This window comes from Melozone crissalis, unplaced genomic scaffold (assembly GCF_028551555.1).
Source record: "Melozone crissalis strain CALT ecotype California unplaced genomic scaffold, PUWL_Pcris_2 ptg000019l_1, whole genome shotgun sequence".
Lineage (NCBI taxonomy): Eukaryota > Metazoa > Chordata > Aves > Passeriformes > Passerellidae > Melozone > Melozone crissalis.
Genome location: NW_026535797.1, coordinates 6,963,602 through 7,074,039, shown reverse-complemented (window position 1 = coordinate 7,074,039; position 110,438 = coordinate 6,963,602). Strand labels below are relative to the sequence as shown.

The window sequence follows — 110,438 nt, the reverse complement described above, 5'->3', positions numbered from 1 at the left end:
CTGGGTAACAGCAAAGATTCATCAGGCCTTAAGCTGCAACACTTCTCCATTCAGAACTGTCTAGGGTAAGGGAAGGAGCCTTAATTCTGGAGTTTGCTTTGCCTCTAATCTAGCAGAACTCAGCTATCAAACCACACTGTGACACTCCTTCATTACACATTGGAAGAAAGTTAAATTTCAACAAATGTGAGAGGAGGGAGGGATGGGCTGTTCCCCACTGAAAACTCTGCCACGCTTTTTGCATGCTCTATTTTGCAATTGTTTTAAAACTATGCTGAGGATTATGGATAAGAGTATTTTAGGCCAAATAAATAAATGGGACAGAGCAATTCTGCAGTGTCATTCTCCCCACTCTCCTTTTTCTGTGCTTTGAACAGCTAAGCCCTCTGCAGAGAGTATTTGACTTGGCAGTCAATCACCAAGGCAAAAGGTCATGTACAAAATCTCAGCTTCCAAGAAACACTCAGTTTAGCAGTTGCCACTAATTGACACCAAGAAAAGATCAGACTCCAAGCACTCAGACACTCCATTTCTCCCCATCAGCAAGTTAATTGCTGCCTCTTTCTCCACCTCAGGAGAGGCACTGGCCTCTGCAACCAGAGTGCCCAGCTTTTGAAGGGAGTCACACACAGTGACCCAGACTTTTGCAAATGGCCCTTCAAAAGCCCTTCTCTGGTGCTTCTTACAAAACACATTAAAATTGTGATCTTTCCTTGCTGTCCCTAATTATAAGGCTAATCTAATTCTCACTAAATGTTACAGCAGTTTTAATACTGGCCCTAGCAGGAGCGGAAACATGGAGTTATATTTAGCATCCAAAGATGATCCAGTGTTCACAAGGTCACAGAGCCTGGAACTGGGAAGAAGCTGCCACTTCTTGAAGTTACTCTCGTGCTGTAGGGTTTATTGGAAAGAAATAAACCGCTGTTTTTCAGAGATTCTTTGTGGATATTTTTAACCAGATCCCTGGGAAAATCCTCCTAGGGCTAAAATGAGGATTCGATAAGCCTAAAAACCAAAAGTTTCAGTGACCCTAGGTAAAAGTACATTCAGCAGAGTTGGTGTTCAGCCCAGTTCAGCAGTCCTTGTCTTTAGCCAACAGCACACTGCCATCGTGTGGTTCAGGCTCTCACCGACAACTGGCGGAATATCGGGATGTTTTAATTTTAATTATGTTAATAATAAAAATTAAACCAGCTTGTACCAACTGTATACTTTCAGGGTATTTATTGAAAGATTTTTTTAATGAAGCAATTAATTTGATTCCCTCTTCGGGCTAGAAGAGTCAAAAATGTTCAGTAGAATTATTCAAAATGAACTGTATTTTGTTTGCTTTACTTTAATAGTGGGCTATTTCTAATGCAGAACAATGCCATCCTTCCATTTCCTTCAGTTGGTCCAAAATTTATAGGTTATTGAAATAATTACATTATTTTTTATATATGTGTCTTCATGCACATAACTTCAGTGATCTGTTCAGATGCTCTTCTAAACTGAGAATGAACTTTCCAGTCATTCCCTCAATCAATTTGGATAAGTTTTTTAATTATAACTTGCCACTCCTCTCCCAGTTTATATTCGTGCCTGGTTTTACTCCATCCTGGGAGTCCTGGGATTGTCAAATTTCATCCCATTAATTATTGCCCAATGTTCCAACCTATCAAGATCCCTCTATAGGATGTCTTGTCCCTCAAGAGACTCAATAACATCTCCCAGTCTGGTATCAGCAAATCTGCTCGTGGTGCCTTCCACTCCTACATCCAGATCATTGAACAGAAATGGCCCTAAAATTGAGCTCTGAGGAACACTGATGATATTCTGGTGTGGTATTTTTTAGGAATTTGACTGTCAGCAGTGGTCACTCATAGCTGTTACTGCAACAGCTCACTCTAAAAGGCTGGCTTTATTTTATTCACAAGGATTGCAGCAGCATCTCCAAGGGACACCCATTGTTACTATCAAATAAACAACTTGCTTGGAGAAGATAGCATTCAAAGCTCATACTAGGTATTTGTTATTGCATGTCCATGGGAAAATGTCTTCCTGACTCAGCCCCTACCACGATTCCATGACATCCTGGCTATTTTTCTAAGCTGGAGTTAATAAAAAGTCAGATTTGCTTTCCTTCTGGCACTTCTATATTCAAACATTTAAAACTCATTTACATCCATACAGTTATGTATATATAAACATACGCATTTACATCACCTTTATATATTCAATAAACATACACATTTACATCACCTTTATATATTCAGTTTCCTTTTATTATAGTGTATCCTTTAGCTGTTGTACTGGGAGGCCAGATACACTGGAATATCCCACAGGTATGTCATGCCATGCATTATTTTCCGTTCAGTTCCAGAAAACAGAGTTTATAAAGAAGTCTTTCACAGACCCTTGTCTGTTTCTTGTCTTGTTCGTTTCCAAACTACACACCCATAATTCCATTTTGGAAGCCTTCTCCACTGCCTCAGGTGAAATGCAGTGTTCCCTTGGGGGTCTGTGCCTCTGAGCGCAGCAAGCCCAAATCTCTCAGTGTCAGGGTTCCAGCAGGGGCTGCTCCCATGGATGTCTCCGTTCGCTCCCCGTGTGCTCAGGACGTGCCCTGGACACGGCGATCCAGAGGAGGGCGTGCTGTGGCTTCGGAAAGTGACCGTGTCCCCGGATCCCGGCACAAAGCGGGGCAAACAGCCCGAACCCAGCGTGGGGAGCGGCTCTGGGTGTGAGGGGAGGCAGGAGAGTGCGGGACAGTGCATTTCCCACCCCGGGCAGAATGCTCTGTGTGCCCGCCTCTGGAGGATGCTGCCCGCCCGCATCCCTGCGCTCCCAGCCTTGCCCTTGCTCTTCCTTGTTTTTCTCTCTCTCATCACACAACGACCCTTAGAATTCAAGAAGTTTTGTAGCGTGGGAGATCTGCAGTGAAAGGTGAAGATTTTAAACCTGGTCAGTTTTCTGAGCTGCTAAACACCAATGGCTTCTCAGAATTTTAGGCTGAACTCACAGCAAAATACATGAAAAAACATATTTAATATTGAACCTGAGCTCTTTTCCTACCAGAAAAAAGAGTGTGCAGGTATTTCCTTTGGAATTCAGAGATCCAAATCCTCTGATAAGCTTTTTATGTTGGTTCATGTTGCAAAATTTCATAATATTTTGCAGAAAATATTCTGAGTTGGAAGTAACCCAAGGAAAAGAGTTGCCATGATTTCATAACTTTTTACAGAAAATATTCTGTAAAATATTTTTATAGAATAAAATTTCATAATATTTTACAGAAAATGTTCTGAGTTGGAAGTAACCTACCAGAAAAGAGCTGCCATATCCCTTTATGAGAAAGACTGTTCAAAATTGGACACTTAGCAGGCCGTACCGCCATTAAAAATAACTAATTTGTAAACAGATAGCAGAAGGGACACCCCAAAGACGAGCTCAGGTGGTCAGAGCATGGTGTTGGTAACACCAAGGTTGTGGTTCCATCCCTGTAGGGGCCATTCACTTAAGAGTTGGACTTGATGATCCTTGTTTTACTTGATGATCCTTGGGTTACTTCCGACTCAGAATATTTTCTGCAAAATACTATGAAATTTTGGGACAAGAACCAACATAAAAGGCTTATCAGAGGATTTGGATCTCTGAATTCCAAAGGAAATACCTGCACACTCTGCCCTCCCCAACAATTTATGAGATTTACTTTATCAATCCTATGCCTTTGGAAACCCTTAAGGATCATGAAGGAAAGAAATCCTGCCTTTGAATAAAAGTTATCTTTCAAATTTAACATCTTTCCTACAGTACAAGAATATTTTTCAATAGGAGAAGCTAGACTTCTTAAAAATATTTCACCAACAGCTGGCTCCTGCCTTTTTGCTTCAAACAGCAAATATATTTCAAACCATTCAGTGATGAAAATAAAAGAAAATGTATAGGAATAATATATTTAAAGAAAATTATAATGTAGATGAATGTCGCATTTTTTAAAGCATGAAGTATTTTTACCACTATCAACTTTCATATTATTATGCAGAAATAACTACTACAGGCATTTTAAACATTTAAATTCTATTGCTTTTCAATTATTTGATTTGTTAAGGATTTTTACCAAATGAAAGCTAGGATAGCTTTCATGTCTTCTAATGCATTCTGTTGTTGTATTACTGAAGTCAAGGGCAGCTTTTCCATGGACTTGAGTAAGAATTGAACTTTACAGTTACAGTCAGAGGGAGGGATCTTAGTTCATCTTGATCAAAAGCGGGTACTTTGAATTGCTAAACATAGTTTTTGATAACTTTTGGACAAATTAATATCTTGAGGCACTTATCAAAAGACTAGACAATGTCATATTCTGCTGCCCTGGAAATATGCACTTTCACTTTTTCAAGGTCCTTTAAACCTGAATTTCCTGTCCTGACCTGTGAACTGTTATGATACACAGTTAAACAGTTACAACCTTTTATTTCTGTGACGTTTCATTCCACAAGACCTGCATTTCAACACCTCACATGCTGGTGCTGTGTCTGCAGGACAGTTTGCAAAATGCTCTGAGGTCCTTTCAAACATAGTGTGGATTTAAGATGGTCAAGCTGACCACTGTAGTACATCAGAGAGCTGGCATAGTCCCTGATATCTGACCAATGGAAAATCCTCATTCTTTCCACAATATTCAGCGGGTCCTGCAATTTTTCTCTCAACAGAAGACAAAATGTTAGGTTACAGAACCCTTAAAATTCCCTGCTGGATCTCACAGAATCTGCAAATCCCACCCTGTGGAGAATGCCACTTTGTGGCAGTCTCTGCACATTCCCTGAAAGAGTTCAAATTCTTTACACCAATTGAGTTCATTTCTGTCTCCTTTGAATGGCAGAGTGAATGGGGACACTTGAGAGTTCTTGGTCGCAGACATTCTAATTGATCTCCTGGCTGCAGTATACTGTAATTTGTATGGAAATATGCATTTCTCTCTGGAGGCTGTCCTGCAGTGGACTAAGCATAGCCATGTCACCTAACAAGAGCACTTTATGAACCATAATTTTCTCTGTTCAAATTATATCTCTCAACTTAGGACGTGCATGAAGAACCTTTCCACATACACACACACAGGAGAGAACCTGTCAAAACATGTAGCTCTGATAACATTGACTCAAAACCTGAAGGCTTAACAGGAGCTCTCTATGAAATAAATGGAGAAGAGGCTAAAAATCATGTTCTCTTAGGCTAAACTGCTTTCCACACTATCCACAAGACAGCCTCAGCTGTGGTGTCCGTGGTGCAAATCTCATTAGATAGGCATGCAGAAACTCACTTCTAAGGAGGGCTCTGCCAGGAGGGGGAATTGGCAGCACACAGAGCACTTCCCCTTCCCATGCTGTGGGATCTGGTGAGTCCCCAGCTGTTCTCTGGGGCAGAGCTGTCAGGTCTCATGCCCTGGCCGACTCCTTTGTACCCCCTCTGCCACCAGCAGCGCCGCACGTTTCCTCCCGGCCGGAGCGCGGCTTCGCTCCCGCTTTGGGGTCCCACACAGCTGCAGGTGCTCGGTGATTATCTGACCAGCTGCACTGCTCCCAGGGTCAAGGAGCAGCAGAAAGGTCACAGCCCTGCCTCTGCAGCTGGGGAATGTGCGCTTTAGCAGGGCCCAGTGCTGACAGGAGCCCTGCTAGAAGGAGTGCTCCCCTCTCAGAGCTGCAGGATTTGGCTCTGTAATGACTGGACAGATGCTTGTCACCTAACCTTGCACTGGAATCTGTGCCCCAGCACATGGAATCTCATGTCTGAAGACCAGAGACTTCAGAGGTTTGTTTCATAGGCTTATCTTTCCCATGAAATTTCTGCAAGAGACGCGAAGAGACCTCAGAGACCTGGCTGGTATTTCCACAAGAAACCTTTTGTTGACCTTACCTTTACCCCTGTGCTATTACTGATCAGCTATTGGAGACACAGAAACAACAACATGAATTATGATTTTTTTTTTTTTTTATTTACAGAATAAAGAAGTACTTATGGTGAAGGTAACAGTTGTGGACTGATTTATGCTTATTTCTGAGTCTCTCTTGGTGGCAATCAAAAATTACATTTCATAAATACATGTTTGTATACAGTTACTTAAAATGAAAAAGGCAAGTTTTTCATTGCTGAGATTTTAAATGTCATCCACCCAAAAAAAGAACTGTTAACATTTTAGCTGCCCTCAGTAGAGGAGGCCAGTGACTGGCATATTAAAAGCCTCAAGGCTGTAGTTATTTACAAATTTTGATTTTCTAGATTCTTCCACATGTTTAATTCTGCTCCTCACCATAAACCTTCCCACTCTATTTAATTGACTGGCATTTTAACAATAATTGTATTTATTCCTAACATTTCTTTTTCTGGCCTGATCTTTCATCACCTTCAGTACCATGCCAAGGAAATATCTTTATGCAGAAAACTTCCATTTCGTCTTGTGTACCATTTATTCCACACTGATGGATGCAGCAAGTTTTCACTGCTGCACATGACCCTCTGTGGTATTTCCATAAAACAGGAATAGCACTGCCCTAAACAGAGGCATAATAAATTAGCAGAATTTAACAATTTTCCTCACAAATGTAGCCCTGAAATCCAGTAAAATAAGACTGAGGAAAAAATCAGATAAGCTGTACTTTATATTAATTAGAATCTTATGGTTTATTTGTCAGAAGAACTTCCTATGGCACAGTCTCCACTGACAACCACATTTTGTTTAGGGTATCATATTTGTTGGAACATAAATATCGGTTCTTTAAGGCATTAAATCTTTCATTATACAAAAACACACAGGCATCACATGTAAGGAGAATTTCTGATCCTAAAAATTTATAATTTATATTTCCTGAATCTCAATTAGCAGTGTGCAATTGCATTTATTTTATGTCCTGAGCCCTAAATATCTGCGAGGCTGGAAAATCTTAGTGCATTTTAAAATTTCATTTCATCTAGAGATGCAAAACCAAAAAAAAACCCCATAAGAAACAATATACATGCCACCCTGTCCAAATAATCCAATCCAATTAAAATAATAATGTTATTTTGTATGAAAATCCCAGTCAGAGAGTCTTTTAAAAAGTTAAAAATAGTAGTTCACAGTAAAAAAACTTTTAAATGGAATATGTAAGTTTGCCATCCATCTTATAAGATAACAAACAGTGGCAAAGCAACACAGAAAAGATATAAAAATTAAGTATTACTTGAAGAATTTAGAGTATGTTTCAAAGGTGTATTAATAACCCCCTCAGTGTGTAAGGAATCTGTATCCATATTCAGAGGAGTCATTAATTATGCTTAACCTTCAACAGCAGTCTGCCCACAATACTGTTCTGCAGAATTAATGTGTATCTGCTTTCTCTAAGCATTTTCCTCCTAGTTGTAGCATTTTCAGCTGCCACTGTTGACTGCTGTATCTGATCAAAGTGAAATAAATATTAGCCACTGCAGATATCATCCACCCTCCTTTTTCCTATGGTCAAATGAAGCCAGGTACTCAGGAGGAAAACCAGCAATCAGAATTCCACACAAGATCTAAACCCTCAGTTTTCAGGTTCCAAGAACTTGACAATCCTGTTCCCATAACTTTATTTGCTATATTTCACCCATTATATTCCACTTGCTGTCTTTCCATGTGCTACTACCAGCTACAAGTGGGTTTGCTGTTGTCATTTCACCAACACTGAAGAAATTTAATTCGGTCTTCAAAGTCCTTGTACAGGTGGAGTCTGAGGCACCCCCCACAATGTGTAAAATAAAGCAGAAGCAGGTGGGAACTTGCTGGGCATTTTTTTCTGTGGCTAAAGTTGTAATCTGCATGCAAGAATATCTCAAGAAACCTTAAATTCTCCAGAGCCAAGCACCCCTTCTAAAAACATTCCCACCAGTTCACTTCTTCTTTCTTAATTTTTCTCACAGTTCTAACAATAGTTCATCGTACACATCTGCTTTAACACCAGTGGAAGAAAGAATGGGATCTACATTTCCTGGGCATTATTCAGCTTTGAGCAATGCACCCCCATGCCTCCACTCAGAAAGGAAAATGTTATTGGGAAGGTTTGGCAGATGAGCCACCTCGTGCAAAAGTCAAAGTTTCAAATATCTGGTTGCTTTGGTTCCCTGCACCGCACATGTTGGAACCAAGCCCAAAGGAACAGCCTCGCTTCCCAGTCCTCAGCAATCTTCTCTCCCCTTCCTCCCTTCTCCCCCCAGTATCCCCAGTGAGCTAATCAGTTCTTCCACAGCTGCACAAAGGGCAGCTTTTAAAAACTCTCATTATTACACCATGCAGTACATTACAATGGTGACAAAAGGGGCATCTCTATTTAGCCTTACCTGGCTTCTAGGTTTCAGTCAAAAAAAGGCTTAATTTTAAAGACGACTCTTGCTACTTTCTCATTATTACGTAAGATTCAGATATTACATTTCCATCTTTATTAATTGATAATCCATGCTGCTCTAGATGTACTTTATTTACTTAGTTTCCTGAAGAGAGAATAAACAATTTGATCCCTGAAAGCTTTGTGATTTTTCCCTCCCCCCTTTTTTTTTGTTTAATTCTGCTATTGAACGTAAAACAGATGGACAAGAAAAAAACAAGGGTGGAAAGAGTGTTCTAATGGACAGGATTAACTAATCAAAGAAAGATGAGAATAATGTTTCCTCCTGGCAGGTTTGCAACTCTGTATTTTGCTATTTTGCTTCAGCAGATCCTTAGCAAAATCTAGACTTAAACACAGGACAAGGAAGTGAAAAGAATGCAGAAGCTGCTCTGTGTTTGGGATTGATTCTACTTCCTCCTATTCCTTTCCTCCACTATTTGAAAATAAAGAAAGAAAAGATACACATCCCATGACTATATTTATTTCCAGTTAAAAGAAGATTCATGCTTCCTTTTTTTTAGATACTGTAAAGGCTGAACACTCAACTAACCCCCTGTGTTTAGGTTTCCCTGAGTGCTTCACAGAGATTTGTTAAAGATATAAAATAGCACACCAAACAATGAAAGAGCTTGTTTCCCCAACCATTTCTGTTGAAAGCTACTTTGTATTTGTTCCTATGCAACAAAAATTAACTTTATGTGTAGGTGTTCCATGTTTTTACAAACTCTACACTCCTTAGTTGTTATAAGATTAAAACAATTTTCTCCCTCAGTAAATGCTTCCCTTGAAAACCGCTGGAAGCACATAATTCATCTGTCCATTTATAGCTTCTATTTTCTTCCAGCACTGAGAAACTACTGATTGTGATTGTTGTTTTCCCTTTTAAGAAGCTGATGTTGAACAAGTGACAGATAAGACAATTTAATGTTTTGGTGACCATACAGATCGATTTTTCATTTATTCTGAAGTTTAAAAGACAAAAAAGACAAGCAACTAAGGTATGATTGCAGAGATTTTGTTTAGCAAATTACTCTTCTATACCCAGAAAATTTAACAAGGCACTCTCATTAAACCTGCAGGGAGTTTTAAGGTAGCTTTAGTACCAATATTTTTCAAAAAATGCATTCAAAGATTTTTTCCCCTGAACCATTTTCTTCTCTATGGAATCTATCAGAACAGTTTAGAGATACAGTATGAGTCTTCGGGTGTGAATAATAGAAAAAGAGGGGGAAAAAGAGAAATTTATTGCCACAGGCTGCAGAAGGTCTCAATAAAAAGATAAGTGAAAAGGGAACATTGTGGGATTTCTGAATTGGACAGAGAAATGGAAAAACCTTACAAATTTGGGAAAATGTTTGTATGGAAAAGGTAAGGATTGGTGTCGCACTTTACAGGAAGACACTAAACACTGCTGAAATTTGCTGTTCTGCATAAAGAAATCCTTCTGGGGAGAGCAGGGGGCTTTGGGTATCTGACCTGGCTGTCCTCAAGAAGTTTAAGGATGAAGAACACCTAAGACAAAATATTCTTTCCATTAATTCTTCAGGAGTCTAAACTTGGATGCCAGAACTTTTAATCTGTACCCAGTCCCGATGCCAGGTAAGGTGCCACTTGCAAGGAATTTATGCAGTTTTCATGATATTACACAAAAATAAAAACTGAGATGACTGATCAACTCTGAGTAGTCAACAGAGACATTTACATTGCTTTCAGTATTATCCTAAATAGCTTTCAGTCATGTTTCAGTCATATCCACCATTTTCAGCTTACTGGATATTTGCAAGAAATTTAAAAATTATGTCAAGGATTTGACAGTGATATCTCAAGCAATCCTAGAAATGTCCTGGAGATACTGTGTTGTTTTATATTCACAAATCTTACTGCATTCACAATGTTAAACATCACAGAATCACTAGAAAAAACCCAGAATTTTAGGTTCAGAAACTCCAGAAGTAATTCCAGAGATAAGCCTGGTTCCATCTATCTCTAGATAGATAGATATAAAAAACATGAGGCTACTAAAAATAGCAGAAAATTCTCATCTTTGTTCTTACGAAGCAATTTTTTTTCTGCCTGCTCATTCTACTGATGGAAATTTTACATCCCAGGGATCAATATCTGTGAAAATAATTTAGAACATGTGTCTGTAGATAGTAATTTGGCACTGGTATTCACAATGAGATTTTTCCATGGGCTCAACTGTTATTCTCATTATTAAAAATACTACAAATCTTAAGCCATATTAATGAACATGTTTCTATGCAAGTTTTGCAGTACAATAGAATTACATCACTATCAGTATCCTAAAAATAACCATTGGCTCTGCTAAATGCTAGAAGCAGATTTTATTGCCTCATATACTACTCTTGACCACTTAATTAACTACCACAAAAGCTAATTAATTAGACATCACAGTCTCTAATCATTCTGGAATTTGCTCTATTATGTTCAGCTGGAATATCCTCTTTCCTCAACAGACCCCCTAAAGTTTAGATGAACACAATAAAGCACTATGGGGTTTTTATTTTCATCTTTCCAGATACTCAAGATCAGGATTGATTCTTTTTTTTAAGATTTTCCCTATTTAACTCTGTCTTTAATTCAGTGGATGTTTTTGTGAGCTTTAAAGCCTTCAGCCTGTCTGGTGTTAGTGTTCCAGCATTTAAACCTAACATTGCCAAAAAAATCATTCTTGAGAAGGCAAGAATTTCACCAGATTAACTCAATGACTGCCTACTGCTGCTCTATCACAACATGCATGTCACATGCACAGGTATTTTATCAAGTGACTTATCAATTAAACTCAAAAGCTGCGCTTCCACCATTCTAAAGTGTTTTGTCAACAAGATGCAGCCGCTCTGTAAAGTCAGCCAGTGTATCGTGGTGGAATGAAAGTACCAATGAGAAACAAGCTGATAAATTGGTTTGACTAATCATTAAAACCCATCCAGTATAATCGTTTTAGCTGATCTTGTTTAAGTCATTCCGAGGAGCTGCCAAGAGAGTTCAGGGACAGGTCGATCTTCTATTCGCATCATGCAAGGATCAGGCAGATAAAATCCGATCAGTTACCTGACCATTCTTGCATTTATATGTAATTATTCCCTGTTGTTTTAAAGCTTCCATCTGGAGGAAAGAAATCTGTTCTGCTCCTGACCTTTTCAGACCTCATGTCACTGTATTTAGCTTTAACAGATGGATTCTACTGATCTGATATGAAAATAGAAATAAAAGATTGAAAACATGAAAAGAGCGGAAAAATATAGAATCATTAAAGCCCTGATTCACTGCTAAGTGCAGGTCAGCGGGTGAATCTTCACTGGATTCATGGGTCATTGGTCAGGCCTCACAGCTTGTTCCTGCCCTAAACTGCAAAAGAATTAAAGAGACTCTATTAAGAAGCTGACTGGCACTACCTTCCTCTGAGTGGGAGAGAGCAGCAAGGCCTGCTAGCACACACTGTATCCCCAAGGTCATGACTACTCCAACACACAGCTCCAGTCTAAAGTGCCCCCTCTGAACAACACTCACATCTACCTTGTGGCAGCGAGAGCAATTGCTCTGAGCACAGCAGATTTCTGCACAAAAGTAGAATTCTTCCAGCCTGTGCACGTCTTTTTGTCAATTTATTCAATTTCTTATTCAATTTCGCTGAATGCAACAGAAGAGTATTTGTTGTCTCCAGAGTGGAATGTTTTTTGAGTAGTCTCTTGGATCAGAGATAAGAGCAAACAAAATAAATATTTTTTTTAAAAAAAGGAAGTGTTCAACATCATTAATAAGAAGGGATGCAACTGTTTCCTACTTTAGTCTTCCTGTTTAAAAAAACCCTACACATCCTATCATTACAATATAGCTACAACTATCAAGTGATATAATTTCCTTTATTGTTTCCTGCCCTTAATACTATTGAGTATTATTAACCAGTTGTCTGTAATTCTCCAACTGCTGCCTTTTACTGCATTCCATAGAGGCCAGAGCAATTCCTGCACATAGTGACTTTTATGTAAATGGGGAATGGTTAAATTCACCAGCCTAAATTTAGGAGTCACAAGTCTTGGTTGTAAGTTCTAGAAACCAGACACCTTCTGAAAATTGCATTCACCTTACATTAAAGAAATCCAGTAAATTATTTCACCCTTCATCAGTCTAATGCTTTGTGCCATTTCTGGGTAAACAAGTTTGAAAATCCTGACTTACTTTTACAATGGTCAGCAATGTGTTTATGTTTTTAGGGCTATTTTCTCAGTTAACATAACTCAGCTGAAGTCAAAGTGCTATCAGCTAAGTGAGAATTTGTGTTTTAAAAGCCAATTCTCCAATAAGTTTTTAATGCAATTTTCAAGACTCCTAAAACTGGCCAACTGTTCCAAAGCATGTGGCCACATATGAAGACAGTCAGTGTGCCACTAAAAAACAGGTGAGGTCAAAGGAAAACTTTATGTATTCTATTGTTCTTGCTATTTTTAAGAAACTATTTTTTCTACATTTTTAAACAGGTTCTAGGCTTTTTATTGTGACTGCAGAAGCATTTTATATTTTTAAGTGTTACCCAGGGTGTTTATTTAATATACATTAATAATAAGGAATAGGTTTGCAACAAAGAAGTAGGAGGGATATTATTTATGCAAGGATCTACATTTATTTCTTTTCTTTTCCATATCGGGACTGCCCAGCGCCTGGCTCCTGGAACCTGTGCTGTTTCTGCACCAGTGCCTAAGGTTTATTTGGGAAGGGGAGGGAGAAGGGCTGCTAATGATCTCGCAGAGATAAATGAAATTGCTGATTTAGTCAAGCTCATTCTTGACCTTGACACAAGATGGGACAGGCAAAGGGAAGAGCTCAAAATAGAGCAAGTGTAAGAAAGGAAGATCAAACGAATGCTCAGGTCTGGCCAAGACCCCCCCTACATTCAGCTAACACCTGGCTGAGTTAGAAAACATGACCAGCCCAACCTTCCTGTAGGAGCCGATTGAAGCTGTCAGCTCCCGGCTTGTCACCCACTGCATCAGGAGGCCCCTGGGCTGCCACAAGAGCCCTAATTAGGCAGAAATGGCACTTGGGCAACTGACCCGCCAGGACCTTTGGCAAAGCATTTAACATCATTAGTTAACATTTTTATTAAAAAAAGTGTGAATGTAAATGAACAGCCAATGCATTTCAATAGGGTTTGTCGGTGGCATTGCACGCCCCCCCCACTCTCCCAACCACACACACACTTTTTTGCATGAATAGTTCACTTGTTTTCTCTAAAGGGGGATGGGGAGGTAGAGACTGTTTTTCAAAGGGAACAAGACATGTTCAAAGCAGAAACAAGGTCTTAAACAATCAGACACAAACTCTTGCCTTTTGGGAAGCGTGTTGGGGAGCGAACAAACAGCCAAATGCAATCCTACCTGCAACATGCCTAAGGGGATGTCTGAAAGGGAAGGCAGGCATAACCCACACCTGAGCACAGAGATACAAAATCACATGTTCATCTGATTGTTCCAAGGGTATTCATTGTGCTCTTGTTCTTTTCTGTTACATCCAAGAATAGGTGCCTAATCCAGTAAGCCTGCAACCCTTTGCCACAGCTATCAAATACTACAGCAGTGGAAAAGAATGAACATCTAAGAATATACTGTCCTCCTCTTTCTTTGTAATTCCTTTATTCATTGCACATTACCTTTGACAGAAGATTACCAAAAAATACCACTCAAGCATATTAGCAACCTACCTTAATTAAGTCTCCACTAGCAGCAGTTTATCTGTGAAAAGTTATTTATTCATACAGAAGAGTATGCAGCCTGGAGGCACTTTATTAGTACTCCATTTTTCTGCAGGTTATTTAACTGAAGAGTTTCCATAATTTATCAATACCTGCCCAAAATCCTGGGGGAGATTTTGGAAATAAGAGATACATGAAAATTAAACTATTACAAATATACTTCCCAATAAAGAACAGGAAAGGGCTTAGAAACGTGTACTGCCCTGTGATATTTTATGTCTGCTTCCTAGGAATATTCCCCAGTCCAGGTAACTTTTATTTTCTTTGAACCCATTATCTCCTTCTTCCTCCAATGGAAGCTACAAAATTCAGTACTAGGGCTGATTCCTTAGGCCAGATAAAGCCCATATTACCCCAGATTTTGGAATTTCCTCCCTCAGTCTATAAGAGCCATAAGTTACCAGCAACACTTTTTTCCCACCAAAGAAAAGATTTTTTTCATTCCATAACATTCTACATACATTCCATTACGTTCTATCTACATTCTAGCTATATGGCCTATCACTTTTGCTTTCTAAATAAAGTACAAATGTAAGAAGAAAATAAAATAGATCTCCCACAATTTGGGACTCTTCTGGTACTGAAGGTATTGGTTCAAAACCCAACTCATCAGTCTTGCTCTGAAGCCCATAGAAGTTTATCCTTTTTCTCAGAACCATGTTTAAAAAAATGAAATAATAATATTATCATTTTATCATACATTGGCTTACCCAGAGATTCCAGTCCCTGACTGTTTCCAAGTCATGTACATGCCATATCAGGGAAAAAAAACCCCAAACCCAAAACTTGGCTATGCATCTCTCCTGGTTTGGGCTGGGACAGAGCTCATTTTCTTCCTAGTATCTGGCACAGTGCTGTGTTTTGGATTTAGCAAGAGAATCATGCTGATAATGCACTGATGTGTTTAGCTGTTGCTAAGTAGTGTTTACTCTAAGTCAAGGACTTTCAGTTTCCCATGCTCTGCCAGCGAGGAGGTGATCAAGAAGTTGTGAGGAAACAGGGCCAGGATATGAGCCCAGCTTGCCAATGGGATATTCCACACCACAGAACTGGAGGGAGCTGGCCAGGAGCCACTGGTCACTGCAGGAGGACGGGTTGGGTACGGCTCAGTGGATGGCAAGCAGCTGCATTGAGTATCACTTGTTTTTCTTTCACAAATGCTCTGGAATCTACAAATTATGTCACGTAAATTCTTACTCTCTTTGTGTGTGTATGTATACACACACAAGAGTTTGCATTCTCTTTTTAAACAAGTTTGTGTAGCCTTTGAAACAACATGGAATTCTAGATATACATTTTTAAAGCACCATACTAAGTCTTGAAATCCATGTAAGAAGTCTGGCTTGATCTCTTGACTCAGCTGTTGACATCAAGAGTCATTACAATTACAGCAGGTAATTTTGGCAGCGCCGAAATAATTTTTAATCAGTGAATTAAAAAAATTTTTAATAAGTGAATTTCTGCACTTCTTTCTAGAGCAGAAATAAGATGAGATAGATATTTTTAAGAATTTATTTGCTAATGATACTCATCTGGTGACTTGTCTATCCCCATGATGCAGGTTTTTGCCTTGTAAGCAGTAATAGGAAAAAAAAATCCTTGGGAACTGCCCAAAAGCAGAATCATCCAAGGCTCAGAAAGTTGGTAACTGTAAAGAGTCTATATGTGATCCCTTTTCCCATCACATGACTATTTTCCAGTCTGGTTCTTCAGTATGGCTGCTCCTCTCCCGCTGGGAGCTCGAGGGGTGGGTGAAGGGAGAGAGAGGTGACAGCCCATTGAAAAGCCACTGCTCCCTGCCTAGTTTTGGCACATTTTCTGCAGGTGCCTCGCACTATAGCCACAATAGGCTCTGGAAGAGAGGATTCAGACCTGTCAACAGCTACAGGAGGCAACTGCACAGCTTTGTCTTACAGGCTAACTGCATTGTCTGCTGCTGTGAACCCTGCAGCACAGGCACCCGTTAATGAGATGAGCCCCTTTTCCCTCCATTTGTTCCTCCCTCTGCTTCTCCTGCCTTTCTGTAATGATTTCACTCGATCACATTGGTTGCTTTCTAGTGGGGATCGCTCCAACAATCAGATAAGATAATTGCCTGTAGAATACTGCTCAGCAACAACTATTACTTCCTTTGCTGAAAATGTCAGAGCAATTGAAAGCTCTTAGTGAAGTTCAAGAACAAGGAGGCAGAGAAGAGGCAGCTCCTCTATAGGTACCTATCTGTGTATATTTAGCAAGTTTGCAGTGGCCAGCTCTCCTGGGTGAGAGCTTTATAAGCAACATTTTGAGCAGACTTTATATTTCCATGACTTTTAAAACAACTTTAAAAATGTAAACATACATACCAAGTATTTCTCACATTTACTTCAGCCTTGGAAGACAATATTATAGAATTGCTTGATTTGCATTTCCCCCAATTCCCATTTCATTTCTACAGACCAAATTAATGCAATTTCTTTTTAATCTTAATCTTAGAATACTGTCTTCATACAAAAGTTTCTGAGGTGAAATGACAGCTGATAGAAAAGTGACATACCAAGAGAAGATCATTTACATATTGTACTCCAAATGTAAGTACAATTAAAATACCAGAAATAGTTTCGGCCACTATTTAATTCACTCCTTCACCTGAAATATACGCTGCCACTGCCAAAACCACGTGATGTTACACCCTGATGAACAATTCAAGAGCAAACCCACAGACATAATGTTTTTATCACTAAAGTATACAGGCTCTGGAGATTTTGTATGACATCAAGATCTCCATTTATTTGACAGACAGGGCAAATAAGCAAGAAAAAAAACCACACATGCAAAAATTTACTCAGAGCACAATTGGAAAAACTGCACAAAACCTCATCCTTTATCCTTTTCCATTTCCCATTTTCCTGTACTGTATATGCACTGTCAACAATAACACACCATCACATAGCCATAGCCATCAATTCTTTTTACTGGGAATTTCATAAAGAATAAATAGCTTTTGAAAGCTTCTTAGAGTTCTGTGAAAAGAGCAGAGAGTCGAATCAGCAGCTGGATCACTACAGGCTATTCATATGCTGAGTTACTGAGGAACCAACACAGGGAAATTCCTTATTCTTTGGAGAGGAACTCCAACATAGGCAACCATATGACAATTGGTTTTTGCAGCATCGTGGGATTACAGCACCTAAATCAGTGACTGATATCTGGAGAGATATAGGCCCCAGTCTTACAATATTATTCAGCCAGACTTACACTAGTTTAACTATGTAGAGAGCCAGATGTACAGCTTGTTTATACATTGGATGTTTCAGAAACTGAACACTATTTGAGAGTTAATTTCATGGTTATGTTTTGCTATATAAAGCTATGTGCAGTAGGACTTGCTCCTCAAAAACCTGAATTAATCATAGTGTGGGTATCCAATTAAACCAAGCACCGATTTCTGAAATCTATTTTAACTTCTTCTCAGTTACTTAGAGGCTTTTGCTGGATGATAAGTTTTGCAGAACTAAAAGGATTCTGTAGACATATTAAATATAATTTCCTCATATTCTTTTAATGAATATAGTTTGATCATTGCAATAGGCACATTTTTTTTAAATAGTGACATAACTTGTTTGTCAAAATTAAAGTTGAAATTCTGCCTAAAACTTCAACATGAAGAACTGTCATGCAGAAAACTGAGAGTAAGCGATCTCTCTTTGTGTCTGAAGCTGAGGCTAGCAGTCTGACTCTGGAGCCCTCGACAAAAACTCACACTTCTGGAGAAAAGCTGGAAGTGGTAATTGCTACTGATGCTTGTCCTGAAACAACTTGGCCTTTGAATGAACTCCCATTACAGGGCAGACTGGTGCAGGAGCTTCACAAACACTTCATGACAGCCCTGAAAAAATGACCCTTTAGAAGCAGGAAACACAAAAGAAAAGCTCTGCTATCTTCTAACAAGGAGCCAGGGAATTTAAGATGTTCCTGTGCTCTTTTTCTTGATTTTAATCCTCACAAAATGTGGGTAGAATTAAAACAAAATTGAGAGCCATGCTGTTTATTAAGATGTTTTGCTGCAAGCAGGCAATAATCCAGCTCAGATTTAAGCCTAAAAGCCTTTCAACTTGTAGATCATATTCTTGATATACACAGGAGGTGAGGAGTGGATGATCCAACAGCCCTTTGTGGATTTCAGCTAGTAAGTGCCAGGATACCATTTAACTTTTACAACAGAGCAATAGCGAGCACTTCTTAAAATAATTTCATTGTGTCACCTACTTATACACAGAATGTTCTAGTCTGTGTGTGATGGGCTGCTTCTCTCCCCATGGAGCAGGTGTCTGAGAATTATTAAACTGGCACAGTCAAAAAACCTGAAAGTTTTACACTCTGACAAAGACAAGTGTGTACACTTGGTACTACTCGGCTTAACCATTAAGCATCAGCAATTGACAAAAAATTCATCCTCTTTCTTTGCTGAGGAACATGATGAATTTTATGATGGATGTTTGGGCACATTAGGTGTAGTGATTGTTTTCTGGTTGAAGCCTCATGAGTTTTACACACAGTCATTCTCATTGCTTTAGGTGCATTTCACAAAACACACAAATGCAAATTTACTATTTCTTCCTGTTCTACAGAGTCTTCTGTCAAAAACCTCTTTTTCTCACTCCTCCCCTCATGTTGCTACATTAGCTATTTGTAAGAAATGGAGATTAGAAAAAAGTTAAAGGTACACTCCTATCAGTGTAACAGACAGCAAGTAGACAATATTTTGAGTGGATAACAAGCATAGTTTCTAATAAATAATACATCCTGGCAGAAATCTGACACTGAATTCTGTTCTTCAGCACAATTCCAGTTACGCTCCATTGAGCCATGACTTTTCTTACACTAACATAATGAAATACACCATATCAATACACCACAACCAAAGAGGGTTGTGCAAGTCCATCAGTGCAATTAATGCAAGAAAGAGAAGGACTTACTGGAGTGAGTCCTGTGCAGGGCACAAGGAGGATTAAAGGGCTGCAGAGTCTTTCATAATGGGAGAAGCTGAGACAGCTGGAACTCCTCAGTCAGGGAAGGGGAAGGCTCAGGGGGCTCTCATCAGTGTGTATAAATACTTGATGGGAGGGAATGAAGAGGAGAAAGACAGACTCCTCTCAGCAGATCCCATTGGCAAAACAAGCAATAGGAAAAATTTAAAAATAGCACATTTAGTGTAAGACAAGAATAGAATTTTTGCCATGAGTGCAGTCAAACACTGGAGCAGGTGGCCCAGAGAGGTTATGGAGTCTCCCTCTGGGGACATTCCAAACCTGAGTGCACATGGTCCTGGGCAACCTGCTGGGTGGACCCTGCCTGAGCAGGTGAGATGGAGTAGATGATTTCAGAAGAGCTCTTCCAACCTAAATTTTTGTGAGTATGTAATTTACATCATAGGATAGCTTCAGGAAAGAAAGATCAAATTTTGTGAAAATTCATTTGAAAGCTGCACCCTTGTGCTCTAGGAATCTGAAATGCTGTGTTAATATTAAACAGCAGTTTCTTCTAAAAGTCATCATGTTAATTACCTTATTTATTTCATAAAGTTTTCAATTGTTCAGTTGAACCAAAAATGTTTTCCAAAACCAAGCCACAATCAGAAGTAGAATATTTCTACATTGGTCCATATGTGTTTGAATTTTGAAGCATTTTTATCAGAGTCTGAAGATAATGAATGCAGGGTTTGTATTAGAAACATTCACTATCTCTATATTTATATCAGCCACTGCTTAATTTTAGAAAACAGAGATATTTGAAGTCTGAACTAATTCCTTCTGTGCAAATGCACCAAGCCTGGTTATTGCTCCAAAAGTCACATCGCTTCCCAAACACTACAAACCCAGCAGACTGACCTCATGGCCATGGAACTCTTTAATTTCCAGCCTTTCTGTCAGAAATGCTATGCATTTACAAGTGTCATCGATTTTCAATGGAAGTCAAAGGTGCACAGGCTCACTCAAAATCTTCTGCTTTGAGACAAGCCACACAACAAGCTTCTAATGGGATTCTCTCCGTACAAAAAATTTATATAAATAGTATTTCATGGATCAGTACACCCCTGAGCACTAATGCCAGTCAATGGATTCTTTTCCTACAAAATAAGGTATATTTCATTGCAGAAGCTGGATGCCATTCAAACATGTCTGAGTGTCTTATATGGAACTGTTAATATTATGTATTCTTCAGAAGTCAGACTTTGAAAAGCTTTTCAGTTTACAATACCATCTCACTTCAAAAAATGTGCATTGAGTATGTAAGATTATTATTTCCTTTTTTCTTTTTTTTTTAATTAAATTAGTCTTGAAGTGAAGAAACAATTAATGGTAACGACAGAAATAGGGGAACATTGGGAATTTTGCCTCCACACCTCACACAGCATTTCCCTAGCCCCAGGGGAACTATTTAAAACTTGTTTGTAACAAAAAAGGGATCAAAATGGTTATAAATGGCACAACTTTCATAAAAGATCTGAAAATTTTGCGGAGTTGGGTAAAAATACTACAACAGGAAGCAATATTTTTTTAAAAAGCCCACATTTTTGAATTAAATAAACCTAAATTAGTGAAATGGAAGAAATGAAGTCAGTTATAAATTCATATGATCTTATGGGCTTATCACAAAATGATAGTCAAGCTTTTGCTCCAGATGGTGCAATAGTGCTTGTGACATCCACTTTGAACTGCAATCTAGTTATGTGTCAGGCAGGAGAGTCCATTATTCACTGCATCAGTGCTGGGGAAAGAAGGTTAAAAGTTCAAGACATGCCCCAAGTGATTAAGGTTGTAAAAATCAGGAGATATACCATGGGGAAAAAATGCCACTCTTCCTTTTCTTCCATACTCAGTTTGTTCCCCAAAAAAATGTGCTCAAGAAAAAAAAAAACCAAATCCAAACAAAACACCAAAATCCCAAACCAACAAAAAAAAAAAAAAATAGGATGCAGGAATACTATAATTCCCTACAGTAATGTACAAATTATCTTTTTATTTTAACTCCTTAAACCATTCTGCCACCAGCTTCATTTCACCTAGAAAGAAACAAAAAGGCTTCTCTTAAAATCTGTCCACAAGGACTTGAGAACTGAGTTAACACTTTCTCACTCGTTGTGATCTTCTTCTCAGCTATTACATATAACTCAGATTTCAAACTTTATTTTTCAGGTACCCCACAGATCACCAGTTCATCTGCACAAGTCAGGCTTCACTTATCAGCCTTTGCTCTGCTGATCAGTAACACAACCTACAAATTGCTTCCCACCACCCCAAAAGTTTCTGCATTTGGAACTCCAAGTGCTACTTCTCCAATACTTAAGCAAATTTAGATTTCTAATTCAATATAAAAAGAAGATTAAATACCTAAATGGTGCAGCTAAAAACATTCCAATTAAAAAAATATCTTCTGCAAAATTCTTCATAGTGAGAGTAATGTATGGAAAGTATTGGGAAAAAAAGGTGCTTTAGTGCTCAGAACCTTTGCAAAGGAAGGAAGTAATTATTTTCAGGAAGGTGTCATCTTTCAACAAACAGGTAGAAGAGAATAATTCCATTGTAATAATTTTTCTCTCTGCCGTTTTGTAACTCTCTGTTTATCTCTCAGCTTGACTGCACACTTGTATCAATTCTATTATGTATTATGCACTATAAATGTATTATGGCCATGTTGCTGCATCCTCATTGAAATTACCTCATATGCAGTAACTGATGTATTAGCACACATTTCATGTAAAGGAAAACACTGAATATGAATCTCACAAAGCCTGATAACATTCCAACTGTATATATTTGTAAGTGTGTTAACATTTCAGAGTAGCATATAGACAATGCAGACAAAAATCCCTGTAATCCATCACATCAGGGTCCTTGAACTATGTAGGATTTAGTAATGCCCTAACGTTCACAACAGTCAAAATGCACACAAAAAGAAATCCTGTAGCAAACTCCTGATATCCAAGACTAAACCTAGCACCCATCAATAACCCATGCATTACATAAAAAACCCTACACACTACAAAACTATATCTAAATTTGAGGACAGCCTTCTGTAAACTCAAAACTCAGCTCAAAAACTTGTCTTTAAATACTGTGTGTACCAAATCACCTTTGGAGCTAGGATGATAAATCAAAGCCTGTGATCAGCAGGCTCCTGCAGACAAGGCCAGGCTCACCCTCGCACAGCAGGAGCTGAGCAGACCCACAGGAAGGATCCTCAAAGTTTAGAAAGAAATTAGTACTAAAGCCCACTCAACTTGAAGTAACCATTGGAGCGGAGAATGATTACTCAAGGCGAATGAACTCACATAGGAGTACTTGGGAAATTAAAATAATAGTGCTGGGGGAGCTGGGGGAAGTCTTAAATAATTATTAGAAATTTCCAAACATGCCATATATATGTCACTTAAGTCCCTGCAAGTTTTTATCTAGACTAAAAGTCTAATCTAAATGTTGTGTTCAGCCACATCCTAGGACAGAATCTTTTGTTTAATCTTATACATAAAGTTATATTTAGCTTTGTTATTGGAGTTTTTTCTTTAGAGGATCTAGAATATTAAGAACAAAAAGAAACACTACAGAAGCATTTTATGTAAAAAAGTCATTTTAAAAAAGCCTTTAAGAAAATTAAAATGTGTCAAACAGCAGTAATATATCTGTAGAAGAGAATTTGTATCACCAGGCTGAAAAGACAATCCCGATTTTATTGGAAACATCATGCAGTTTTTATGTACTGAGAGCTGACTTCAAAGAAGCCCTTGTCAGTGGAATGAGCACACATTACTCCTCTGTGAAATCCTACAAGAACACAGATGGCAGTGAGACCATGATCTTAATTGATTCAAGGGTCAAGTTTATATCTTTAAAGAAGCATTTTAGAACAGCAAAAAGCAAATCCTTCATACAACCCTTAAGCATGTGGTTTTATATTTGGGTTTAGAGCATTAGCACCACGTATTTGTACCCAAAGGAGATGCAGGTGTAAAAGGGAACACACACAACACAGTATCACAAAAAAGGAAAACCTGATTGTCATTTCTTTCCTGGCACAAGAGTTATAATAATAAAGGCTTGAGGTGAGATAAAACTGTACAGTTGCTCTCAAAAGGAACATGACCCATTTGTCTCTGAAACCAAAATAAGAGGCAATCTAGAAGATTTGGGGCAAAATCAGCTGAGAAGAAACTAAAATATGATGCTACCCCTAGGAATGTCATGATTGCAATTACACAGATGGGGTTTTAATGTCTGTGTTGATATAAGTGAAGTATCTTCACTGTTTAAAAACAACAAAAAGAAAAACTACTGCAGGGTGTCATTTGTACCCAGTCATTTTTCAAAGGCCAGAGTTACACCAATCACAGGCTTTTCCTCACTGGGCTTGTTCCTTGGCTCTTGCTACATATACTTTGATTAGAGAGTTTTTAATTACACTTTAGCCTGTTAGCACCATGGGGCCAATAAAACTAAGAGAAATAGAACTAAATTCTTTTCATTCAACACAACTGGTAACTAAACACCAATTAATTACACCCACACAAGCCTAATGAAGATAATGGGGTTGCAGAGAGTTCACGGATGGTATGAAGTGGCTTGTGGTATCCTAACCTTAATCAGTTAACTACTTTGTAATAGGGAGGATCACAGGATAAGCCACCCTCTTTCTACATGCTTACAATTACTATTACTGTTAATGGAAATTACATGGCCATACAGATAATTCATGTAACATTCACTTGATCAGGAAAGAAAAATGATAAATACTTGAGGGACTCCCTAGTAGTATTTCCAAGAGTTTATTGAAAACAAGAGTGTAGTATCATTCTTTTTCATCTCATTGCTTCACTTAAGGCAAACCTGATGAATTTCTTCTTTTCCAGGGAGGGGACATCCATAGCATCACTGGGAAAGCTGTGCCAATGCCTCACCAGCCCCACAGTAAAGAATTTTTTCCTAATATTTAATCTGTGTCTGTTTCAGTTTGAGGTCATTGCCCTTTCTTCTGTCACTGCATACCCTTGTAAAAAGTCTCTCCCCATCATCCTTGTAGGGGGCCTTTTTAGATACTGGCTCTAAAGTTCCCCTGGAGTCTTCTCTTCTCTTCTCTAGGCTAAACAATGCCAACACCCTCAGCCTGTTCCTCAAAGCAGAGGTTCTCCAGCCCTCTGAGGATGCCAGCTGCTCTCCTCTGAACTCATTCTAACATTCCACATCCTCCTTATTCTGTACCCCCAGATATGGCCATAGTGCCCCAGGGGGGTCTCAAACAATGGACCCCAGGGTCACAATCACCTCCTGACCTGCTGCTCCTCACCCCTTTCATGCAGTGCCCAAGGAGCACAGACTGCTGACTCAGGCTCAGCTTCTCCTCCATCCACAGCCCAAGTGCTCCTGCTCAGCCCCTGCCCTGCCCAGCTCCCTGTCCCCTGCAAACACCATGCTCAGGGGGAGCTCCATCCGCTCCCTGTGCCACTGGCAAAAGCCATTCAAGAGCCCGGGGGCCAAGGGCAGAGCCCTGAGGGACACCCTTCATCCCTGGCCTCCACTTGGACATGGAGCCAAGTGGTCCATCCATCAAATCCAACTCTCCAGTTTAGAGAAAAGGATGTCATGCTGGCAATGTCAAATGCTTTGCACAGGTACAGGCAGATGACATCAGTTACTCTTCCCTCAGGTACCAGCACTGTTACCCCTTTGTTCCCTTAACTTTTCTTTTGCAACTTGGGTGGCGTAGCTGCAGCACTTGCCAGTGAATGGCAGCACAATAGCCATTGAGTGTATCAGCCTTCCTCATAATCCTGAGCAATCAGTTCTCCAACTTCCTTCTTCCAGAGAAGTCTGACATTTTCCCAGGTCTCCCTTTTATCTCCAACATGTTCCTTCACTGTCATTCTGAGTTTTTAAGATTTTCTAAGCCTTCTGATGTTTACATTCTTGTAGCAAACTTTCTCACACACTTTTTGTAAATAACTTATTGTTTTGCATTCTTTTATGGAAGAGGAGAAATTCAACGGACTATTGGTTTGTCCAGTGTAATTGGAGAGGTGGCACTTTCAGCCTCGAATCCACTGTCATTTTTGGAAAACTATAAATGTTGGAGTCAGAAAATAAACTTCCCTTTTTCTTCGCCTTGAGAGCAGCAGTGTGTGTGCTTGTGTCGTTTTGTGTCCTATAGTGACACTTCACATTTTGTTTAGAGCCTGTGAAAGGACAGAAGGTGGGAAACTGATCGAGAGAGGCACTTAAACATATCACAAGGCACAGCTCTCACATGGGGTGGTATTACACAGTGTATGACCATGCTCAGAGACCGCCAGATCATCACCATTTACCTCCAGAAGCCTTTTCTTCCAGGAATATTTAATTAAACTGGAGCTTTCTGGGGCAAGCCTGTGCATGTGACAAATCTCTGGCACTATGTCACTACTGCCACCCAGGCCTCTGACTGCACAAGCCCCTCCTGAGGCAGTTGTGTGCCCAAAGGAGCAGCCACCCACCAGACCAACTCCTCCAGAAGTAAGAAAATCTAATGAGGCTTTCGCTACCCACTCTCCTCAAGAACAGGTAGTGTCAGTTTAGAAACTTTTTCAGAGGAAACAGCTTTAAAAATAAGAGGGTTTAAATCTCTGGAGAGGTACCATAGTGTTTCTAAGGGATGTGAAAGGAAAAGAAAATTATTCCTTGGGGATTTTTCTTCATTATCACCCCACCTGGAGAAGTGAGCACACAATGGGCAAAGGTCCACACATATTGATTTTAGAGCTGAGGAAGTGTGCAGCTAACAGCTTTTAAGTATCTCCATTTTCAGTTACTTCAACAAAATTACCAGTGAACAGTGTAAGAAAGTGAAAGTTTTTGTAGGAAATTGCAGGCTAAAAATGATCATTTAGGTCGCGAAATGCTTCCTTTCATTGAAAATGGAGGGCTTTCAAACGTAGGAGTTACTGCGGGCATATTGCAGCATCGTCTCCACCAAACATTTCCCAAACCACAGCCTGTCCCTCTCTCAGAACCACAATATTACAGAGTTTTGCTGCTCGGATGCTTTTAAAACCGAGGAGCGCTTGGTCGGGGCCCGACTCGGGAGGCAGTGACCGGGCTCTGAGGGAAGTGCGAGCACCACGCGGCTCTGAGGAACCAAACCCAGACCGAACCAGCTCTGCCCCAACCCTGGGTGCTCCCTGAGGGAGCAGAGCCTCGGGAGCAGAGCCTCGGGAACGTGGAGCCGGGCACAGCGCCCTGAGGTGCCGCTGTCCCGCCTTGGGGCTGACGGGGAGCGGGGGAAGGGGCGGGCGCTCCCTGGCTCCGTTGCCCGGCAGCGGCCGCGGCACCGCGATGGAGGCGGGCGAGCGGCGGCGGCTGCGGCAGGAGGCAGCTGAATATTACCGAGGGCTCCGGGTGCCGGAGCGGATGGAGGAAGTGCTGAACGCCCTGTTCCCGCTGCCCCCCCAGGATCTCTACGGGGAGCTGGTAGCGCGGGGCGGGGAAGCAGCAGGGCGGGAGCGGGGCGGCCTCTCGGAGGGGCCGTGTGGGTGCCCGCCGTGCCCGTCCCTTTGCGGTGCCCGTGCCTTTGCGGTGCCCGTGCCTTTGCCGTGCCCGTGGCTTTGCCGTGCCCGTGCCCCCTCACGGCCCTTGCCCTCAGCCAGGGCGTGCAGCGAGGAGCTCGGCGTCTCTGTGGTGGCAGTTCAGTGGTTTGTCCCCTGGCCCGGGCGAGCATTGCCATGGTTCTGTGTTTGTGGCCCGTGGCAGCTGGGTGCTGTGCATGTCCGCAGCAGCCGGGATTCTTGTCTCGACACAAAAACAAAATAGTCCACAGGTGGACTAATGTTTGTCCCTATCAAAGCTGCTACTCAGCAGGGATGGCTCCCGGGCCAGCGGTGACAAGAGGCTGGGTGCTGTTCACACTGCAGCTGCTCGTGAAAGGCAAACGGGCCCCCATGGAAGGGTCAAGAATCAGACCAATTTTATCTGTTCCCACTTGGCAAAATACTGTTGACAATAGTAATAATGAAACTTCAATTAGTGGTGATACTGGAATTGCTGGTACTAGAACAGTGAGCAGCTCTGGAAACAAAAAAAAAAAGATTTCTAGTATGGTCTTTGATGGGAGAGTGGCTGTGGGATGGAAATATTTCATTCAATCTTACACTGTTTCCCATCTCCAAGTGTTTTGCCATCATCAGTGGAAGGGACTGGAACTGGTAACATCTTTCCTTGCTTTGCTTGGTAGTTGGCATGTTCCTCTTCTTCGTAGCCCTAAGTACTTCATACTTTTCCCACTTGATAACCCATGGTTTGGTGCCTCTCCAATACTGGATTAAATAATGAAACTAGTAAGGAAGTATGTAGTAAATGTTACAAGTAAAAATGCAATCCTTTTTCTAAACCAACATTAGTGTTTATTAACTACGAACTCAGACCCAAGTGTATTGAGTTATGATATTTCATCAGGCCCAATAAAGATCATGTTGGAAGAAGAATGAGGACTCTGCCTACCAAAAGTCATGGTTTCCACTTTCTCACAGGGCTCAAAGTTTGCTGGAACATATAAATCATGGAATAATAGAATATGCTGGGTTGGAAGAGACCTGCAATGGATTTGTTTAGTGGTGGATTTGATTTTAAGGTATTTCATGGAATAAAAGCCTCTTTGCCTGGAAATTGACTTTTTTAATTGAGTTCTTTCTCTTTCATTTAAGGCTAACTACTTTTCTAAATTTTCAAAAGCTCCAGTAATATGCAAATTAGTTGGAAGAAAAGTTATTGATGGAGTTGGTGAGCCAACATTAGAAGTGGAAATATATTGTACAGTTAAAAACTATGAGAAGGTATGAGCTGTTTCTTCTTGTTTTATTTATTTTACTAGGACAGTATCTGAGAAAGTTACTATTCTTCTCACATCCCAATGTATGTTTTATTTTCCATCTTTATGACAAGACATAAATCCCAGTTGAGTGTTGTAACTTGGAGAAAAAGGTGTAATGAAAAGTTAGACAGTGGCAGCAGCTATGAAAACTTTATTTTCCAGGAATTAGACAATATTTTGTGAGTGGGACCTGATAGTGTATCTCTGTATGTTAGTTTTTTTTTCTATCTTAATGATCATGTAGGTTTTCCTTACACGTGTACTAACCTTATACATTCACTTTCATTTCACCTCTTCCTTTAATTTTCAGATCTTTATATTTCTCTTTGTGTGACACTTTCAGAAAAATACAGCACAGCTGAAAAACAGTATGGATAGAGGCTCTTCTTTTACATTGAGCTAATAGGTTGATGTGGGTGACAGTAAAGTCAAACATACCCATTTAGCACCTGCAGTGCAGAATTGATGGCTCATCTCTTCCCCAACCTGAAATATTCAAACTACATCTTTGCAGCTCTAGCTATTGTGGAGTAATTATTTCTACTTTCCCTCAGTTGAACTCTGGTTCACTTAATTCTTGAATTACATGTAACCTCATAGATATTCACAGGATATGAAGTTAATACTGTTAATGCAGGCAACTGTGGGAAATTTGTAAATTGTGTCTTCCTTTAAGTGAATTTTCCTAATATCATTTGTTGTTCATCAGTACAGAAAGATAGGTTTGAATTATCTAAGTAGGACAAAAGTAATTGATCATGAGGGATGGCATTAATGCTGATGAATCACGGTACAACAGGCTACCAACAGCTGCAATAAAAGGTGTCCTAATGACTGTGTGGTCCTTAAAATAACTCCATTCTATTCTGATAGCATAAGGCAGATCTGTCAAGAGGGGTTTTGACTATGTAGTTATAATTTTAGGTCAAAAAGCTTGAGTAATGTCTGCAATTACCAAAGTATGAGAGTCTAAAAAGAAGGTGCTGGATGAGAAAAGACAAGTGGAGCAAATAGATTTGGAGATAAGTACTTATAGAGTTGGTAAGGAGATACCTCTTAGTATTTCAAAGGACATTTCCAAGATAGAAATTAAACAGTGTTTTAACCCTTTTACATTGTTTTGGTGGGTTTTGTTTTTTTTTCCCAGAGGATTTGTTCCAGTGTAATGGCTACTCATTCTCAAATACCTGAAAATGCTTTACCTGAAACAATTGAAGCTGATGAGAGAGAAAGAAATGAGTCTGTTTATACTGCTGCGGAATGGGTCTGTGACTCACTGAACACAATGTTAAGGGACTTGGACCCTACTGACCAGTGTCAAGCTGATAAGATGCTTGGGTAGGTCTTGCATATTATGAAAATTATTGCATGTGAATATTTGAAATATTCACCATTAATTTATATTGCAATGAAAGACATGTAGGATATTCAGTGTTTTCTACTTTTTAAAAAATATTTTTAGGATATAAGGTCTGTCTCAGACCCATTTCACTACATTATTGCCTGCTTTTCATAATTATGATATAAAAAGCATGCTGGTTTGGGTTGCAACACTGAACACAGGCTGTAGCAAGCAGACCTAATTGCCTTCCATGTGCATTTGGGCAAACCTTGATAAAGGGAATAAGGACTCAGTTGGAAAATGAGTCAAAATAAGATTTTAATGCATTGTTTACACTACTTTATGTATCTCACATACTCAGTTTGCCTGAATTGGCTTTCTGTGACCCTTGGGTGAAGATTTCACTTCATGCATGTAATTGAAATTCATTTCACCTCACTGTCCTAACCTAGGCCAGGCTGATGGATGTCATGAAGTCATGACAGGATCTGTTCCTACCCATGCAAAGGAAATAAATCCTTCATGCTCAGTCTGCTCAGAGCTGACTTTCAAACCTGAGTGATTTACAAAGCTTGTCCTAAGGTTTGCAATCCTTGTGGTCCTTTTTTGTTTAATCAGTGCTACAGATGGCTACCAAAAAAGAATGATATAATAAATTTATGGGCTTCTCCAGCTTCCCACAAGGAATCTATGGCAGCAGCTCAAATACAAGCACTTTTCCTCTTAGCATGTTCTTTACCCTGCATCACATCTGTCTACATGTCACATGTCTAACGAAATTTTGACCCAGTCATTTTTATGCATCCTCCCTCAGTGAGTACTTTGCAGAGAAGGTAGAAGAAAGAAAGGAAATTGAAAGGCAAGAAAAAGAAATAAGAGAGGAAGAAGAATCAGCAAAAGTCACTACTTCCCCTGCTTCAGGCCATTCAGGCGCGACGCCTAAGCAAAAAAAGGGACGAAAATCAGGTTGTACTTTATTTAATTTTAATATTTTCTGCAACACAGATATTGAAAAAGGTCCTAAAAGACACCCTGTCTCATGTTCAGAGGGGTTGGTTACTCTCTCCTGACCTTTTTGATCACAGCAGTTTCTGCAGTAAAATGAGGGAGGGGAAAATACAGTTTCCTCATCATTCACATGCATTGGTTGAACAGTTTCTGCCTTTGTTTTACTGTTGGTTTAGACAGGAGGTTATTATTCTTCAGAGTGAGGAATAAGAATGGAGGAGGATGCAAATGAAGAATGAAAATGATAAGGAAAGAAAAGGAAATCACAGAACTGAGTAGTAAAAAGGAAATAGAATTAAGATAGAAGCTGAAAACAATTGAAAGAGGAAGGAAAGTTTCCTTCTAACACTGAGAAAAGGAGGAAATACAGAGAAAAGCAAAAGAGAAAGAGAGAAGAGGGTGAGACAGGAATGAAGGGTAGTATAGAGTAAAAGGAAGTAAGCAAACATCCTACTAGAAGAAAAAGGAAAAAAATATGTGAGACTAGAAAAACAAGGTAAAAATACACAGCCAAAATGAGACAACCCAAAGAAAAAACCACCACATGTTATCTCCATCTATACATTAAACTCAGACAAAAAAGGGTTGTAGTCATTTGTTGGAAGGGCAGAAAAATTTGGCAAATTATTATTTCTTATCAGTTTACTTGCAAGTATCATATACTGTCAGTAAAAAAAACCTCCCACTTCATATGGGGAGGTATTTCACACTTCATATTGGATGTGTGCACAGTAAGTTCACCTTTCACCTGAGATTTAACTTCTGCAGTTGTCAGGTCCATCCAGATATCATCGTGGTGTATTTGATATTTGAGTCAAGCTCCTGCTGATACATCTATTATGTGTTTTCACTAATTGTGGCATTAATTGTAATGTTATTGTCAGACTCAGTGCATGACTATTTGGAGCCAATATCAAACAGTTCCCAATGCAGTGATTCTTGGGAATCATCACTTATTGCAGCTTCTGAAGGTGCTCCCTCTAAGTGTTCATGTAAGCAGTGTAGGCAATAAATAAATAAAATGTAATGGGAACTGCTTGGTTTAAAGTTTTGGACAAAGTTATTGTATCTGAAAGGGAAATAAATTCTTATGAAAATTTAGTGTGTAATATTTAAAAGACCTGTTTTCTCTTTGGGAATTCCAATTGTAATAGGCCTGAAATTTTTCTCACAGTCATTACTAGGTGAAATCAAGTGTTTGTAATCCCAATCAGGTTATAATGTAATCTGCAATTTTATTGCCAAATCTGAGTATTTCAGGAACACAATAAAGAAGACTGAAAACAGTGCTTTTGAAAGGAACCTGAAAAACGATATAATGTTATTAGATTCAAACACAGATAAATAAAAATACATATTTCAGTGGCTGAAAGATCTCCAAAAGAAACAGACTTGAAATGCATTTGAAACCAGAGTGAGGACAGGTACTCTTCTTATTTGTAAGGTCATTCCATGTAAAACAGCTGACAAAATTAAGTTTTTAAAAAATAAATTATTGTTTTTTAGTGCATTGAGTACACAGTGAATATTTACTCACATAGCTCTGATCCACAAGCGTATATTTAGCACCAAGAAAATGTTTAGATACTCTTCTCTGTGTTGTAGGAAAGAAGGTGTCAGAAGACACTCCCATCCCACCTGCAGAGCCTGCTGAGCCAGGGCTGTGTGGCAGCTTGGCCATTGGGGGAGCATCCCTTGCCATAGCCAAGGCTGGGGCCACCATCAGCCGTGTCCCATTGTACTTGTACACTGCACTGCTGAAACACAAGGTACATGGGGCTTTGGTCATTTGCTTTATTTCATCCCAGTTGTCATAATTATTGCAGTTGTGACAGTGTTATTCAATCTGCCTCATAGAATGCACCCTTAACACCATTGCCCGTGTTTGAATCCTGTACCATAACTCAAATATGTAAGAAATTATTCTGATTTTTACATTTTTATTTTCACCTGGCACTCCCAATTACAGGAGACACCTAAAGAAATTACTTTACCACTCCCAATGGTTACTGTGTTGTACTGTGAAAAAAATTCACCTACAAAACTGAAGTTAGTCAAAGAAGTTATGCTTATACCACCAGTTGAGTTATTACTCCATCAGGTACTGTTTCTTTTTTTTAATAAGTGTATTCTATAGACATCATACTGACTACATATGTACATAAATATATAGGTCTTTTCAATATAGTCCTTACAAATTATAATTTTCATTTTTTCTTAGCTTAGAAGGCCAAAGTTTTAACAGATGTTAGTGCAGAATTCTAACACTAATAACATTAAATTAAGTAAAAAGATGATTTAAAAGAAGAACCATTAAGATTTAAGTTAAAAATGGATGTTTGTATAGAGGAGAAGATCAGTGCATTGAAGAAGATGTCAAGGAATTGTGTTACACAATAATAGATTTTGCATTAGTGGATTATAAATATTACCAGTTGTTTGATATAGAATACAAAACAGCAAAACCCATAACAAATTCACAGGAAAGCAGGAAATATTTGGGAATAAGTTGCTTTAAAATGAAATTGTGACACTAGAAGGGAATACAAAGAGCAAGAAAGATGGGTGAGACAGATGGGATCAGCCCTCTCTCTTTTTGTTTAGCCATGTGTTGCATTAAAGAATGCATCTGCACAAGATGCCTCCATCAGGGCTGTGATTTCTACTTTGTGTGCTGCTGACCTGAACAAATAGCTGAGCTCGATTCTCTTTCTTTTTGCTTTTCCTTTGACTTTTCTGGATTGTCCCCCAGAGCTGATAACAAGGTCCCTGATCCTGCCGCATTCAAAGGCAGGATGGCTCCCAGTGCCCGTGGCAGAGCAGGAAGGTGTTTGCTGCACTGCAGAGCTCCGAGCTGTTTGCCCTGTGTTGGTGCCAGCTGTGACTGACTTCTGCCCCCTTCAGTATTCCTGTACTGGCACTGTTGGGGAAAATCTGAAATGTCCTTTACAAAGTTCACACTCAGCATTTACAAGCTCAGCTGAAAAGGAAAAAGAGCCTTGCGTGAAAAACAATGAATTCATTTAATTGGAGTGTTTAAAATCCAGACAGTGATTTTTTTCTTTTCCTGCTCCTTGGAAGTATTCTGAAGGTAAATGCACTCAGTTCTTGTCAGAGTTTAGGAAGTCTCAAGCAGAGTCACAGTTGGGAGCAGGGTTTATCACCTTCCCACTTCTCAGATAGAAATGCACACCCAGATGTTTTTTACTTGTTAGATATCTGAAGGGCTGCTTTTGGGGAGGAGAGTGCTTTCCTTGACATCCCATAATCAAATATTCCTGCTCATTCCACTGCTGCTAACCCTTTATCGTTGGACATGGCTGCATTTTGTGAATGGAGAGATTGTGTTGAGGAGTCTGAACTTTTTTGAAGACTTTATATTAAAATTTGCATTTAGAATGAGTGTTTTCTCTCTTCTGATTTAAGCTGCTAAAATGAATTAATATAACTTTCTTTTGAAGATTACTGTTGTTTCATTTCAGGGCATAGAAATAGTTCTGGAAATTCAGAAAGAAATTACAAGAAAGATAGAGTCTCCAGGCAAAACGGTACAATAAAAAATGTGTTCCTACAGTGAGGTGTCCTTCATCTGATCTTTTACTACCCTTGTCCTTTCAAACGTCCTCATGGAACACTTTGCCTGTTACAGGCCTGTGACACAGAATGGAGGATGTTTTTCTCTGACAGATGAATAAAACACTGCCCATTTGATGATACTCAATTAAAATTTAGAACAAATCATTGTTCTAAGCATAAGGCTTTCTGTTTATCTGAAGAAATATACTGGGAATGAATGGTATCAGAGGGCATATAAAATATATATTCTGATCTTGCTACACCTCTCACACAGAACATAATTTATTTTACTACTGTAGCACCAAATCAGACTCAGTGTGTGCATGTGCTTTTTGGAAAGCAATGTTGTGTTTCTCCAAGTACAGAGTCTAGATTCTCATTTTTGATGGACTGGGTGAGAAAGTCTTGAAAAACAAATGATGGTTGGACAGATGTCCACCTAGAAATAAATATTTTAAATTAGTAACCACTGCAAAATAAAACTATTAAACTATTGAATAAAGCTATTTCCTAACTGAAATATTTGGTCTCTTTTGACCAAAATTCAGTCAATTCCTTTCCTTTCCTTTCCTTTCCTTTCCTTTCCTTTCCTTTCCTTTCCTTTCCTTTCCTTTCCTTTCCTTTCCTTTCCTTTCCTTTCCTTTCCTTTTTCTTTGCATTTTTCCATGGAATTGATTTTATCTCCTTTCACTCCCAACAGCCTGCTTCACGAGCAGAGAGCAGGAGAGGAAGAGGACACAAAGCTCAGGTAAGAAAAGAGATTTTATCTCTAAGCCTTCAACGAGGTATTAACAGCAGCAGGGAACTTAAAATGTTCTTAAGAAAGGAAGCATTAATCTACATCACCATTTTGGAAAGGTCAAGGCAAGACTTAAGTATTCCAAATGCTCATATTTTACATAAAAATTTAAATTCTTCTGACTACACCTTCCCTTTGGGGGCAGTAGAGGAAATAGGGAGAAACTTCTGGAATCTGGTAATTTTTCTCAGATAGAAATCCTGGTAATTTATCCAAATGAGCATTTTGCAGGCCTGTGGCACCAGCAGAGAACTTTTGATTGTGTAGGCCATAAAACTGTTTTCTGTAAGATTGTGGATTGTGCTGTTTCCCAGCCCTGGGAGCATCACTCCCCTCTTTATCCTGCTGCATTCAGTGCCCAGTCCAGTCTGAGGTTATAGATAATGGCAGATACAAACCAGTAGCTAAAGGGCAGCACTCACAATATTCCACAGGACATTATTTTATATGGCTCAAATGATCTTTTTTATCCCTTCAAAACTGGTGGTTTGTTGATGAGTTTTCCAAATAGTGGGATGGAAATGCCATGCAGGTTTTGCTCTTCATTCTGAGATGATTAAATATTATCAGGTGAGAGGCATTACTGTTGTGAACTTAGAAAGAAAGGATCAACAAAAGCTTTCTTATTTTATTGTTGCTAAAACAAAAAACTCATCATCATGAAGTGCTGGCCAATGTCTTTCTGGTGGGTAGTTTCCATATCAGTACCACAATATGTACAGCAATCATAAGGTGGAATATTTCTGTAAGATATACACAAGGAAACAATGCATTAGATTCTCTGAAAAAAATTCCATTCATTTCAGTAGGAGAAAACTAAAGGAGACAGTAGTGAAACTGAATTTAAAGCTGATGAAGGCACCATGTTAGTTTGAACTTTTTGTGAGGGGAAAAAAGGAGAAATTACAAACTAGGCAGTGAAGAAGAACTTATTTAGGTTAAGAAGGCGAAAACTAGACAGAGAAAAATGTTTTTATAGAGATAAACAATGCTTTTAATACATGTAACTAGGCACAGCATATGGGCATCTTGAAAACCACATGAAATTGCAGATTTAACCTCCATCTGAAGTGCAGGAAAACTGAGGCATCTTTTGCTGTCTATTGCTGCATCTTTATAATCCAAAATTCCCCAGACTTGAAAGTTAAAAATCAACGTTTGGAAAACTACAGAAAAACTGACAACAGAGGGAAATACATGAAATATTTGCTCAATACTTGCAAACGTGGCTGATGTCCAGCAATACTGTCCCTGAAGCAGACAAGTGTGTGCAGCTGGGCTGGAGGTATTTCCCCTCTATGAAATTTGTTCCTTCTAGAACTCTTGGGAGATTCTTGAGGTTTCTTGAACACTCTCCAGAGTCAATGTCAATGTTGTAGTTGAGGATTAATGAGTAAAAGCTTTTAAAATTGGAGGATATGGTTTTTTTGGAAAAGGGTTGGTCTATAGCACCAGAGCATTTATGGCAACCCAGTGGTTGTTAAGAGTGCCTTTAAGATAATCTTTTAAACCAGTGCTGGCCATACAAGACTGAGATCTGCATGAGTAGAAATATTTCCAAGGACTGTTGCCCTCTACTCATTAGCACTTGATAATCCCTCTTTCCTAGAGAATTGTCCTTAAAAGCCACTAAGGAGATTTGTGAGAACAAATCTATAATTTGATGACTAAATGCAGACTGAAATGACAATGAAAAAAAGCCCATAAATATGTATAATAACTATGTGTGTAAACAAAATGATTATTTTTGTTTTGCTTTCAGCCAGGACCCTTAAAAAGATTTTCACACTTAGGCTGCCTGATAACAGGATATGATAGTCTGGAACAACTGCTACTCCAACTGCAAGCAGCTTGCAACAGTTTAGGTCTGGAGCTGGGAACAGACTTGTACTTAGCAATAAATTGTGCTGCTCATGAATTAATGGATTATGTAAGTTATTTTTCAATTTCAATTTTCTTGGGTTTTAAAATAAATGTAGCTTTGTTAACATTATTATTATGTTGCAGACTCACCTACAAGCTCCTAACTCCCTTTTTTTAAGATAGCAATCAAGCAAACAGAAAGAATTATCTCTGCATTTATGAATTCTGGCTGAATCTGCTTGTTTTTCCATTATATTAAGCCACATCTCTTGTTTGCTTCAAACTGTCCTAACATTTGCTTGTATTTTTACTATGGTATGTTTATATACACATTAGTGCCCATCTCATTGTGCATCAACATTAATGTTTTAATATCAGTTTTTTTATATTTTTATTTGACAAAATCTGTTTATCTCCTGATAAAGTCTCACAGTTCTTGCCCCTTATTCCAGGATCAATCAGATTTTTTTCCAAGCAGAAAAAGAAACTACCAATTCCTTTTAGTACCTTATAAGCTTTTGTGTGTTTGGGTGTTCTGTAGTGCCAAAGCTTCCATTACCAATATCTTTTGTGAAAGCAAAAGATATCACCTGGTTGTGATATTTGTATCCTACACCAGAATGTGCAAAATCTTAACCATTGAATTACCAGTAATTCTGTAACTTTCTGTTATTGAACTGTCAAAGCCACTAGAGCAGTGGATATCCTGGCACAGTTTTACAGGGTGCCCCTAAAATTCCTCCCAGGCTGCAGTTTGTGCTTCCCAGAATGATGAGACTGGTTTTAAGTGAGGCTATTTTTTTTTTTTTTGAAAGGGGAAAGAAGCAGGGAAGGGCAGTATCTTGGTTTTGGGCACTGAGAGTGCAGTCCTTGCCCCAGCAATATTTTCTTCATGAAAATGAGAAGGAAAATCACCTTTTTTTTTTTTTTTAAGAGAAAAATGAGATTTTTTTTCACACAAGATTCAATAAAAATGTCAAATATTGCTAACTTCATGCTGCAGTTGTGTCAGACTGGCAGTGTTGCCTAGAAAATGCTGAAATAGATCTCTCTTCCTTTGGCATTGTTCAGAGCCTTTGGCATGGGCCCGCTGGAACCCACAGTGTCACTTGAGGCAGAGTTTTCTGTACCAATGTGCTGACAGCTCAGGCACAGGGTGAGGCAGATGAGGGAATGCCTCCTGACTGAAGCACACACAGAGATGGGTGCACTCTGCTCTTCAGGGTCCTCATTCCTCATCTTTCATGCTTTTTACTTTGCTTTCTAGGATAGAGGGAAATACGAAATACTCACTGGAACATTCAAAAGTCCTGATGAAATGGTTGCCATGTATGTGGAAATGATTAAGAATTTTCCTTTTATTACTGCATTAATAGATCCCTTAAGAAAAGAGGTAAGATACCACAGTGCAGTCCTTTAAAAACTGGTGGTACTGTTCAGAGCGTATCACTGAGCTTTTCTCATTTTTACAAAACATGTAAAATACAAAACTTCTGATTTTCAAGTTTTTAAGCACAAAAATATTCCTGGAAAACGCATCTAACAATTTATTTGAATATATTTTATTAGCAATATCCAAATTTTTCTATACTTTTAACATAATTTCTGATGGAAAATCCTGACAGAATACAGTCAGTACACATACCTTAAAGAATTACAAGAATTTGCTTTTTTGAAATCTGATTCTACTTGCTGAACCACTGTTATTTTGATTACATTTTCCTCTTTATGTACACTATTCAAATTATAAGGTGAAATTGTAAAATTTAAGTGTATTACAAAAAATTGATGTGTAATGCAATGTTATATTAAGCTGGAGAATCAAACATTCGAATGTTATTGTATATTCAGCCCAAAAAACACCAGATGTTATTGCTGCAGTACATTGTGATGGATATTTATAACCAAAGTCCTTTCACTGGCAGCATTGCTCAGCAGAATATTTCAGGTGGGAGTCAGACACCTCTGTTATCAAAGTTTGAGGAGTTAATTAATGTGGCAAATCAAATACAACAATAAAGCACAATAATATTAAGCATGTTATCAAGCTGTAGATGGATAAAAGAGATTGTGTAACTTAAAATATTCACATTTATACATGAGGTTAAATTTCCATGTGTTAAAAAAAGAATAAAAACTTAATTGCTGCAGAATCTACAGTTGTAGACTGAGATTCTGCAGTTGCCCAGCTTAATACAAAATTTGCTCTGGGTGTCAAATTTCACTTTATCTTCTTAAAAATAAATATAGGGAGTTCATTTTCATGAACAAAACACAAAGACTGTGATTGAAGGGAGAAGCAAAGTGATGTTGGCTCTGTGAATCTGCCCAGTGCCTGAATCAATAATTCTAAAACTGATCAACTGCAAAATCCATCTGATTTTGTCCTCAACTGGAACTTTAAAAGTTCATTTTTTGAATAACTGTGTTTAGGATTACCTCACTCTGGTTAGCCTTGCCTCCCTGTGTTGTTTCAGTCTGACTCCCTGAATTACCACGTTCCAAAACACCAGGTCACTCCCCACTCCTGCCAGGGCTGCAAACTCCCTGGGGAATTCTTATGAAGGAAAATCTGTGCAAGATGAGAATCAGCAGGAGAATTACAGCACACAGAATTACAGTGAAGGGCAGAGTCCAGAGTTAAGGGAAATGCCTCTCCTCCTCCTCCTCCTCCTCCTCCTCCTCCTCCTCCTCCTCCTCCCAAATCTCCAAGGTTTACCCATGCCACATCTTTGCCCCTGATAATCAGATCCTTCAGGATTAGCTCTGGTACCAATTCAATAATTCATTGCCAGACACCAGACCACTTTGGTGTTAAAATTTAAAACTTTTGTTCATGTGTCAAAAACTTCATTTTCTCTTATGCACAGGCTTGAAATCCATGCAGGAATGGCACCTGATGTTGATTGCAAGTACATAAGTGCAAAAAACTGATCCACAGACCAAGAATGGCAGAATTATGAAATAGGAATGTTTCTAATGTGAGAACTTTGCATTCTGTGGACACAAAGCAAGCAAATTAATTAGTAAATTTCTTCTTTCAAATTCTTTACATATCCTTGTCCTTTATTTAGCCTGGACCATGTAGCATGTGGACAATGCATTAAAATAAAGAAACAAAGACCCTGCAAAATGGAGCTTTGCTAGAAAAGAGAGCATTGTATTCTTCTGTTCCCTATGGGTCCTGCCATTGAGTCTATGTCTCCTGTTCATTATTTTATGTTCAAACAACTATGACACTTGAAATATAACACAAAAATGAGTCATTTGAATAAAACAATAAAAAATTATTTTATGTTCCATCAAAATGAAATAAATTTCAGTAGGGAAATCAAAATAGCAGACCCGTACACTTAATTTAATTTAAATATTTTCACTATATTTTGTGCAAATAGTGTTGATTAATTTCAGATTAAAATTTATGTTTTCTAGCAAAATCTTAAAACCCAAGGAAAATCCAAGTGGTATGTTTTTCTTAGGCAGAGGATTTAAAATACAGTATAAAATGTAGTATGTTTATATGAAGGGCATATTTAGGATTAAACCCAGATTATTATTTGATTTTTAGAGTTTCCATTCAGTTTAGTTTTTTAAACTGCAGTTGTTTGTTCAATTTGTTTGTGCAGGACAGGGAACAGTGGAGCAGCATCTGTCGTGCCCTTGGTTCCAAATGCTTCCTGATTGCTGAGGATGCTGCCACACAAATTTCCAAACTCAAAACTGACCAAAACATAAACATAGCAATGTGCAGTGGTGTTGTCCTGAAATACATTAACCAGACCACGGTGTCAGACCTCATAGAACTGACTGGAATTCTGGATGGTGAGTAGAGGGGGGAAAGGCTGAAACCAAACCCTGCAAGCCACACCTGTAAATATGACGTGTTTTTATTTAATTATTCTAATTAATAAATTCTAATTTAGAAGGCACTTGTCAGAACAAACTGAAATTCGAGTTTTGATTCAAAAATCCCTGTCAAGGGTCTTAAAACAGCAGTAAAGGTTTCAACTATTGCCTGTTAATACACTGTGAATGTTTTGAACGTGGGTGCCCTTTGACACTGCAGCTAAGTGTCATGCAGTTAGATACCAGAATTAAAGAAAATAAGAGAGATGTGGTCAGTTCATCTAAATTTTGAATAATTTTAGCATTAATAATTTAAAAATTCAGACACGTGAAAACCGTTTAAAATTGCATTTAGGTAGATTATTGACTACATATTATTGAGCCTTTGTGGTAAGTATTAAGAAACTGTGCAGCTTCACATGTAAGATTTCTCTTTGTATCAGATTTCCTTTATTAATTTTATACCTAAGGAACAGTGAACAAATTTAATATAGCTTACTTTTTTTCTTATTCCTTAAAAAACACCCAGAATCACTGTATCAGAGTGAGTAAATAGCAACTAAAAGCTTCCATTCAGTCAGGATGGTAAAGTCTTTTTTGAATCGAAGAAAAATAATTACTATAGTGAGGAACACATTTAAAATAAATAGCACAGCCTGATCAGACAGATCAGTGAGAGGCAGAGACCCGGACAGGATGTTAAATGTTCCCTTATCTATCTGAAAATAAAACAGAATGTTAATGTAGCAAACAGCAAATATAGCAATGCAGTTTACATTTTTGTCAGGTGGGGTTTACTCCTGTTAAAGCTTGCATAGCCCAAGGGTAAAAAAAAAAAAAAAGAACTCCAAACAATTTCTGTGTCAAATATATAAAATATACTCTAATGAAGGCGTTCCCTCCTGTTATATACAGGTCAAAGACATATTTCCATATTAGGAAGTCCAGATAGAGAATCTTCAGATGAGAGCCTTGTGGATCTGGTAAGTACTGAAAGCTGTTCAATTGCAGAATTGCAAAAATACTGCTTTTAACATGCACTATTTTTTAAGGAGAAAGCCTTTTTGTGCTTGAGAAAGAAACAACATTTTACAAAATGGGCTTTTTCTAGGGGGTTGGGTTTTTTTTTTTGTCCCACAGAGAATGGTTATTCTTCTGAGTGTAAAGAGAGCACACAGGAAATTTGCCAAAGCAGGGAGTATATTCAAAAGTGTGTATGATCCATTTGCTTGCATTAGTTTATAAAAAACTATGAATTACTTACAACATTCCAGCGTAGTAACAACACTTTAAGCAAATATCCTTAACACTACTATATTTAATCTTTTGCACATAAAATTTCCCTTCATATGCCAGCTAAAATTACTGTTTGCATCGGGCAGATCTTTCACGGGGAGGTTTTATTTCCCCGTTTTTCTCAGCAGAGAGACGGGGGTGTTCAGTTAGACTGAGGATACGGTGTTTAATTTTTGGGAATGGCTTCACTCGGCCAAGTGAGGATTTTCTCGTTGCAGGCTGTGGGCCTGGGTGCCCGGTTCCTCAAGTTGGGAGGTCTGTCCCGCGGAGAAAGGGTGGCCAAATACAACCGGCTGCTGGCTATAGAGGAGGAACTGGCCGCGAATGGAGCGCTGCGTACGAGCTTCTTTCTTACTTTGTTTTCAGCCTGCCATGAATACGGGCACAAAGATTGGAGGGAGAATGATTGAAACTGCACCCCAGGAGGGAAGCGGAATCAAAAGGCTATAAATAAGGGCTGACAAAAAAAGCCTAGGATAGCACTTGCCACAATGTATATTGTTGTCCTAATGGATTATCTGTTTACTGAATGTTAAAATAGACCCCTTCTTGAGGAGTAGCCTACATTAAGCTTTTTTTCCCCCAGAATTAATTGGTTGGAGTCTTGAAGCCCACGGTGCAAAAAGGAACAAAACAAAAAACCGTGCATATAATGTGTCGAAAAGCTGCCAAAATGGAATTTTAGGCCAAATACCCCACCTCCCTCGAGGCCCGAAACATATATTGCTAACAAAACTTCATTTCACAACCCTCTTTTGTACGTTACATTTCCAGCAAAATGTGTTTGGAAAGCCACAATTGCGTGGGTAAGCCTCAAATAAAACCCAAGAAAACCCCAAGTTGACGATGCACATTCAGCCTTAGCCACTTGTATGCATCTGCCTGCCTGCTCCAGGACCTGCATCTTCTTTTTACACTGTACCAAGGCACTGTTAAATGCTTAGCAGTTCATTAGAGCCACTTCTCACTTGCTCAGGTATCAATCAAGCCAGAATAAAGACATGCAGTCTAAAGGGGAGGCAGAGAGACAAGGAGAGGAAGAATGGAAGGAAAGGATTTGCAGGAATTGTATAATGCCTAAGAAAAGGAAACACGAAGCAGAATTAAGTCATTTTACCCTCTTGTTGGTAATAATTTCCAGTGTTCTACACATAGGGTAGCAGCACTTGACATGTACGCTATAGAACAAAGTTTTAATTTTTTTTTTTTAATTGAGAATATGTTGAGTTTTTTCAAAGCTCCCCCTTGCTCATAAATAACCATTGTAAAAAACAGAAACATAGAAATTTTTTTTTTTTGCTGATAGTTTCACAGAGTGCACTTTTCAAAGATAAGATAGGTAATTCTAGAACTGTGAATTTTAACTGCATCAGCAGTATTAATATATTGCCTCCTCAAATAGTATAGTCTCAGCAAAGGCTCTCGAGTCTGACAAACATTTAGACCTGTATCTGGTGAAATGAAGCAGCAGCAATCCCCGACACCGTTCATCACTGGGCAGAAATAAGATCCAGTCGCTAAATCAACAGCAGGGCAGGAGTGGAGCAGGTCTGAGCTGCATCCCAAGCTCCTCATTTGCTGGGAATGCCCAGGAGAGCGCAGGCAGGGCACTCCAGCGGCTGCGAGGTGGCTCTGGGTGACACCAGGAGCTGTGAGGAGCCTGCTCGGGGCTCAGGAGCACCGAGCCCGGCTCTGCCATGGCCTGGCCCTGTCCCGGGGTGCTCAGAGCAGCCCCGGGGCTGCTGGGCCACCACAGCTCCGGGAGCTGCTCCAGCCTGGCCAGGGCACAGCAGCGTCCCCTCCCTCGCTGGCACTGCCCCTCCTGCAGGGACACCGGCAGGGCTGGGGAAAGCAGGGAGCTGAACTGCTGCTGGCTGAGCTGCCAGTGATGGGAGCAGCACTGGGACAGGGCTTTGTGAGCACTCAGCTGGTGGGAACCGGGCAAGAGCAGCAGTGCAGGGGAGAACAGAAGGCAGCAAGGTGAGAGATCGGTGAGGAAAGGAATGCAGTGAAAATCCCAGCTCAGGATGCAGTGCACCATGGCCTGGTCCTGTAATCAAACTGTTCCTCCTTTCTAAGGAAGGCCCAGACTTCTAAAGGGGTGTCCAGTCTTGTCAGCATCATGTGGCATTTCCAAAAGAACATTACAACAATCCCCATTACAGCAAACATGAGCTGCCTTTTTCTTTTTCTTCTATTTCAGGTAAACCAAAACTTGAATTTGTTGATTTTGCTGAAGAAAAGCCAGCACAACTTCCTAATGTGCTTCCTGCCCCACAGAAGATTTAGTTGCCTCCACAGCTCTCAGCCAGCCCTGCAGATTCACAGCCTGCCTGCTCAGCTCCCAGAGAACAGCACACTAACCTAGGCTGTCAGCACTAACTTTGGGACAAATTTCTAAGAAAAAACATTTGCTAAGAAACTTGCATATTAACTATTCCTAAATCCATTTAATTTTGAGCAGTTCAGCCAGATATCTCTAAAAGATTTCAAATACTGGCTTCTCTTTTCCCAGGGACCATTGCCTTCAGCTGAAACCAAATTAACTGAGCAGTGACTGTAGTCACTGAAAATACCACAAAATTCTGTGCTGCATTTACAAATTGACAAAACAAATACTGCTGTGTTAAGTCCAAAACGAAATGTTTGTTTTGAGAAAATCAGAATCTCCCTCCATACAAAGAGCAAGCTGTTGACAAACAGTAAAAAAAACCCCAAACACAAACAGAACACCACATTTTACAAAAAAACAAAGGCCTTGAGTGTTCTGCTGCTCCATCCTCCCCACCCCCTCAGTGCTGCTCTGAGATCCAGCCTGCAAAGAAGATTTTGCTCCACTTGTAGCTCTCAAGACAAGTGCAAACCCCAAATGCTGGGCACAGAGCTGGGACTGGCATCAGTAGGAAGCCTGCTCCAGCTGGCAGCAGTGAGTAACAAGTCAATTCCACAAGGTCTGGGAAACTTGTCAGGAGTCTTTTTAATAAGCAACAATGAAAAGTTAAAGAAATAATTTATGTTCTAGGTAACAAAACAGTTTAAGTAAAAGAAATGCTTCTTGAAAAACTTCTGGGTTTTGCATAATTTGAAAATCTGAACATATAATACAGCAGCAATAATTTGAGGAAAAAATACATATATGAAATTTTGCATTTTAAGTTCAATGTAACAGACAACTAAGTAAAAAATTAACAACCAGAACCAACTCCCCCCAAGAAATGAAAATATCAGTGAGAGACAAATTCCTGCAAGTTTATGAACTGTATGTAATTCAGTCATTAGATCAAGTCCAAGATTTTCGTAGCAAACATGCAAAAACCACCAAAATAGATGTGAAACCACCACACTCATTACTATCATTTTATTTTTAGGAAAAGCACCAGACAGTTGCATGCAGAGCCAAACCAACAAACTCAGAACATTCATCCTTTCGATACTATCACTGTTTCAAATAATTAAATAAAAAAGAATCCAAGTGCATTCAAGTACGTGCCCACCCAATTTCAGTTACACCAATCTTTAGGTAAATCCCTGATTCCATTTGTTCATTATAAAAGAATGAGATACTGTGCTGAATTTAAAGAGACCACAATGGAATGTGAATTGGCAGTGGAGCAAATCAATGATGTTCCTATCTCACCCTTGCCATAGAAATAAGGGCTGAGGGAAACTGGGATTTGTTATCAAATACAGACACCTGAAGTGTCACCTAATAAAGAAATTAATGCCACCAGTGTGTGCCAGGTTCAAAGCAAGGGCTCATTTGTGAGCACTGTGAGCTTTCAGCTGGGAGTTCTCAGAATGTTGATGATTCCCAATAACTTGCAGTCCTAGAATGAATCCCAACTGCAGCCCATACCCACTGGAGCCTAAGGCAAGTTATTTTTGTGCAGCAGTAAAAACAGACTCCAGCTGCAGCAGTTCCAAAAGCTGCTGTGTAACATTGAAACAAAACTCAGGAACAAGTCTTTCTTTGCAAAGCTTTCAACCCAACTGAGAGCAACCAGTCCCAGCCCACAAAGCCCTGACCCTGGCTATCACTGCCAGAAATCCTGGTACCACAGTGAGATGCTGCACTGCCTCTGCATTTCAGTCTCTGTCCCCTGGCAATCTGAGACAGAAGGGTTGTGCTTGTGCTTTTCATTTCCTGCCTGTGTGGGGACAGCAGGCAGGGGACCAACAAGATCTTGGTTTAAGTGGGTATCTTTAGAGCAATGTGTCTAAACACATTTTTATTCATAATCAGTAACACCCCCATACTGAAGCTGATGAGGGTGTGTAATCACTTCCAGGGCCTAACCCAAACCTGTCCAGCTCAAGAGGGATGCAAGGGGCTTCTGGCAAGCTTTGGAACAGACCTTCAACAAGGCATCTTCTCAATAAAAGAAGAGTTTAAAAAGCCTCTTCAAATCCATTTTTAAAGGTAACTGACACAATCTAAGAAATTAATAACCATACCTGCAAAATTAAAATGGGAAAGGGATTTTGAATGACACACAGTTATTTAACACTTCAGTGCATGTAACAAAAGCTGCATACAAAAGACCATTTCAATCTGTATTATTTCTGTCTGGAGTACAGACCGTGGCCCCTAGTAACACACCTAAGCAATTCACATGTCCAGATAATGATTCCCAAAAGGTACAGCCTTGCAGAGTAACAATTAACAGCTAGAACTATCTGTTTCTTTCATTTTCCCAACGTTAGTTTCTTTATGCAGTGGCTTGCTTTTTTCCTCTTTCACTTTGTTCTGGTTCAGGGCATTTTCAGACACTTGATCCCCACTGGTGGACACAGGATCTAAAACTACCACGGATTCTGTCTCTTTTTCACTGCTAGAAGCTTTTCTTGTCAATTCTGTGTGACTAGTTGATCTAGAAGAAAAAGAATAAATATATAAATACAAATGACAGTTCACATATTCAGAAGTGCATAAAAACACAGAAAAGCATTTCTATTAGTAGCACATACAACCAAGACAGGTCTGCTAAGCTAATAAATAGATTTATGGATTTAACAGCTGTTATGAACAGACAGCAATGCACAAAGTGCAACAGTCACATTCCCTCTCCTGAATCATTTGTTAAGTCAGGCATAGAAGATGAAAAATGAACTCACAAGGCACTGAAAAGTGGTTTCTGCACACCTTTAGCCCAGAGCCACCTGCCTGGGGGCTGCACTGCATGACTGAGGCACAGCATTATCAGGTGTTCCCTTGGCTGCTGCTGGTCTCACTGGGAGCAAGCACTGAGGATTTCTGGAAATTCACCTACTGGCTTTGCTGAACTGTCAAGGGTGTTTGACCCACGCTCTGTGCTGCAGAAATGGGGTTACACCACCATTGTTTGCAGTGCAAGGATTCATGGGGATAAAAAGCCTCTGAGCAGGGAGGAAGGAAAGGTCAGAGACACCTGGGTTATTTGTCAAAGCTGGCATCAGCCTATAAACACTAAAAGCACTTGTGTGTATTCAGAAGCTTTGTACTGATGTTGAAAACATGCAGGCAAATCCTTAGATTAGCTGGAATGCACCAGCAGAGAACGTGGCAAACACTGGGAATTCTCAGCCTGAACAAGTGGCAGACTGGGGTGTTCCCGCTGCCACCTTAACCCTGCTGGGTGGGCAGACAGAGAGCCTGAGAGCACGGGCTGTGCCTCCTGCACCCTGCATTGCAGAGCCTGAGCATTGCAGAGCCTGAGCCCCCAAAGCCTGGGCATTGCAGAGCCTGAGCCCCCAGAGCCTGGGCACTGCAGAGCCTGAGCCCCCAAAGCCTGAGCATTGCAGAGCCTGAGCCCCCAGAGCCTGGGCATTGAAGAGCCTGAGCCCCCAGAGCCTGGGCACTGCAGAGCCTGAGCCCCCAAAGCCTGAGCATTGCAGAGCCTGAGCATTGCAGAGCCTGAGCATTGCAGAGCCTGAGCCCCCAAAGCCTGGGCATTGCAGAGCCTGAGCCCCCAAAGCCTGAGCATTGCAGAGCCTGAGCCCCCAAAGCCTGAGCATTGCAGAGCCTGAGCCCCCAGAGCCTGGGCACTGCAGAGCCTGAGCCCCCAAAGCCTGAGCATTGCAGAGCCTGAGGCCCCCAAAGCCTGAGCATTGCAGAGCCTGAGGCCCCCAAAGCCTGAGCATTGCAGAGCCTGAGCCCCCAAAGCCTGAGCCCCCAAAGCCTGAGCATTGCAGAGCCTGAGGCCCCCAAAGCCTGAGCCCCCAAAGCCTGAGCATTGCAGAGCCTGAGGCCCCCAAAGCCTGAGCCCCCAAAGCCTGAGCATTGCAGAGCCTGAGCCCCCAAAGCCTGAGCCCCCAAAGCCTGGGCATTGCAGAGCCTGAGCCCCCAAAGCCTGAGCCCCCAAAGCCTTGAGCATTGCAGAGCCTGAAGCCCCTAGAACCCAATGCCCCAGAGCCTGAGCACCCCAGAGCCTGATGCCCCCAAAGCCTGAGCATTCCAGAACCAGATCCCCCAGAGCCAGTTCCCCCATAGCCTGAGCCCCACAGAACCAGATCCCCCAAAGCCTGAGCCTTCCAGAGCATGAGCACCCCAGAGCCTGAGCCCCCAGATTCTGAGTCCCCCGAGCCCCCAGCCCAGTGCCTGTGGGCAGGGAGCTGGGCAGGCTCAGGGATGGCAGCCACATTGCACTGGCTCAGCCTTACAGGCCACTTTGGGTGCACCATCCACACCCACACAGCCTAAACTGGGCAGGTGCTGAAATCCTTCAAGCTGCAAGGTCCTACATGCACTGTAGGCTTCTCCTTTTTTCCTCTAAATTTTCATGTTTATTTTTAAGGAACATTCTTCCTTTCTTCCATTCTGGCAAGGTAACATCCTTGAGAGGAAAAGGTAGACTGGGTAAACTGGAGGCCAGAGAAAGAAATTCAGCTACAGGATCCATCTGCCATGAACTGTCCTTTATTGTGACAGTCTTTGTCCTAAAGAAAATGACAAAGAAGAAAGAGGTCACCCCACTCAAAAATCAGAACACTGGGTGGGGACTGCACCAGCTCCCATGTGATGGGGAGAGGGTAAATGAACAGTTAAAAACAAAAAATAACCACAGAAACAACAGTTGCTGCACTTTCCATTTCAGAAAGAATTTACTCAGCTTGCTGCTGCAGCACTGGATAGAACAAACGAAATTCCATGTTCAAGCTTTAATTACAAGAATTGTCTCTAACATTAGAATTTTGGTATAAGTTAATTAATGCAGAAATTGGCACTAATAGATACAGTTTCAGACTCATTTGATTATCATCAGAAGCTAGTGATTTCAAAAGGAAAATAATGCTTATTTTATGCAAAAGTTGTCAATCATTCCAGAAAAATACAAGGCGGGGTATTTTGAATGTTACAGCAAATTAAACTTTTTAAAGCTGTGTTACCAGAAGAGGGTTATTTTAAAAAGTGCTACTTTTGAAAAGCTGATTGCCCAACACTATAAAAATGGTCAAAGCCATAAATGCCAAGTTCATTTTTACTTCACTTTGGAGGTAACTATCCTTCAAATCCCAACAGCTGGACTATTTAATACAATCTGGTGAATCAAAGTATAATTCTTCACTGGGCTCACAGTGGGGAGTCTGCATTAGTGTATGGCAGCATTCCAACAACTGATGCACAGCCAAACGCTCTGAAGTCTGTTTCATTTATAACAAAAATGGATAAAATGGCAATCATATTTACCACCTTCAAAGGACAGAAAAATGAAAGATGTCGATATAAAGTAGTTTAATGGAGAAAACCGGTGATTAAATCAGTGTTTGCAGCATAAAAATAAGAATTACTATCCGACTTTGTTGTACCAGTATTGCCTTCTTCAAATCCTTCACACTGGTGCAGCACCAGCCTGACAATGCTGCTGTTACAGCTGAGGCATTGTTAAAAATTATTAACCCTATTTATCAGTTATTCACAGCTTACTTTCAACAGTCTGCCAAGAGCAGAATGTTTCAGTGGGAAGAATGAACATAATTTTGGTGCTCCTTTTCAAAAAACAGCATCTACTTGTACAAATAAAACTGGGAAAAGCAATGAGCAAAGACAGAGTTTGCTACAGTTCTGAAAAACCCAATTTTGTCCAGCCAAGGTATTTGCATTCAGTTCTGTGCAAAGCTTTTCCCTCACTGAGATTATTAATGCTGTTATCAATATTCCTGTTATTTGTCCAGCTTTATATTTAAACCAGAAATTGAGACCCTAGTTCTATTGTACTCATTCACACACAGTTGCTCACAAGTCTGCATGTATTTTTTAATGACTAAACACATCAAATCTGTATGGATTTAGATGAGAAATGCATTTGAGATTAATTCTCTGGGATATGCAATGTTCCATGCTTTTTAATGTAAGAATATCAGAAGCAATCTGTTCTGTTTATATAGTTACAGAACCTACAGAAAGTGTAAATACTAAAGGGTTACTAAAGCCTGTGACGTAGCACTGCTGTGACCTTTGCATAAAATTTACAGTAGGAGTACAAAAGGACAAACTAAGGATCAGATTGTCAACTGAGACTTGGATTTTCTTTGTTTCCTCTGGTAATATTAGAACCTTGGCATTATTTAACCTGGGTCGGTGTTCTATTCATGAAATCATTGTAAAATCATTGTAATATGTATCCATTAGAAAACAGAATTTTATGCCAGTATTCATTGAGAATAAAAGCAAAAAAATGCACATGTGGCTATTATTTCAGAATTCTTAACAAGGTAGGCGAATAAACCAGAGAAGAGCACAGGCTAATACTGAGCAACAGTAATAACACCAATTCCAAGTTTTGAAAGTCTGAGATGAACAAAGAATTCCCTCACAGCACTACCAGTATTTGCCCAGCAGTGATTACAGGGAATATTCACAGTGACAGTGGTGAATGAGCCCTCTGCTCCCTGCTGAAGTACCAGTGCCACCAGACATCTGTGAGGGAAGGGCAGGAAACCTTCTCCATTTCAGAATGCCCCTGCTAAACCCAGCTGAGTGCCAAGGGGGTCAGCACAGCAGCCAGCAGGACAGAACTGCAGACAATCTTTAGCATGGACATTGGTCCCACTTTCAGGTGCTTCTTTTGGAAAAGATCAAGATGATCAGAAAATTTACTTCAATGAAGAATCCTGGAGAGCTTCTGCCTGCACTGAGAGGGCACACAAAGAGTACAAGCTAAGAAAAATGCCTCAGTAGCTTTTAAAACAGTTAACACTGAGGAGACCTCCAACTTCCAGAACATCCCATTGTTTTCTTCATCTGTTGTTTGAACTAAATTGCCACGTTCAAGCTGCACGGGAAAACCTTTGCAGTTCATTCCAGCTGAGGCTGAGCTGCTCCCTGCAGAGCTGGTAGATGATTTGGGGTACTAAGATTACAGCTGGGAGAGGGAGGACAAATCCTTTAATTGTATAAAATCATCAGATTAAGACTAACCCTCTCTGTAGTGCACTCTGTCAGCAGAGAACTCTGCACCCCAGAAACACAATGTTTACCAAGTGCTGAAAAAAACCCCCACCAAAAAACCCAAACCCCAGGGGCAGGGCCAGACACACCTTCCCCTTCTGTGCCCACACACTGCAGGGGGTCATGGGAACTGGCTTGGCTGCCAAGGAAAGCAAATTGTCACCTCTTCTGAGCAGCTGTCCCAAAATTACACCCGTGCTGGGTTAAACACTGGGGAAGAGATCTGCAGAGGGAGTTACCTGCACACTCAGGTGAGGCCTCAGTTTCTCTACAGGACACAATTACTGACGTCTCCCCCCTAAGCACCCCTCAGCAAAATTTCACACATTCCAAACCATCTCCTTGATGGCTTCAGACACACAAGAACCTCTTGCACTGAAATAACACCTCACCTAGGGGCTCTGAACTCTTTCTATAGCAAGTTGTACATTAAAATCTAGATGAAGAGAAAAGAATAAACCCTGCCCTGCAAGAGACACCTGGCAATGATGAGACATGCAGTGCTCCCTGTGATGGGAAAGGTTTGCTCAGCTGCAGCAAACACATTAACAAGTCACACCTTGGTTAGGTTGCAAGGAATTGCAAATGATGGGAGCTGCATCTTTTAATCTCAGGTGGGAAAAAGGAGAAGAGGATTTCTCCTGCAGGGTATCCAGTCCAGGCAGGGCAGTGTTTGTCCTTTAGGGAATGGAGTGGTGCAACAGGAGCAGAGTGTGGAGGGAGCAGCCCCTGTGCAGGGCACACAGCTCAGGGTGATTCACTGTGTGCCCCCCAGGACATCCAAAACCATGGATGGATCACATGCCCTGGTTTAGCTTCACTCCTGCCATGAATCCAGGATGCACTAGGGGCACTCCAGATTACAAATCAAAGCACGGCAAGCACAGACAATAGTGAGATTCGCTTCAGAAGTGCTCTGCAGATCCAAGCTAAGCTGCTTGCAGGGAAGCCCAGAAAACTGCCTGGTTACAGAGCTGAGTTGTGAGACCTGCTGGCCAGAGGAACTGCCCTCTGCTGCCTGCTTCCAAGGAGCCCTGCTTCCAACAGCTTTCACACCTCAGAGTCTGGAGGCTGCTTCTACCAACCTCTGCTGCAAACAGCCCCCAAGAGAGAAAAGCAAAGCATTTGCTCTGTCCTGTGGTGTGGGGCCTGCAGGTTATCCCTGCTCCTCCTGCCAGCCTGGCACACAAGAGGAGGAGAGCCCCAGCACCTCCTCTCTCCTGGAAATCCATCCCCAAGGATGAGTGCTCCCAATTCAGCAGGTTTACACCAGTGACTCAGAGCAAGGAAGCCCTGCAGCACTAAGGATTCTGGCCCACCACATTTGTTTTAATGCTTTAAACAGATAAATTCAAGTGAAATGTGTCTTTTGGGATGTCACTGAATAGGCAAGCTGAGAAATAGAGCTTCACATATGCTTTTCTAACACATAACAACTGTGACTGTCAGCACAAGATCCTTTCCACAGCCAATTCACCACGCATTCTGAGAGACCTTGGGGCCTGCAATTATTTCATTTCCTTTCTTGTAAATGCAATTTCCACTTAGTTCGTTGAAATAAAGGTACACAAAAGGTGGCAGGAGTTGTCTTGTGTTTTCTGGTTTGTTCCAAATCACAGAAATCCACAAACTACAAACACAATTTTCAGGATCAACCTCACCTTTCTGTCAAGGGTAGCTGCTCAAGAAAATGCAATGGCATTATTCATGCCTAAACAACTGCTGAAAATATCTTCATCTTTCTGATTAAATTAAAATGAAGATCATTTTTCTTCTAAGAATACTTAAATGGGGAAAATACATATGATTGAAAATTGCATTCTGCTTTTAATTCTCTGTGGGAATTAAATACAACTGTAGAGCACAAAAGGAAATTGGGTTCTTTATCCACTCAAAAATAAATGATGAAAGTACCTGCATGAGAGTGAAGTATCAGTTCATAAAAATAGATGTAAACTGAATATTCAGCTCATTTGTCATGATTTCTTCCTCTGAACAAAACAATGAAGACTTGCTAGAATAGGTACTGGTGGCATTTTCTAACTGACAGAGCAGGAAATCAGGAGTTTAATTACCCATAACTACAATATTTTGCCAATCTGATTTGTCTCATCTCTTTCCTTTTCTTGAAATGACAAACTGACAAGCGACCTGGCAAGGCAGCAGAAGCAAGTGCACAGCCCAATTCCAAAAGGAGCCTGGTTTGTTGGAGAGCAAACCAAACCTGCAGGGAATCTGAAATAAATATTGCTGATGCTGGTTTCACCCTGATGCTGGTTTCAGGTCTCCAGTTTGCTGTGATGAAAGATTCTGCTGCCTATCTGTGCAAATGCAGCACCTTTTTTTTTTTTAACTTGAGATTTCAAGGTAATTCAACCTTTTCACCAACAAATTTTTAAGAGTAATAGTCAGGACTTGTTTTGGTTCAACAGAATCTGCCCTGCACACCAGCATATAGACCAAGATGACTCACATGATTTTATTTTTTTGGAATATTTGCCAGAACAACTTTTAATCAAGAGTTAACAATATAACTATCATCCCTCTTCAGGATATGGAAAAAACCTTCAACCTTGTTATTGTTCAAAATCTCTTGAGGGTTTTTTTTTACAAAAATGAACATTTTTTGAAGAATGTTTTCAGGTTTTAGAGAAAAAGAACTTCATTAAAGAGAAATTAATTTCTCCTTTCACATGAGATGCAAATTATCTGGGGAGTCGGTGGTAAACAGCTGCAGACTGTGCATTTATCTTCTTAACTAAAACTGATATTAAATCACTTCCCAAACACATCTTGTACTACAATATATCTAGAAATCCATATTCTACTTACTGTAGAGTAGGCTTGGAGCCTGTAGCACCCTTAGGCTGGCTGGGGACAGGACCTGAGTTGGGTACTTTGGAAGTGAAATCTGTCTCCACATCTTTCTGGTTCAGTGCTGCCTGTGGGGCACTGGCTCCTGAACCCAGCACAGGCAGAGACTTTGATTCTGATGTGGCCAGGATTCCAGTGGGACCTAAAATCCAAAGAAAGTTTAATGCTTCTGTTTCCCAGACTGGTCAGGAAACAACACAAGAGCAGAGCAGAATTCAACTAACTGCAGAAATCAAAATGGAATTTTAACGAACAGCATCCAGTGCAAGAGAATGTCAAAATACTGCATTTCCAGCTCCTGCTCTCCCTTCCCTGTACCACAGGCATCACTGGCTGTGTTGATCCTCCTGCCTTCTGGGGGGACAGGTCCTGCTGCCCACCCAGCCCCACCCAGGCATAGCTTTGGTGCTCTCCCAGCCTGACTGCAGAAAAGCTGCTCCCAGTACTAATGAGGAGCCAGTGAGCTGTCTGCAAATCCAAGATAAAGCTCTACAGTGACATTCAAACCAGCCACAGACTCACATTTGTACAAATTGTGTTTGCAGCCAAGCAGAACATCAACAGTTTCTTAAAGAAGATGACAGTAAAGCACAGCATAAAAGCTGGAGACCCCTGGTCTGCAGAGGAGGTTAATTCAAATCACCACTCCTAAATCTCATTTCTCTGGCTAGCATTACTCTCCAGAGTATTTTCACAGTAGGTCTGTCATGTTTTGATGCTGGTGCAATGCCAGTGCCTCCAAGAAAATACATTCTCCCTAGTGTGTACTGTGAGATGTGACCAGAAATAGAGCAAAGCAGAGACAAGGTTCAAGCAAATAACATCTGAGCTCCAGGATGGAAAGAGGAATTTATGTGTCTGTGTGCGCATAAAATCCTGACAGAAGCATCTCTTGGAGAAAATGGGATGAAAAGCAACAGGTGAGACAGGGAAGAAGAAGAAGAAGGTGAAGTTCTCATGGTGGCTGCAATGGCAGTGGTCTGGAAGAGCATGTGAAGGTTCAGGAGTCCCTGATGCAGGGAGAGGAGGGGACTCCTGGAGGGCAGCACTCACTGCCACTGTCCTGCTCAGTGGTCACTTTCCGGCGCCGCAGGACTCGCTCCAGCTCCGTTTCACCACTGTCTGTCTCCAGGGACTTCAGGCTCCGGGAACTGGTGGATTTATTCAGGGTTTCCTACAGCAAGAGAAAGGCAGGAGAAGCTCTCTGAGGACAGATGATGCCAAGCAGCTCATGTGCACAGCTTCAGAATCTTTCACACTGCAGCTCCAGAGCAGCTGCCAGGCTCTGCCATTGGTACAGCAGGAGCAGCTGGGATCCACTCCCCACAGCTCATCTTGCCTGGATTCATGATGCAGGGACAAACCACACTCACTACACAAGAGGGGAGTGATGTCAGGCTGAAGAGAGATGCCCTGGCCCTGCCACTGATGAACAAATTCTGATGTTTGTGGGAAACTGCCAACTTCCTCCATCTTAACGTGTGAAGGATCTTAAGAAACTGCTGGAGAGTCATCATGCACATAATTAACCTCTGCTAACAAAGAGCCAAAGATCCATCTTTTACTGCTCCAGTGGCTTTTATATTTTAACACTGTCCTGTGTTGCTGCATCCTGGTGTATACATGTGCAGAAGCCAGTATTTACCAGCTACAACTGCAGCAGATTATATCCTATAATGTAGCTGATCTGCCATAAACCTGACTCTATGTCTGTATACTTCAAGGTTTCTCTTTCACACAGAGTTAGATCTCAAGTTAAAACAGTTTTTTATACATACAGAACATAAATAAATGATATTAATAAATATTACTAAATAAATGCTATTAATAAATACATAAATAAATGCTATTACTGCCTTATACCAAGGCTAGCATGTAGTATCAGTGAAGCTGCAAGTGCAGGAGCGATTTTCTTAAAGTTAGCTTCTTCTTAAAGCCTGAAACCTCACAACCTTGCCTACAGGAATTTAAACACACATTTGGTGCATACTGCATGCATTTCCCCCCTCCCAAAAATCAGTTGTTGGATCAGGACATACTTGATTGTAAAATTTGCCCAAAATGTTTATAATGCAACTGGAAATTTGGTGCCCATATACTATTTCATTTTCCCTCTGAGTCTTTCCATAAATCTTATTTATTCAGCCTTCCAAAACATGTCAGATTCATACAGCATTTTACCAGATCATAAATAACATTCTATTGACATCTTTTGTTGATAAGCACATAACCTTTGATCAGAAACAGCCAAGGAAGTAACACTGAAAGTTGCAAAAGCTGTCCTATTTTCAGGAGCCCTGCAGAGAAGCCCTTAATTCTTCACTCCTGCCTAGAAGTTAAAAAATTTTCTTTCAAAACTATTTGAAATTTAACTGAGCAGGTTATTCATTAGTAGTATGCCCCAGATCTGTACAAATGTACATGTACAAAAGCAACTTAAAAAAGGGGAGTCACTCAAACTCTGGAATCTGCACAACATAAATGTGTTTTGTTTGTAACAATTATATGGAGGTCTACACAAAATGCATAATTAGCATAGTAACAACAAATGTTTACTCCGTCACATTCCACCCCCATGTTTGTTGTCTGACTGTGCATAATCACTGCTCTCAAGAACAGACTGGAGCTGCATTTTATCCAGTTTGTCTTGCACTGCAAATACCCTGAGAGGCTCAGAGGCAAGGAGCCTGACACAGACATGCAGGGCCTGCAGGATTCTCCCTGCTCCCCCTGAGTGCACAATCCAGCTTCCCTGGTGTCAGTGACACAGTGCTGGAGAAATAAAACAGATATTAGAGAAAGGAGCCTGGGCAGGACAGCCCTGTCCAACCCTCACTACTGTGCAAACAGCACACCACATCCCAGCACTCCTGTAATTATGGAATTCTGCTTAAAGAACACTCTCACTGTTGCATTTTATTCCTTTCCTATTTACTGCCACATTTAATTAAGTGTCCCTCTAATTAGGGCTCAGCATTAGGGTCTGGTGACTCTCTAGACCATTTCTTCCCTTCTTCCCCTGCTTTCACATGACTGGAGAACAGCAACTTTAACCCATCACTGGTGATTTTAAATCCCACTCTGCTGTACTGCCTTGCATCCCCCAAAACACCACTGAACTGTTTTTTGTATGGGCTGTTTAACCACAGGGTGGTGAGAATGATTAGCTTCACCTTCTAGAGTGGAAGTGAAGCATTTTGCTTCAAAACTGGCAGAATTTCACCTGCCAAAGTGGCACCTCAAAAGTTTCAGGGTTACAAAGTCAGGGAGCAAGAACTACAGCTCCTTCTGAGTGACACAATTGTAGTTCTTGTGCAAAAGAAGCAACAAGCAATGACTTGAGTAAAGGACACAAAAAGAGCACATTGCTCTCAGCTGGGCCAAACATTCCTAATGTTTTTATTTTGTGATAAGGGGTTATATGGACAGCTATTCATTTATTCTACAAATAAATACAGACAGACCAGAGCTATTGCTTTATTTAAACCTCACCTATGCTAACAAGAAATCTGGTGCCACAAGAAGGAGACCAGTTGATGAGGACAACTCTACTCTATGTGCAGTCCAGGGGCTTTACTTTGGACTAGGTATCCTCCATCCTTAAGCATCCCCACTGTGAGTATTTAGAATTTTTCCAAAGAATCTATGGCAGACACAGACCACAAAATCCCCTCTAGTGGCAGGAGCACACAAACCCAGAGAAGAGTGCAAAAACAAATTCTCCTTAAGTCAAATGGTGGAATTGGGGGATTTGCTTCTGTGGCTTCAACCCAAAGTGCAGAAGTTTCACAGTTTGCACAGAAGGCCCTGCCAGCTCAATGAGAAGAAAATGAAATTTAATATGAAAGTTTCCTCTTACCAGAATCCCTTTTAGTTCTTTCATTGCACTTTCAGAGGGCTTTGGTGTTTCTGGCTGTAAGCAAACACAAGACACAAATGTTAAAAGTCACATGAAGTGGCCCAGGACAGACTCTGTACCTGCAGACAGACCTCACCCAGGGGCTGTGTGACATTCCTGTCCCCTCCTCTCCTGGGCACAGGGCTAACATTCTGTCTATTTCCTTACTCAGATGAAGAGAAGAGCCTCAGCTCTCAGCACTGTGAACCACAGACTCAAATAAAGATTATGCTTTTGTGAAGGAGGTAAGCAATGTTCTACAGTAACCACATTCTGGTATAAGTTGTGTTGCATAAAAGAAAAAAAAATGTGTTAATGCAGCCCACTTGTTGATCATCCCCTTTAACCACTTCAGGCATTCTCTCTGTGCTTTTTGTTTCTTACCAGCTGTTTGTTTACAAGCTTCTTTTCTGTGTCAAAGAAACTGACCTTTATTTACTTACTGCTGCCTTCATTTGCATTGTTTTTTGGTTTTTGGGGTTTTTTTTGCTTTCTCTTTTTTTTTTTTTTTTTTTGTTCTTCAGGTATATGCTGCTCTAATCCATGTTATCCAAAACCAAGCAAAGTAAATAAATGAGGGGAGGAAAACGTATTTTTCTGAATATATAACAGAAAAGTTTATTTTCAGTGTAAATTACTGTACTTAGCTAAAATTATTGGTCTTATTCCAAACCTTTGTTTTAGGCCTGCTTGACTGGTTGACTGGTCTCAGGTGAACTCCTTTTTTAATCCTGTCCATCATTTCTTCCACAGCTTGCCTCTTCAGATCTGTAACTTCTTCACCTGCTACAAAAGGCCAAAGAACAGATCACATTTCAGACAGGAGCTGCAGAGAAATGGTACAAAGTGAAAACCATGTTCTCATTCTGGATACAGGGATCTCTGCTATCAGCTCAGCTGCCCCCAGCTCCTCAAGGATAAAATTCCACCCTGCACTGAGCATCCTGACTTTGCAATTGCCCAGCTGCAGAAGTTTGGACAGATGCAGGGCCCTCATCCTGACAAACACAAAGCTCCAGGACTGTCTGGGAATTGCACAAGCTCAGTGCTCAGGATGAAGCAGCAGGGGCTGGAAGAACCCAGCTCTGCTTCCACTGGGGCTCAGCAGAAATCTCCACAGCTGCAGTGACACAGGAGAAGCTGATGATGCCCCAGGACAGGGACTCCCCCATTTCTCATGGGTTTGAGGGGCTGGCAGGAACAACACACCAACACCTCAGCCTGGCCTAAACCCACCCCTCCTAAAAACCCTGCGTCACGTTAAAGGGAAAAACTGAAATACCACGGAAGGAAATGGCTGCTCTCTCAAGAGATTTGGTATCAGGACTGCAAATTACTGAGATGACATAGGAAGCTCTGTGATGAACCTAAATAATGCCTGTTAACTTATTCTGGATAACAAAAGGAAAGACCCTTAACATACCAGAAAGGGGAGGGGGGGAAGAGCACTTAAATACTTGGAGAAATAGGGTTGATGCTATTCCAAGCTGCCAACCTTGTACCTTATGTAACAGGAGTTTTTTAAAAAGACTTCTGCTCTCTCACTTGTCAGGGTACTCTTGATGATTCATAGAAATGTGGTTTATGTATTCTAAGCTGATTTAATGTCAGCCTTTAATTTCACAAACAGCCTGTTTCAAATATAAAAGCTTAATTGGTGGTATGGGATAGAAACCACTCATTCTAAGTCCTTAACAGGGGTCAAAACAAGACTCAAGTTTGATATAATAACTAGATAAAGAAAGAACTTTCTCCCTTTTTTATTTTAAGGACAGCTCAACTATTAAGAGGAAAAGCAGTTTATATATAATTGAAGAAAGGTCAGAACTGTTAGTTTCCTAATAAATAATGAAAGAATGAGGAGTTGAGAACTTAAGAGTGAATTTCAGAGTATTTCATGCAATCACTGCTTGTGACAGTCTCAACAAAAAGTTGTAATCAAAACATCTAGGATGCTTCAAGGAACCCTGACAAATCAAGGCACCATAATTGGACTTCTACTGAAAGATAAGACTGACCCTTCATCAGAGATCTCAGACAAGGTCATCTCTCTAACTATTCTATCCAGACCAACAACCTTGTTTCTCTCAGACTGGTAACCAGTTCCCAGAAATTCCCCCAGGGACCTGCCCAAGTCACTCCACTCCTCAGTTCCTCACCTGAGAATGGGAGGAGTAAAATTCTCTTTCCCCGACTTCCTTCCTGTTGGTTCCATGCAACAATCCAGCCTGACTTACATACCATTAGTCTGCTAACAGCAGGGGTCTTTTTAACAGTTATATCCTATAATTTCAGCCAGGTTCCCTTCTTTGTTTAAGTGGCAGCAAATGAGTTAAGCAGTTCACTAAAAACAAACTCCTGCTGCTTCAGAAGGAAGAGAGAAACAGCAAGAAAACCCTTGGTTATTTAACTGGCAATGCCTGTCTAACTAGCCCTGACTCCTCAGGCACTCACAGTCATTTGCAAATCTGTACTTAACTCCTGTTCTCAACCTACTAAGTTTCCAGCTTCCATTAACAACAATAAAATGCAATTTCAGCTGTTACTTTGCATGCAGAGCCACCTTAGTGCAAGACTGTTTTGTTTTAGGTTTTCAGTGTTATTAAAGGATTAGAATTACAGTCAACTCTGAGTGGTAATTTCACAAGATACGAATTGAGGGATGAAAACTGAAGTATTTAACGAACAAGCTCTGTGGAGAGGCTCTGGACAGAAGAAATTGCCATGTGGAAATTCAGAAATTTCCCTGTATTATGCTGAATAGAACCTGCTCTCTGTTTAATGCTTGTAGGTTTGGTCTTCTGCCTCTTGCAGGTAACCTATGGAAGCACAAAGCCCTGCACGTGCTGCAGCTCAAGCAGGAAGGTTACAACTTTTCTCCAGTTACAGCAAATGTCAGGTGTTCCCTGGAGGTTTTTGACCTCAGCCTCAAAGGCTGTTCACACTCAAATCCTTTTGGAAGAAGTAAATTGGAGGCTGATGACCATTTCAGTTGTGGAGGCAGAGGTGCCTATGAGGGCCTCACAAATTTACTTGGGATCTCAAGGAAATTTGGAGTAGAATACAACAAAATGTTTCAGCTGTGACCATCTGTTCTAACAGCCACTTCAGGGCTGAACAAAAGTTACAGCCTCAAAACCTTACAAGCTTGGGGCACCAGCCACCTCTCTGGGAAGCCTTTTCTAGTGTCTGACCATTCTCACCATAAATAAAATTTTCCTTATGTCCAGTCTAAGCATTCCTTGATGCAGTTTTAAACACTCCCATGTGTTCTGTCACTGGATCCCAGGGAGAAGAGCTCAGCACTTCCTTCTCCCTGTCCCTTCCTCAGGAGCTGTAGAGAGCAATAAAGTCACTCCTCAGCCTCCTTTTCTCTGAACCAGACAAGCCCAGAGTCCTGATTTATTATTTGATGATATATATTATATTAAAACTATACTAAAAGAATAGAAGAAAGGATTTAATCAGAAGGCTGGCTAAGAATAGAAAAAGAAAGAATGAATAACAAAGGTTTGTGTCTCAGCTCTCTGTCCAAGTCAGCAGACTGTGATTGGCCATTAATTAGAAACAACCAATATGAGCCCAATCACAGATGCACCTGTTGCATTCCACAGCAGCAGATAACCATTGTTTACATTTTGTTCCTGAGGCCTCTCAGCTTCTCAAGAGAAAAAATCCTAAGGAAAGGATTTTTCAGAAAATGTGTCTGTAACACACATATTCCTGGGCTGCAATCCCATTTCTGGACTGCAAGGCAGAGGATTGTGCTGGACATGGACAGCTGTTGATAATGCTGACAATCTGAACCACCATCTTTATGCCCAGCTCCTTTCCTGCAGCCCCAGAGGATAACCCACACAGCCTGAGAAGGGATGAGCCATACCTGACTCCTGCTGAGGAGGTTTCTCCTTCTTGCTCACGTTGGTGTTGGAGTGAGATCTCTTGCGAATCATGGACATGAGAGACCTTGGGGGGAAATGAAACTGCACATTGTCATTCTGTCCAGGGTCCCCACTGTCATTCTGTCCTGGGTCCCCCCACTGTCAGAATGAGCCTGAACACGACACACCAGCAGCCTGCTTACACCTGATTATACAGCCACTCACAAAAGACTCATTTAATGGTTCTTGAATGCAGATGCACTGAATTACCCCCCACAATGCCTCCCATCAAAATGCACCAGAGAAATTTATTTCTTTTTAACAGGCATTAGGCACAAATCAAAATACTCCAGATTTGAATATTAAAAGCCAGGGTGTCATTGTGACACATGACAAACAGAAGCTGCTCTGGCATAATAAACAGAAAGAAGAGCTGTAGATGTTGAAGTATTGTTCTCCAGAGGACACTTAAATATGGTGATCAGTATCTCCTCACCATTTCCAAGTTTGTAATCTCTTACAGTGTCAAATAATTATCCCCTCACTATATTCAAAATGTATAAGTCCACACCAGCAAATGATTCATCTTCAAGAACAATACAGGCTCCTGTGCACATCTGATGTGTCAGTGAGGCCAGTCACTCCCTACTGAACATCATTCCTTACCCAGCAGTGACATCCCAGCCTAAAAGGTCAAAACTCTGTCCCAGAAAAATGCAGCAGCCAGTGCCTATGTCCTGAAACAACTTCTATTCACATGCACATCACAGTGCATGAGGGAATAGTCTGACTTTGCTATGACAGGGCTTAAAATTAATATCCAAACAGTAAAGGGCACAAATTTGAACAGAAAAATCCCACAACACTCCTACACAGTTAATTCATGCTATCCATCAGAGAAAGGAGCAAGCAGGCCAAGTGAGTTAATGGACATAAAAGAAGCAAAAGGCCAAACACAATCTGCCTGAATATGTTTAATTTCTAAAAACAATGCAAGATGCACAAAGGGATGAATTGTCCCCAGTAATCAGATCTATTCATAAGTTTAACACAGTAGTTAACAAGACTCCTGGATGTCATTTCTATTACAGAGGGTTGCAAATTGTCATCCAAGTCCATTTATTTTTAAAACCAAGCAGACAATGTGAAGATTAGCAGTTTTTAAAATTAACTAAGTGCCTTTTAATGTTTTGTCAATTAATTTGGGTCTAATGCCTGATACATCAGCAGAGACTGGTCATCCTCTTTTATAGTCCTTTGTAGAAATCAAGCCAAATTTTGATATTTTTGCCCAAAAATGCTTGATGACTGGGTGGTGATTTTCATTTGTTATTTTTTCCTCCTTTTTAACTTATGAAAGCAATTGTGAGAACTCAACAGAGTCTGCATTTTCATCATCAGTATCTGACATGAAGGGACACACAATAATCCAACATATCCTTTGGTTCAAAGGAGTTTTCTTGGCAATAGAAAGCATTTCACAAGTCTATAATTACAGCGATCAGGTGAATAGGAAAAAAAATAATCTCCTAAATTTAGAGGAGACAGGTATCCCTCCTCCTCCAAAATCACAGTCGAGACAATCTGTGAGGCTTGGCAAGGCAGGCACTGCTCAGAATTGGCCTGGCTGTTAAGTCTGGGGGCAGGTGGGGCACTGAGCATGTCCTGCAGTAATACAGTAAATAGTAAGTATAGTAAATACAGTGCAACCCCGATGACAAAGGGAGAAAATGATGCATCTGACTCCACTGGTATCAGAAGGCTAATTAATTACTTTACTATACTATATTATTCTATATTATATTACTATATAACTATATTACACTGAATCTGCTCAAGCACTCAACTCCACTCAGCTGAACTGCACAGAATCTTGTGACTGACTGCTGACCAACAGCCTGGACACAAAACCCCCTCACTCAGGGTAAACAATCTCCATATTGCATTCCACTTCTGCACACAGGCACAGCCAATGAGATAAGATTTTTTTTTTCCATTCTCTGAGTTTCCCCGCTGAGATTCCCACAAATCTCCTTGGGAAGGTGTGCCTTGCTTTTCTCTGGGAGGGGAAATGCGGCCACACTGCAGCTCAGGAGCACCACACAGGTGGAGAAAGGCTTTTTCCTTTGAACACACCATTCTGCCTGGATGCCAGCTGTCTCTGCCCTGCCCTGGCTGCAGCACTCACCGGATGGGGTTGGGAGGAGGAGGAGGAGGGAGAGGAGGCGGAGGAGGAGGCGGCGGAGGCGGGGCAGGATTTTCAGACTGCTGGATTCGCTTCTGGAGCTCATCAACTGCACGGGGGCGAAGAAACAAACCACAGTCAGCTCTCTCATCCCCTCTGCAAACCAGCTTTGAGAAAAAAAACTCTACTAATTGACTAAAGAACAAACAAGAGTAAACCACACAACTGCCCAACGTCAATTTTTTGACATTTTCTACCAAGAACAACACACAAGATTCCCATTAAGGCAGCTGCCTCCAACCTGAGTTACCACTGAAACTCTCCCTCACACAGGACTCTCCAAATAAAATGACAGAGCAGGGAAAACTTGGTCCCATTTCTGCAACAGTGTATCGGAGGTTGTATTTGAGAATGAACTAACAGGAGATCAAAGAAATTGACAATTTCAACCTCCAGACCTGTCTCTGTCTTGCTGGTGGTGTGGACTTTCCTCATAAAAATGGGTGAAATTGGGTCGTGGTAAAATGGATTTTTTTCTCTCCTGTTTTCATGTCAGACCTAAAACGCAGAAATTACTTTTCTGTGCTTGAAATGCTGTCAAATATAATTAACTGGGGAGGGGCAGAAACAGAGAAAAAAAAAATCCTGAATTTCTTTTAGTTACAAAAATCCTTAGCAACTGTTTTATGTGCAGTAGGTTATGGGAGAAGTAAGAATATGATTTCCAAAGTGGATATGGTTCTTTGTTCTTGCAATGATGGACTCAAATTAAAATTGCAGTATTTTAAGCTTGCTGTTAAATTTTAAAAGGTAAAAAAAATTAAAAATCAACTGAATGACTTTAAAGTCCAGGTATAATCTTTTGTGTCCTTCACACAGACACCTATTCCCATATATTTATCCATCCGTAAGACTCAGGGCAAGCTAACCACAGGATTTTTGTTCCTTTACAGAAGTTTTACAGGGTTATTCCTTCACACACATTTTGGACAGAGTTTTCTGCAGATGAAGGCAGTTGCTGTACTTTGTCTAATGAAGCAAAGGTCTGGGTCACAGCTACACAAAAGCTTTTAGGGTCTCAAATGTAGATGTGCACCAACCACACACACACCTTACCCCTAAAATCAAAGTTATTACACAGTTTTACCTGAGTGCTTGAGGTCCCTAGCTTTTTCTTCTGCATGCTGACACTTCTGCTCCAGTTCTTTTTTATCTTCTTCCAGAAGTTCTAGCTGCTGTTTAAGGCGACCAATCTCCTTGTGCAGTGACTGATTCTCTAGCTGCTCTTCTAATTCTTTAATCTGCAGTTGGCAAACAAGAGCATTCATCACAATAAAAAATATTTTCTGTCCCTCCTGTTGGCAAATAACCCACTAGGCACAGTTATGCCTGAAAACATCATGTTATAGTACAGGAGTGAAGCAAAAGTCCCAGAAAAAATTTGAATGAAAGCTGGAAAGATTTTTCTGAGAGATGTCAGAATTTTCTTTTTGATTCCAACTTGCTTTAACTCTTCTTTAAAATATGTATTTAGCTCCAAAGTACTTAAGCTTTACATTGTTCCCTTTTCTTTTTATAGAGTTTTTATCACATAATTAATTTCAGAACATTTCCTCATTTGAAGCATGAGAACGTTGACATTTTTGTTCTTTTACTGCTTCCACTGACAGGCTCATTATTTAAACTCCCTTGTCTCAACTCATGCAGATGCCAGTGGGGAAATTATGGAATATCTGAATCAGAGGCAGCATTCAGATGCAGAGCAGCAGTAACTTCACAGCTCCCCAAATATATACATTTTGTTCTAGACTTCAAAGTAGCCAAAGATGCAGAGGTTTTCTATTAACTGGAAATGATTCTTCCAAAATATTCATTCAGAGCATTTGAGAATGCAGTCTTAGTATTGCTGCATTGATGAAAGAACAGGAATTGTTTACCTATCCCTACTCTTACTCTACTAACAGAGTTTTAGGAGAAGGCCTCAGGGCTAAAGCAAAGCTCATTTTCAGGCTTTCCTGGGAAGCAATGGTGATTTCTCCCAGTAAAGAGATTAATCTAGTCTAGTTTCAGAGAATAAATTTGTTTATATCCTATCAGTTTAGATCTTCTCACAGCACTTTGCAGATTCACCTTACACTTCCCTGCTCCAGTGTGTCTGTCTGGCTTTCCCCCATCCATTTTTTCAGCAAGAACCAAACCACTGCCCACCTCTCACCTCCTGTTCTTTCCTTATACCCCCAAGGCACCCTTTGTATTACTCAATGTCCAAAATATGCTCTTGCCATCTCTTCACTTAATGGAACCTGACTCACTGCTTGTAACTGCACTTCACTGGCACCCAGAATAAAATACTTGCCTAAACCTGAGCCTCTTCAGGCTCAGGAGCCTCTGAGCTCTGTACTCGCATCTGAACAGTGACTCAGAAAAAGGGAATCACAACCTTCTCTGAAATTTAGTTTTTAAACTCAAAGCTCTTACAGGGGATATGATTTCAAGTAATTCTGAATGTAATTAAGACACAGCACTCCTTAAATTCAGGAGGTTTTCAAAGACTTCCCGATGAGATGAAAAGAAGTTCTGTTTTACCTTTTGCTGGTGTTGAAGCCTCTCTTCTTCTAATGTGTGGGTTAGCTTAGCATTGTCATCCAAAGCCTTCAAAAGCTGTTGATCAGGAGCAAAATTTTGCAGAAGCAACTGACTCTGCCTTTTCATCTTGTTTTGTTCAATATACATCTGCCAAAACAAGCCCACACCCGAGAAAAACAACAGTCAGGCAAGCACAGTCTGATGCTAAAATGGCAACTGGAAAAAAAATGAGATACTAACATCGTGTTAATGTGGAAGAAATAATGAAGAAGAACCTGAGAAGGAAGGGGAAAGGAAGTTTGAGAGCAAAATTCACAAGAGCTAAGCTCACACTGAAAGGAACCAGGTGTTTGCTCAGAACCACCCACTGCTACACCTCAATTACCCACATGTTGGCAGCATTCAGAATTTAAACACATCTCTCAATTCTGTTTCCTGGAAATGGGAACAATCTGAGCCCCATTCTGGGAGCTCTGGAAAGACTAAAAGAACTCTAGGTGGAAGATAAAATGTCTATGAATAAAGCTATCTCCTCAAACATCTTGCAACATCTGCAAGCCTCGGCATAAAGCCACTGACTTGAGGGTGAGCTGGGTATGTGAATGATGGAAACTCATTTCTTCAGGAAACAAATTTCAGTCCATGGCTGTGTAATCAGTGTAGGCACTTGCCCTGGGAAAAGGCTTTTTAGGACAATTTCAGCCTTTTAGTTCTGATCATTGTGTTCCTTCCTCTTCCCAAGTTATATTTTTGATTTGGCAAATGAATATATTGTGGGGGGCAGGCAAAAATCAAAAGGTCTGGAGACCTGACATTGATAAAAAAAATCCCACACATCTCCAGGCTTCACTTAAGAGGTGCAGAAGCTGTCAGCATATGCAGTTTCCCTGACAGATCTGTTCCTCCCAGACTGTTTAGGAACTAGGAAAAAAAAAAGATTGCTTCCCAACAACAAAAAATTCCTAGTGAATTTGTTCTGCACCTTGACATCTCTTTCAGGTGGATGTTTGCCCTCAGGCCACGAGGGCTTCCACTCGACAAGCTCAGCTGTGCCTGTTCTTAGAGCAGAAACAGGGACTGGGTCATGCTGAGGTTTCAGGTGAGTGTGCACAGGTCAGCAGAGCCACTTCTGGCAGCAGAACAGAGAACAGCCTGAGAATGCAGGTACTCCCCCAGACTGCAAAAACACTGTTGTAGAGCTCAGCAAAAGCAAGGACATATTTTAAGAACAAAGTATTAGAAATACAAAAGTGCTGTGACATCTTTTCAGATTCCCATTCTGTTTATTCACAAACCAGAATTACAGAAACAACACATGGTTTCTTCCCCTCTGGTGCCACTGCAGTGCTCTGTGATTTATTTATTTAATACAATTAGATATTAAGTATGAGCTGATGCTTGTGGCAAGCATTCTTTGCACAGACACTTCAGCTGAGCCTTCCCAGCAAGCAGCTCTGTGCAGACAGGCTGAGAAAATCACTGAACTTTTCCCTGCCCTGGCAGCCTGTGTGACCCTGCATGCCAGGAGGAGTCAACTGATGCAGCCCTAACACCAAAAACCTGCAGTGAACACTCCACTGGGCAAAGCTGTGCTGGGGGGCAGGCAGCAAAGCACTGGAAGCATTTGATGGAGAGGAAATGATGAACGTGGGCGCTGGTGCTGCAATTTGTTATACAGCAAACAGGAAAGAAATGCTGACAGTGCAAAGTCAAATGTGCACTGGACATCAGCTCTCTGTCCCCACATTCTGCCAGTCAAACCAATTTATGCTTATGCTATCCTTTACTAGTAGGGCTGGGGCAAAAACAATTCAAGGGCAAGAGAATTTCAGAATCAAAGCTACCCACAACAATCCATGAAGGTTTGCCTTTGCACTGCAACAAATTCATTTAACACTTGGGAGTATTCTTAAAAGAAACAGCATCTTTGAACCTTATACTTAAGAAAGGCCTCTAAATCACTGCAAAAACTCAATACTGTCTCTGAGTTTTCTGTGTTCCTGTCAAGTCACTCACAGAAGTTATTTACTCCTGACAGAAAACAACCTCTCTCCAAAAGTCAACTTCAGCAAACATCACAGTTTACACACTGTGAACTTTCAAAGCAAAGCGAAACCTGGATTTTTTTTTTTGAATCTGAAAAATACTTCAAGGTGATCAATTTCAGATTTTTATTCACCAAGTTTCTGCCACTAAATCCAACCAGAGTTGTTCCAGCCTGAGGGAGCAGAAAGCTGCCAAAACAAGAAGAAATCAAGTAGAGCAACTTGATTTCTTCAACTTGAGCAGATACTTCACCAAGTGTAGAAAATTCATATTCACTTTGTTTCATGTTCTGCAACAGAATGATAAAAATCCTTTTGAAGACCTGGATGAAAACCTTTTCAATCAGAAGCTTTCACATCAAGTCCTGCATTTTCAATTAGCTTTATAAACTGCTTTAGTGATATTGCAAATATTTTCCTGCTCACAAATATGAAAGTATCTTCAACATCACAAAAGAATAATTTTGATTATAAGGTAATGTTGCAATCAGACACATGGGAACCAAATTCTCACGGGGAGTCCCATCCATCTCAGAAGTTACTTACATAATTTCAGCAAGTGCCAATATATTCTAAGTGGAAAGGACAAAACCATACAGAACAGTTGTGTCAGGCAAGCTGGTGGTACTGATTCCAAGTTTTTGAGAGGCTTCACTGTTTGACATAGGACAAAAAAGACCCTTGCAAATTAATTTTAACTTAAAATTTTAAAAAATCAATTCCTGCTTTAGCAGGGTAGAAACCTGCTGTCTGCACAACCCTGAATATTAATTAAAGTGACTGCTGAAAGGGCAAAACAGCTACTAACAAGATTATTTGGACTAGGTGGAATTTAACCAATTGATGGATTAGTTCCGACTTTGCCACCTGCTAGACAATTATCTGCAGAGCATCCCAATCAATGCTGGAAACACAAGTCAATGATGCAGGAATCTGCTGAAAACCACACCTGCAGCTGAAGGCAGACCACAAAGAAAATCAGCCTGCTTACACCTATCAGTCTCATTTTTAAAATCACCCATTGTTGTGCAAACCAGTTATGCATCTTCCTCTCCCTGAGTTTACAAAGAGAAGCTGCAAAGTACAGGCAATCTGGGAGCTGGCCACTTTCTATCAGCAGAGTTTTCACAAGAGCTGGGGAGGTGGAAAGAAGGGGGTGAAAATAACAGAAGGTTTTCCCTCAGCCTCAGTGAGGCCACAGCTCATGCTCAGCCCCTTGCCCGACAGAGCGTTCACTGCAGCTGGTTTTTGTTTACAGCAGGGCTGAAAAAGGAATTCTTCCTCATTAAAAACGTTAGAAGGCAACTCTGTTAGTGTCAAATCCCTGGGAACACCAAGCCTTGTTCAAGTAAGGTTCAGGATAAAACTGGATACTTTCCAACCAACCCTTCTCCCAGGGGCAAAACAACGACAAAGGGAATTCTTTAATATCCATGTGAGGCTGCACTTCCATCTATGCATCCTTTGGGTATTTGAGCAATAACCTTTTTGTCTTAGTTACAGTTTAAGGGAGAAAGATGTCCTAATACAGCAGGTGTTGTTCTAATAAGGTAATCAATGGTTGCATAAACTAAAATAAAAATCAGTGGCATGATGTCCATTATAAATAGAGGAAAAAAAGGTAAGTAGTAAGGCAGAGTCAAACTTGGGAGAGTCAAACAGAAGAGAAGATCACTCAGCTGAGCAGCTGGTCCTTTTTTCAATCCTCAGCAGCACTGCTCCATCCCCTCCACAACCCAGTGAGTCACAGAGGGGTAACCCATCCACATCTGTCACCGTTTACAGGAGCTGATGCCTTTTGCATTATGTGTACCCCAAAGCCCCAGAGCTTGTGTTCACACCTCAGCTAAGTCCCAAGAGAACTAGGTTCTAGGTATTTGTATCTCCCCAAAAGAAGAGGCTGAAGGATTTTATGTGATGGGGAGGACAGAGTGATCATGTCTAATTATGGTTTGATAGGACACTAAGTGTCTTTAAAATCAGGATTAAAATACAACTCTAGGTATGGTTTTTAGTTCAATGGCTAATCAGGAAAAAAACTCCTTTAGAGGAGTCAAAGCCTGATCTAGCTGTATTAAGTGAGCAGGGTGACCATGAGACAGCCAAGAGTCACTCATAGATGATTCATAATATTTCTGACCAATAAAGATAAAATCCAGTTGATTTTAGTTACCTGGCTAATTGCCAGACAGCTTCTGAAGGGACTGTTTAAAGAGCTACAACTGCAGCAACAGTAAGTTTTGTGGCTTAAAAGGAGAGATCTAATTCATTCAGAATGGGAGAACTGGAGTAGATGAGTTAAGCCTATTTTCTGTCCATCGTTTGCTTCTCAGCACAGAGGTGCTTGGAGCATAAACTTTGGAGTGTGAGCAGACTGTACTCCCATCAACAATGTGACCTCCTTAAAAACAGAGCATTATTTATAAATTTATAATAAACATTATTTATGTTACCAGCCTTCTCTGTACAAAAGGGCTTCTCAAACTACAGTACTCATTCTTCACTTATGAGGCATTACTGCACAAAACACAGGGGAAATACAATCTCTATTGTTATTTATTTCTTCATTTCCTGCAGTTTTCTTTTTGTCATGGTAGAAGCATAGTGATACATTCAATAATGCTCACAGCCTTAGAGCATTTAGACACCATCTAACAGATTCACAAGTAGATCATACACCACATGAAAAAGGAGGAAACATCTTCACTTTTTTCCCCCATAGACTAATTGCCTGAACAAAAAGAGATGGGAGGAAAAGAGACCAAAGATTTTTCTGGAGCATACATCTGTTACCATTCCCCAAGCCTCTTACTGGGAAAAAGCTTGATGAAACAAATTAGCATTACATCATGCTTCAAAAGTGGTAACATCCAAGCTCAGGAGAATTCATGTACTAACTACTTATGTCTCTTTAATTATTAAATCCAACTCAGTCAGCTGGACTGCAAATTAATTATCTCCAGATACCAGTTGCAGTTGAACTATATCTGGGTAAAGCACAGAGAGTGGCACTGGCAAGCACAGAGTTGCTTCTCCAGTGCTGCTTTCGCAGTATCCACTCACAGATGCAATACGTTAATGCAAAAGTCCTCACAAATTAACCCAAAAGGTCACAAATGCATCTCAGGAAGAGGTCTTTGGGAGCTCATGTCATCAAGATAACCAAACCCATTGCATTCACCCTTCTGAGTAGTGCAGACACCTGCCAAGAGTGACAATGATTTTCCCCAAGCTGACAGCCACCTTTTATCCTTCAAAATGGGAAGATTCAGTCCCAGAGTAAGAAAAGTCAGCTGTGCACTGGCCCAGGTATGGGATGCAGGTATTTTGAGGCAAACAAGTTAAATACACACATTTTGTTGTGCAGTAGTTACTTAAAAGCACAACAGCTGCAGGATGGTGAAGGCATTGAGGAGGGAAAGTCAATGAAAAAATGAATGATGCACATCAGAGATTCACTGAGTTGTTTTAATTCATCTGGATCATATTTCCTCTCAATGCAGCCTTTCAACTTCCTAACTGCAAACTGTTTTACAGGTTACCATAAACACTTGGGAAACCTTTCTTTTCTTTTTCCAGTTGTGCGTTTTGAGCAAAAACCCTGTGTGAGCCTCAGAAGTGAAAGGAACCCCAACAAACTGCTCAGCAGTTTCACACTTCATTTCTATTTGTCCAAAACACAGAGGGCAGGGAAAAATCAGCTCAATGTCATCTCTGAGAGCACACTGCTCCTTCTCCATGAGGTTTCCAGAGCACTTTAGGTGCAGGGATATCTCTCCACCAGCATACTAATAATAAACCGTTCACTTCTGCTGGTTTAGGCTGGAAGAGTTAATTTTTGTCACAGTAGCTGGTGTGAGGCTGTGCTTTGGATTTGATAACAGAAAGATACTTTCATTATTGCATGGAGTCAAGGCCTTTTCTGCTCCTGACCCCACAGTGAGTGAGCTGGGGGGGCACAGGGAGGGGACACAGCCAGGACAACTGAGCCCAAATGCCCACAGGGACAGGTGCCACGTGGCACCACGCTCTGCATCTGAAGCTGGGGGAAGAAGAAGGAAGAGGGGGACACTCAGAGTGATTGGTGTCTGCCTTCTCCAGTGGCTGTTGTACCTAAGGGAGCCTGGCTTTCCTGGAGAAGGCTGAGCACCTGTCTGCCCATAGGAAGCAGTGCATGAATTTCTTGTTTTGCTTTGCTTTTGGGTGCAGCAGCTTTAGCTTTACTTAGGACACTGTCTTTATCACAACCCATGAGTTATCTCATTTTTAACTTCCAATCTGGTCCCCCATCCTGCTGGGGGAAGGTGAGCAGGCAGCTGTGTGGGGCTGAGTTGCCAAGCTGGGCTTCAACCCCAACATCACTTTACAAAATATTGTTGCAGGGCAGGATGTATGTTTAATAAACAACTTATGCAAGATTATTTTGTTAAACTCAGGAGATTTTTGCATATCTAAGAGTTTCAATTTGCTTCTCACACCATGTTCTTCTGCTTTTGGCTGCATGTACTGTATTTTGCTCATCTTTGTGGGAGAGTGCTTTTCAGGGCTACCTCTATATTATTGCAATGGCCTTCAAGATACTCTCTGCCTTCCTTTGTTTTCTTATAAACTGCTTCACAAACAGCTGAGAGATCTTCAAGTGTCTCTTAAAACCTGACACTAGAATTCTGGTTAAGCTTGCCAAGATTCCTGTGTTAACAACCCTGTTTTATTCAGGTAGGTACAGATTTTTCCATGCCTCCGCCCCTTACACACTCTATTTATTTAGTTCTTTTATGCAGATTCCTGTACCTTTCACAATGGATTGTGACTCACTTCAAAACCTCTCTCCTTTTCCTTCCCCCTCTCCACACCACGGCTGACAATATTTACTCAGTTTCTTTAGAACCTCTAAAGAGCACGAATTCTAATGTTTGAAGTTGGATCACTGTTGATTAATTAAATATATATTATGGTGGTGCCAGCAGCATGACTATAATTAAAGCTGTATTGGGCTTTTTTTTTTTTTTATTTTAATCAAAAGCTCTGATTTTCAAGTGTTGCCTCACTCCTATATGTGCCTGCTCCCTCCATGTCTCTGCTCTCCCCCATCTGTGCTGGCTTCTGCACACAGCTCACCTGCCCTTCCCTCTCACACCTGCACTCCCCAGTGCTCCTGTTCTGGGAACAGAATCCTCCTCACCTGCCACAAGGGCAGGTGGCCAAGGGCACCCCTTTGAAAAGCAGCCACAATGCAAAGAGAGAAGATGAAGCCATGAAACAGAGAGAGGGAAAGGGCTGAGTCTGAGTGCATGGGCTGACCACACCATAAAGGCAAACTTAAGGTGCTTCAGCCCCTTGGACAGACAATGTGCCCACCACCACACAGGCACCTCTATGGGATGTAGTTCTCAATTTCACTGAGCTAAAACACACATTTGGCTGTTTGAGACATACAAAAATACAAGACACTAAGATGTGCTATTTTTCAGCTGCAGTGACAGCCACGTTACCTGGAGACTTTTTCCCTTCTCCAAGTGCTCCATGCAAATCAAGAACAAGGCACTGCACATGCAGTGTTGTCCTTTACCCAAAGCTCTTCCTTCTGTTGACACTGCACAGCTTAACACAACCAGCTACTGTGGCTTTTGCAAAATCCAAGCAAAATCCAGCAGAAATTTTGAGGTTTAAAAGAAACATTTTACAGAGACAGAGAAAACAGGCTAATGCAAGCAGGCAGAAAATCCCTGAACATCCTTACCATAATCCAAACATAGCTCCTGTAAGCACATCCTAGAAAACTTAGCTCTGCAAACACAGCTGTGACCTTGCAGCATGATCCCTGTGAGAGGAGGCTGACACAGCCTCACTCGAGCAGAAAGCTGTGCTGCTGTGGATGCAGTTGTGGCCAGAGCCTCTCTGATGCCTCAGGTCACTCAAGGGACACCATCAGTGTGAAACTAGGCCAATGATAACAGGTTTTTAAAGTCATTTTAAATATTGGTTCCCCAAACATGAATCAGCAATGCCTTTGTTGTCATGTGGTCATGTATTTTAAGAACTGTTCTAAAAATCATTCTGAGCAGCACAATACCACAGGAAGACAAGCAGGTACAGAAAGGGAAGAATAATACAGGCCTAAAGTTCACTGTTATAGTGATCCCATTTTGGATAAGGGAACTTTATGGAATGAAAACCCTGAAGTGAACAGCTACTCTGACAGTCTGCACCAACAGGGGCCCATAGTCTGGAAGTGGCAACAACTAAATAATGACAAAACCCAAGAAATAGCTGTTTAAAAATAATCAGCATTTTTCTGGCATTGTACCTAAGTTGCCTGTCAACTCATCAGTCAATTACAGAAATTACTTTCAACATAATCTTTCAAAACGTGTCTCTCAATTGATACTGTAGTTTTGCAATGTCTTTTTTAGGAGTCTACATATTTTTCAGGAAAAAAAACAGCCCTTCAAATTATATCACTAGAAAGACAGCTAATTCCTCCCAGCTCCAACCACTACATATTATTCCACACTGGGATGTTGTAGCAAACTAAGCCCATAATAAATTTAAAACCCTGCCTTGAAAGGGGACATAGGTAAGACTGCATGAATAATTCCAAAGTGCTTTATAAATGCTTGTTGAAACAGTAAACTCGTTTTTATGGATGAAATACAGATGTTACCTAAGCAGAATGGATGAGAGCTGGGAATTGAAATCAAGTCATCCAAGCTGGCAAGGTTCTGCCCACTTGCAATGTCTTAATTTTTCCTTTGACTACTCACCTCCTGTGCAAATGACTCTGCCTTCTTCCGCAGGTTCTTTTCCAGCTCAAAGTTTTCATGAAGCTCTTCATATTCCTCTACTGCCAGCACAGACACTGTTTACACGAATTAAACAAGATCAGAAGGAAAAGTGGAACAGATCAAAAGAAGAAGTACTGTTTGATTTTCACAGATAAGCTGCTATTCCCTAGCACCATGGAGCCCTGACTGACAGCATGACCTAGTTTTACATTTTCATATACAATCTTCTTTGCAGTATTTGTCCTAAACCTCACCACACATATGCACAATTACTAATCTTCTGAACAGAGAAATAGTCCTCCTTTTCAGACTCAAAATCTCCAGTAACAGGCATCAAGTACCACAGACCAGATTTTGCCTCTCTTTGCCTCAAAAGAGCTTTACTGAATCTATCAAAGATTATGTTATTCTTGAGAAATCCGTATCTGTTTACCTGGTTTGGAGATGAGCATAACAGTTTTCAAAGTGGTAATTTAGTTAATTTAATTTAATTAAAAGTAAGTGGTCATTTAGACAGTGGGATACACATCCCAGCCTACCTGACTCTCAAAGTGATTCTAACTTTAAAAAGCAAATAAACAAAAACCAACCACATACACAAAAAATACCCAACAAACAACCCACATATTTAGAAAGATTTAAGATCAGTTCATCAACTCTGACTGAAATGCACTGAGTGCACAGCTCCAACACAGTGCCACATAAACACAGGACATAGAGGTATTGAATACTTTGGTAGCTCATTTTAAGCATTAAAAAAACCCCCCTTGCTTTAATTTAATGCTTCCTTCCAGGAAAACAGGCAAATGTGAAACTAGGGCTTGTTCTTTCCATAATGCTTAGAAAAAAGAAACAAATATAAGAAAATTTTCATCTGTCATATTATCCCATCAAAATCTTCAAGCTAATCTGTTTAATCAGCTGTTCTGAAGTTTGGTGTTTTGAGAGCCTTCAAGTACTGCCTGTTATGGGTTAAGAAATGCAGACACATGGAGGGGGGTAAGAGATGGACACCTGGAGAAAGCTTACAGGATATGCCCTACTACATCTCAGCCACTTCAGGAAAATGGGAAACACCCAATGAGGCTTTGTACCAAACAATTTTTCATTTTTTATGGCTTAGTAAGCAGCAAGAGGAAAGGGGAGAGTAATCTAAAAACTAAAACCTTTTCCCTCTCCTCTAAACTTCTTTGGAATCAACTATTACTTATGTAGAAGCATGCACCTTCATTAAGCAAAAGCTTTCTTTTTTTGAGCTATATCTCTTTTTAGTCTTTCCCTGCCCTGGTTTTACCTCTCTTCTCTTTCCAGTAAAGTATTATTTTCTTCCATAACTTGGAAATCTTATTTCTCATATTCTAGCACTCCTGCCTTTTTCTCACCATCCTCTGAACATAAAACAAGTTGTTACCAGAACCTCAGACATTCAGAATGAGAAGCTGCATCCCAGTGAAAGGAAGACTGGTGTAATGATTTAGGAAAGCAGGAGATTAAGATTCAAACCCCATCTCTGTGAAGGATGGTGCCCCTGCCCTGGTTTCCCACTTGTGGCACACAGGAAAAGATTTCCCTATTCTCACATAACACCTGCTATTCACTTTGTCACATTTTCCTGGAGTACAGAGAGTCTGGAACAGTCCGTGAGTTGGTGTAATACCTGCAGCAATCAGGTCAGGTGTCAGATCTGAACCACAGTCACTGTGCTGCAACCTACTCTGTACTGCAGCAGAAAAGCTCTGCACTTCTGCAAAGCATGCAGCAAACTCTTAGAGATACAGTTCTCTTAGAGAACCTGCTGAGACTACACACCTCTGTTACATTTCTCCAACAGCTTTTGTTGCTTATTAACTTCGGTCGTCAAAACAGCCTTTTCTTCTTTCAACTTATTTACCTAGAAAAGTATAAAGAACACATCAAAACCAAGAGCATTTCAGCCAATGGCACAAGGCATACAGCACATACAGAATTCAAGCAGTATTTTGCTGTCAGTAGCTCTGTTTCCTAGGTTTGGCTGGATGCTGGGGTTTCCAGTGGGATGGAAAGCATTTTTACTCCACCTTACAGATGTTGTAACAGATGTCACAAAAGGGTTATGAACTAATCCTCCCATGGCACATTCCAGTCACAGCTGCAAATACATGATCTTTGGAACCTTTCAGGATCAGGTGCCACAGCACCTGGTTGGAAAGTTACTTGACTCTTTGCATTTTAATATGGTCAGAGCCCTGTTTTGGTTGTTTTTTCTCCTGGGCTCTGTTTATTGTCCAAGTGCTGTCAGCTGTGTCTTTCTGAATGCAAGTGCTGCATAGACAGGAAGAGCCACTAAGTCCTGATTTGCATCAGTACATGGCTTATCCAGTTTTCAAGCAGGAATGAAACTCTGCTGGCTTAAAAAGCCAATTTGCTGGTCTAATTATGATGACACAGCACTGCCAATGGCTGAACTTAAGGATATACTCAAAGAAGTGATTAAACTATGTGTACTTCAAAAGTATTACTGACACATCTATGGGTTTAAGGAAATCCAGAAAACCCTGCAGGCTGTGATGGGTGAGGGGCTGTCAGGAAGGGGACCTGACAGCTGTAATATGGGCTTAGATCCAACAGGTAAGGAGAAGTCATGTGCCAGCTACAGTGGCACTGGACTGTGATGCAGAGGATCCCTTCCAGGGACATGCCCTAAGTGATCCATCACTGGCAGGACTTGAGATTAGACAGTATTCAATTAACTTCACAACTGTTTTCAGCAAAATAAGCTAAAAGTTACAGAAAGGACAGACTCCAGGCTAACATGGTCTCGCCTTCCATGGTACAATACATACTTCTTCAATTACTTCTGCAAGTTTGCACCTCAGGTTTTCCAGTTCAATGGCCAAGGTCTTCTTTTCCTCATGAACAGATATGATTTGATCTCGCAGCTCTAGGGTTTGAGGAAGGAAATGAAGAATATATTTCATTGGAAAAACAACAACAAAGGAAATGTCACAGCAATGCAAGTACAGTTGAGTATGAAACACCTGAACTACGTATCAAGCATCAGTTGTAACCAAGGAACATCCTCAATAATTTATGAGCTTTGCATAAGTGTCAAGTAACAGATCTATAACTGGGTCACAGTTTCAGATTTACTCTGTTGAGGTAAGCTCCTTGTTCAGGCCTGCTGCCTTTATTTGCATTTTGAATGAATAATTTCCTGCTATAACATGGCCAATCCTGCCACCACAGAGGGTCCTAAGTCCTGTTCTTGAGACTGTCACATCACAGACACTCTGGTATGGAGGCAGCAGAAAGCAATTTTTAAGAAGCATCCTTTAAAACAAATTAATACACTTCAATTCTTTTTGGATCGTGAGCTCTTGTCACAAGGGAAATAAACAAAACAACAGGCAGTTAATACTTGGGAGGTTTTCACAGAAGAAATTGTCCTGAACAGCTGCCAATTTATAGCCTTTGTAACATTATGTGAACAGAGTCAGAATATAACCTTTACTGATGGAAGAGCTAATGCTTGTAATTTTCCCCTCAGAATTTTTGTTCCTTAATTATTAAAATATGAAATAAATTAAACTCACAATGGAATAAAACACTTGATTATAATCACTTCTAAACAGGAGATCAGTTTGCATACATAATATATCAAGGTTTAGGTTAACATAAAATCACCACAAAAATCAAAATTTATTGATATATATTAGCTTTCAGTAAGTGCTCTCATTCCCCACCTGCTTCCAGTATTTCACAGCACTGCTGTTCATTGAACACCAGCCATGAGTTGAGAAAATTGTGGCTAATCAATTGCAGATGATGATGATAACATGCTGGATGTCATTCTGGTAGGTCTCGCATCTTGAAAATGTCCATTCTACACCAGCATCCCCCCTCCCAGTTCTGAGGCCTCAGATTTATTTTCCTCCAAATTAAAAGCCTACACTTTTTAAAGTAAATAAAAAGACCTGTTTTCCCAGAAGATTTTTGATACAGCTTGTCCATTTTATGGATTTGTGCTCTCCAGAGAAATTAATGGAGAAAAAAGTCTCAGTGAAATTTATGAGACTTGGATTAATTCTGGTTTTACAATGCATGTATCAACCTCACTATGCAGAGAAGAAAACATATCCACAGACCACAGAGAGCCTCAGGTTTTACTACCTTATTTGTGTATCCTTACAGAAAAGTGGTGGGAGAGAAGGAATCACTCCAAGAAACATCCAGTACTTTCTGGAATGGTGAGAAGGCTAAAGGACTTAGTAGATCCCCAAAATACCACTTTTCATCCTTTAATGAATTGTTCATCAAGACAGAAAGCAGATACATCAAAACCTTTCTTCAGTATTTCTCTAATTTGACCTTGCTACACTCCCATCTGATTTGCAGCCAGTATTTATTCTCTAAATGTATTCTAGACACCTTTCTCCAGTACAAAAGTCTCATTTCCCATTCAGATGGGCTTCATGGTGTGCATCACACCATTTGCTGCCTTTTCCTACATCTAGAGGATGGAAAACTGATTACAGAAGGGTACTATGACACCCTATTTCTTCAGTGGGACTGTTTCACAAGCATTTTTACAACACACACTCCATTTTTCTTCAGTGATACTTTGCACCACTCCTTATAGCTGCTGCATTCAAAAAGACAACAGTTAACAAAGTTCAAAAAAGTTGTACTTAAACATCATGTGCTGCTCCAAGTTACAAAAAAAAAAAAACTGAAAGCCTTTTTTTAAAGAAGTTAAACACTTAATCTTGTCACAAAATCCAAAATGCTGGCATTCCCCTTTTTTGGATACTATGCCACAACAATATAGAAAACCATGATGATCACAGGGATGAGAAATAAGGCTTATTTTGGTCAAGGGAAATATTAACTGCCTTTCAAAAAAGAACCAGAAATTTCTGGGAAAAAACCCCACAGATCTGTCTTATCAATGTATTTCCATGTTCTCCAGCTGTGCTGTTTTACTCAGTACAACAGTCCCTCTTTAGGCTGCTTGTTTGGTAATAGCTCTGGAACATGAGTGAAGTTTGTGCATAGAAAGGCACAAAATGGAAACAGAGTTCTGTCTGACAAGCTCTGAAATTATGACATTGCAGCTGAAGGTGACCTTGTCCTTCTACTTAACTTTTATTTTTTTAAGAGTTTTAAGAAATTTTTCTTTTACTGATTCAGTAGCATTGAACTCTCAGAACAAGACCAGTCTCTGGTCCACACCAACACTGCTGTTCTTGAGACAACTTCTGCCCTGCAGGTGGTGCAGGATCAGCAGCAAGGCTCACCTTTTATTTGCTGCTGACAGTGCACAGAATTGCATGATCCAGAGGTAGCTTCTGTATCCGTGGATGATTCATCCTCATCAATGTTGATCTCTTCAGTGATAATTTCTGGGCCCAGTTTGGCCATACAAAGCATACTAATTCTTTTCAAGGTTTTATTTTCCTTGTTCAGCTGAAAGGTGAGAAGTACAAACAGTAAGGACCTAGTTAGTCTGTCTTTAAGCTGCTGGGCAAGAAAAAAAAATTCAACTGTTTTTTGTCCTTTATCATTAAAAGATCTATCAAAGAAGTCAAAAGTAACATTAGATTAAGTTCCACTGAACATGAGAATGGTCTGAAGATGAGTGGTTATCCACTTTTTCCTCTGAGAGGTTTCAGTTCAACATGATGCTTTATCCATGCCTTTTTTTCCTCTCTGGTATTTCTGTTTAATAAATACTGTGTAGGTTTAAATCAATCAAATCAACTATCAAGCTGACTTAATGCTACACAGGCTTTGGGACAGCTGCTCACCTTTAAACATGTACCAGGAGTCCCAACTGAATGACCTCAACAAGAGTTTGTGCCCCTGAAAGCTCATCTGGTTTTTCAAGTTGGATTAATTGGTTAAATAAAAATCCTTGCTTCTCCTATATATAAACTACAAATTATATAATAAAATATAAACTATAATAATAAATAATATAACAAACTATATTATCTATTATATAATTATATATATTATAGATATTATCTCTCTCTATATATATAATAACTGTAATATATATATTCTACGAATACTACTACTACTATATTCCTAGTCACAAAAGAATTATCTCAAAATTCTTTGGAGCTATTACTGTAGAGTCAACATACATAAGATGAGAGCCATTTCATGAACCAATTCTTTATGGGTCAGACCACAAGTCAGAAACCACTTTGGGCTGGATGCCTGAACACATGGCTGGTTAGTGGATGGTACAGAAGAGATTCTACATGGTATCTCTGTCTTAATCAACAAAAACTGAACAGGAATCACTGCAAATGTCTAATTCTCTTTCACTGTCCTGCATCCAGACACCCCAGGAGTGTTCAGGTAAATGTCAGGGTGACTGCCCACCCATCAGCCAAGAATTCCCTGTGCTCAGGTTTAAGAATGAAACTCAATTTTCTACTATTGATACACCATGTGCCAAAGTCAACACAGACTTCAGAACTCCAGTATGCATCTTCAAAGAAAATATACACTATACTGTTCATCTGACCCCAAATTTTCACCTAAACAATCATCTCTGATCCCCCTTATCCTCAGCCCTTCAGTTATGGAAGATTTATTCAAGACTTTATCTCCTTCCTAAGGAATGAAAGTGAGACAGTGGGGAGAGAGGTGTGAGGAGCCCTACATGGTACAGCCAGCTCACAAACAGCCCCATGGAGCAGAGGGAGTCTTTGAACTGCCCTTGTCTCTGCATTACAGGCAAAGTGCAGAGAAGAAGACAAGTTGCATAAATGTGTTCATTTTCTTACTTATATGCTGATTGTCTATCTTATGAATTCTAATATAGTGTCATTATGCAAACAATTAAGTAAATACCTCCAGAAAGTACATTGCTAATGCATCTAAATTAAAGTGATTTCTTGCTGGTGTGATTTTTACCATAACTAAGGATGTACTTTGGGCAGGGAATGGGGAGGGAGGGGAAAAAAAAAAAGGGAAAAAAAAGGCAGTCAGCATTGCTAATGAAATTTGGTTCAAAATTGCTGTAATCCATTTTCTGATGAAGTGGCTCAGATGCATTTTACACAACCAAAAATATATAAGAGAGATAAAAACATTCTTTAATAATAATGCACTTCTGATGAGATGGAATATAGAAAATTACACACTTGCTAAATTCATCAGACTAGACGCAATCAACAGAGCAGTGGAGGTCACCTTTCCCCTGCCCTTGCTTTGCTTTCATAAACAATCACCTGAAATGTAATGCAGTGGTTGACTTTTTCCATTTGATTTAGACACTGAAATGCTCATTATTGTTTTCACACAGAGGAGTTCTAAAACTTATTTTCCATTTAACCTAAATGCATATGAAAGCTAGAGATCAGGATGCTGGTCCATGAAAATAGAAACAACATTAAAATGGTTTTTATTCCTTTAAAGGCAGGAATGGTGTTTTACATCTGGCTGTTAGTTTTTTGCCACTTCTGAACTATTTCACAGCTCCACAAGATTATACAGAAATATATAAGGGTCATGCATACATTCTCAAGATTTAAATAAATAAATAGATAAACAGGTGAATAAATAGATTAAAAAAAAAAACAAACCCCAGCATCACCATAATTCTTCTCACCTTAGAAGCCAAAGCCTCAGCACTTTCACGGCATGTCTTCTCAATTTCAAGATGGTTCTGAATACAGTTCACTTCCTCAATAACCATGTGAGAAACTAAGGGAAGAGTTCAAAAATTAGTCAGTATTTTCCTGAGATTGACACATGCTTCCCATGATCAGAAACAGCATATCTTCCTTTGCTAACTTTTATTGTGAGCATTTCAAACACAGGGAAGTACATACTTAGATATCTCCATGGATAGGAACTGTTCTGAGCATTGGATATTTGGGTTGTTCCTTTAAACAGTTCTCCCAAGCCATGTTTGCAGCATTAGAGGGTCAACTGCAGAACTGAGTATAAACTTATGGAAGAAGAGGACGAGCAGGAGCCTCCTTCACAAATCTCATTCATCATCTTTATTTCACTAACACTCAAGGAATCAGAATGACACCTTTAGGATAATCCCTTAGGAGATGTTTACAAAGTTCCTTTTCACTTTCTGGTCTGTTTCTCATTGCCAGTCTCTCTGTGCTTGAGCAGGCCCCAAAATGAGCACCATGGTCTCACCTACCTCCACTGTTCACAACACAGATTTCAACACACTCCCAAAATCTTCCCTGAAACCAAGACTGGGCTGTCTGACTGCAGCTGGAATGCATGGCTGTACATTTGATGTCACAGCTGGAGGAGCAAGTGCCACATCTGTCCTCTGCACTTAGAAAATTCCTATTACAACTGTAGGTACACATCACTCTACCAAAGACAGGCAAAAGAGTGACCAAAAAGTTCTGGAACAAATCTTGTTTTATAACATAGGAGACCAATGTGAATCAGAAAGAATTTAAAAGCACAGATACATTTTGGCCTGCAATTCTACTCATCTCCCAGCAGTACACCTGTACTTTAGTAGTGTTCAAAGTCTTAAGGGACAGGTTTCAGGTTGCACAGGGGAGCAAAGCAGAAAACTCAACAATAGTTTTCCATTTCTCAGGCTCATTGATGCAATTCCCTCTTGGCTTCTGGCACCCTCATCCGATCCCAAACAGCAGCCTGGACCCTAATTCTGCAAGTCATTGCAAGGCACAAATTCCTCTTCAGCAGTGTCATGATTCCAGTGCACAGAAAACTTGCAAAAATGCACAGGTTACTTGCAGCTGAATAACATTTTAAGCAGGAACAAGGCTGGAAAATATGGTGTAAACACAGAGGAATTTTTTCCTAGTATTTCTTCCCCTTTTCATCAAGACAAAATTTAAAATCTAGGGATTTCATACCACTGGGTAGAAAACCCTCCTTGCCCTATTCCAAGAGTTTTGACTAAAGACTGAAGAGAGATATTTAAGTCATCTTTGATATACAGAGGTCATCTTAATAACTACAAAACAGAACTTCATGCTAGGAAAAAGAAGGTCATTAACAAATGTTATTTATGCAGCTTTATACTTAACATCCCCTGAAGCTTTCATTTTTGAAGTTTTGATGTTGTCAGAGGAAACTAGCAACACATTGGTTTGCTGAGTAGCTGCATGAAAGACCCAAAATCTACAAAAATGAAAAGGCAGGGCAGTGTACTGGTAAATCTTGGTCTAAAAACTATATTCACATGAAGTCTTCTACCAGGAGTGCAACCAGACCTCTTTCTTTGAATGTCTTTTGATTTTCATTTCTCCTGGAGAAATTATCTTAGTTTTATTTTATTTTCATTTCTCTATGGAGAAATTATTGGCTCCAAATGTGTCCTACCAGCTGCTACATTTGAGAGAAATACAATAGATACAATCAGAGAGAGGAAAAGTTTCAGGCAGTACATCTCCCTGTCTCCTCTGGTTTTATTCGTCTGAGCCCTGGGAGCTTTGAGCAGTGAGATGCTTTGGGCTGGATGAAGGAGCAGTGGAGATACAGAGTTGCTCCCATTTTACAGACAGGAATCCAAGGGCCTCAAGCAAGGCTAAAGTTGGGAAACAAGGATCGGGCTCTCATGGCAGAACTAGGGATTACTCTTGGTTCATTTAAACTTAATTAACCTGCAATTATGATTAACTCAGGGGAAAAAAGTCTTTCCAAATTAAATACAAAAAATATATTATTTCCTAAGTCTGTCCAAAGTTCTTATTATGTTAATATTAATATTCATAAAGAAGCACTAAGTGGCCTGAAACATCTCTAACCTTGACAGTTTTTTTCAGGGGTAATAATAATCCGCAGCAAATGCAGGCCAACCAAAAACCACTTAACTAATTAGTAGTTGCAGTCACCGAGAAAACATGAATCAACACTGTTATTACAAGTGGCACATTTGAGTGGCATCTAATTATGACTTGATGAGCACGATACTTGCATTATCAACATTACTACTGCATCCCATCAGGGACTAAAAGCCGCTGATGGCATTGACTGCGAGAAACTCCCCCTCAATGGTCCCGCAGCACCCAACAATCTCCTTGGCAGGGGCACCCTCACTAAATGACATGTTAAGCATAATTACTGGTAGACATTGTAAATAAACAGGATTGGAAGTGAAAATTGTACCAAGTGCATAAGACACAATCTGACACATTGGAAGTGGCAGCCTTAATTGAGAGTTTCTTTGACTGCTCAAGATCATTTCAACTGCATTTCTCGGAGGACAGTGATTATAACTGTGGAGACAGACGGCATAATGGTATCAGCACTGCTGACAGAGCAGTGAATTAAATTGTATCTGCTGTTGTGTGAAAGCCTTGATGAGAGGTACAGATCCTTAGTGGTCTTATCATTATAACACAATGGTCATGTTGTCATCAACCTTGCTGGCTCCAATTGAAAAGAAATGATTGTGTGTTGAAGCTTTCCCCCCCACCACCACCTTCTATCTCTTGTGCTCAATAGAACCAATTTTCAGAGAGCTATGAAATCACGCAATAGGGCCTAAAATGCAGCTGCTTGGCATACAAACGGGGCCCCATTAAACTGGAATCACACACAATATGTGTTTATGCCAGGAGAACAAATAGAAGCTGAGTACAGGCCAAGTTTATTCACAGACACAAAGCCAATGTAGCTCTTCATCAATATAATTGCCTTTTATATTGTCGTTTAAATAATGGGCTCTATTATTGCTTTAAAATCCTAATATTCCTGGCATTTTATCACTATGTTTACAAGGTATGTCCTTTAAAAACGTGAAAGGAAGATAAAAGAAACCTATAAAATCTTACAACATCAAATATTACCTCAAATTTTAAGTCTTAACTACTTGACATTTTCTGCCACACTCCAGTATTCCTGGTATCATAACAAAAACAAAACAGGCAGCCGTTTTTCCTCAGGAATTGTACTTCTTAGAGAACATTCTTGGTTACCTAAGATCATTCAAGGCCGTAGACAATTCCTGTTGATTTCAGATTATTTTCCATAATTGTACCACACGAACTATTATAAAACAGAAGTGAGCAAATTCCTCTTTAACACAGTCACACAAAAGTACAGACCATGTGATTTCCTCCTCCTGCATTAACTTCATCCACATTTCTGATGCTTCACCATGCAGTTCACTGTACTGGCACAAACCAGATGTAACAGACCACAATCCCATTGTAATTGTCTCTTCTAAGGAGCTATTCCACTAGGATACTTCCACTCCCATTAGATGTGCTTTGTTGCTTCCAGACACCACACAGTTTCAATAGAACCATTACCATAAAAGTGCAAAACTGAATATTGAGGTTCTCACAGCCCAGACGAGATAGAACTTGCTCTAAAAATTAGCACCTGAGAGCAGTTCGTCCTAAAAACCTTTCCTGGTGTGTCTATGCTTAAAGTAGTATTAGTCCTTCATTAAAAAATGGCTATTATTATTATTATTATTATTATTATTATTATCATTATTATTATTAATCTCAGCATCAAATCACTTCAAGCATGCATCATTCCAAAAGTCACTTGCAGGATCCAGGTGAGATAGAGCCACCTTTGCACCACTGTATTTTCACCACTTTGCACCTTGAGAGTGACTACCCGTGCCAGAGAGTACAAATGCTGTAACAGCATTTATTCTGACAACTGTGGGCAAAGTCTCACTGGATTAGCTCCTTAAACTCAGCTTGCAAGAAGAAACAGCAAGTGGACCTGAATCTCAGCATTGTTAACGCTGCTGTAGAGTGTGCAGAACTATGTTCATAATTGTCTACGTCAAGAAAATCCCACTGACATTGTCAGCTTACTTTTCTGAAACTCCTCCAGCTTTTTGACAGCCTCATCTCGTTCTTGCTTGATTTTGTCACACTGTAGGAAAAGAGAAAATTGAAATGAAACACTGATCCCAGTTATTTAATTAGCAGTCAGTCACAACATGCAAAATCAACCAGGATCAATTGCCAGCACAATAATGTACAGAAGCCTATCAAAGCATTTCTTTTTCCTTTCAGCCATGTAAGATCAATGGAAATTATGCATAAAAAATTCATTACTCAGAGTACTTCCCAGCCAAACTGGCACACTGTACTTGATTTAGGTTCTGATTCAGAGCTACTCTGAAAATATTTTAAAGAGACATATTATCCCAAACTGAAATAAGCAGTTATCCACGTTACACCAACAGCAGAAGCAATACTCTGCATGTCAAAAACAGGCTTTAGGTCTAGTTTCTTTAACACAAATAGACTCAGAAAAGAGGCCTACATTTCTATACCCACCATGTGCAGGGAAAACCTCAAAGCCAACCATCAGGGACATGCTGCATTATTTCATTACATCATGAGCAAAGTTTCAGCTTTGTAGAGAGAAAGGCACTCATGTTCATGCTTTAAGGAGTTCCCATCACCTCAGTTTTATTAATTTTGTGGTTATTGCTAACACTACACAGGCTTGCAATCACTGATCTTATGATGGAACGGGTTCCTCACAAAGCAAGAATAAAACATGTGAAATAGAGTTCTCTAAGAAAACCCATTCTGTAAGTAAATGAAAGAACTCAAAGAAATGAGTAAAATTCACAAGAGACACAGTCAGTGATTAACCACAGTGTGAAAAACACATGACCCAGGGGGAAGTATGACTGGCACACAAGGTGCCTTACACACACATCCTTCCTCTCATGCAGCTGGGCATGTTCACAGCAATAGATCAACCTAAAACCATGAGTTAACTTCTGGAAGAGGTCTGTGTGACTGAGCTCCTTACAGTGCAACTCCAATTACAAGGATGCTGGCCACTGGAACAGAACTAGGTAAAAAAAAAAAAAAAAAAAAAAAAAAAAAAAAAAAAAAAAAGACAAAGACAAAAAAAAACCCTGAAATGATTTTGCTCGATTTTCTGTTTTTCCACATGAGGAGCCACTTTGAGTTAGCTAGGAAAGGAGCCTGCTGTTAAGAAACAAGAACGGGGAGAGTCTGATTCAAAGGCAGCCAAATTCAACAGAAAACTTCTATCAGCTACAGAGGACCCTGGATGAGACCCAAAGAAGGATCTGCTCTCGGGCAAGGCGAGGATGCCGCTGGTGCTGGCTTGGGGCAGATCGTGGCTATCTGTGGGAGCAAAAGGAGCTGCACTCAACAACAATCTCCCTTCTCACGGCACTGGGGTGTTGAGGCTTCAAAGGACAGGGCTGAGTAGGGGGACAGCTCAGTCCCAGCTGCTGTAAGGACTGTGAAACAAGGCAGAGCTGCAGAAGGAGCAAAGACACGCTGAGCCAACAGCGCTGGACGAGGACTCACCATTTCCTGGGGCCCTGTTAACAAAGAACCTGTGGAGAGAATCTTGCAGAGGAGACGTGGGGAAGGGAAATCTCTGCATGAATCTTGCTGCCCTCCCTCCGTTTCCTCAGAAAAAATCTGGGTTACCTTTGTGGCAGAAGTGCAGTCTAAGAGCAGAAGGCAGGAAAAGATGCAGAAGATGTTTCTGGCTGTTCTGCAGAGCACAGTTCTGCCACAAAAGGGAACTGGTGGGAGCTGTTGCCTCCTTGGATTTCCCAAGAAAGACCCTGGAGCCACAATGACATATTTCACCCACACATGATTTTTCTGCACACTGCAAGCTTTCAGCCCACTGCACATTAAATAAGCAATTTAAAAACCAGAACCATTAACATTTTAAGGATCTGATCTGTTGCCTGTAGAAGTCAACAAGTTTCCTACCGATGGAAACCTTGATGTAGAGGACATAGCACACTCCCTTATCCCAACGACAGGAAAAACTCCTTTTAAAATCCTCCAGACAGCAAAAACTCCTTTTAAAATCCTCCAGGCAGCAGGCTGTAAGGCAAAGCAGCTTTCCCTGTGCAGTGAAAGGGGAAGTTAAATGACCTATTCCACTTCACCTCGAGTGCTATTTGCAGAGAGAGCTCCATTTGGACCACGGCAAGCTGACTATTCTCCTCATAACTGCCACATTTCTCTGCACAATCAGGGTCTCTAGGCTTGGGTCTCTGCAGAGCAATTCCTGCTCCCAGTTGCAGTTTTCTCAATACCTTCCTTTTGCTGCTACTGTGCTTCAGAATGAAAGAAGAAGAAGAAAAGGAGAGTGGGAGATTGCTGCCCTTGCTGAAATGATCAATGGAAAGCACTTTGCCTTCTGTCTTGCAATCAGAGCCATGCAAGCAGAGCTGTTACAGGTCCTTCCAAAAAATACCCTAGTTTATCTTCTAAGAATTAGGAAAAATTTGAGATTTTCTTTAACTACTTAAACTGTTTCAATTTTGAAATTTACACAAAAATAAAAAGACTATAAACTATGTTTCATAATAAAAAAATACTGCCACCCTTTAAAATAAATTGACCTTACCTTTAAAATTGAAAAGTTTAAAAATCAAAATTTAGACATCTGAGCTGCTCCTAAAATGCTCCAGAGAAGTCTTAAAAGTTCATAACCATCTCACTTTTCAATAATGCAGTTTTAAGCATACACAATAGAATCATTAATGGACAAAAGTATCACTATTCCTAAATATTAAAAGGCAAATATCATAACATGACTATAAAATCTTCACTTTCCACATTCAAGCACATGGAACTGCTAAGGAGAAAGTCTCCATGTATTTACTAAGCTTTCCCTTTTCAGTGTTAAGGGATAGCTCCAAACTAAAGAGTAACCTTGAATAAAAATTAAAGTTTGTAGTTCCTAGATTGCCAATTTTCTCTTTTTAACTTAATTAAGGGTTTCAGCTTCTCTGCAAAGTAAAATAAGCATTTATTCTATTTTATTTAATATATCTAGTATTGTATTAGTAATCTAATATTTATACCACCATTATCTCACCTATAAAACCCTAACAATGTAAACAGAAAATACTGCAGTGCTGGACTGGCTACAGTGAAAAGCTCCTTGCAGTAAAAATACATAGCATCTGTATTTTTAGAAATTAACAGTCTAGTTGCCACAGTTAATTTTGTGAATAACTCCATATATGCTTCATCTTTGCAGGCACAAGTTCAGAAGATTTGTCAATCCCACTCCTTTCAGATTTTAGCCTTCTAGGCAGCCATTACACAAAGCAATATTTTAATTTCTAGTTTCTTAACAGGCTTCTTTTTTGCCAACTATTTTGCACATAAGCTCCTACAGACTTCAGTAAAAGGCCTTCAAAGGGCAAAGACAACAGGGAGATTGTTCAGCCCAGATATTAAGATGCAAAAAGTTCACATAGTAGTCATATAGTCAATTAAACCATTGCTAAGCAACACAAGACACAATTCTTCCCCATTTACACAGATTGTGAAATGTATGCAGATTTAATGCCTGTTCTGAAATTGTGAGTTTGGTGCAGTGCTCAACAGCATCCAATGATATTTGCAGTGCTCTGCTCAGAGAAACAATGAGTATGTGAGCAAGGCAGAGTCCCTTCCCCATTCCCACTTGGTGATAAAACATATAATCCACTCCATGCCTGTGCTTTAGCAGAGCAAACACCATGAATGATGTATCAGAGATACAGAATTACACCTACTGTTTTGGATAGCTGTCTTGCTTTTTTTTCCCCCTACTGGCAGCATGACAAAACACTGTCAAAACCAGCGTTCAGAGTCATTTCTGTCTGATTAGCAAGTAGTCAAATATTTATTCATGATCTGACTCTGAATATGTCAGAACTGCATATTAAGTTACCCACATTTGTGTGCAGCTGAACATTTGTTATCCATTTTTGGGGGGCTGGTATGACTGTTTTGTTGGCTGCATCAATAAAAAAAGGTGACCTAAGAGACTTAATCTGACAATATAATTTTGCCTCCATTGTTTCTAAAAGTATTTAAAAACACTAACAAAAAATGTCTGGGGAAATGTTGTCAGAGACTCCACCAGTGGTCTCCAAATTGGCAGTTTTGCAAGGCAACGAGGAAGAGACATTGTGGATGAAAGATCTTGTCTTTTACTCCTGATTTTTCATGGTTATTAGCATCCCTTTCAAAGCAGCAGTGCTTTGAACAAAGTAACCCACTTAAAAGTCAACTTACTTCCTAATTTTAAGGAAAAATATGGAACAAAGAGGATAAATTTTCAAAAATTAAAAATATATCTTAAGTTACCTGCCCATTATCCACTAAGTTCCACATGTCTAATGGAAACTAGGACGATTTCTGCATGCACAGCTCATCTTTCAGAGCCACACAAGCACAGCAGTGACCCAGGAAAGTATTCCAAGTGTACCAAGAGCACATACACACACACTGCTATTTAATTCCTCTGTGGCACTTTCCACACACAGTCTGCAAGTCACCTGCTAAAAGAATTAACATCTCATTCTCCTCTCCGCGCAATTATGTGACCACAACTGATACAGAGGAAGCCACTTACTGACATCCACAGTGACAGATGTGGCAGAAAAAGGAACAGAAGTCACCCACAACTTCCCAGACCCACAGGCAGAGAAAGTCTGTGCTACATTTTTCCAGCAGCAGGTTTGATCCTGCAAAGCACAAACAGATACAAAGCAAGAGATGCTAAGGACCTTTAGGATTACTCTGCCCAGCCATAACACAGGGAATAGTTTCTTTCAGTATTGGCCCTGGAAGCAAATATAGCCATGAACTCAGTATCAGTAGATTTTTTTTTTTTTTGTGGAAGAAAAGCACTCAGAGCCTTACACTTAACCACTTGAGTCCAAGCACTTGAACAATGAACCATGACTGCTTACACAAGCACACCAATTTGCAGGATGGAGATTTTGGAGGTAGAAAACTTGCCTAACAACTGAAAATCCAGCCCTGAGCACGTGTTTAACTGTTTGCTCAGCTGGGAATGTAATCCCCATAGGCTCAGACTTGGGGGATTTTTGGGTGTTATGCAAGAATTCTGCAAAAGTTCTAAGCAGCCTCCAGATGAAACACACAAGAGTAGCTAGAGATATGCAGCTGTAGTAAAGAACTCATGTGAGAAAGAGGAGCAAGGAGACAAGAAGAGCAGAATGGAAAAAACAACCTCAGAACACCTCATTCCATCTCAATTTCAGAAATAAATTTTTTCATTGACATTCCCTTTGAAGAAAAAAAAATAAATAAAAATGTAGCTCAAGGGAAGTCTCCCCATTCCTCCCTTCTCAAGCTAAACAAAGTTTTGCTGAAGAAACACCAAAGCTGATGTAACTTGGGTTCAGGGCAAGCTGGGGAGCCTGTTTTTCATGAGGTGTACTCATGTCCTGGCACAGCACTCCCCACATGTGCAGAAGCCAACAGCCAGCATGGGACAAACTAAAGGCAAGAAGCAGTGCAGGGCAGGATGCTGAAACCACTCCCAGGCTGAAAATGGTTTGGAGACTGCAAGAGAAACCTGCCCAGGTATTAAACACGCTCCTACATGCTTCCCTTTCTGCTGTCAGAGACAGCATTCTGGGCTGGAAGGAGTCTTGGTCCAAGTCAGAAAATTCTCATTTTCTTCTGTGCATTTCCTCCAAACAGCAAAGAGAGAGGACAGATTTCCTGGGATGAGCTCAGCAGAACAGGAATGCAGCAACAACCAAAGTGAAAAGGACAAGGAGGTCAGAGCATAGAGGGAACGAAGCACATTGTGCTGACCTCAGTAGAAATACAAATAATCTTTGCTGAATCATAAGTGTACATAAGTATCAAATTTTCTTCAGCAATAAGAAAAGAGTTAAGGCCAAGGTCTTCTCAATACAGCCTTGAATTGAAACATTTGTAACTAAAAATGACCATTCCAAAATGACTTCAAAAGAAGCTGAATTAAACCTACATGACTTGGCAGCTAACAGGGATTTAAAAACTAACAGATTTCTTCTTACATCTTCAGCTCACTCATACTGGAGAAGGAGAATTGTGCTTACAATAGCACTGACTCCCCTGCATGCCTCCCTACTGTCAGAAATCATATTCCTACATTATGAAAGTTCAGAAGCTGAGGGAAGGTCTTCTCTTTTTTTGCTTCTTTTCAGTAATTAATTCCCCTGTGCAAATGAAGTCATAATAAAACAAGACTTAGATCAAAGAGAAACAATTTTATCTGAACACGTGACTTGGTCTATGCTCCCACTGTTATCACATGCAAATCTAGTAAAGCAGCAATCACTTAAAATATATTCACAGGAACTTTTCTGGAGTGGGACACCCAGACTAGTTGTGAAAGCTGCATTTATTGCTCCATAAAACACAAAGGTACAAGTAATATTTATTATTGTTATTATTAATATTATGTAACACTGAATTCAAAAAAAGCACTCAATAATCTGTCACAGTTCACAAAGCATTCTGGTATTCAGCATTTCAGTATTAAATGAATAATTGATTCATACAAACCTCTTCCTTCGTTTTCTTATTTTCTGCTCTAAGCTCTTCATATTCGCCAATAGCTACACAAGGAGGAAAAAAGAAAAAAAGTTAATATAGCAGTACCTCTTTCCAAATTAGTTCTCCAATTGATTAAATTGAAAACTCTTCTTTTGTCTATGAAGACTTCTTAAATAACATGGGTCATAAACTTCATTAATAGCCTGTTAATATCCTTTGAACTGGATAGACCTCTAGAATTGAAGCAATTAGGAAGTGTCTGAAAAAGATGGTAGTTCCCAAAACAATCAATTTTTGATCAATGTAGAGTTAAACAATTTTATTGATTGAGTTCAAAAATTACAAAGTGGATATACTGGTTTGCAGTGACCATTTTAAACCCACAATGGCTCAGGTTACAGATCAAGCCCATAAAGAATGGTTGGTGTGATACAAGGGTACTTGCAGAGCAGCTGATCCCTGCACCAGTAAAACCAGGGTCTCCCATCCATCCCTTTACTTTGTCCCCACTTCTCCTTATGTACCCCAAATTCCATGCCCAAGAAGAAGGAAAAACAAACAACAAAACAAAACAAAACAAAAAAAAAAAACAAAAAAACCCAAAAAACCCAAAAAACAAAACAAAAAAAACCCCAACAGGTAGATGAACAAACAAGAAACCATAAAACAATGTATTTCCTATACAGGAGCACAAAGGCTCCTCTTGGTCACTGCTCCACTGCCAAGCTATTCCCTGTTCCCCTCAGGAGACCTCTACCATCCAGATACATGAAAAGGAATGCAAACTGTACCAAGAGATGCAATCCAAGTTTCCTCATACTTGAAAACTACTGGTGTTTGCTCACCTTTAAGGCAAAATCATTCTTGACATTCAATACTTTACAAATGACTGAAAAATGTAAATATAGATTTGCTCCACCCTCAACAGCTCCCTTCACACACTCCATGAACAGAGAACTCTGACTCATTAGCCCTGAAGGAGAAAATAACAGAATATTCTGGGCTACAGCTCTTAACCCACCCAAACTATTCACAGCCAACCCTGCTCTTTCTTACAGTAAAAGAGTAAAACCCCAAAAGAGCCAACATGAGTGAACACAGCACATTCCTCCACAACAGTGACCTCACTTCTTCACCAACTACTCACTCCACAGCTCAGCTGGCCAGAAGGGACTGTCCCGGAAACATATCAATACCCTTTATCAGTATTAAATTAAGCAGGTAACTTTGTATGCAGAAGCTCCTTTAATTATAACTTAGTCTTTTGATTTTCAGTTGGCAACCTGTGTCTCCTGAACCCGAATTTGCTAACAAAATATGAGTATTATCTAATTTAGATGTTTTACATACTAGATACTTACTATGGCTGAATAGGACTTATTACTAAAACAAGGCCATAAGGGTAAAAGTATATAATGACTACAATTCACAATGAACAACAGGAAAGACACCTTCATTTACACAGAGTGAGGTGGTGACTCTTCCTACTCTTTTTATTAAAAAAATAATCAATCCCTTTCCTAAAGCTGCATATTAAAAAACACAAGTTAAAGAAAAAAAACCCCAAACTTTAAAAATGCTACATGCATATACTTCAGTATTTATACTGCAAACCAGGGCAGCCTTCCAGTCAATTGAGAGCAATTCCATGCCACATCAATAAGTAATGGATTTAAAATCTATTTATTTACTCAGAAAATAAGTAGAGCTGTCAAATGAAGCAAGTGTCACTCCACTTTTTTTGCTTCCATACTATGGACCAGGCATGTCTTTACTGGCAGAGGCAGGAGAAAGAGCTGATGGTGCAAGAAGTGCTCTGCTCCAGATGAAACAGACTATCCCAATTAAGTCATATTTTATTTGTAGAAGTAAACTAAACACCTGGCTTTTTGGATATATCATCAGAGACAGAATTACCCCTGTCAGCACCAGAAGCTTTAATGGAATTGCTGCCACCACATTGCTCCTCCCAGTGTACATGGAACAGGAAAAATCAGGCCAAGAGTGCTGTGAAAACTCTTGAACAACAATGGCCTCCTACATGTACAGCATGCACAAGACTGTGAAGTGCTGTTAGAAGGATTAAAAAAAAGCCAAAAGAGATCAATTTTTCCCTTGTTCACCATTTTAGGTTCAAAGATTCCTCCTGCTAAATCCAAGTTACCAGTACTGCAACAGGATGCAGTAAGGCACCAGCAGCACCAGCCAGGTGCACACTATTTTCAAATAAAGCCTGGGTGGCATTTTCAACACCTCCTTCTGTTCAGGGCAATCTATGGGACAGCATTTCACCCAGCCCCTTACAATGACTCCGAATCCTGACTCACAAACCTGTTAGCAGGCCTAAAGCTTACATGGGCAAACCAAGCTTTGGGTCAGGTATCAGTTGCATTGGCTGAAACCTACACGGCTCAATTACCTTACAGTTCTTTAAAAAATAAATAAAAAGTACCTGTGTAAGTACACAAAGATAAGTGTTAGGTACAAATACTACTACAAATACTCATCTCCTGTATCTGTGTTCCCATATGCCTGGATTTTACTCAAATCTGTGAAAGTGTGTACAAGTAAATTTAATAAACCTCAAATTTGCATCTTGCAGTCTTACACCTTCCTTGAAAAAACAGAGCAGGAAAACTAAACACACCACTGCCTGATAAAGACCAAGCACTAAGTTCACACCAAAAGATTTGCCTTCACAAGTTTCTGGAAAAAAAAAAAAAGATAGGGTTCAACACAAGAAACTGAAGTGGAAAAACATCTGAACTTTAATACATTCAAGCAGGATGGGTTCTGCTGGGGAATTAATGCTGTGTATTGAGATATACACACAACTACACAGGGAAAAAATAAATTATAGAGCAGGTGACTATAGAATGGAAGACAGCAGCCAAGAAGGTGTCCCAAGAAATTCTTCTGGCCATAAAAATTACCCATGTGACACAAAGTAGAATGAATTTGTCAGGCCACATTAGGAGCTTGTCAATAGTATACATTTAAAAGGTACTCCTATGAGATATTGTTGTCAGACTGGCACTCTAGTCTGTTCCTAAGAAGATATATATAAGATGCTCCCTTATTCAAAGGTACTGACGTTATAAGAAAAAGTTTAAAGAGATGAAATAGATCATAATTAAAAAAAAAATGTATACAGAGCCACAGTTCTTGGGACTAGAGATTGGAAATCATCACACTTCATCAAATCCAGCCAAAAAACGCAGAGCAAAGCTAGACCATTCAGAAATGAAGAAAAAAATCCAGGCAATACAAATACCTTTAGTATATGTGTGGTTAGAACAGTTGTTAACTACTGTAATGGTTAATGTAAAAAAATTTAGCAAAGTGACCAGAAATGTAGCTATGACAATGCTGAAGTGAAGTTTCACCTAGTTTGTAACTCCAGACACTTTGATCACTGACTCCTGTTTTCAGCTGGACAAAAAATGGACTATTGCAGAAGATGACTCTGTCTTTAAGGGCAAGGTTCCAGCAGTGCCAGTAAAACCAAAGACAAACAAGGCAATCTTCCAGGCAGGTAATCAATTACTGTTATGATTCAGCTGTTAGTCAAGTTTGCTACCATTCCTCAGGTTCTACAACCAACCAAAGTTTTGCCAATCTGCTTTTTTTTGTTTGTTTTAAATCTTACCCACAGAAATATAAGGGCCAGTTGAATAGAATGTACATCACTGAAAACATCACTTAAAGTACAGTGAGGCAATAGTAATATTTATAGTGAAACTGCTGTATTAAACCATGACATTTCAGAAAACTATTTGAGGGTTAAAACTCAAACAACACTTTGAAGTCCAAAATATCATCAATACAGAGATCTTGTTTCTTCACGATGCTCACCTTAAACTTAGTAATGGAGCAAGCTGAAGAATGATCAGTATCAGGTATCTGAGTCTAACACACAGGGCTTGGAAAATTCAGCATGGGTGAGAGATAAGAGTATCTTACACACAGACGGCTTCAGTGTCCTCGTTACTGCTCAGAGCTCTGCCAAACAACCAAGCAAATTTGCCCCCAAGCCCCAGAGAGCTTCACAGCTGCCACTGAGAATTGAGTGGGCAGCTACAACACACCTGCCTCAGGTTCAGTCTCCTGACCTTGGTGAGGAGCAGTAAGAGCAGCGGCTGAAATGTGACAGCAGTCAGCCACAGACGCTGCTATGGCACCGCTCCGCAGACATTCCATTTACCTGGTGCCAGGCAAGCCTCTCAAGAGCAGAAAAACACATCCTGGAAAAGAAACCAAGCCAACAGCTACTGAATGAATGTTTTTCTGAAACCTTTCCAAACCCATTTGCATTTTCCAGAAATCTGACTACGCATCAAAATGTTACAAAAACCCGGAGCCGTACACTGCTCTGAACAAAATAAAGATAGGACAAGTCTGTGTACTCATTGCCCCAAATATTCATATCCAGCAGATCCTTCCACCAACTGCATGTATTCCCAAAATAATACTGTTATCTGCATTTGGAAGCAATAAACAAGAAAATTAAGAGACTCTGTTCAACAGACCATCCTAAAATTACTTGAGGGAAGTTGGTAGTATCTAAAATAGTCTTGTTTTGCTATCAATAAGAATGGAGGGGACACTATATATTCCAAATTACAATATATAAAGAGTTAGCAAATTTACTTATCTACAGTAAAATGTATTTTATTTTACTATTAGACTAATTTCATTTATCTCATTACCTTTTCACTGCTTGAGTTTTTCACTCTAGGAACCAGACTCATCAGTCAACACAACTTAACTACTGATTTAACTATGTGGGCTACCATTTTTTTGCATAATGTAAGATGCAAAACAGAAGAGTGTTTTAATTTTTTTCCCCCACTGGCTAACTTTTTGCCTACTAAAAACAACATGTTAGCCTAACAACAACACACCAAAACTCCTGTGTTTAAGGATGAACATCCACCGAGAACAGGACTGGGTCTGCCAAGTGCAGCTTCTGTTTCAGCTCAGGTGGATCTGGGACAGCCAGTCCTCAAGTTACAGTAACTTTCCCTTGAACTAGTTCTTCTAGTCCTGTGAAATTTCCTTAGACATTAAACGATACCCAGTCCACTGGAGGAGAAGACTTTCAAAGAGCAGAACTGAAGCCCTGCTCTAAACAATTTCAACAGACTCAATTTTCTCTAAAGAATAACACAAACTTGTCTTTTTTGCAATTGATCATTGTCATTTTAACAAATGCTGTCTTGGAGGCAACAGTACTGGAGGGAAGCAGTCAGTCAGCACAAGAACCAGATTTTGAGCCCTATTTTTTGGTCTCAGATTACCTAAACACTCAGCTGTAAGACTATCACTTTACACCTAATGAATCCTTCCAAGGCAGAATGTATCTTGTGCTGATGGTAATAATGAATGTCCAAAGCTGACCATACAGGAAAAACTCAAAAAGTGACAAAGTAGGTCATAAATAGCCCATTAATATTCACATGAAACTTGGTTAGGAAAAGCTTCTGCTAAACACAAAAGTGATGGAGCACATTTATGGTCAGAATGAATGACAGAAAGATGGGCACTGATCACACCCCTGTAATTCACTCCTTTACACAACTTTGCCCAATAGTTCCTTTCCAAATTGCCCCTCCCCAGCTTGCGGGAGACCAGGCGAGCTCAGTAGTGGGAAATACCAGATGCGAATTCCAGCGTGGCTCCTTCACACCTCCTGCACATGCAGGAGGCAACACCGACCGCTTGGTGCACGAGAAGATGTTCACAGTTCAAACAGTTTGGTGCATGGGAAGATGTTCACAATTCAAACAGATCTTCACACGTTTCAATGTGCCCACCTGACTAACTAAGGCTGCAGCTTTGCTGGATCAACCTGGCTCAGGGACACACTGACCACAGGGGAGTTAAAAATGGATCATGAGCACCCCAACTCCTTTCCATGTGCCTTCTTGCAGAGGATTAAGCATTACAGTGTTCTAGTTTCTGAGTCAGACTACGATGAAATCATATGAAACTCAATGAAACTGAACATGCTGAAATTCTGGCCTTTCCTACTAAAGCACCGAAAGTGACTCATACACACCCAAAGCAGCCCAGGGTGGAAGTACTGAGGTGCTACAGAAACCGACAGCGCATCAGGACAGCCCTGAGCGACCAGCGGGAAGTTTGATCGCTGATGGGGACAGGGATGCCAGGAGCTCCATGGCTCAGGCCAGGACCGGACCCTGCAGCACGGAGCGGGACATGGGACACTGAAAGCACACCACGGCCTGGCTCAGCTCCACGCGAGGCTGAGCTCCTCGGAGGGACAGGGACAGCGAGGAGAGCAGACTGTCCCCCCTGGAGCCCTGGAGCTGTCAGGTGCTGCGGGCTCCGAGCTCCCCGCCAGGGCAGCACTGGGCACCCGGTACGGCCCATGTGCGGCACCGCCGCCTCCCGCCACCGCCATCGGCCCCCGCGACGGCCGCGCTGGCAGAGCCGCTCCGTTGTGGGGCGGGAAAAGCCCGCAGAGATCATCGGCTCCAAGCCACCGTCGGCCACAGCGGGCACCTGCGGGGCGGCGAGGCGGCCGCGGCGGGCGCCCACATGGGGAAGAGCCAACACGTTCCACTGCCCTGCTTTATTTCATTAAGGCTTTTATTATTTCGCTCCGCACGGGCAGAGCAAGGGGCCTGGGAGCGGGGCCGGGGGACGCCCAGGCCGCGCCAGCCCCGCCGCGCCCCGTTCCCCCAGCGGGCGCAGAGCCCTCGCCCCGCGGCGGCCCTGCTCCCGCCGGCAGAGCCCGGGCCCGCGGCGGAGCGGGGGGAGCCGCTTTCTCCGGCGCCGGAGGCGGCGCCGCCCGCCCCTACCTTGGTCCTTCAGGCTGGCGAGGAGCTCCAGCTGCTTCTCCTCGTCGGAGCTGTTCATCCTGCCCCGCCGCCGCCGCCACGGGCCGGCGGCTGTCCCGCTGCGCTCCGCCCCGGCGAGCGCGGCTTCACCTGGCAGCGGGCGGGCGGCGGCGGCCGCAGCCCCGGGGCGCGGCGGGCGCGGCGAGCGGCCCGGCCCGCTCCGCTCTGCACATGCCCAGACTCCCGCGGCGCCCCAGTGAGCATGTGCGGGTGCGGGCACGGCGGGCCCGGCCCGGGGCGGGGGTCCCGGCTGCGGGAGCGGAGTGGCACAGCGGTTCGGCCGGAATGGGCTGCGGAGTCATCGAGCCCAACCTGTGAGCGAGCACATCCGTGTCGGCCGCACCATGGCACCAAGCGCCACAGTCAGACTTCGAGCATCTCCAGGGATGGTGACTCCACTACATCCCTGGGCAGCGCATTCCAATGTCTAAGACCCTTTCTGTGAAGAAATTCTTCCTAATGTCCAACCTAAACCTCTCCTGCCTTAAAACTGTGCCCTCTTGTCCTGTCTGATTTCTGCGGAGAGAACCTGACCCCCATCTGGCTCCAACCTCTTTTCAGGGAATTGTAGAGTGAGGCGATCTCCCCGGAGCATCCTCCAGGCTGAATCACCCTGCTCCCTCAACTTCTTATAGGACATCTGCTCCAGACATTCCACCAGCTTTGTGGTGTGTCTGAAGCAGATGTCCTACAATGTCCTACAGCCCTTCCCTAGACTCGCTCCAGCACTTCAGTGTCCTTCCTGAACTGAGGGGCTCAGAACAGCACTTAAGCTGTGGCCTCACCAGAGCCGGGTACAGGGGAAGCATCACTTCCCTGGGCCTGCTGCCACGCTGTTCCTGATCCAGACCTGGATGCCTTTTTGGCTGCAGACCAGCACCCCCAGGTCCATTTCCACCGGGCTGCTTGCCAGCTGCTCTCCCCCAGCGTGTGCTGCTGTTGGTGTGGCCAAAGTGCAGCACTCTGCCCTTGGCCTTGCTCAGCCTCGTGCTGCTGGCCTTGCCCCATCGATCCGGCCTGTTCGGGTCCTGCTGCAGACCCCAGGCAGGGTCTCCCACAGCATCAGTGCCCCATGAACTGGGATTAACCCTACTGATCCATTCCCACACTGCTGCCCGTGTGTTGCTGCAGTTTTAATGGGCCCTTTTGCACAGCTTGCATAGCTCAGCTTTCCACTGAGGAGCCCTTGCCCAGAGGAGTGGGGAGACATAAAATGCTTGTTTGAGTGCTTTGGTACAAAGAAAGCTAAAAGGTTTTAAAAGAACCCTGGAAGCTTGCATTACTGTTTGTGAGAATCCAAGGGAAAACAACTGCATGCCAGTGTCTTTAAGGAAACTTTGGTACAACAGAGGGCTTTGACAGAGACCTGCTGTGTTCTCCTCAGAAGAACACACTTCTTCTCTCTGCTATTCTCTGATGATCCCTTTCTGAAAAAAGGAGGGGATCCAGTCATAATCTCTGTATTGAAATGGTTACTTTACCCAGCTTACCCCAAGGCTGACAGTAAGTGCAATGCAGAGTTTGCTCCTGTTTATACATTTTGCTGAGCTCCAGCAGCAGGGAGCTGAGCAGCAGCTATCTCCAGACTGACATGGGCAAAGGTACAGTTCATTTCCCTCCCTCCCTCCTTCTTTGGCAAACACCCATCAACCCCTGTGGCAGGCAGGTCAGAACACACCAACTACGTGGCAAAATTAGTTAGAAATACCAGAGAGTGAAAGGAAAAACTGCTACAAATAGTTGCTCAGTCCTCCTGCCTCCTTGCTCCCATACTGTATCCTCTAGTTTTCCCATTTTTACCTAGTAAACCTTTAAAACACGAAGAGACTCTATCTGGATGATTTACAGCATTTTCTGTCCTACAGGTAGTTAATGACACGTGTAACATCCTGGAGAGAAGCCATAAGAACCATGTGAGCTGTGCTCATGTCTCAGAGGCATGATATGCCCCAAGGCAGAGGCAAGTTCATAGGCTAGTCAGCTTATTTTGAGCTCGTCAGCACAAACACCTTTAACTGTACCAAATGCAAAGTTATGGATTTGTGCTCCTAGTCATATGCAAAGAATGGGAAATGACCTTGGAAAACGAAGGCTCTGTAGAGGAAGTGGGAGGCAAAGTGCAAGCAATTATGTAAGCGCTGTCAGAAAGTTACTGCTGTAAAAGAATGGGGGTATGCTGACAGCAGGGTAAAAAAGTTTCTTCTGCAACACTAACAGGACCAAAATAAATTTTCTGTATCCAGTTCTTTAAAAAATGGTACCAAAAATTTAAAGCAAAAGCACAAGAGAACAAAAAAGACCTAAGTTTTGAGGAGAGTGCTTTGCAATGAGAGACCTTAAACCCTTGATCTTTTTAATGGAGCAAAAAGGGAACAAATTATTTGGTTATGGCAGTTTCAATACTTGAGGTCTTTTCAGCCTAGTGGAAAAGAGTCAACCAGAATCCCTGTAACCAGAAGCTGAATGTAAAAGCTACAAATAAAGCCACACATCAATAAATGCCTCCGTTTGAAGGAACACAGAGGTCCTTTTTAGGTCCTTGGAGTTCTGGGATGACCTTGGTTTTGAATAGCCCCCACTTTAAGTCAGAGCAGTTTTGCCAGTGTTTTACTTTTTAGTGTCCTTTCTTGGGCTGCCTTATTGGCTTCCCTTCAGCCACAAGTCTCCTTCCAAGTCCCTCTTCCCACTGCCGATATCATTCCCTTTCATTTCCAAACCAATTTCCTTTATGCAGTGCAACAGCAGGATCTGCAAAAGAGTCATTGTAGAGTAGCTTGTCCCTGCACAGTGCCAAGGCACTGGACATTTTCATCCTCCAACAATGTTCTGTCTGTTGTATGCAGCCAGAACAGGGCATAAAATCCCTTTGATATCTGCAAAGGCTGCAAGTCAATTCTTCCATTATTTTATTTGTTTACTCAAGTTAAAGTGATATGTCCACAGCAAAAGGATTCACTTCCATAGTTTCTATATTAGGGCTTCATAATTTTTCTTTTTATTCACTTATGTTTACATCCAGTTACAATACTTTGAAAAGTCAGCATTTTAAAACAAGGATCTCCTTGTTTCAGACCATGCTGGTTGTAAGAATAGGATGGCTGTCACTGCAGTAGTATTATTTACTATTACTATAGTAAGGATAATAATAATATATTAATCAATTGTTGCTAATATTTTTCTAAGTTAGGAGATAGCTGAAAAGTTAACTCTATTGCTGATAACTGATGTCCTTTGGGAGACCAAAATTCAGATGGATTCATCATAGCTCTAAATTCTGCCAACTCATGGTTGCAATGGATGAGAATCTGTCTGATATTCTCAATTACACAGTAGCCATCCGTCATATAAAGTAGGCTAATTGCAGGGGAAAAAAAGAAAGAAAATAAAAGATACTGGAAGTTCTAACTTTGTCTTATTTTGGGATAGATCTTAGTGAGGTGTTGGACACCTCCTGTTATTCTACTGCTTGAACCTGATGCAAATGATCAGTTCCCAACAGGTGTGTGTAACTCAAGCTGATGTACCTGCTTGCATATAATTTTTTCAACTTTTTCCATGGTTCCCCTATTGGATGGGACTTTGATGAACAGTCAAATGATGGACTTGGCAAGTTGAAAATATTACCATATGACAAACTGGAGCAGGTTGCAGTGATTAGTCACATAACTCCGAAATTCATTCTAGGATCTAGAGTGAAGACCTAGGAATTCATAGCCTAATAGAATTTTTGAATTTTGAAATTTTGAAATTTTGAAATTTTGAATAAAGAAATTTGATAATAAATTAAATTTGATAATTGAAACCATTATCATGCGTATGAACAACTTTGTCCTGGGACCGCCTAGAAACAGTAAAGTGTGAAGTTTATCTTTAAATCCTTAGAATTTTTTTTTTCTCATATATTAGCTGTTTAGCATAACAACACTCATAACTCGGCATGCAGAAGTAAAGATTTTGATACCCTATCAAGTAGGTCGGGAAGTTGATGTGGTTGCTATCTATCTATCATCTATCTATCTATCTATCTATCTATCAATTATCTATCTATCTATCTTACTATCTATCTATCTATCTAAAATATGCATATTCCCATTCCTCATTTTGGGATAAAATTTACTCAGACCTTCTAATGGATACCAAGGCAGCCTCACCTCTCTCACATAAATAAACCCCCAGCATCTCCAAGAACAAAGAGCAAGGAAGGGAGCAGGGGACCCCTCTGGCTGGGAGAGAAAGGCGTTCCCTTCGGAAGCAGTGCAGCCCATCAGTCCCTGCAAAGCCTGAATTGACTCCTGAGGGTTCATCACCCTCCTGTTGAGGAGAGCTACCTGGTGGAAAGAGCCGTGACTGCAGGCTGAGCACACCCCCAGGGCACCACTACAGCCGTGTGTGTTTGCTACTTCCACAGCACACAGGTTTCATCAGAAGTGGGGGGACAAGGTAAAATAAACTACATAATCACTGCACAGATAAACAACTATCAATAAACTGAAAAAAAATAAATGGCAGTAGCTATTTGAACATCTAATTAACAGGATGAATAAGACTAAGCAGCTTGTCTTGCTGAGGTAATGTATATTTTTCCATCAAACCAATCAGTGCTGAATAATGACCGGCATAATATATTAGGGTAAATATAAGCACTTCTTGTCTCCCTAGGACAAAAACTAACTAATCAGCACACATTCAAACTGGAATATAAGTATGATTAAAGATTAAAAAAAAACCCTCAGATAATACAGATTCATTTGAAAAACTTTAACCATTTGATTAGAGACACTAGCATGATCTTTGCTAGTCATCTCCATCTAGGATGGCAAACATGTTTGTCTCTGCACAGCAAAAAGGCACAAATTGATTGGGGGATAAATCAGAGGAAGATTAAGTATTTATCATGGCATTTTTAAATGCTCTAATTGTACCATAATTGACAATCCTGGATATTAAATCTGCAACTGTAAACTATAACTAGGCAAATTAAATCTACTCACCTTTCCTAGCAGTTCACTGTACTTTATGGATGCTCACCTGGTACAATTTGGTTGCTCCATCTTCAAGCACAGACAGGTGGTGGATTTCACCCACTGAGGTGTGAACATCTGCCAACACCTGTGAGGAGACATATTTAGAGATAACAAATAGCTCACTAGTGAGATCTCCCATGCTTCCAGCCTGTCAGAGACAAATACCACACTTTTGGAGAGTTAGAAATTTAGTCACTTTTCAGACCCCTTTCCTGAAGTGGGAAACCCTGTTTCACTGAGGAGGCTGTTGTTGCAGTGGCTTTTATGAGCTCCTCTGGGGTTCTTTACTTTGTTCTGCAACCATTTGGATAACTGGGCTGCCAGAGTAAAGGAGAAGAGAGGTTGTATAGGAATCTTTAAACCACTAGGTGTTATGCGATGGTAAATGACAATAGCAAAAAATTTTGGCTTTTTTTCCTTAGGAGGAAGGGATGATCTGTTAAAAAAAAGGGGGGAAAAAAACCACCTTAGCCATATAAGATCAAATATATCTGTGCTCATAATTTCATGGTCACACATGGACATAATCTGATTTTGGTGTGGACAGATGTTTATGATGGGAGAAATCTTAGGGAAATAGCACACTGCAAGCTGATGAAGTGTCATTGAATACAAAAACTTGTTCCTTAGTAAGTTATTCCTGTAGCTTGCAGTGCTGTTTCATACCTTGTTCTTTAATAAACAACTAACATCACGTCAAACTAAATAATAAAATCAGTTAGTTGGGAACTTAAATACATTGCTATACAACAGTCAAGGTCTTTTGGTACTGATCATAAGCATCTTAAAAGACCATTCATTATGCATAGCTTTTGAATTCAATGCCACTCTTATTTTGCCTACATCTTTATTATGCTGATCTACAAAGTTGCCATCATAATTAATTTCTACAGAAAGGGCAAGTCATTTTACTTTTATTAAGCAATTTTGCGGCTTATGAAAAATAACCCATTGCCCTGCTTCCTCAACACACTTTCCATCTAGTATTTATGTGCAACTGGAGCCACTTTGTCTGTCTCTCTCTCCCTCTCAGTTGAACTTTGCATACAGCTCAACAGCAGTTGATGCTTTTGTTCCTGTTGCAGACTTGTCCCTTTTCTGGTGCTTGCACTACCTCCATTTTTCCACATAATTAGGGTCAGATGCTAGTTCCCTGAATTAAAAGGCATTTGGGCTCTCCTTCCAACAAGCCTTTCTACTCCCTTCTTGCAAAACAAAGCTGTCACATGCATTCTTTAGCTGGTGTTGGATTACATTACACCACTTGACCACACTTACTACATTAAGATAATTATGCCAGGTATTTTGCTGATAAAAATCACCATGGCATTATTGTGTGCCGTGGAACTCTATCAGTTCATGTCAGCAGAAAATTGGGTTCTTTGTAAGAATTTAGGGACAAACCTCAAAGTTGCCATAAGGATTTTCATCAGCTTAAGCAGCATTTCTGGAAGTCCTTCAAGGATTCAGAAGTAAAGTGGAAGTAAAGAGACCAAGGAGTAAGCAAATTTATTTCCATAAAAATACCCCACAAACTTTCTACCACTTGCCCAACTGTACATCATCAGGTGGCAGAGAAATTCATCCGTTGCAACACTTGATTTTGCTGATTTGCAGTGCCACAGGCCAGCTCCTACAGCTCACACAAGCACTGCTCCTGGCTGTGCTATAAACAGAGATAAAGAAATTCTGTAATGAACCTTGAACTAGAAAGTCTGAGAGGATTATAAAGGGCTGTTCAGGAAGGATAAAAAGCTGCTCTCAGTGGAGTTTTACTGGTACTAAGCTTGGCCCAGAATGTTAAAATTTAAGAGAACTCCTTGCTTTGCCCTGTGGCTTCTCAGCATTAAATGGCCTTTCAAGAAGCTGCAAGTTCCCACCAGAGTTTGAAACCAAGAATCACAGACAGTGAAAATGGAATACAGTGTGCCCACTAGGGATTGCTGCCATGGAGCCTTTTGGTCAACAGGACACTGCAGTGTGTCTTCTCTATCAGAGCAGGTCATACAATGCCTCCTAAGAGTGACATTGAGGGGGAAAATCCTGCCTGTCATGCTGGTTCCCAGTAGCCATCTTCAGTTTAAAATTATTCTCAGTCCACCCCATTTTATCAAAACAAATTCCTTGGATGAGAGTATATACTATTTCTATCACCGGAAGTAGTATATATGATATTCTCACTCTGCCAGTGCTTTTGGTTTGTATTATTTTTTTACATTAAGGTTTTTTAATTAAAATAGATGACAAATCAGGCATTAGCCACATCTCTGGGTCTGATCAGTCAGTTATGTGCTGGCTTAATTGCATTACTTTTAGCTGACTTGCTTCACATTCCAAATATCAAGCATATCATTACTCATATATAATAAATATACAGTAAGTATAATAAAATACCCTAAAGCTATGTGAAAATGCTTCTTTTATGCAAAAAAATTGAGGTATTCTCAGAGAAGAAAGCTATTTCCTACATTGTACAGAACTAGTGCAATGAAACAATCTAATAAATGAGAGTGTTCTCACAAGGTGAGTTGTTTTGTCAGTTGAGTGCTTGAAATGCTATCTAATGTCTCTGTGGAAATGGCTGAAAGAAACAACAGATGTCTCAGATTTTTGCCTTTCATGTCTTATTAAAATCAAGGAAAGATGGAAAGGCAAACAAAGGGTTACTCATCATTTTTCTCTCCCTGGAAGAAGTTCCTGTGAACACCACCTACAAGAAGAGGCAGTGATAACTGAAAGACAAATAGCAATTTAGATAATGATGAACATTTGTAAAAGAAAAGATTCATTAGGAACACTGTTCCCAAGGATAAAAGGTGGAAAGGAGACAAGAAATTCTGCAAGCAGCTGATGAGAAGAGCGTGGCAGTGCCACTGCAGCCTTCAGCAGAGCCATCTTGTGTTCTTCCCTGCCACTCACATCCACTGAATGAGACGCTTCTGATCTGATTTGTGCCGCATATTTTCGACTTCACTCCCTCATTCAGACTCGCAGCTCTGGCCTCTGAGGCACATCCCTGCTCTGCAGGGACTGAGAAGCTCTTGCCTAAGTAAGGCTCAGGGATTTGGGGCGTCTTGCTGGATGTTTGCATCAGGCTGTTCCACTGTCACCACCTGAGATATCCCCAGCTCCTGCTTTCATCCGCTCCCCACGCTGCCTTACATGTGAAGCAGCAATATTTGCCATTGTTCATTATCTGCTAAACTACAGGAATTATTAAAATCTGCTTCACATTGCTATGGTAGCCACTTACACTTTGCACTAGAAGCCAAAGCAAACACCCAATCCCTCATTGTGTTATTTTCTCCTTCTGTTGCTGCAGGAAGATGAGTATGTAATTTGCGTTGGCCATACCAAGCATCTCCTGATAAGATGAGGATCTTATCAGGCTATCTTAGACAAAATGCACATGCAAAATGTGACCCAAGCAGTATTTCTGACCCACATTTCAGCACAGCCTGAGGAGCACATGTCCAACCACCATGCTGTGTGTGTGTGTCACTGTGTGCTGGGTGTCACACAGCCCACCTGGATGGCTGGAGATCCTGACAGTCCCTGAGGACACCTCTCCTGCCACTCCCACACCTCCACAGGCAAAGTTCTGAGTCCATCCAGGCTCTGGTTGGCAGCACTCGATGAAGCTTTAGAGAAAAGGTGCCAGAGAAGAGATCAGACTGTTCTGCAGTAAAAGCCACTTAGAGGAGACGTGCAGAAATCCAGCTGAAATACTTAAAAAAATAAAATAACAATCCTGCTTTTGCATTCCTGAGCCAAAATATTGCAGAGGAGTTCACACAGAATAAGTTGGCTTTGATCTTAAAAATTTTACACTTCAAATAAGGAAACTGAAGAGACAGTGCTTCTTTCCTTAGTTATTTTCATTTAAGGCCTGAATCCCAAGATGCTGATACCAATGGGATGTGCTGATGCTAAGTGCCACTGAAAATTGAGAAAAAACAGTTTTTAAAGCATTCAATGAATGATATCATACATAATGCCAAAGGCTCAGGCACTGGAAAAGATTGGGCTGATGGGTGATATTTGTGAATTTGTCTTTAGACAAGGCTGTCCTCAAATAGAGAGCCATAGAACATTTCAAAAAACCCCAAAACCCCTAATTAATTAATTTTTGGACTCCCTACAAAGATTTAGACCTTTTATTTATGTACAGATGCATGAGAATCAAAACACTTCTGTACCTACTGTAAAAGTTTTTAGACTAACTGTAGAGCTCTGTTGTAGACATGTCTTTTTAAGGTTTACTTTTGTTTGTAGAATTGCCAAAATTTAATTATGTGGACTAAAGCATTCAGTGGCAAGTTTCTGAGTAAAACCAAATTTGGGGTTTGTTTCAGTGATGCCTGACACTAATTTTTTGTCCTTTAAGGAAAAAAAAAAATCAGACCTAAACCAAAACAAATTACTGCTGCTTGGCTGGGAAGCTGTAGCACCTCTCCACCTTGTGGCAGCTCTAAAAACCCAGTCAGGGATCCCTGTGGTGGCTGGGAGACTTCTTGGCTGCAGAGTTTGGTTTTGTCAAAGCAGAACACATGAGAGATGGGGCAGGAGCATCCTGGAGAGCACAGCCTCTGCTCTACCTGGGTCAGAGATCCAGGAAAATCCATCCTAAATGATCACTCATGTAAGGGTGAAGGTGAACAGTATCCTTACCTGCCTCCTGTCCTTCCTCTCCCTAGGTTTAATATGCTATAAATTAGGAAATACCTCCAGGTGATGTTATAAGGCAAACCCAGAACAACTACCCTTTTGAAGATGACCTGTCAGGTGTTCCACTTTCCAAAGAAAAGATTTGGGCAC

At 40.7% G+C, this 110,438-nt stretch overlaps 2 protein-coding genes across 4 annotated transcripts; one reads left to right on the top strand and one right to left on the bottom strand.

Moving 5' to 3' along the window:
* The first annotated feature begins 26,489 nt into the window (after window positions 1-26,489).
* Window positions 26,490-44,619, top strand: ENO4 (enolase 4). The gene is made up of 14 exons (XM_054277144.1): window positions 26,490-26,624; window positions 27,854-27,982; window positions 29,168-29,358; window positions 30,177-30,328; window positions 31,976-32,139; window positions 32,340-32,471; window positions 33,853-33,918; window positions 34,647-34,694; window positions 36,508-36,675; window positions 37,876-38,001; window positions 40,235-40,430; window positions 41,370-41,437; window positions 41,969-42,086; window positions 43,954-44,619. Exons 1-14 carry the CDS (start codon window positions 26,490-26,492, stop codon window positions 44,037-44,039), a joined length of 1,779 nt encoding a protein of 592 aa, XP_054133119.1. The 3' UTR covers window positions 44,040-44,619.
* Window positions 44,620-44,702: 83 nt separating this feature from the next.
* Window positions 44,703-100,625, bottom strand: SHTN1 (shootin 1). 3 transcript variants are annotated; one of them, XM_054277141.1, is made up of 17 exons: window positions 100,558-100,625; window positions 93,740-93,792; window positions 87,221-87,281; window positions 83,038-83,132; window positions 80,708-80,876; window positions 78,254-78,351; window positions 77,241-77,322; window positions 75,411-75,505; window positions 66,602-66,748; window positions 65,163-65,316; window positions 64,019-64,124; window positions 61,833-61,915; window positions 58,623-58,735; window positions 57,911-57,964; window positions 55,105-55,225; window positions 54,010-54,193; window positions 44,703-46,621 (listed from the first exon to the last, which is right to left on the bottom strand). In XM_054277141.1, the coding sequence occupies exons 1-17, from the start codon at window positions 100,613-100,615 to the stop codon at window positions 46,411-46,413; spliced, it is 1,884 nt and encodes a 627-aa protein (XP_054133116.1). In that variant the 5' UTR covers window positions 100,616-100,625; the 3' UTR covers window positions 44,703-46,410. The 3 variants fall into 3 exon arrangements, with proteins under 3 accessions (XP_054133116.1, XP_054133117.1, XP_054133118.1); XM_054277142.1 differs by having other exon boundaries at window positions 58,623-58,732; XM_054277143.1 differs by lacking the exon at window positions 54,010-54,193 and having other exon boundaries at window positions 46,497-46,621.
* Between the last annotated feature and the right edge of the window lie 9,813 nt (window positions 100,626-110,438).

Bases quoted from the DNA above. Each gene is read 5' to 3' on its own strand.
- ENO4 (XM_054277144.1), top strand. From the start codon at position 26,490: ATGGAGGCGGGCGAGCGGCGGCGGCTGCGGCAGGAGGCAGCTGAATAT. The intron at 29,359-30,176 runs GTAGGTCTTGCA...ATCCTCCCTCAG, and splicing joins CAAGCTGATAAGATGCTTGG to TGAGTACTTTGCAGAGAAGG. The intron at 38,002-40,234 runs GTAAGATACCAC...TTGTTTGTGCAG, and splicing joins TAGATCCCTTAAGAAAAGAG to GACAGGGAACAGTGGAGCAG.
- SHTN1 (XM_054277141.1), bottom strand. From the start codon at position 100,615: ATGAACAGCTCCGACGAGGAGAAGCAGCTGGAGCTCCTCGCCAGCCTG. The intron at 78,352-80,707 runs GTGAGCCTTGCT...CTCAAACCCTAG, and splicing joins CTGTCAGCAGCAAATAAAAG to AGCTGCGAGATCAAATCATA. The intron at 57,965-58,622 runs GTTTGGAATAAG...GTTTGCTTACAG, and splicing joins CAAGCAGGCCTAAAACAAAG to CCAGAAACACCAAAGCCCTC.